We start from the raw sequence: 141,267 nt of genomic DNA, 5'->3' as shown, positions 1-141,267 counted from the left end.
AAGTATTTCATTAATGACATACAACTACTATGATTCGCATTGGTAGTTAGACTTAATGTAGTATTATGTTTATTAAATTTATTAGCTTATTTTGTAAAATTTGTGTGTACTTATAAATTTTTTCAAAATTTCAAAAAATAATTAAGTAAAATTATTTTTAAATAACCTTTTATTTTATTTATTTTGATTTTAATTTTTTTTATATCTTACAAAATTCAAGTGAGAGAATGTTAGATTATATGTCTCTATCTAATTAGGTAAGATATATTATGAATATGATTGGATTTTGATTATAGTTATCAGCCAATAGAAAGAAAATTCAATTATAATAATATTCCTTAGGAGATAATCTTGATGGGAGGGACTCTCCTAATTACTTATCATAGACCATCTACTCTCACATATAAATAGATAAAACATCCTAGAGACTCAACATAGATACGTGAAGTTATTAAAAAATTATAGATCTTTTCTCGTTTTTATTTAGTCAAATGAAGTTATTGAGATTATGGGTCTAATTCAGATCAACATAATTGTAGTTTTATGCACCTATATATTAAATAAATATTTTTTGAATGGCACCGAAAGTACATATCATAAATTTGATTTATCATTATTTGATTTTAATTTTTGACATTAAAGTTTTTGGTATAACAATAGTATATTATAGTTTTTATACTTACAGGAGAGGTCAGCGAGCACCAACCGCTCTTATGATCAATCCTACCTCTCCTATAGAACACTTCATCTTTTCCCTCAACGTCCAAATATGTAGAAGCAACTATAACAGAATCAACCTCTTATATAATGCCTAATAGGATTGCTGTTAGTTCAGAGATCAAGAGGAAAGAAAAGGATAATTGGCAACAAGATCTATCCATGCTTATCGCCACATCATTGATCATCTTAGAGATTGAAACCATCTGATTTTAATCACCTCAATCGCCTTTCCACCAACCAAATCATCTTATCTTGAAGTAGTCGCCCAACAATAAATAGCTAATCTTTTTCTTTTTCTTTATCTTTTTAAACTCTAGATGTTACTCTAATTAGGACACTTAACTAATTTAAGCATCAAAGAAACTAAGTCGAAACTATCCAACAACAATATTCTACAAATATATTGGAAATCTATCAAAAGTTCTCTAACATATTTAGACTATTATCAACTAATTTGTACTCGAAAGAGATTAATTAGTCGTAAGCATTGGCCATTCTAATCCAATGAGCTAGAAAACATAGCCCAAGGTGGTTTAAGATTAAGATTAGTCGGAGTCCAATCTAATAAACCAAATACACATATTATGTACAAACATATGCATAAACAAATAAAGCTCAATTCAATTTTAATCGAATCCAATTTGATAGAACTTCACATGAAATCAATTTCAAGCCTAATACATAATCCTCCAACCGAATTTAATCTGTTAAAAAAACAGTTCTCGGTAGACAAGCTTAATCAAAGAAATCCTAATCGAATCCACAATCTTCATTTAAGATAAGAACTTCTAAAGATAAAACAAGATGAGATCTAGGTGATTTATCTGATATAGATTCACTAGCACAAAGAAAAGTGTTAATCCATGACGTTCATAAATGAGAATTATTATAATGCATCCACCCAATCCTTTTTTTTTTTTTTCATCGATAGAGACAAATATATTAGTTTGATTCTACATAAATAAATAGATACATGATTCCAATACTTGTTGTTAGAAAAGGATCTAATATATATTATACTTTGATGATAGACTCAAAATGGGCACATAAAAAAAATAATTTCAATGTGTTAGAAATGTGGTGGTGTCAATTAGCTTTGTTAGTGGGACTGATCTCTTGGTAGGCATAGCATTATTGTTCCTTCTCTCACCTTACATCAACGTCCCACCAGTTGGAGTGCATTCGCAATCACACATCAGAGAAATGGAAAAGAAACATGAAGAACAACGAGGTGGGAAAGAATCTGAATACCTAATGTGATGAATGTTACTGCTGATTAGGCCAAATGAAACAGTGCTGTGCTTGTTGTCTCTTGCGAAGGGACACTCATCTCAACATCGCAGCAGTAGTGCACCGAAGAACTCACTGTTATGTCCAAGAACAAGTGATCTGTGAGGAATGGCATGGACGTGAGCAGAAGCTTGAGGAGGGAAACTGCTGTGCTGCAAGATCCTTTTTGCTTCAGGTGTAATATTAATCCCATATGGAAAATAAATTTGATTAATATATTAGAAGAATAAGATATTGCTTGTGACGGTAAATTTAGTTTTTGTGCAGAAATCTATTGGTAGATCTTGTTAGGTCGATAGGATCTTTTGATAAAATTGAGATCTTAAATATGTTATTATATTATTTTTTAAAAAAATAACATTCTTATAAAAATATTTAAGAAAAAACTCTTCTCATTAAAGAGTTCATATAAATAAAAGTTATGTGAAGGGAGATATCAAATTAATTCGAGCATCCTAATGGCTCTAACAAATATGCTCTCGATATCAAATAAGGAACCTTTTATGATACATGAGCCTCTCAACTATCGTACCAATGCAGCATCTATAGTTTAGGAGATCTAATTATTGTATCTTGTTATAACACCAAAACACAATGATTAAAATATTATCTGATACCAAAACATGCTACAAATTCTAATAAGAAAAGTATCGACACTACCAACTCATCCTGTCACTCAAATCGAGGAGGTTACCTCAGTCAAAAGTATAGCGACTCTCATCTATTCTTTGTAGCCGTCGACAAAAGATCAACCCATGATCCCTATAAATTATCTCAATATCATGAAGTTTACTTTATGTTTTATGTTTTATATTTATATTAGTTGAAGAGGTAATTTATAGAGAAAAATATAAAGCACATGCTTTTACGTGAGGATTTAGTGTGATTAGACTCAATTATCAAATCGCTAAAAATACATTATGATATATCATAGTATTTTTCTTCTCAACAAGTACTCTAACAATTCTACGTATTGTGTATAAAGTATTTGACGGTTAAAATTTAAAAATAATTAGTATGAACTTAAATTTCACTATATTGATCCATTCACTAAGACTTTATAATGTAAAGTATTTGATTAAATATATTCTTATAATTGAGTTTCTGTATAACCCATAAAAGATATGGTAATGCATGTATGAGTAGACATTATAATTGACATTCTTATATACATAATTAAAATTATTTATTTCTATTATCTTATTAATATATATATGTATATATTATGATTAAATATAATAATAGGATTGTCTTGACAAGATAAATTATATGGATTATTTTGGATTGCATTAGGATGGGTTAATAGTGTTATGATTTATAGATAGAAGTATGACATTGATAACATGCGATCATTATGACTCACATTGATAGTCACACTTAATATAGTATCATGTTTATTGGATTTATTGGGCTATTTTATAAAATTCATGCATGCATGTAAAATATTTTTTAAAAGTTTTAAAAACTAATTAAGTAAAATTATTTTAAATAACCTTTTATTTTATTTGTTTTGGTTTTAATTTTTTATAATTTATCAATTAATTAGTCAAGTTGGAGAATATTAGATTATGTGATCATATCTAATTAAATAAGATATATTATAGATACGATTGAATTCTCATTATGATTATCGACTAATAAAAATAAATCTAATTATAGTATGATTTCTTAAGAGATGAACTTGATGAGATGGAGTCTACTAATTAGTTATCTTAGACCCTCTGCTCTTACCTTAATCATGTGAAATTTTTGAGAGATTACAAATCTGTTCTTATCTCTCATTTTCTCTAATTCGGTCCTTTGAAGAATAGGAAGAGAAGAGAAGGTAAGTCTAGTTCTCCATACAAATCGATATTGCTATAGTTTTCGAATACGATGATGGTACACCTATATATCATATAAAGACTTTTCGAATGACATCGAAAGATATACATCTTAAATTTGATCTATCGTTATTCGATTTCAGTTTCGAAAATCAAAGTTTTTTATATAACAATTACATATTATAGTTTTTATGCTTATAAGAGACGCCAACAGATAACAACCTCTCTTATGATCAACCTCTTCACAACTTACAGTAGAATTTTCCTAACAGAGAATCATCATAAAACCAACACTTCATCCCTCTTTGCAACTCCTAAGCATTGTGTCGCGAGAGATCAAGGAGGAAAGAAATGTATAATTGGTCATAGGCATTATATGGTGATGTTCTCATGACGATGAGAGTTCTTTGCATTAATTTCCTATTTTAGGCACTTTAAATTTATAGCAAGAGTAGATTAATTTCTTTTTTCTATTATATTTCGTATAATAGAAACATAACTCCTTCATCAAAATTTTTCATCTGAGAGATGATGGCTTGATGGATTGTTGAACCAAAACCCTATAAATATCAAAAACTACTACTCTTAGAGGTGATTGTGCTACATCATCAGTCATCTCAAGGGTCATTATATCATCATGATGTCCAAAATCGTTTATCCTACCGACATTTGTACCACCTTAGAGATTGAAACCATCATCCAAGAGGCAGTTATTCTGCAATTTCAATCACCTCAATGGCCTTTCCAACTTAGCTTAATCATCTCATTTTTTTTCTTATCTTTTTAAACTTCGGATGTCACCCTAACTTAGACACTTAAGTAATTTAAGTATCAAAGAAACTAAATAGAAACTATCCAACAGCAATATTCTACAAGTATATCGACAATGAGAGCTTTGCAACATATTTATACTATCATCAACTAATTTGTACTCGAAAGAGATTAATTAATAGTAACCATCGGCTATTCTAATCCAATAAACTTAAAAACATAGCTCAAGGTGGCCCAATGGACTTAACTTTTAAGATCATGGTTAGTCGAAATACAATCTAATAAACCAAATGCACATATTATGTACAAACATATGGAGAAACAAAGAAAGCTCAATTCAAGTTTAATCAAATCCAATTAGATACAAACTTCACATGAAGTCAACTTCAAGCCTAATACATATATCCTTCAACCAAGTTAATATGTTCCAAAAAAAAACCATTCCTAGTCGATAGACAAACCTAATCAAAGAAACCGTAATCGAATCCACAATCTTCATTTAAGACAAGAACTTGTAAAGATAAAACAAAATGAAATCTATGTGATTTATCTGATATGGATTCATTAGCATAGAGAAAATTTTTAATCCATGACGATCATAAATGAAAATTATTATGATGTATCCACTCAATTTTCTTTTTTTTTCAATAGACAAATATATTAATTTGATTCCACAAAAATAAATAGATACATGATTCCAACCCATGAATACTTGTTGTTAGAAAAGGATCTAATATATATATATATATATATATATATATATATATATATATATATATATATATTATACTTTGATGATAGACTCAAAATGGGCACATAAAAAAAATAATTCCCATGTGTTAGAAATATGGTGGTGTCAATTAGGTTTGTTAGTGGGACTGATCTCTCTCGGTTGGCAGAGTATTATTGTTCTTTCTCTCATCTCACATCAACTTCCCACCAGTTGTATGTATGATAGAAACATGACACTGTTGGATTCCATGTTGATGGAACGTTTCTTGATTACACTCGAGAAATGGAGTAGAAACATGAAGTACTTATCAAGAACGTGGTGGGAAAGAATATGAATACTTTAGGTGATGAATGTTACTGCTGATTACGCCATCAATCCAATGAAACAGTGTTGTGCTTATTGTCTCTTGGGAAGGGCACGAATCTCAACATTGCAGCAACAGAAGAACTCATTGCTGTGTCCATACTTTTTGCTTCAGTTTTAATACTCCGATTAATTAATTTTATATCAAAAAATGAATAATATTAAGATTAATTTATAAAAAATTAATAAATATATTATTATTAATTTTATTTTAACCATCCTAATAAGTGTCACATTAGTGACACTTTGACACTTGTTGTTGTGTGAGGAGAAGAAATTATAAGATTTCTTCGGGAGAAGAAATCTATTAGTAGATTCTTAGGTAAAATTGAGATCTTAAATATGTTATTATATATTTTAAAAAAAATTACATTCTTATAAAATATTTAAGAAAACACTTTTCTAACTAAAAAGTTCATATAAATAGAAAAGTTTCGATGAGAGACATCAAATTGATTCAATTATCAGACAATTATACTCCGAGTATCAAATAAGTAATCCTTTATGATACATGAGACTCCCAAGTATCATACTAAAGGAGTATTTATCTTTTCAGAGATTTGATTATTGTATTTTATTGTAGCATCAAAACATAATAATTAAAATCTTTATCGTGATATCAAAACATGCTACAAATTTAAATTTCAATTATCTTCTACTATTTGAAAAGATGAAGAATATTATAATATGTGATACCAAAGTTGGGTTTGGCGATGGAATCGGGAGTAACATTATGTCCTAAGAAATAGACATTGACATGTTTGCATGGGTTTAGGATAGAAAATGACTTTGCAAGATTAACATCACTAGTAAATTGATTAGGTATAGATTTAGAAAATCGATGACACCTACTCAACCTAACTGATGATCAAATCAAATGTATCATCGATGGAATCATGACATCGCACGCACGCACGCCTTGAACTCGAGATAAACACATATCTTCCTCGAATGGTTGCATGAATCGAAGCACACGGGGAAGAGATTGTTAGCAAACGTTTAACACGATCATTGGAAAGACGTGCCAAACTTTGACTGACATATATATGTTTAGTAAAAGCATCTCGACCCGACAAGAAAACAACCCAACGAGAACATGACTCGATACAACGCATTCAAACTTTTGAGATTTTGTGGTGTTGGGCTAACGAAGACGACATGATGATGCATTCATTGAGTTCAGCTTGAGACCATTAGGGGAGTTGGGTGTCAATACATGCTTTGGAAGTGCACAGTTCAATCGATGGTATGCTGTCTTGTCTCAAGCAACATCGAGCTTTTGTTCATCTTAGGATGCACACATGACACAAACAAAGGTTAAAGATGATGGTGGGGCTCTCCATATAAATGGAATTATTATTTAGATTTGGGTAAGCTGAATTATATATAGAGCTAAGACGGCATAGATCGATCGATCCTTATGGGATTCGATGGATGCCATGAATGACCACCATTTGATTCTAAAAGGAGAGGATGTATCAGTTTTGTGAGGGTCAAAATGAATTATTCTTATCCAACAAACAAATTGTTCTTCATGGAATCAAGTACAACACCACAAGCCAAGGTAGGATGGATCCCTTTCGAGCACCCATTGTTTTCTTTTTGAGCCTAATTAGCTATTCGTCTTCTATTTAGAACACATATGTGGACTTTTGTGTTGTAGGAAAAATTCAGAACAATTTGAGAATCTAATTATTGATTGTAACATAATATATATATATATATATGTTTTGACTTACTGATTCCTTAATGAACTAAATTGGACTTAATATGTGATCTTTGAATTAATCGTTCAACGTAAAATTCAAACATGGAGGCTTTAAATCAGACAACAATTTTGTTCAACATGATTTTTGCAACATTTTGAATACTAAAAATCATGATTCTTATGATTTGACACATTGTTTATTTGGTGTTATTTTTATGTATGCATAAGATGTGTAAAAATTTTGTTCATTATATATAAAGTGGTAATCTAAACTACTTTAATTAAGGAACAAAATGATTGGTTAGGCCATACTTATTATAGAATTTTGATTTGTTTAGTACTTGGTACAATTGGATAGCATCTTTTTCCCATTTGATGTGCATGTTAGACTAATTTAAAATTATTTGTTTATGACCAAGTTTTGAAACACCATAAATCATGATTAAAATAGTTGAAAATTTTGAATTCCATGATATTTAATATGGCGAAAAGGCATTTGAGTTTGAGTTTGAGCCTATAGGGAACAAAATTTGTTCAAAATTGACCTCATGGGGACAAGACTTGTGTGATTTGATGATCTTTATCTATTAGAAGTATGAAATAAATATTTTGGGTATTTTCTTAAAGGTACCATTTTTTTTGCTTTTTTTTTTTCCAAATAATGTTCTTAATTAAAATATCCAAAAGAGCATCGAAGTTTTTTAATCAAATTTTTTTGTCCGATTTTATTTTATCAATTTTCAACTATTATAGTGTTTTTATTGTCTCATTTACAGTATTTTTTTAAAATTTTATAATGTTTTATTGATATACTAAAAATATTATAAACATTATTAAAAATACTATAAATGACATCATTGTGTCACTTTGGTTTTTATTGCTCATAGACAATTACAATATCATATTTTTAGGCTTCTTGTGTTAATTTAATTGAGGTTAAACGTCTATTTAAATCATTTATAATATTTTCTGGTAGACTTTATAGTATTTTTATTGTGATGACTAAAACACTATAATGGACAAAAAAAAAATTTGAGACATAATTTAAGTATTTTTTAAATTGAGGGAACTATTTGGAAAATAAAATAAAATAAGAGGTACCAATGGGGAAATACTGAAAATATAAATATTTTCTAAAAAATCATCCAAATAAATAACTCAAAGAATTAAGTGCAAGTCATAGGATAGCTTTCAACTTTATTTTGGGAATATGAATGCCCCTTACAAATATATGTGGTCAACAACAAAATGAGAAAGGGTGAAAAAGATATTCCACAAATGTGACATTTGTAGAATAATTGATCCACCTTTTTTTTTTCTTGATGGATAGAGATTGCGGTGAAAGGCCTCTTAAAGGAGGGAATGCGGCGGGCAAGACGAGCATTGTCACCAAATAATTTAATATAAATTTCAAATTTATCTAGGGGAGAATTAAAAAAAATTAAAAATTTTCACAAAAAACTCTTTTTCAGAAATAAATGATGATTTTATCCTCTTGTCACCTCCACTAGTGGTCGATTAGTTGGCCGTGTCTTTCTATCTACCTCCCATACTTATCGACTTTACGATTGTCATAGATTGTAGACGAGGAAGATGGGGTCATTCCTTGCATGTCCTCGTCATCGCCCCCGAGCCTCCTTCACTATTGAGATTTAAAAAAAAAAAAATATTTATCCTTTACTTGGGAAAAATTACATTATTAAAAAAAAACTATATATCAACATTGAAATTAGAAGCTTGTATGGATATTGAAAGAGTATCCTCCTTTTGACTTTATGTATTGAAACTATATATTGAAACTATATATCAACTTTTGACTTTATGTTGTGTGAAGTGATGAGAAGTGTCTTTCAAAGCTCTGTTAGACTTGTCCATATGACATTTAAATCTCATGTGAAAAATAGATATGTTTTAACACGTTTAAATCTTATTAGTAATCAAGGATCAAATCTTTTCTATGTAGAAACATGCATGTGATAATTATGAAAGGAAATGTTCTGGTAGCATGCATGCATGCATGCATGTTGAAAGTGAGGGAGGAAGCATCTTGAGGTTATGAGGGAAGACTTCGAAGTCCCTGTTAGTCCCAGGTAGACGACACCATCAATTCAAGCTCACATCCTCTCTCTCCTCCTTTATATCCCCTTCGATCCATGCTTTCTTTCTCCCTCATCAACACCATATAAGTCTCTCTTGGTCCTCTATATTCCATTCGATTCATGCTCGCTTTCTCCCTCACTAACACCATATAACTCTCTCTCTCTGTCTCTCTCGCCAAGAGTCATTCATTGATTGAGCAATGGAGTTTGAAGAGAAGAAGGATGAGGAGCTGAACCTGGAGCTGGGGCTGGAGCCGTCGAGTCCGCCGGAGCCGGAGAGGATGTTCAGGTGCACTTACTGCCGGCGAAAGTTCCACAGCTCGCAGGCGTTGGGAGGGCACCAGAACGCCCACAAGCTAGAGCGGAGCATCACGAGGCGGAGATGGGAGCTGGCGGCAGCTGCGGCCGCGGCCGCTCGGCCTGCTCGGTCGACGTCGTCCAGCCACGCAGCGGCGCGAGTTGGCGTGCATGAGGGGAGGGAACAGGGAGTGGCCGACGACAATGGCGGATTGGACGATAAGGTGCGGCTCGGCGACGAGATCGACTTGTCCTTGAGACTGTGAGGACGCGCCGGTGGCGGTCCTTTACGCGTTTTCGAGCTCTTTCTTGTGATCTTGTATGAAGCTTGATGATTAATGGTGTGGATCGAGATCCTCTTCGTGTAGATCCGACCCGAGAACGGCGCTTGACACGAGAGACAATATGTCGCGGCTTAGGTCGCGAGGCACGAGAGGAGCACCAACTTAACTCTTGGATCTGCGCCGCGTCCCATTTCCTGCGTTGAGTCATGGCTCAAATATGATACAGGCCCTTACAAACTATATCACATTGATGGACTGCCATTGATGCAGGATCCAATGTAGTGTTCAGATAAACATATCAGAATTAATTCACATAAATCTCAATGAATCTCGGCATATAAGATAAGATTTCTTATTTGCAACCCAAAACATCATAATCAGAGTCAAGAAAAAAGTCTCTCTCTCTCTCTCCCCCTATATATATATATATATATATATAGTCATTGTGACTAAGAACTTTTAAGGATTATTGTACCATCTGAAATGGTACGAAATCAAAAAGTATAAATCGGATTGAGCATCGATCGATACATATGATAACCTCATTTCAGATGACCCAATTAAAAAAAAAAAAAAAAGAGATCTATCTAACTTAATGTAAAAAAAAAAATCAAATTAGGACTGGCGAATGTGAGCACTCTTCTTGCATAAGATGTTGTTTCCATTGCTGTTGCAGCTGCTCCTGTCGCTTTCCTTCTTCTTCTTCCCAAGTATCCTCAGGTAGGTAAAACTTAACTGTTAAATCATATATATATATATATATATATATATATGATTTGACAATTGAGTTTTACCAACCGTTTGAGATGCAATATGACATCAGGTTATTCATCCTTCTTTTTTAGATTCCAAATGCACTCCTGTTGTACATGACACTATCAACAGGTTTTCTTGCTGATTGTTGGCTGATGGACCAATGAAAGAGCTATGTGTGATATTCCAAAGGAACTTGAGACTGTGCCATGAAGGAAAGAAAAAGATTAGATACTTGGGACCGACCATCACATCATATGATGATGTGAACATAAATAAAGATGAAAGAGGACACAAGCGGCTGACCTTTTTCCCACTTCTAATCACTTAGCACCATCACATTCATATTATTAATCCTAAATCATTGATGTTCACAGTCCACATTACATGTTACTCTAGTTTCAGATGAAAAAATGGCCATCACTCTCTCTACCTACAGAATTGTTCTACAAAGAAATGTAACCAAGAACCCAAGAAGAACTTCCAAATTTGACTAAGGTTGAAAGTGATTCACTTCTTGTGTTGTGTGTGAAAAATGGAACAAGTAAACTATGTCTATTTCCAATCCGAAGTCAATGTGAAACATGAACAGTAGAATTTGGACTGAAGTAATTTAATGATACTTAGATTAAAAAATTATGCATGACTGAAGAACATTCAGATTCAATTAGCTCTGACCAACAATTCATTCTAAATGAGTTAATGAAACAAAGTCTGTGTAGCATGCCAACTTTAGAGAAACTCCTTCATATCTTCATCTAGAGGATATTACCGAGTCTATGATATGTAATTATGTGAAATTCAAGTACATATATTGCAATAGATCTATCCAAGATGAGACCAAAGGAACCTACAGATAGAAAAAACAATATCTCAAGCCTGATGAAGAGGTGTCGCATCTTATCTCATGCGACATCAAGGGCCCCTTGAGAACAACTTTACTTTACTTCATATAGACCAAAGGGTAAGAAAGGCAAAGATATTAGCATGACCACAGGTTTCCCGACGAGTAAACTGATGTATCTCCTGTTTTTTGCTAATAAACTTTTCTAGAAATATTCATAATAAATTTTAGACATGCAAAGGTAAATTAAAAAAAAAAAATCTGCAGTGAATCACTGATTCGCTTTACGTTGCAGCCAAAACACCAGAAGAACAATCATTCATTAGCAGATTCAAATCACAATTTGACATGTGTTTTTGGTGGGTTACTTAGCTTGATTGACATATGTATGTTTTTATTGTAGGCATTTCAATTTTTTTTGTTTATAAACAAATTTTGAGGGGCCTTATATGGGAATACATTTAATACTTCGAAAAAAATAATATTTTCTTTCTTCTCACAAAGTGGGCAATGGATTCTTAACTCTAAAAGCCAGATACTATGCTTGTTTAATTAAATGGACATTTTTATGCTTGCAAAAAGTTACCTTTAGAGTAAAAAAATCTGCAACTCTAGTTGATCACTATTTTCTAACTTGAAGTTCTACTTGAAGCAGCCATAAACGTTTATGCCATCTCAGAGATTGAGGATTCTGGTGCAGAAATTGTTAGTCCCAAAGAATGAACATGAGTACCATGGTGAGATTTGGTCTGATGGAGTTGAAGTTATTATTGTGCCAAAAACCTACTATCCATGCTTGTAAACGAATTGTTGTATGAAAATGCAGTAGTTTGAGGTATTACCTTGTCATGTCAATTGTTTCCACCCTTTGGTTGTTGTATGTTGTTAGCTATCATATAGCTTTGTTCACAAAGGTTTGATAGGATGTGTACCACATTCGTAGTCGTAGCTGTCTCTAGATATCATATGATTACTAAGTTAACAAAGGCTAGCAAGTTAAGTTAATAAAGGTAACCAACCACCGCTCCTATCCCCATGCAAACCCCAAACTCTCAAAACAACAAGTTGATTGAAAAAACAGAAAACAAAACACAAAAACTGACCTTGTTGTGCACTAGGATGGAGCAACCCCGTTCGAGATGATGGTACTCCGACCCACACGACGACAAGATGATGGCGTGGCTCTCGCCGATGAGCTCCTCCAAGCTCCCGACGCTCACGAGCGACCCCCGGAGGTCGTCGACTTTGGACTCGTTCTTCTCCTCCTGGGGGTGGAGGAGGCAGTGCATCGTTCTTCTCCTCCTGGGGGTGGAGGAGGCAGTCCTTTGGACTCGTTCTTCTCCTCCTGGGGGTGGAGGAGGCAGTGCATCGTTCTTCTCCTCCTGGGGGTGGAGGAGGCAGTCCTTGATGCACTCTAACTTCAGGAAACGAAGGCGACACCTGGAGAGGGGAGTGACGGTAGGGAAGCGTGCAGCGGCCTCAGGGCTCTTCTCCTTCGATGCTCCCGGACGACTCTGGATGGCAAGGCCGCTGGCTCGAATTTCTTGTCGCCGTCATGCTAGGGTTCCAAAGTAGAGAGAAGAAGAAGGAAGGCGATAATGGGAAGCGAGAGAAGCTTTTTTCTTACAGTTCAAAGGATAAGCCGACCACAAAAGGAGCCTTTGGGCCAATGAAGCCCGGCCCAATATAATGACCATAAAACTATGTTAGAATCGCTTCTTGATATATATATATAAACAAACACATACATATATACATATATTACATATATACATACATACACATGTACTAAATGTAAAATAACATTAATGAGGTAACAAAAAAAGATCATATATACAAACATGTATGCAGATTCACAAGTAATATGGAGTCAAGGATTATTTCAAACAATCATGTTCTGTTTAAGCTTTGAATGGCTTCACAAGCAAAAATAATCCATTGTTTCTAATAATACTGCAACCAGAATAAATTTTGACTGGATTGTAAGACCAGAGACATCTACTACTAGTGGAACTAATTTCTTGGTTTCTCAATGGCAACAGGAGCATTGACATGAGTTTAAAAAAGGAAGGCATGCAAATGAAAAGAAAGTAAACCAAGTTATGGGTACACAACCAATCAACTTTTGGGGACATAGCTATGAACCTAATACAACATATAGCAATCAAACAAGGTGGAAAAAGTAGACAAGACAAGGTAATGCCTCAAACTATTACATTTTTCACACAACAATTTGTTTACAAGCATGGATAATAATTTTCCAGCACAAAGATGACCTTAAATTTTTTAAGACCTTCCTTTTTCTCAAATCTCTTCATGGTAACAAATTTGTGACAGAATCCTCAGTCTCAGATGGAAGAAACAATGCTGCAAGCTTCTAGACCTGCTTCAATTGGCACTTCAAGTTAGAAAAATAGTTATCAACTGGAGTTGCAGGTTTCATTATAATGTGTTACGACAACTTTTTGCATAGATAAGAATGTTCATTTAATTAAACTAGCATAGTATCTGGCATTTAAAGTTATTTATTCTATGGTTACTTCGCGAAGAGGAAGAAAAGATTAATTCTCTCACAGTAACTAAATGTCTGCCCGTATTATGCCCTGAAATCTATTTATAAAAAGAAAATTCAAAAATTAAAAGAAAAGAACATCCATGTGTCAATCAAGCTAAGTACCCCACCAGAAACACATGAAAAACTGGATTTGAAACCACTTTTAAGATCTAAGCAATCCCAAAGAAATAGCAGCATAAGCTAGAGAAGAAATTCAAACAGCATAATCTAGAAAAAACTAAACATATCAGACCTGCAAATATGATTCTATCATCAAATGTTCAGATGTTAGGCTGAAAAACAGGAACTAACAGACCTTAACGAGTACATATGGCATATGAATGCATGTTGACTTTCTTTCCACACGCCAATGCGAACGAAAATATTTGCTGTTAGCTAAATGGATTGCAAGTTTACTGGTGGCTTTAAAAGTTTACCTTATGTGGAGTATTTTTATGATTGGCAGAGGTTGAACTTTGTCAGTGAAGGAGTAACTGACAGTTTTTAACACTAAAATACAGATACGAGGGAGGCATCTTGAATTTCATCAACATGGTAGTTTTAATTCACATGCTAAAAATGAAAGGCAACTTAAGTCTTAAAACAAGTCCAAACACCTTGAAACATTTCATCCTTTTGTATGGAGTTAGATAATGATCTGGTATATTAGTCAGCCATAAGAGTTGTGACAAACATCATAAAACAGATATTGCATCTGAGAATTGTCCAAGATGTTTCAAAAAAAAATTTTGGAACGCTGATCGAATGCTTTATGAAATAACGCAATGCCAAAAAAAATTGTATTTGGTAAACATGTAACTAAAACCAGAAAGCAATGATAACTGTTGTTACCAATATCAATTCTATGTCAAAATTTTGAGTGAGTTTTCAGGCAAATAGAGTATGACATTGTATGAGAATGAGCCTAAATCCTGAATCTGTTTAAGAAAATACCAACTCCAACAAAGGAGGGTGAAATAATGTAAAATCATCCAGTATGTGAAACAAAGAAAAAAAAGTCAAAGCTTCAGTCATTACAACTCCCACACAGTTTTTTCCTTTTTTTACACCAGAAACTACTCTGAGTCTTCCTTTAAGAGTATGCAAATAAAAGATGCATTGGAAACCAGATCTTGAGAGAGAGAGAGAGAGAGAGAACAAAAAAGGCTCGGTCAAAAAACATCACAAAATAAAAACGATCACATCTGTCAATGGACATATGACTGGAAAAGTACCATGTAGCTGATCCAAAGGGTTGGGAAATACCATCCAACTAGTTGAGAATAAAAGGTGAGTGTTGGTCAAGTCATCATTATGATCTGAGTTCCTCTTTACATACTATTCCCCTACATCACTTCTTGATGGTAAATTTCCCACAAAGTTGACTTGGGAATGAAAGGGGAAGCATGGATCACTATATGGGTGTGAGCACATATTGGCCTTCTTAAACATTAAAAGAGATTAAATATGAACCCATTCACCATGATTCAGCTTTGGACCACTTGGTACAGCCTCTCAACGCATCAATCCAGCAGATTTCAGTACACAAGAGTCTGCAAAAATGTGAAAGTTATATCCAGCTTGATACAGCTATCCCTCAGCTGAAGGTGTCCTATGTGGTCTTGGATAAGGAGGATGGATCTTATCCAACTTTTAAAGGGGGTGGAGAACTCAATCCTTATAGGAATGGGAGTAAAAGAAACTCTTTCCCTAGACTCTCATAATCAAAGTCACGAAATTCGAAAGCCAACCAAGCCTCCTCCCCAGCCACGCCTCTTTCACTATTATATTTTGTAACTAATTTAGCAGATAAAAAAGGATCTGCTTAACATCAAATTGTTAACATAAAGTCACAATCTGGGTATAGTATAGATTAGACAAGTTATTTTATAACTAACATTACTATTTTGAGAGTTTTAGATCTCTTCCCTGGTGGTTCATGCTCTAATATACATGAAAGGATCATAAACCTAAAAGCTATTTTCTGAAAGTTCCATTTATTTTTTGTGCAATGAAGTTTGTTTATTTAGCTGTTTAATTCTCTAGTTGATTATTAGAAATGTCTTCTTTTCTCCTTCGTGAACTTGAAAATCTCTTGTTAGATGCGTCACTTTTAACAATACGGCACAAAAGTGAGACAATCACCACGAATTCATTTCTCTGATGTTCCTCTTCAACGATTATGAAGAAGAAGACGATGGAGAATATGTGGCACCAACTTCTCCCCTGATTCTGAGTCAGATGGAGACGATTACCACTAAATTTCTTAAGCATTAAACATGATGCAAATCTGTCTCTGCGTATATCAAGATCACGTAGCAACTCTGAGACACTAAATCTTTAAGCTTAAAGCTTCATGAAAGTACAGAAATTAGAATTTTCTTTTCATTTTATGAAATTACAGTCTCAAGGATGTCAACGCAAAATATGAACATCAAGATCCCACCTTTCGAGTGAAAACCCAAAGTCTAAGGTCAATTAACCTTATAAAGTTTAATTCGTAACCATAAGAAGTCAGTGAAAGCACTTAAATCTTAGAGACAGCTAAACCCTAGCACACGGAGAAAGCAAATTAAAAAAGCTACTACCTCGGGGTGGAGGCAAGAGGACCCACCTAATGGTGGACCGTATTCGGACGAGACGAGGAGGAGGAGTTGGTGGTGGTGGAGGGGTCTGGTGGCGTAGCGCGCGGCGCGGGGGAGAGTTCGCGGACGAGGGCCGCGAGGGCCTCAGGGTTGACGCCGCGGTCGCAGAGCGCGATGAGGAGGGAGAGGGTGTGGCGGTCAAGGCCCGTCTCCAAGATGTTCGACATCTGGAACGCCAGCTCCAGCGTCTCCTTCGCGTTCCTCGCTGCCTCAGCCGCCGATTCCATCGCCACTGCTTCGCCCTACTCCTCGCCCTTCTCCTCGCCCTTACATGTCCCTTCAAAACAATGAAATGTCGAATTTACCCCTGAAACTTCAAATTTTCATGTATATTCCTTCAAAAAATATTAAATGTTTATATAAATGGTTTTCCTATTTATTTAAAAACGTGAATGATAAAAAACTTGATGAAATAATTAAAAGTGTTTTAAGTATTATTTTTTAGTTTATAATTTAGTAATAATCATCACTAAAAGTAATTAATATGAATTTATTAGATGAATATTAACAACGTACTTTAAATTTTGAAATAAATTATATATCATAAGCTTCGCATATATAGGAATATATAATTTACAGAGACATTTTTTTCAAGTCAACTTGAGCTCACATATGGTTTGACCAGAAATTAACATGAAGAAGGGATCCTTAAGGTCTATAATTGGGTGAATTTCTGAAAAAAAATTATGAATTTGTCCAAAAAAAAAAAGCTCTTGTTTTTGGAATTATCTAACAATATGTTTTTCTCTTATACCTTAAAACACCCTTAATTATTATTATTTTAATAGACTCATCTATAGAGTAAATCGATCTAATTATCATATTTTTTTTAATTCATTACAATGGTTTTAATAATATTAGAAAAACACTATAAAGTAATACAAAACACCATATTACAGTATATTTATATTGCGCTATAATATTTTCTAATATTGCTGAAAACACTATAATGTAGTGCAAAATTAATATAAATTGAGTATTTTTTATTTATATAAAAATAATATATTCTAGTATTTTAATGTTATAATTTTTTAATATTATTTTAAAAAATACTATAATTAGACTGAATCATCTTATACTATATCCACAAGAAAAGGGAAGACAAAGAATATTTCAAATTTAAAAATAGGGGGGGTATTTCCATAAAAACAAAAAAAATAAATTTTTCCAAGAATTTACCCTCATAAATTTATTTTTTATTATCTAAATGTAGCATTTTTATGATATAAAATGTCATTTTTAGATGACACTTTTGTCCTCAAAGCCCCATTGTATTGGTATAAATATGGAGTTGCATTTTAGAAAGTAAGAGTAGCTAAGTCGTGCAATTACAAATGTTTGCTAGAAACAAATCGGCACTTTCAAATGCACCCAAATAATTTCATCGAATTAGAACAATCATCCAATAATAGATCCTAAATTAAAAGATGACCAAATCAAATTTCAATAAAAAATAATTCTTATTCACCACTTATATCTTAAAAAAATCTAAAAATAATAAAAATTTGATTACGTACACATCATTTTAGTATGTCTCAATAGATATAATATGTTAAATATATGAAAAACGAATGCCTCAAAAATATCTTTGTGGTACATTACCTTTTATTCTTTATATTTCTTCAATTAATATAAAATTATATTTTATTTATTATATATTTGATAAAATTATTTAGTTCCATATTGATTGAGGAGTGTAGAAATTAATGACTCATATGTCCGTTGGATCTCCTATATTAAGATATTTTTTAAAATTTACATGCTCAAAAAAATAAAATTATACGTCAAAAACATACAATTCAACGCGCGTTTTTTTATTTTATTTTTATTTTATCATTTTTCGCAAAAAGACACACATGAAAACAACATCTTTATCGGTCTACCCAAGTCTAAGTTGCGACATATCCGGAGGGGCGGCCGCCGCCCGGGCAATGAAAGGGTGCCGGAGGAGCTGCGCCGCCGTGAGTCGACGCTCGGGCTCCTTCTGCAGGCACGAGGCGACGAAGCTACGGAACTCCGGCGAGGCGGTGGACGGCGCCTCGGGTGGCGGAGCGTAGCAGATGGCCACCATGAGGCTCGCCCAGGCCCCCTGGCTCCGCAGCAGCTCCCCGAATGGAAACCGACCCAGGTAGAACTCGAGGACGCTGACGCCGAAGCCCCATATGTCGCCCGCCCGGCCGTCGTAGGCGCCCTCGTTGGGGTCGGTGTTGATCCGCTCGGGGCTCATGTAGGCGATCGTACCTACCGCGGAGTTGCAGGGGTCCATCGTCTGCGCCAGGATCCGGCCGACCCCGAAGTCGGCAATCTTGACCTCCCCGGCGCCGTTAACCAGCAGGTTGGACGGCTTGATGTCGCGGTGCACGATCCGGCGGCCGTGGAGGTCGGCCAGCCCCACCAGGACCTGCCGCGCCACGGCGGCCAGCTGCGCCTCGGAGGCGATACGGCGGCTCTCCAGCGACCCGCCGTCCATGTATTCCAGCAGGATCTGGATCTCCCCCCCGCGGTCGTAGAACCCGTGGCACCGCACCACGGAGGGGCTGTCAGCGGCGCGGAGGATCTCGATCTCGCGGCGCATCTGGCGGCGGACGTCGTCGTCGTGGCGACCGTGGATCACCTTCAGCGCGTAGACACGGCCGGTGGGGCGGTGCCGGACCATCCACACCGTGCCGCCGCTGCCGCTGCCGACGCGGCGGACGCGCTCGAGGTCGGCGAGCGCGGGGACCAGGTCGGCGCCGGCGGAGTGCGGGGGGAGGGGGAGGGGGAGGGGGAGGGGGACGGCGAAGGAGGCGTCGCGCTGGGGGAGGGGTAGAGATAGGCCCAGTTGGCGGCGGGGGCGATTCTGCGGTGCGGTCTGGCTCGACCGGGACGGTCCGGGTCTCATGGTTCTCGGTCTCGGCTTTTGAGGGAGGAGCTCGCGACTAGGGGCAAATAATATACCCAATGGAATTAGACCGGGGATTTATTGGGTCTTTCTTGGGAGGGTTCTTGGAAGGAGAGCGTGTGGAGAAATCGCGGCGTGGTGTGTGGTAGTTTCGTATTCGTCGTCGTCTCAAACAGCTCCAACTGGGCGAGAAAGAGATTAGCGAGAGGTGAAGGGAAGTCGGCGAAGTAGAAAACAGAGTGCGGAAACGTGAAGCTTCTCCCTGAGACTTCCACTTCCAAGGTATTAGGTATGGAATCCTATAATACTGTTGTGATAATATCCCTTGATATATATCATTGCCATACATTCACAAGCTTCCTTGCATTCCTTTACGGGGCAGGAGCTTCCCAGGTTGACCTGGTTCAGCTATCTATTGTGTTGACTCTCAAGACCGCATCAAACCATGAGGAAGACCGAGCAGAAGCCCCGCCCCGCCCCGCCCCGTCAAACATGGCATTTCCCCGGCTTGTCAATCGAGCAAACACAAGTCGGGTCAGCGGACAAACTTAAAGAACAGGTTATCAACTTCCCTCTCTACCTTCATATTGCAATGCAATAATTTGATCTCATGCTTAGTTTTCTCTGGTATATTGCTCGTTGCTGTGCTTATGGGTTTTCATTGTCTGAGTCAGGCAATTTTAGGAGCCATAATTTCATTTTTAATTCGGCTTCCGGTATTTGAGACTCAGCCATTTCCATTAACTGGTAGATACTTTAATTACATTAAGGAAAGTGGTGATTATGATGAGTTAATTGTCCTTGAAACTGGACAATGAAAGAGGACCAGTTCATGCTCTTGGATTGCTAAATAACAGCTTAACTCACAAAATGAGAATCATGTTGAAAGTCACTACTTGATTAACTATTTAGATAAACACATGTACACATAAGTTCAAGATTTTTTATTATTTGTTAGTGGACTCAACATCTTTTTTTTTTTTTTTTCATGCAAAGGAGAAGTGACAAAGACGAGATTCGAGCTCACGACCTTGCAATAAACTATCAAGATTTTTACCCGTTAAGGTTGTTGACATATGTCCGAATTTGGTTACATTAGACTTGAGCTATTCTAATTTCATGTTCCATTAGACCACATTCATCATTCTTTTCTTCTCTAAAACTGCTTCACACACTTTCAAAGGAATCAATGTTGTCGTAATTTGTGTCACTGCCTTTCTTAACATATTGTTGAAAGGAGCTTCTCTTCCTGTCCGTATGACCTGTTATAGTAGAAAAGCAAGTTTTCATGGATTTGTGAATGAAATTATTGAAAATATTTCATGAGCGAGAGAAGATAAAAGATGGGTTAGAGATTAGGTATTGACACGTACCCCATGGAACTCAAATAATTAAAAGTTTCAATACGATATGAAAGCTAGGGTGCAGGTTTATGATGGATGAATCCACCAAACAAAAGGTTAGGAGTAGATTACAGGAAGCTCCAACCAAAATAGATTGTTCCATGAGTAGATTCAAATGGGTGAACCCATCCAATAGACTAGGTTCGAAAAAAAGAAACTCGAAAATAAAAGATCAAACCACATATATCGGGGGAGACATTGAAGAAAAAATTAGTGTAACAAAAAATAATGATAAAACAGAGATTGCTCATGGAACAATCAGATAATGATAAAACAACTCAACCCACCTAGGTCAGATATGATTTACTTAGTTTGCAGATAGGAAAATAGGTTTCAGGTTTCTGATTGAGATTGAAATGGGTTGAGTTGTTTAAATAGTTAGTTCAATTGGATAGTCGGTGCAGTGAAATTCACAAATACACTATTCTTTCTAAGATTTAGCACATGAGACATGCTTGTCTATATATAATGAAAAAATTGAGAACAAATTCATGGAACAATAAGAAACGAGTACTTTAAATTAATTATTTTTGCAAATTATAAGGTGTTATAATTTTTCTTCGATAACAACCCATAACATCCAAACATATTTCGGAAGGTGTTGGCTTACACTCATGCCTATCAACATTACTTTAAGTAGGTCCAAGGGGAATACTGGGGAAGGACATCAACCTATCATGAATATCTCCTATCTTCTTTGATCTTGGTATGTGATGACTCATTCAATCTTAGTAATGATCTTGCAGGAGTGGTTACGTTGTCAAGAAGGCTGATGAAACGTTCATTTCGTTTTAAAGAGAATAAAGCTGGAGAATAAGAGGAACATTTTCATTTTTTTTTCCGTTCTTGTTGGTGTAGCTGAACACGCGTATCATCCTCAGTGATGATGATATTGACTATATTTTGATCTTTCTATCAATCCTATTGATCTCATCAGTGTGAAGTGTGCTCATGTTTTCAATAATATTATTCTTTTCCCTCGTGTATTACTTCTTGTAACATCTACATGTATACTTGGACGACAAAGGATTTCCAGTCACACAAATGGTCTCTCTTTTGTCACGGGTAAGATCAATAGATTAGCCCTCTCTTTTACTTAATTTATGGCTAGTGGAAGTTTAGTGCACTCATGTGTCCTCTTTAATCATTAGATATTATTCTAGAAAGATGATGGACAGTAATCTTATACCTCCTCCATTCCTTGCAGACAACTTTTTGATGCTACAAACTTTTTGATCCTACCAATTTGGCTATGTTGTCCATTCAATCTATGACCTCCATGTCTTTTTCCAGGATCTTTCAACGTAGCCACCCTAGACTTTTCCCTTCTCATGAAATTATTCTTCCGGGGGACTATTTCCGGTGCACAAAGGCGGTAGGTGATATGACAACGACTTCATCGTTGCCGAACTATGGAATGCATGTCACCGAACAATAAAAAAGAAAGAAATACAAATATAAATGGACTAAATATATATTATCCGTAGTTACATTTAGTATTTCAATCTTTACACTTTAAAAAAATTATATTTATATTATTATAATTATAAAAATGAAACATCTGAATATATTTATCATAATGTCATCGATTTTATCAATAAAAATATAAAAATAAAAAAATAATAATTTTAATGTTTCGATTGATGATGAAGAATGACGTAGGTGGTGATAAACGACGTCACTTAGCATATGCATTGGTGGCTCTTTCGTCGTTCGATAATTACGTCGGCATCGACACAGATGCAGAGTAACTTTCATCTCTCGTTATCGTTTTTCTCGTTTATAACATCTAATCACGACTTTTAATAATATCGTCGTCCGTCACTTGAAATATAATTTTTTTTATTTATTAATTTATATTTTTATTGATAAAATCGATGATGTTAGGATAAATTTATTTAGATATTTTTTTATAATTATAAAAATATGGATCTAACTATAGGGATTAGCCGATAGGGCATGGGTCTACCAAAACGAGGGTGGATGGGGGTGGCCGAGGTGGCCAAAGACTCACTTGAATGATGTGTGCCCAAGACGCCAAATTTGTACTCCCATTATGATACCAGAGCCCACGTGATGTACGCATCGATGACTTTTCAGGGGACCAAACATGCATGCCCATGATTCCTCCAATCTAGGCTTCATGTGTCCATGCACGACACATTGTTCGTCTCCATATTTCTCCTCCGCCTTCACTGTCAACTTCAATTCATCTGATATCGATTTTATAGAAGATTGTATAGGATAAATACTTGATTTTTCGACTTAGGAAAACAGCTCAAAAGAAGAAATATCCATTGCTAAGTGGTTTTTTTGGGGAAAAAAGATGCATATAAGACTCTACTTTTAACTACTCATCAAGAAATAAATCTTGATATCTGATGCTTCCAAATTTACAAGTTTATTTTGTGTTAATCATCTGTTTCATGTTAATATCTGATGCTTTCAGATTAATATGCTGATTAAAAAAGAAGTATCTGTAATCTTCTTTGACACGTTCTAAAATATTTCTTTTATGTTATCAGTTGGTCGCACTTCGAGGGAGAAAAGAGCGTATGGCGTCCGCATAAAAATAACAGTAATAATTGTCTGTACCGGTAACTCATGTACATCTCGACACCGATGACCGGCTCGTGTCGTGTCAGTTGGTCGAACGATTCTTCTCCTGTTTGGTTGCTGTCGCGCGACAGGAGAACTCGACGCCCGGGTGGGGGGACGCACCGATGACTGGTGCGTGGACCCCACGGTAATCAATGCAACTTGATTGGATTCGGAGGGCGGAATGCCAGGACCACACAGGGCCCACAAACCGGGGCACCACTGTCGGCGTGCGGGACCCGGGTGTTTCAACCGTCGGAACTCTTTCCATCTCCTGTTTGGCGGCTGACCCTCGACAGGAGAGCCTGACGCCGAGGGGGGAACCACCGATGGTGCGTGGATCCCGCGGTAATAAGTGCTGCTCGTTTAGATCCGGTCACCGGATCCGGAGGGCCCCACGTCTTAGACTTTCTACCCCTGTCTCCCCGGTGTGGTTAATTTTTCACTTACAACCCTGTAAACATAAGAAATTATATTACTATTAAATCTATTATTACACTAGTGAACATACAATCCTAAATTTATTGAGAAAAATAATTTATTTTTAGCATGACTGATATTTGATTGGATTGATAAGATAAAAAAATAAACAAATAAAAATAAATAAAAATATTTGTAAAAACTGGAGAAGCAATCGTGTAATTTATTATTGATAAGGGCGTATTTGCAAAACAATCAATTTACTCGACTATTTAATCCCTAAAGCCTCGCCGTTCGACGCATCACTTCTTCGGAAGCGACCAGAAAGGCTCGCCTCAAAAGCTTCCCTTCCTCTACCTCCTCGAAGCGCTCGCCGCCATGGCCTCCGTCACCGTCGCCGGCAAAGCCCTCCTCCACCTCTCCGCTACCACGCCGGACCACCTCCCTCTCACCTCTTTCTCCTCCCCCGCCGTCTCCTTCCGCTCTTCCCGCTCCCGCTCCCCCTTCCTCGGCCTCGGCCTCCGCCTCCGCCTCGCCACCAGCTCCGAGATCCCGGCGCTCCACGCGCGGAGCGCGGCCAGGGGGCTCCGGATCGAGGCGGCGGCACGGCCCACCATTCTGGTGGCCGAGAAGCTCGGGGAGGCCGGGCTGGCGCTGCTCCGGGAGTTCGCCAACGTGGACTGCTCGTATAACCTCTCCCCCGAGGATCTCTGCTCCAAGATCTCTCTCTGTGACGCGCTGATCGTGCGGAGCGGGACGAAAGTGACGCGGGAGGTGTTCGACGCCTCCAAGGGTCGTCTCAAGGTGGTGGGCAGAGCCGGGGTGGGGATCGACAATGTGGATCTCCACGCCGCCACCGAGAGCGGGTGCCTCGTCGTCAACGCGCCCACCGCGAACACTGTCGCCGCGGCCGAGCACGGTATCGCGCTGCTCGCCTCCATGGCGAGGAACATCGCGCAGGCTGACGCCTCCATGAAGGCCGGTAAGCCCCTCATTCTTCTTCCTATTGCCCTTCTCATGCGTTTCACTAGATCTGATTTCTTTTAAGTGGGAAAAAAGTGAGAAAGATTTGATCTTTTGTTTTGGACGGACAAGAGATTCTTTAGATCTGTCATTTAACTAGTATTCTGTTTGTGCCTTAAATGTCAAATTTTGACTCTATTTTTCCTCGTGATTTCCACCTACCTATGTAGTTTTTTATTGTCTGCAAGGGTTAATTTTCGCAAGCTTTTATATCCACTTGAGATTGTAAAAAAGATAAAAATATCTTATTGCTCCAGAAAAAGTGGATGGGTCTGTGGTCCAGGAACTACACTTACTAAGATCACATCTATATCTGCTAGTTGATCTAGCAACTGTAGAAGAGTGCCAATTTTATGTGATGCGCTTTCTTTATTTGAATTTGGTGTTTTTCATGGATTTATTTATTTGAATTGCTAGACCAAAGTTGTGTCTATTGTCTGCATTTTATAAGATGATGCCTCCAGTTCTATCGAACAGGTTTAATGGATACTACAATATAGATTTTAGAAACACCTTTTAATTATTCTGTGCACGGTTCCTTTCCTACCTCCCAGTGCCAACCGCCTCCCTTTTGATTGGAGGTGGTGATGGAGTCCATTTCAGGACCCACCTGTGGGCCATCACTGCCACCCAACACTAGGCAGACAGGTGACAAGGGCATTATTTTATTGGTAGGATAGATATTTTTGTCATGTACACACAACAACACACACTATGGTGGAGTGTATAAATGATCTTCATAAACATCATGTTTTGAAAAACCTATGTTGATTAGTGACAAGTTTGATTGAATTGGCCAATGCTCCTCATGAAATGTTTATTCTGGTCGTTGGAATGTTCTTTTATTTATTTGGAAACCATTTTGAACAACACTAACACCAATACTTGGCTAATACTAATTTTTTCATTTAGTGTTAACAATGTCTTAAGAATGTACTTATAAGAGCCTATTGTTTTACTGCAGAAACATAGCTGATGATAGACACACACGCACACACACACAAATATATATATATATATATATATATCAGCTAGCAATTCTTTTTATGGCTGATTTAAAGTGCAAATATATCATTTTTTTTGTACATTGAGCAAATGACAACAGAATTATTCATACTTAACCACAATCAAATTATTCATACTTCGGTCCACATAAAAGCAGTGGAAAATTGTTAGCGTGTAACATGCATCTAGAACAGCTAGCCATCATCTGCAGTAATCTCCAAGACATATATCAATTCCTGTGACTTTGTATGATGCTGCACTAGAGTACTTTTCTTTAAGAAGATTTTAAAATATTTTGTTGGCGACAATTATTATGGCTTCTTTCAAGTCATTGTAGATTTTATGAATGATATGTAAAAATATGTTTTTAAATTGCCTCTTTGTGATCTACATTTTTGATTCATCATATAACATTATCTTTTTGTCCTACTGCCCACCCATGCTTATGCTATATGGGTCATGTCCGGCAAGCTAAGCAGTCAGAAAATCACATGCTAATAACAAATATTAGAAAACTTATATGGTAGAGAATATAGTATCACATCAAATAAAAGATGGAAACTCTATAGAAGATGTAAGCATAAAAAAAAATATATCTTAATGCAAAATTCAGGGATCCATATGTTTCTGGACGATAGCATGTGCACCGACAATGTCAGAGGAATGTATCTGTGTGATAAATTACTAATACTAAAGCAAATTCCATTTCTTAACTACTGGAAAGAAAAATATTTGAGGTGTATATTTTAGTTAAGGCATCATTTTTCAACATAATTTAAGGGATTAATCATTCACTGTAGATTAGATGTTTATAAAAGTTGGTCTTTCTTGTACTTGTTAAACTGAAGTGTGTTTAATGCATTTTGGGTGTATACTGTATACTATAATTATTCTTGTTAGACTAATCAAGTTTACTATTCTTGGCTCTAATTGTACTTGATAATGTATGATGAAAATCTGTTATCAACATGTTGACGTGTTTCAGGTAAATGGCAGCGCAACAAATATGTTGGTGTCTCTCTGGTAGGAAAGACTCTAGCGGTGATGGGATTTGGAAAGGTTGGTTCAGAAGTTGCCAGACGTGCAAAAGGACTAGGGATGCATGTGATTGCCCATGATCCATATGCACCTGCTGATAGAGCCCGCGCCATTGGAGTAGAGCTTGTATCATTTGATGAAGCCATATCCACTGCAGACTTCATATCACTCCACATGCCAATGACAACTACTACTGCAAAGCTTTTCAATGATGAAGCATTTGCAAAGGTTAAAAAAGGAGTGAGAATCATTAATGTTGCTAGGGGTGGAGTTGTTGATGAAGATGCCTTAGTGAGAGCACTTGACAATGGGACAGTTGCTCAGGTAAGCTTCTGTCCAGCTACCAATTTGTGTCCTTTTATTGTAAGCATATTTTTCATTTGCTCTGATGAACATGGTCGAACATTTGTAAGCATATTTTTCATTTGCTTGATCTGACAAGAATGCAATAGATTGCACTAGTTCATGAATGAAGATAAAAGAAAAAGAGGGATTATCTGTATCTTCAATGCATATCTATTAAACTCCTTTGTGACTTCAGTGCTCCTTTAGCGTGCATCCCAGGTATAACTGTTCTTCTAATGGGTAAATAATTAGTTACTCTTGCTAATTGTCTTATGAATTGGATCAGGCAGCACTTGATGTTTTCACCGTAGAGCCACCACCAAAAGACAGCAAGTTGGTGATGCATGAGAATGTTACTGTCACTCCTCACCTTGGTGCTAGCACTGTTGAGGCTCAGGTCTGTCTTTCTAAACTCAAGCTTGATTATGTTAGCAAAAAAGAAAAAAAGGCAACTTTACTGCAAGAGTTATTAAAGTATTTCAAGTCCCTATTTGTCATGGAAGCATCTAGAAGGGTTTCCTCTGTGGAAGTTGCATTGTTCCTTATTGTCAGTTTGTGGAGCAGAACTAGAATATAATAAGCATGCTAAAATTTAGAACTGCACAAATGTTGTCACCCGACCTTCCCATGATAATCATCTTATGTAACATTGTCAACAACATTTTCAGGAAGGTGTAGCAGTAGAGATAGCAGAGGCAGTTATTGGTGCATTGAAAGGTGAACTCGCTGCAACTGCCGTGAATGCTCCCATGGTTCCTGCTGAGGTGGTTATTTTTCATAGGTTTCCCATAAAATTTTCCATTATGCACTTCCAGCATAGCTCATACTGCCCTTTTTTTCAGGTTCTTTCTGAGTTGGCCCCTTATGTTATTCTGGCTGAGAAGCTGGGCAGGCTTGCTGTCCAACTAGTAGCTGGTGGAAGCGGAATTAAGGGAGTTAAGGTTGTGTACACATCAGCTCGAGACCCTGATGACTTGGACACAAGGATTCTTCGTGCTATGATCACAAAAGGAATCATCGAACCCATATCCAATGTGTTTGTCAACATTGTTAATGCTGACTATACTGCCAAGCAGAGAGGTCTCCGGATCAGTGAGGAGAGAATTTACCTTGACAGCTCACCCGAGGTCCCTCTGGACTCGATCCAGGTCCACCTGACTCATGTGGAGTCTAAATTTGCCAGTGCTTTATCTGATACTGGTGATATTACAGTGGAAGGAAGGGTGAAGGATGGCTATCCTCATCTCACCCTTGTAGGGTCTTTCAGTGTGGATGTAAGCCTTGAACAGTATGTAATATTGTGCAGGAATGTTGACAAGCCTGGTAATATCGGACGAGTAGGACGAATTCTTGGGGAGCAGAACGTGAATATCAGCTTTATGAGCGTGGGTAGGATTGCACCAAGGAAACAGGCCATAATGGCAATTGGTGTTGATGAGGAGCCGGATAAGGAAACTCTCAAGAAGATTGGTGAATCACCAGCTATCGAAGAGTTTGTGTTCCTCAAATTATAGAGGGGAAGACATTCCACCATCACAATTTTAAGGTCTCGGGAAATTTTAATTGAGCAAAAGGCAGTGGGAACTCTCGAGGGTCTCCAGCTCCCTAACAAGAAGCAATGGAGTAGAAGATTTTTAGTTGCTCTTCTTAGGTTGGCATCATTCCTACCTACATTAGTATATTTTGTGTTGCATGATGGATGCTGCTTTTTAAGTGGCTCTATCTTGATACTGTTTGTTGTGCTCTGAGTTCTTCAAGCATTAGATGTTGTGTTACATTGGTTACCATACCATACCATTCAAATTATTTTCGGCTTCGAACGATAGTTCTGGGATGTTATTGATCATTTATCCAATTTTATGAAGTTGTGGAGCATGATCTTAATCCTTTGATGTGATTGGCATAAGAACTGCTGTGTTTTATTTCACATTCATCAACTGAGTCTATCTGAGTGAGAATTGAAATAAGTTGATACTTTTTTATCTTCATAGCAGTTCTGTTGGTGAGATTAAGACATAAGACATAAATGCCACTGCAGTTCTCAAGTTAATTTCTCTAACCCTGTTCTGTTATAGAATTCTTGTGCTAACTTCGATTTTGCTTCCCTAGATTAATTAAGTTCTCCAACTCCTATCTATTCTGTCTTGATCTCTCCAGTTTGATGTATTCTTTCTCCAACTCCTATCTTCTATCAACTTCCTCTGCATATGAAATTTATCTGAAAATGAGATGACAGTATATGGGATTTAAACTTGAGATTAAACAGTATGTGAAATTTATAAGTGTTATGGTTTCTATATGTTAGGTTCCACATTCAATAAGGTTGGTGTTGGTTATGATGACTATAATGTGAAAGAATTTAGAGAATATTAAGTTCATTTGACCCAAAACATTAATAAAAATACTTAATTCATCAATTTCACTTGACTCAAAATATTAATAAAAATACTTGATGATAGTATGGAAGTTGATGATAGTATGGAAGTGAGATTAATTGGAAATATTACATTTAAAACCAAAAGAAACTGAACAAATATGATGGCTGTAACCTCAAAACCTGAAAACAAAATGGAGTGTAAAAAAAAGTTCAATGACCAAAAGGAAGGTAGGGAGCAATCCAGAAATCCACTGTAAATTGGTTGAAGATTTGATGCAGGATGTTGGGACCAAAAATTTGGAAATGAATGAACATAAAACACCTGATTGAATGATATTAGGATGTGAGCATAGAGAAGTCTTAACAATTATTGATGACAACAAACAATGAAGTCCAAGCATCCACATCTTTGAGAGCTCAATTTCTCAGCAACTGGAAGCTTATCAATCAGTTGATAACAATTTTACCTGGAATCCCCTTTCACAGGCAGGCAACTGCCCTCTAATCTCAGTTTCTTGGGTTTATTAACATCTCTCCCATAGTACACACTGAATCATACATACATCTAGAAGTTGCAGACACAATCCTTGCATTTCAATGTTTTGCTTCAAAGCTTATCCCCTTCATGCAGCTAATCACCCTAAAATTAAACACGAAGCCAATATGAATATTTCAAGATAAAATCCATAGTCTCACTTTCCACCCATATTTAGAATCTGCCAAAAAGCTAAACAATGGAGAGCAGAAATAAACAAGTGTGCTGCCGATGACAGATGGATTATGAGGTGGGTCAGCTTTGGTTGCTTTGTTAATTCAACAAATCTCATCTGAAACTGATTGATTCATCCAACATTTTCTTTCATTATAATCTCTGTTTGTTTTATTTTTTTCTAGTTATGGCTTGCTTTTCATTCTAACACATGCTTCGCAACAATGATAACTACAACTTGATATGAGAAGTTTTATTTGTAGCTTGAGTGGGTGTATTTAACTGGAAACCCAACTGCAGAAGATGATCATATTATAAGCAAAAATCTGCAGATGGACATAAAAAAGAAAAATCTGCAAAAAGGAAAAGAACTTGAGTGGGTGTATTTAACTGGAAACCCAACTGCAGAAGATGATCATATTATAAGCAAAAATCTGCAGATGAACATAAAAAAGAAAAATCTGCAAAAAGGAAAAGAACTAATTAAAAGGAAAACCTTAATCAGCACTAGTCGACTTAGATCCTTCAACATGTGTGCAGCAAAAAGTTCAGGATGATGAAACAGTGGTGAATTTTGTTTGTCATACTCTTGTCAACTTAATTATGATACAGCTATTTCATAACTTCTGCAGTGGAATATGCTCCTTATTTTATGGTCTAGTAACATGTGTTTTACACATACCATGTCATCCTGTTACCGACAAAATAATATGTCACAAAACTAAATCACTCCTAGTTTGCATGGATGATGATCACTTTTGCCACTCCATTATAAGGCTCATATATGTTGCTTCTTGATCTTCAACTGGATAGTAACAGAGAATGACAAGTTTTAGTTTCTTGGATGGTTGTGCAATACATGCAATTGTAATTTTTCTGTCACAATAAATAGTCTGAGTAATTTCCTAAGAACATTAGTTTCAGAAGCATCAGCCATCATAGAGCTCCTAACTAAAGCTTCATGCTTAGTAAACAGAAGCAAGAAGAAAGCTGTGTATGGAGTTAATAGTTCACACGTAAGAAGAGAACAACATATGACTGACCTCTCCATCCATTTCAGGTAGCATGTCAAGCTCAGTCCTTGACGATGGATTGCTGCTCTTGCTGCTCCTACGCATTCCCTCGATGAACAGCTTAGCGATCTGCAACTGAGTTTTTGCTATGATCTCCGTCCTCTTGAGCTCCATCTCCCCCCGCTTGATCTCTGCCTCTGCTCTCATCCTCTCGGAGTCCTTGTACATCTCCAGCCGCGCCCGCTCTACCTGCAACATGGACTGAGCCAGCAACCTGATGCTCTCCGCCACCTCGCTCCCCAGGATTCTCCTCCGCTTGGACGAACTGTCGGGATCTCTGGCGCCGTCATCAGAAGCAGCTTCCTTGCTTCTTGGGGCGCTCAGGTGGCTATCTGTTCCCCTGTTCTCCATCTTAGTCTCATTGTTATTGTCACCATTGATGTTGATGTCCATGGGCACTGTATTGGACCCATCGTCATGATTGCTATCGTGCAGGTGGCCGTCAGCTTCGACCTCCATCTCCGCCTTCGGCAAAGGTGGGAGATCGGCGTCATGATTGGGTTTCGGGTGAGCCGCGCAATTCCCGGTGCCTTTGAGCAAGGCATCCATGCTGGCGTAGAACTGCCACGGGGACCCGGAGCTGGGGTCATGCGCCGCCGATTCCGAGCGGTACCGCTTCTTCATCGCCTCGATCTTGTTCTTGCACTGAGTCGGGGTCTTGAGAGCTTTAGGTCCGGAGCACCGGACGGACACATGGTGGGCGATCTCCTCCCAGTCGCTCCCCTTCAGCTTGGCCCGGTTCCGGAGTACCCACTTGGACTCGTAGACCTCCAACAGGCAGCGGACGCCGCCCTCGCTCCACTCGTCCCTCTTCCCCTTGTCCGGGGACTTCAGTGCCGGCGCCGGTGCCAGGTCCCGGCAGGTCGGGGGATGGGCACCATCCATGGGGACCCTAAGAAGCGAATTAGACCCCCGGAAGGTGCGGAACAAAGGATCACTCTACAAAAGATCCCATCTTTCATGGTTTGGCCACAAATTGACACGAAATTTGGTGTTTCGAGCAGAAAAATTCCATCTTTGGGGGATTCTAAAGCAGGAATTTGGATGGTAACAACTAGAGAATTGATAGTTTCTCCACAAAAATGGAAACTTTACACAGGAAAAGGAACTAAAACATAGGAATAGCCATAGAAGACAAGATTACATCACTAGTCGAAGATCAAAACTGGCACTTATCTGGAAGAGAGATCGGCGTCCGTTTGATCTCTACAATACCACTCTTCAGAGGAGAGAGGGAGAGTAAGGGAAAGGTTGAGAGAGAGAGAGGGAAGAGGGAGAAAGAAGGGGGGAAAGGTAAGTGGAAGCAGGGAGAGGGAGCAGGGGAGCACAGGCGAATCGCTGCTGGGCAACAGTAACGTACGGGATTATGCCACGTGGAGAACTGTGAACCGTCAGTGCAGGACAAGTCGGCCGTTTCAGAGCGCAATGGCGCGGCAGTGGAGGCTCGCGTCAGCACTTCGAGCGAGACGCCGACGCGTGGAATTCGAGATTGGTATCAGTGTCAATCATAAAACCCGCGAATCTTGAGACGAACGCCCCGCAGTTATCTGTCACCTCATCGGTCGAATCGCGGACGCGGGACGATGGGCAATTGTTTCCTACCGGATTATTCGTTAGGGCAACCTTACCGCTGACCACCGTATCCACCGCAAGGTCGATTTGGGCCCACAACATATTCAATATACTGTTGGGTATGTTTTGGGTAAAATTTTGCTGGTAACTTGGATGTTTTGCATAATAATTTGGTGCGGAAATGGTCCGATTCCACGAAAAGGTCCATCCGAGCGGGACTCATAAGATTTCTTCTGCGTACATCGTCGTCTCCTTCCGTCCGGCTTCTTAAACCCTACTGCTCTGTATCGGGTGTTCGTCGGATCCTCTTCAGGTGATGGAAACGACAGAATTGGAAATCGTAGTTGGGTCCGCGATTTTGGAATCCGCGCACGAAGAGTCAATGGGTTCCCCTTTTTTCCTTGTTGTAATAGGCATTGGATTTGATAGATTTGATGCCAAAGTTTAGATCTTCTGTTACTTCCCTCGATGGATAGATAGAGATTGTTTTGAACTTTGATTAGTGTTTGTTGGTTCTTGGTTGGCGCCAATATGATTGGTTTTCTTTATTTGGTGGAATGAATAGATACCTGAATCAGGTTGCTGGGGGATCTTCGGTAAGTGTAAAAAATTAGTAGAAGGATCATGGAAGGTTTCTTTTCTGTCTTTATTCGTGTTTCATTCAGGGGCACCCATATGCTTCTTTGATTATTATGTCTTATTTGGCATAAAGAAGTGCACAGATTGTTAGGTTACTTAAATATTCCTGGTGGAAGATGATTTACTGATCTTTCTTTTGTTAAAAGATGGTCTTTTGTTAAAATATGATTGCATAGAGCTTGCTTTTTGTGGTTATCATGTATGATCAGTGAAATGACCTGCAATTGCCTTTCTTCACACAAACAATGCTCTGTATATGGTGTGTGCATTCATATTTGAATTACCATTAAATTATCATCATTGTTTAGAGTTGTTTGAGCATTTAAGCTTCAATGTCGTGGAGATAAATGCTTGTGTGGACTTTTTTGGGGGGATATATGATTGATATACATTCTTCTCTTTACCTAAAATATCTTATGTTCAATTGAACAAAGAGTTGAAAAATCATTAATTTCATCAGGGTGCAAAGGAACTGAATTGTCAATGAACATAGGGTTTATTGACTCCTGCTAAACTTAGCTTATGCCCTTTGAAGTTGATGCTTCTTGACATTGACCTGCCAAATGATTAAAATTTCTGGTGCAAATGGATTACAAGCCATTGTAAAACAGTAAAAAGTCTCAATCTTCTTTTCATGATCAGTGTTGTTTATGCATGACAAAAATGAAACAGCATTATCACAAGTAACGAGTAGGATGAAAGCTCTAGTTAATATGTGCTAACTGATGAAAGCCTTATCCTAGATGGGTGGGGAAACAAATCTTCAACAGTGGACCTAGCTCCTCCCATAAGTAATTTCTGAACTTGATTGCTGATCTTTTTATGTTGTATATGTTAGATCACTTTAATATTTGAATCTGTTTTTTTATGTTAATTAGTTTGCTCTCATTTTAGTTTATGATCCCATGTAAGTCTAAAACTACTATTTGTCATGTAAATTCAACAATTATAGGAGCATTATTCCTAACCATCTCCATCATTTTAGAAATGGTTTGCTACTTAACATATAACCACTGTTCTTATTCATATAGCTTTTGAAATTTGAAGTGAGATTATTGTGATATATTTAATATAGGTAGGTGCTTGGAATCGGTGGTAATCCTTATGTTAATTATTCATCATTGACCATATTTATTGAAGTTATTTCAGCACGACCAAATTCATCTTGGAGGTTTAGTACACACCTAAGAGTAAAATCAGCTCTCTTCAACTCTCTTGTGCAACTCCTACAGAATCTCAAGAATCAAGAAGAATAGCTGAAGGATAAAAGCCAATGATCTTCTTTAAAAACTTTATGAATTTCCTTTTCTCTTTGGCTTGTTTACTTTTTGATTAATTAAAACCAGCTCATCACCATTCTAAGTAAGCAGTATCTTTTTCCTATTTGCTTCTCTTTAAATTTACTATCTTTTGAGCTCTGACCTTGCATACAGAACATGAAAATTCTATTTCACCTTATTCTGAAGGATTTTGTGGGTGACCCTTCTCCAAAAAAGAATTTCATGGTAACGACAATACAAAATCAAGAAAACCTTTCAAATATCTTGATCAGTATTTAGAGGTAAAAAGTCCTTTCCAATTTTGGCTCTTTCCTCAGGTCATACGACACTTGTTCCTTAATAATATCACTGACTTTCTCCTTGTTGATATTCTGGCAGTGTCTTCAAATTGAAAACTATTGGCTTTTAAATGTTTATATTGTGGAAAAGTGGAACTTATGTCTAACGGAATATGGAGTCTATTTTGAGAAACCCAGTCATGTCTGTGTTTCATCAACTTCTCTATTTGTGCTATGCCCTTCCTAACAGGAAATGTCGGAATCATCTTTAGCTCATCACTCTGTATGTTTCATAATGTGGCATTTTTTGTGTTTTTTCCCCCTTATGTTTCTGCCTTCTGATCATGGTAAATTGATGCTAACCATAGAGCATTCAACCACACTTTGTCATAATGCTTCCCTCAGTTTCTTCCCCTTTTTCTTAATCTTTTATTTCAACTTTCTCTCTACTATTTTTATATATTCTCTTTATCTTAATGTATTTTCAATATCTTAATCAGAGCTTTGGTGGGTGTTGGCTCACTTCTCTTTGTCTCTCAGAAAAGAATAGGTAACATCTCCACTCAGGAGTTCACAGATAGACCCTCCTCTTTCTGGATTGTCTTCTGTTAGATACTCTCTGGCTCAGTTGCCCCAAGTGGTGGCAAAAAAGAAATGAAAAAGAGAAAGCTATCTGCTTACCTCTTTCTAAATATTTATATTATCCATTATCATGAGACAAACAAATGACCCATGCCGATGAACCTACCCTCTTTATAGGGTAACTGAACAAATAAATGAGGGTACCTCTATCATATGGATTCTGGGCCATGACAACCATGCTGCATATATATGACTTATTCAACAGTTGGAAATCTGTCTTGGTCTCTCTATAGCCATACTCAGGGTTTCATCCTGCCTGCCCAAGGAAAAAAGAAAAAGGGGGCAAGGAAGAATCAACTTTTTGATGTTTGGCAGGCTAGATCAAATTTTGTCAGATTTGAACTGACAAGGTCATTCCCAAAATAAGCAGCAGGTGCAAATTTCATGGCTACAACAGAATAAGGTGCAAGTCAGATAATTTTATTTATATTATTTTTTAGAATAGTTTCTTTTTAATTCAGGTTATGCAAAAACATGACCAAATTGCTGGTCCTACTCTGTGTCTGGATAGATACACAAAATTAATGGATTAGGCTACAAGTACAAGGTAGGGTGCAGGTATACTTAGATATGACATATCATGATGATCTGATTTCTCTTGTAGTGATGTCACTGAGCTCCTGCCATAAGTTCACAAAAAATAGATTTGTTTAACTTGCGCACAGTCCCATGTACCACCACTTGCCTAGTTGGGTCACATGGGAAAGGGGAATTATATTTGATAATCCTTTCCATATGCACCTTCAAATACATATGCTAATTCCTCGAACTCTTCTGGATGATACCCAAATGATTCCATTAGCAAAATGGTTGGTGGTACCTAATATCACATGGCTATAGAAAGAACATATGCAGATTTTTACTATTTAAAATAGATAAGATTGTCAAACCTCTGAGGAGCCAGGTGCATGCATATATGAGCATATGTCTCAGTACTAAACAAGTATATATCAAGGCAAGTTGCTGTTTGCAAATTTTTGGGGTTGTATACATGAAATATTTTTCAGCCATTTAGCTCTACTGATGAAATATGGCCCATTCATATTCTGTATTTGTTCACACTGACTTCATGGATACATTTGCAGACATTTTTTTATACATGTTCAGTTCATCTTGAAATTTTCCTAGCACTCTACTCTTTTTATAACTGAATGCGGCTTCTGTTTACTTTCCATCCACCTAATATTACATTTGATCTATGTGCTTACTTTTTTAGTTATCATGCAAATAATTACAGAACATTTAACTGTTTCTCGATAAATCAGACATGCCACTTTATCTTAGGAATAACATTATCACTGATCACTCTTCATATGATGTGATAGTTGTAAGACAAAGAAATTACTTGTAAATGCAACTTTCTGACTATCTAGTGTACAATTAATTAACATGACCCACTGCATTAATGAATAGAACATGAGAAGGGGTACTATGTATAGTAGACATCTGTAATATGAATTGCATCTATATAATTAGACAAAGGAGCATGCTGACTTTGTCCTATGTTAGTAGCTCTGTGAAATAATGAAGTACTAGCAGAAACAGGGTGAGTCGGGTTACATGTACATACATTTGTGAACACATGGTCCCTCGAGTGTTGTTAGATGAGCCTCTGCACATTTTGTCTCATTGCTCAACTTGTGTTCCATGCACAGCAGAATTCTGTCCTCATCTGTTCACCCATGTGAAGAGACATTGATCTCTGTCCATTGTACTTATCCATTCATGCATACATTATAATCCTTATCTGGTTTCTGATGATTTTACCTGCATGGCTAGGCTTTCAAAGAAAGCCCTCAAGAACATGGAGGCCTTTGTGAGTGAATGTTCTCAAGTATCTTTCAAATGTGTATTCTGTGTGACCATGGCATCAGTTGGACATCTCCTGGTTAGAATGGGGTTCATGTGGAGTGGGGTTTGTCTTCTGCTATTTATGTAACAATTTTATCACCTCAACTTCATCTCCATTATGTTAGCAAGGGAGATGAGAGTTTCTTCTTCTCATCTACTGTTAGATTTCCCAATGTACTTTGTCTGCATCACAAGGATGAGGTTAAACAGTCATTTGAGAGATGCCTCATTGTCCCTTTGTTAGCTTGCTAGCTAAAATGTAACTGTAGGCTGTGGCTATATGAGATTGTGTTTTCTCTGAGCTGAGACAGTGAAAAAATATGAATGACTAGTTGGGAAGAAGAAGGGTGAAAGCTTTCTGCTCTGTTCCAAATACCCTCCTAATATATGAAAGGGCTTGAAGATTATTTTTGTTGTGAGTTACACAATAAAGCAGACAAAGAGCAAAGAATAAGAGAGATCTAAACATGTGCTCAATGGAAGAAGAATTTATCTATGGTGCATATGCTTACATAAAACAAGTTTCTCTACTCTTCAAGTCATCTTGGAAGATTTTTATTAAGTGTTAACCTAACATTGTATTACTATGTTGTGATTTTGTACAACCTTAACAAAGTATAGTTGTTTATAGTACATTAAAGCATTGATAGGAAATAAACATACACATACATGTAAAAGTATATGGAGCCAGAAATTAAAAAAAAAAACTATTCAAGTGAACTTAATTACCCTTGAAAAGCTTGGCAAGTTATGAATTTCACTAGAAGTATACTTGATCACAGATCCAGAAGTAGTGGTTTTTATCCCGCGGAAAATGGAATTGAAATTGATGGTTCCTATGGAAAATGAAATCATAATCGGACCGAATCCAAGCTTTCGATTATGAAATCATCGGTTCGACTCCATTTCAACCTGCTAGTTTTGATTGCTAGAAAAAAAAAACAAAAAAGGTTCGATCAAGATTTCAATCTAGATCATTGACTCTGAGTTTGAAATGTTAACTAACTATATAATGAAACCCATTTGTATCTTTTGTTTTTTTAGCTAGTTTGGAATCGAATCGAAACCATTCATTTTGATTCTGATTCTGGTTCTGGTTTCAGGTTCAGGAATCACAATCCAATTGTGTTAACTACTGAAATCCATTTATATCATTTTTTTAGCTAATTTGGAATCCATTTATATCATTTCTGGTTCTGGTTCTGGTTTTGGTTCCTATGCAGGATTTTCCAAGGCACTATTAATAACAGGTTTTTTATATAAAAAAATAATTCATAGGGATAATTGATTTAACAACGAGATTATGAGTTCAAAATTAGTTTCCTTGCATGAATAATTATATGGATTATTAGGTAGTGTTAAACCAAGTTTCTGTGAAAAGTATTTCTTTCTCTATCTAAAGTGTGTTTGATTTCAGAGTATATATGGGGAATAGGATTTCACTTGAACAGGGGAGTCATGATGTTATCTTCATTGTACTTGATTGGATTCTAGCAAAACAAAATCAAATTTGCATCAGAAAAAAATGAAAAATAAGGATGGTTGCCAGACAGGAAGCTGAGAGAAGGATATGGCATTATTCCACCATCCCATGTAAGTATTATCCTCAATCCTTCTTGGGCAGGTCTTGGGGACATCTACTTTATCTTTTGGCATGCGATTTCACTCATCCTTTTCCTCTCCTAGTTGATGCAAGGACCATCTCACTGCCCCACCTCCATTGCCTAATCAAACCTTGTCTTTATAATACAAAACATGTACTGTGCTTGCACCTCATGAGTGTGGAAAAATGTTTTCAGATCCACAAGTGCAAAATGAAGGGGCAGTGTAGGCAGTGCACTGATGCCTTCTGCATCCATCATGACACACACACACACACTTGCATTGCTTGATTCCTCTTCTCTGTCTTGTTGCAGGGTTCTACAGGGAATGAGATAAGCTTCCAAGGATCAATGTTGGTGGTTTTGGCACTCTTATCCAACTGCCCTTTTGATTGTTTCACTTGCAATCATGCTATCCCACTTCTGCAGCATTGGCTTGTTCAGTGCCATTGATGATTGATCATTGCAAGTGTTCCATGTTCATTGGATGTATAACAACATGGTTTCTCTGGAGGTAGAAAGATATACACCAGAAAAGACTATTGGAGGATTCTTTTACACTGTTGAAGACCAGTGAGATGATCATTTTTTTATGGTACTTTTAGCAAAGAATCTATTGAAGGATTCATTTCAATCCATCCTCCTGGCTAGTAATTATTGTAGGCTTTCAAAGGGAAATCTTTCAGTGACAACATGAATCTATTTGTCATCAACAAAGCCTCCATGAGAGGTTAAAAACTAGAATTAGAATATAATTGCATCAGAATGTGAAGGGTTTATATTTTCATGCTTTATTTCTGAATAAGAGAAGGATAAAATTGGCTTTTTCTTCTTCTGATACTGACAATACTGCTCTATATATAGCAAAAAAGCTTCAGAATAGTCTGATGGAGAGGATTTGATGATCTGTTTTTTCATGACTTGCCATTTAGTTATTAAATTCAAATACATAACTAGCTTTATGTCAAGTTTAATGACACAAGAACTAACCTCTTAAGATATTCTATTACATTTTTTTATCATAAGATGTGCATGTAAAGAATGAGCTTTGCAAATATTCAATCTATGTCAGCATTCTAAATTTGACTTCAAAAAGTATGGCCTACACCAATAGCTGAAGCAGATCTTTTGTTTTTATGCAGATACATCAGCATTCTGATTACTATCTGTCTCTTTAATCAATTGTATCAACCAAATTAATTAGAACAGAATAACAATCCTACCAATTAGGCTTAAGTTGATTCACATAGAACAGATCATCCAGGGGGAATAGCAAAGATCAACTTTCATTTGAAGGTCACAGCAGTAACAGTCAGAGTGATCTCTCTTTCAGTGTCTCAAGAAGAACAATTTTGGTTGTGTGCTCTGGTGGTTTGTGTGAGTGTTAGGACCATTAATTTTGCTTTGACAATTTGGATGTACAGTGTTTTCTAGTTGATGTAACATGACACTAATGGATCATCTCAAGCACAAACATGGCCAGTAACATGGAAAGCCACCTCCAGCCCTGGAGGGCAAAATTTAAAGCTGCACAGTAAGAGCTGTACTTGGATAACATGATGAAGAGGAGTGGAAAAGGCAGGGGACTCATCATGTGGAGATCCAAAGATTAGAAGCTCCCATGTGGATACCATGTGGGATATCATCTTCCTTTTCCCAAAGCTGACTTAGAGGGCAGAACAAGAGAGATAGAGAGAGAGGAGCAACCATCACCATGTTTCCTGGATCTTGCAGCACCACTACTTGTGAGACCAAATAGCTGTTGGCCCTTGGAAGGAAGAAAAGAACAATTCCTTGGCTAAGTATCTCTTGGCAAGTTAAGCACAATGAGTTAAGTTAGCTCTTGTGTGTCACATCCTTGTGATGCTCACCATCATTGAGAGAAGTCAATCAGCATGGATTATGGATTTGGTGTCTTGAAAAACCAGACATTATCCAAACAAAATTGTGATTGCTTTCTCACCATACTTGTTCTTGTGAATGTTCCTATTCAACAGTAGCATAAACTTTGGGTAGATTCTTGGTTAATTTTATGATCAATTATCTGCCCTCAAAACTATCTTTACATCCCTCTCTTGTTTCAGTTCATAGTCATTGAGGACCAAAGAAATCCTTCATAATCTTAATATTCTTCTACAGTAGCTTTCATGCTTATTCAAATATTTTTCCTAAACAAGAGAAAGAAATAAAAAACAAATGTGAAATGGAATGAGAGAAAGAAAGAGATCACAACTTTATGTGGCATCTTACATCATGTCTCCTGCAACCTGTTAAGAGTATCAGCATTATAGCATCAAATCACAATAATGGGAAAAAATGGTTCTGCTGAATCATTATTTGTACTAGTGACTGCTACCAAATATCTCATAAATTAGATTCTTTGATTTGATTTCTGCGAGAAACCCGGTCATGATGGTCTGATAAATTGCTACTAATCCTCTGTTTGTCTGGTCTGACTTCCATGATTGTCATAACTCAAGGAGTTATTGTCTTTCATTAGGATTCACTGCCATGATAGCAGCACAGGGAGCTGCTACTATTGGCAAGCAGAGTAATCTATGATCAAGGAGCAAAAAGATCATTAAACTAGCCTATGATATGAATCAGTGAGAGGATGTGCTGTGGCTAACTAGTTTACAGGAGTTCACAGGAATTGTTTGTGAGTGTGGGCCTTGGAAATCATGTGCATGCATGTGGCCTGTCTCTGCCAAGTATGTCCCTTCCCTACTTCTCTTTTGTATTGGTTTTGATCACACCACCTCATGATTCATTGCAGCTTTTGTTCACCTTTCAACTCCAAGTTCTTTTCATCATCTTTCATTTGTTTTGCTTCTGTGTCTTTGATGGCAGATCCAACTCTTTGCACCCAAGATTACATGATGAGGGTACACCAGTGCACATGTAAAGGCAGCTCCATGTTTCACAGACCTCCTTGCATGCAATCAAGGATCCAATTTGCTGTTCCCAATTGTACCACAACACAGCGTTGGCATGTGATGCACTTGCTCAATTAGAGACAGCTTTTTTCTCTTGTTTTCCTTTCTTCTTTCTCTCTCCTTCATTGTATCTGAGCTTGATGAGTACTGAACAGATGCATATAGCTTCCCTCTTGAAATGATGTTACAGTGTTTTCATGTGAGCCTCTAAGATTTTGCTCAATTAGAGACAGCTATTTCTCTTTTCTTATGTTCCCCTCCTTCGATACATAACATATACCAACTTGGATCTGAGTGAGAACAGAGATCAGAGGAATAAAGGTATTGGATTCTCGTGAAATAGTGTCACATGCAGTGCCTCTTAGCAGAACAACTCTCTCTCTCTCTCTCTCTCTCTCTCTCTCTTTCTCTCTCTCTCTCTTCTCCTTCCTCGATATAAGCACAGCAAGCCTTTAGCTCACTGCCTTGCTCTTGTGCTCCCAAGTCTGCAACCATGCAAGTTCCAAACTCATTCAAGCTTGCTTTGCTCAAGCAAATGCTTCTGGGCTTCCAGCTATCAGATGTTTCATCCAACAGCATGAGCTTCCACGAGAGGAAGAATGCCATCAAGCTCTCGGCCGACGCCGCCATGGTCTTCGCCAGAGGCAGCACAAGGTGGACTCGGGGCCTCGTCGCAAGCCTCTCCAAGAACAGGAACAACGACGGCCTCCTCAGAGGCATCCTGGGGAAGAAGTATGAGAGGCTAAGCTTGCCATGCTGCAACTCATGGAAGATCCCAAGGTCCAGGAAGATCCTAAAAAGGTGCTTGGGGCTATGCTCAAGGAGGAAGAAGGCAACAGGTCCACAACATGATGTCGAGAGCAGTAGCACCCTCGCAAGGAGGCTGGCGAAGAAGAGGATCCAAGTGCTCAAAAAGCTTCTGCCAGGAGGTGAGTCCATGGAAGGCTTCTCTTTGCTGGATCAGACTCTGGACTATGCTGTGTCTCTCAAAGCTCAGGTTGACATAATGCGAAGGCTCTTGAAGATCTCCAAACCCTCAAATCTCAAGTAAGTCATCGAGCATTAGCCCCTTGCAAAACAATCTTCGACTCATCTGCGTTGAATACTTGGATTCGGTCTACTGTTGCATCATCATCATCTCTCTTCTTTTTCCCTCTACAAATCAGCAAATGAAGGTTTGTGGATATGGAGGCTCAGATTCCACAGCCAGAAGAAATGTTTCTGGATATGTAGCATGAAGTCAAGAATGTGCTCATGAAGAAAGAAGCATGACTGGACTTCTCCTGCTCTTTTGTTCTACAGCCTCCATCTGAAGGAGGAAGAAGAAGAAGAACATGCCCAAAGGCATTGAAATGATTAAGGTTGTACAGCAGTGCAGAAATGTCTTGAGAGAGAGGAAGTTTAAGTAGATGTGCAACTAATTTCCTTCATGTTGATATGTCATTTCTAGCTGTAATTATGTGGACATATAATGGCTACAATGTTTCTGAGATATATAAGAATAGTAATAAGAAGATTACCTCTTCAAAACACTGAATTATGTGTTAGATTTTTCTCATAAACCAAACACTGCCAAGTTTCATGACAAGGCCAATATCAGATACTTGGATTGGCAGTCAATCAAATCATAAACAATGAGGACATGAGAGAACAGGTAACCCATCAAAACCACCAAAGATTTCACATTCTACATAATTATTTTATTAGGTTAGGAAAATAAAAATAAAAATTAGCTCAGATTAAGGTAGTGTATATATACATTAACTTGTCAATCTACATGTGGCTTTCATCTCTTGTTTGAAACTGTATTGACAACTTTATTCTTGAAACTTTGTCTAATTTTTATCAACCTTTTTTTCTTTATCTCAATGAGATCAAGTTATGAAGTCAAACATGTTTGTGACATGAAAGCATCATCAAATTATCATCTCCTATGGTGACAAGCAATCTGCTCTGCACCTTAGCATGGCTGTCAACCATCAAGGTCATTTAAAACGATTTAAGGTCTCGCAAAGAAGGTTGAACAGAACCATTGGGAATCCAATATCAAACTAATCAAACTGGACATGTTTAACATGAACAGACTATGGCAAGAAATAGTGTTATTTTTCCTGAATTGGTTCATGTTTATCCCCTTCCTAGAAATTATCTACTTCTTAATCATAAAAAATATTTTGTATTTTATTTATAGGATATGGTTAAGTTTATCCAACCAAATGGCTTTGCAACAAATGCAGTCATTTTTTTAAGTTTAAAATAATTAATTTTCCCCTACAGTTGATTAGACTTACTATTTGAGGGATTCAATATCTTTTTGACATGATAGTTGACCAATCCCAAATAATATAACTAGTCTTGCCATATGAAAGGGATTTGATATCCCTTGATTTTGGCATGGATTAATCCCATCTCATGAGTTGACCAGTTTGATTGGCTCTGATATGAACCCTATATTTTATATATTTAAAAAATAACCAAGAATAATAAGAAAACTATGAGATGGTGGATTAATCAATCTCTAGATCAAGACATCTCAAATCCCTTTCATTCACTGTCATCAGGGATTGGTCAACTCTAGGATGCAATCAATTCTTGATGGGACTTGAGTAGATGCAGCAGTCATTGTTCCTGTTCTTCTTGATGCCATCATGCAGCTAAGTCAGCTGCCATAATAGTATAAGATACATTTGATTAGGTCTTGATTGGCATTCATAAATTGGAAATAATGCTGCTTTTATCAGCAACAATTTCAAGAACACAACAGAGCCTTATTTTATGTCACTTGCAGCTGCATGCATGGCTTCTTCATCTCCAACCTACAGCTGATGGGACTCTGCTCCATCAACCACAAGCCTCCTCAGCAAACCCTATTCTGGAGGCTACGGTGTCGTACACCACCCTCTGGTTCTTTTGCTGATAGTTCCCGATGATGCCGGTTTGGTCCTCGTACTGAAGGCTGGCCATCGCCAGACAAACCTGGGAAGCATCCCGCTTCACGAAGTAGAAGATGCCGGTGACGTCCACGGTCATCTCCGCGCCGCCCTCGAACCCCAGCCTCAGCCTCGGAACCCTCACCTCCTCGAAGGCCGACAGGTCGAAGCAGGTGTCCAGGATGGAGAAGCTCGGCGCCGGAGGGTAGCCCGAGAACTGCTTCACGAACTCCGCCTTCAGCGCCTGGTAGACCGACGGCACCAGCCGCGTGATCACCGTGCCCGAGTCGATGAGAATCCTGCCGTTGGAGAAGCCGGCGGCCTCGAGGGCCACGCCGCCGACGCTCATGTCGGTGAGGTTGAGGAAGTAGAAGGGTGCTTGCAGCGGGTCTGATAGCATTCTGGTGTAGGAGATTGGAGTGGAGTTCTTGTACGCGGCAGGATCGTCGCCGAGGACCAAGGAGCCCGATGAGCTGAGCATCCTCGTGGGGAGGCAGTAGGAGAAGACTCCGCCGAAGCGAGCGGTGGTCTGCGACACCAGCGAGAGTTGGGTCCTCCCGAGCCCCATGAGACCGGCGGTCCCGCCGAAGAGCCCGTGGTTCCTCAGGCCGCAGCCGAAGGTAAACCCCTCGATGCTAGCTCCGCCGACGTCGATCCTCTCTCGTCCCAGCAAGCCGCGGGAGTAGGAGCCGTCGCCGTAGCCGATGGCGTAGCTGCAGGTCGACTGGTCCGCGCCGCAGACGCCCGCGCTCCCGGTAGCCGCCTGGAGGGAGTAGCAGGCGGTGGAGTTGCAGGGGACGTACTGGTAGGAGGGCGAGGCGGAGGGTTCGAACAGGGGGTCTTGTTGGCTGTAGCAGTAGAAGCAGGGCTTGCATTGGACCCAGGTGAGGTCGCTGCCGGTGTCGACGATGACCGTCATGTTCTTGCCGCCGACGCCGATGGTCACTACGTAGTTCAGAGTCTGGAGCTTGATTCCCGAGACAAGAGGCACCTGCGCTCCCGATGAATCTTGTGGGAGCTTGTTGGAGATTCTGGACTGAAGTGATGAGACTCGAGCTTCGTCGGCGATTAGGAGCTTCGAGACGTCGTCATCGTGATTGCTGATATGCCTCGAAACCTGATGTTGCTGCCTCATTTCCAGCATTGCAGTACCGGTATGGCTCCCTGCAAGGAAGAAGATTTCATGCAAGAAAACTCGATCGACGGATGACTGCAACCATCACAAAGTAGAACTGCAAAGAGGCTCACTTGTTCTTCCACTGGAAGTAGACCGAGGGAGCAACTTGTCTCCCCACTGCAGCTCATGCACGGACAACAGATTCTGATGGGAGCAACAGACACCATCGACAGCAGCAGCAGCGGCGGCGACGACGATGACAGGGAGAAGAACGTGGTGCAGCAAAAGCGAGAGCTTGGAGGCCGGAACATGGCATGGTAGTCCCACCATTGCAGAAGCCAGCCGGAAGGATGCTGGGTGACGAAGTGAGGGCAGGAGGAGGAAGGAAGTAGACAGGTTGGTGGGGGGGGGATTCTTGGGCGTTTGCGGGGCTCGGCATGAGAACAGAGGAGGACGGGTTGGCTACTTGGATGCATTAGCGCATGGTGGGGAATCGCTGGGGGCTCACGGGCGGCCGAAACCGTGGAATCGGATGTTGGCCGTGCGTGGGTTATCAGCTCCCGTGATTTGTGGTAGCCTGGTGGGCGTGGAGAGGTAGGCGAAAAGCTTCGGTCCTTTTATCTTCTTCTTCTTCTTCTTCTTCTTCTCCTTCTTCATCAAAGCAGTAGAATCGCTTGAGGTTATCAGGCAACCTCACCTTCATGCTGGCTTTTGCATCTCAATGGCATGTAATCATGTCACGATAATGTAAATATAATTTATGTAATTCGATATTTTTTTGCTTATATTCGCAAAAGAAAAACTTAAATTTCTTGAGAATAAACCAACAAAACAAAATTTTTCCTTGGATTAATCACTCCCTCTCGTAAGCCCTTAAATTACCTTAATCCTAAAAACACACACAGGAATCATAAAGATAACTTTTTTTTTACATTATAAAAGTTTATTTATCCCTTAAATCAAGGACTACTATCTCGTGCCGTCCAATGGTATCGATCCAACGTATCATATGTTAGTACATTAGTACGATAAAATGATCAAATAATTCTAAATCCTAACTTGACCTAAATTATGCTTAATTACCTTTAATTAGAGCTAAACTAATTAACTTTAAGTAAAATTTCTAACCTTTTTTAATTCAAAATAATAAATTGATTATTATTATTAATCATGAATTAGGAACTTTTAGTGTGTGAAAATAAGTGAAAATGAGAGTGAGGAGAGGGAGAAGGATTTAAATGATCGTTGTGTTAAAAATCGACACTAATAAATTTTGATCGATATCAACCTGTAGCGACTGATGGATATATGATTTATTTTCAATGTATTCTCATAAACTGTTTTATGCTCATAGCTTGAGTGTCTCTTCATGCATTTTACGTTGACTACGAATGATCTAAGATTAGGTTTTATTCTCTCCATCCGCAAACATGATATTAATATATTTATCAATTTAGAATGAATATTTAACATAGGAGGATGACATAAACACTTTTGTCTTGCTTGCAGCTCACGTCGACAGGATAAGTGGCCGATGCTTCTTCTGAGAGCATAAAATAATGTACGATCCTGATAAGTGTAGCATTCATTGATGGGATGGCGATGATGGTGACCATAATAACAATGGGGATGAAATAGAAAACAATTCTTCATGTCATTTCACAGGGAAAGGGATTGCATGCGATGAAACGGGACACGAGAAGGAATCTTTCATGACCAATACTTGCCATTAAATCGACTCTCAATCCTCGTCGCCTTGTTCGCGACGGTTGTCGAGTGCTTTGGTGATTCAGAGTCGCCTTTCATCCCATCTTACTCCTCTGGGAATCCAACTCGGCGGCACGCCGCCGTTGGGCCCACCATCCACATGCCGTCCCGCCGCGGGCCCCATGGAGAAGGTACGCGATCCGGCGGCCCGTACCTTTTCTCGCTAGTACGAAAAGACGAAATTGCCCTTCCCCATTTATTATCGACCAAATTAGTTTTATTTTTATGGACACAAATCCTAATAACTGGGTGTATTACCCAGCTCGATGATGCTAATTAATTGAAGGTAATCACAGGGCACAGTGTTAATCCCATAAATTAGTGCAGGAAAGATTGATATCCATGTTATTTGATACCTGTTAATTGCAAATTCAATTAGAATTACGTTGACCAACTCCAACGTTTGGTATGGTTGACCAACAAAACACACGTTTTCCTAAGCCTATTTTGACCGGAACTGAGTCACGACTTTTGTCTCGATCATAGCCCACGTCGGTCATAATTATATTATTATTATTATTATCGTTATTATTCAGAACTCTTATTTTTGAAGGTTGATATTTTTTGTCGTGGCTCGGGGAGGGTAAAGATGTAATTTTGGGGGAAAAAAATCTAAACCCCACGTGCGCAGCTACCGGGAGGCACGTGTACGGCTGCTCGCCAAAAACGAGGCCACCGCTTCATTAAATTATCTGTTTGTAATCCCCAAATCCGGAAGGTGGAGAAGCGCATTCGTCGATTCCCACCATTCCAAATCTCAACTCCATTTCGTGATCCGTAGTGGGCGATTAGAGCTTTGATTCGTCTTGGGTTGCAGGGGGAGACCGCGTGGATCCGCGTTTTAGTTAGGGTTTCCGCGGGGTTCGGTGATCCTACCGGCTTTTTCGTGCGTTGTTCTTCTTGTGGTGTGGGCTTTTTGATGGTTCAGTTGACGAATCACGGCAAGCTGCGGCCGGAATCCGAGCTGCCGATGAAGATGACGCTGCCGCTAGCGACGAAGCTGGAGATTGAGGACCCGTTGGAGGACGAGCATGGTCCGCTCAACAAGAGATCCAAGGTTGCTTCTCTTCCTTCTCTCCAGCAGGGGATATCTCTTCGCTTTCTTCTCTTCTTTCTCTTTTTCAATTAAAAAGACGATCTCTGTGAGTGCCCTCAAAAAATAACTTGATCTGGTTGGGTTTGAGGGTTCTGATGGTAAATTTTCGTATTGGCAAATTTTCTTCATGGTAAATTTTCGTATTGGCAAATATCAGCTGGCGGATCTATGTTTTCGAAAGATATATTTTTGGGATCACTGAAAATATAAAAATCCATATAACTTATGATAGATATGTGACATTGAATTGTGTTTCCGTCTTTCTAAAGATTTAAATTTCATAGGCCGATGCTTGTTTTCACGGAAGAGAATGTTAATCTTTGAGAATCAAACTTTATTTTGGAGCATAATTGGGTGAGTTCCTTTAATTGTTTCACAAAATCTCTTCCTTTCGCTGATGTGATTTTTGACACGAGCAATGTATTTAGGGCAATTTATTGTACTTTACAATCTGGTTATGAAAACAAAATTGTTATATAGTTTTGCAGATTTACTTACTAAATTTGTGTGTGATAGCAGTGTGGAACAGGTGAAAGCATGCCTCTAACAGAAGTTATTCAAAATAATCTGCTTAATGAGCCTAGCCCATTGGGTCTTCGTCTGCGAAAGAGTCCATCACTGGTAGATTTGATTCAAATGAGGTTGTCTCAAGCAAATGCAGCTGCTAATTCATGCATTTTGAACGATGAGAACTTGGAGAATGGGAAAAAGAATGATACTAGGTCTACCATTGCTTTGGCTAACACCGAAAAGTTGAAAGCATCAAACTTTCCAGCTTCCCTATTGAGGATTGGGACGTGGGAGGTAATCTCCATTATGTTTGATGAAATCTTGTTATTTTCTTTTATCCTTAATGGAGTGAATATCTTTGATTAGTACGTTCCAGTTTGTTCTTATGTCCATATGAAGTACTATGTCACAGAAGTATGATTAAGTTATGCTGACTTACCAATACTTTGATTGCTTTCGAATGTTCTGTTGAACTAGTAGACCCGATTATGTAGATGTTTTCCTTTGTGATTTATTCCTCTTGTTTTTCTGTAGTTACTATTAGCCTGCTTTACTCACCACAAGTGTTTGGCCATTATTTCTGAGTACTATGCAATTAGTTTGGATTTTGAGAATATAACATTGCAGATGATTACTGTTGCAAATGTTCATAGTGCAAAACAGATGAGTCATTAAGAATTCATATGCCTTCTCTTGTCTTGAGTTGTTAATATCAAAGGTTGAGTTGTGTTGTGTCTCTGTTGGGGGAGCCACAGACACGGCACGCCATCCCATGAAGACCAGATGTTGTGCATTGCCATGCCATATATCAACATGTGTGCTGTAATTTTGTGTAGTAGCATAATCAGCAGCATATACTAGTGCTGTGTTCCAGTTCGGTTGGATATAATAGCATCCATAGCCCTTGAATCTGTTGTTTACATATCAAGTTGGTGGAATTTAGGAATGTTATCCTATTTCCTTTTTGAACAGTATGTATCAAGGTATGAAGGGGATTTGGTGGCCAAATGCTATTTTGCAAAGCGGAAACTTGTCTGGGAAATTCTTGAAGGTGGTCTCAAGAGCAAGATTGAGATCCAGTGGTCAGATATCACAGCTCTCAAGGCAACTTGCCCAGAAGATGCTCCTGGGACTTTGGATATAGTGGTATAGTGGTAATTTGACAGTACATTGCACAGAGTTTGTCAAAATTCCATGAACATTTATTTCTTTTGTGCAGCTGGGTGGCCAGCCTCTTTTCTTTAGGGAGACCAATCCACAGCCTAGGAAGCACACCTTATGGCAAGCTACTTCAGATTTCACTGATGGGCAAGCAAGCATGCACAGGTAAACAGGATATTCTTGGGTTGAATTATTGATACCTTAAGGAGGATATTGATATTACAACCACTGAGACTTCTGTACCTTGATTGTATCTGCATTTAAGAATCAACAGTTTAGGAAATTCATGTTACCTTTTCTTACAAGAAACAAAATTGCCACAAATGGAGATATTATTTACCTTCCTCGGAATGATATATTTATTGCTGACCAATTTTTTATTTCTCATGTTCTTACAGTATGGTCCTTTCAACTTATAGTGAGCTATCGATATTCAATTTTATGAAAATGCATCTAGTTGGTTTAATTTGTCTCAGAATTTTTGTTGTTCTTTTATATTGGTCACAATGAACTATGCATAGTTACATTTTTTAATATGTTGACTTTCACTGCATGGTTCCATGTGGTAGATATGATGGACTTTTCCTATACATACAACAGTATTCTTAAAAGTGCTAGGCACCAAAAAAAGTACCAAGCTCCCAAAACACAATCCAAGCAAATGCTCCCGAATATTAAAATTTAAAAATATATATTATTATTGATAAATATGATCACAAAAATAAAATTGACACATATGAAAAACATGAAATATAAAAAGGATCAAATAACAAAAAAAAAGAGAAAATAACTCAACAAAATTAATGAATTTGCATCACCCTCTAAGTTCGGTTGTAATTGTCAATATGAGAAACCTTAAAGCTGAAGATAAACTATCAAATAAATCAGCATGGGTATACATTGGTAGATAACTGGCGATGAAACAAGGCTGCAGATGGCCGCAGATGAAGTGGTAGGGTTTCGTTGGTTGCTTGCATTGGGGATCGAGTAAGTGGTATTAGTTGGTTTGGTTGAACTAACTTAGTTACCCAGGCTCGAACCCAGGTTGAGCCATGACCAATTTGGCTCGGGCGCATGCTCGAGTCGCCCAACACTTGGGCTCAAGCTTGCGCCCAAGTGGTGCTTCATTGAAACGCCTCATCTCACCCGAGTGTCTTTTGGAAACATTGAGATACATGAGCATCATGATCATATCTTGGCATGGAGATGGTCTTAGCTAATCTAGTTTGAGTTACAAAAAAAATATTGAGAACTTGGAAACTTATCTATGAGATACTTAGTTGGATTTAGCATTTGTTCTCATTTGGCTATTCTATATCATGTTTTAGAATTGTTAGCTGACATTTTTCTTGAATATTTACTTGTTTTTCTGCTTTCTAAATGTGCTTTTCGCGGTTGATAAAAAAAATAAAGATCTATAGGGTATATGTTGAGCTGTTGATTGATTCATAACATACATTAGTTATATGTCTCTTTGTGTATGTGATATTTATTTGGTAAATGTGAAGTAATAAGAGAATGTAATTCAAGATTTTTCTGGGACTGATTATTTTTAATGCCTACAATTTGATATACTTGCTTTCAGGAGGCATCTTCTACGTTGTCCACAAGGTTTGTTGAGCAAGCATTTTGAGAAGCTTATCCAGTGTGATCCACGGTTATGTGCACTAAGTCATGAACCAGATGTTCTCCTGGATGCACCATTCTCTGAACCAAGGTGCTCTGTTTTTGAGGATCAAGATGAATCCAAGTACCATCCATTTGACAAGCTGAAGGATCCATATGGATCTGTGGTTCAAGAGTTCGAAGATTCTGCATTGACTTGTGCTAGCACATCAACTTCTGCTAAGAATGACATCAGAGATCCTATTGATACTGGGAAAATCCACTCACCAAGTCCAGGTAGTTTTGAAGCCCTTTCTTACGATGGTGTATTTAAGTTTTATGGTTTACGAAAACAAATTTTTGCTTTTCATTACATAGAAGGCTGGACCAACTATGACTAGCATTTTTTCTGTACAATTTCTTCCCATCTTATTATTCCTGTGAACTTTAGCATTAAACTATCTAAAGGACATGTTATGTTTCATCCATTCTTTACATGTTTGGCCTCTTCTTTTTATATTACTAAATTCATGCATCTCTATGCTGATCTTCTGTATCAATACCAAAATGACTACTTCTTTGTTCCACATCATTTTGGCTGCTCAAAACTGCTTGATATAGTAGATATGTGGATCTTTGGTATTTTGTAAGAGTTCCATGAGGTCATGCATGCATGCCTTTTTGGAACAAAGGTAATATTTTGACGGATTCCATTAGCTCATCAATTTGTAAGAGTTCTTAGTTCCACATTACTTCAGATTGGATGCTAATTTATTAATCCATTGACCTGCTGTAACATATTTACTGTTTGCAATTTCGCATTGTTTTTTGATCCTTGGCATTGTGTACAGTGATGGAACCTTGGGTGACGCAAGGAAGTGGAACTGCTGAAACTGAAGACTCGAATAATCAGTGGTGCTGGGACCAGTTGAAAGTTCCTGGACTCAAGCATTCAATGTCCATCAGCGACTTTGTTAATCAAATAGGACATTGCATCTCTGAGCAGATCAGTTTGGGGAATCCGCAATTATCTGGCTCGGTTATACCTGACAAAGAAATGTTGGAGGAGTTGGCCCAATGCCTCTTCAGCGATTCCCAAATGCCCGCCTCAGATGAGAAATCTGTCATGTCAAAGGTGAATTCATTTTGCTGTCTGCTCCAGAAAGATGTTGGCACAGTCGACAGCCAGCAGACAGATGGCGGCGGACCTGCAGCTAACGAAAATGGTTTCTGCAATAATATTTCGGAGAAGCACACATCAATTACCAAAGGTGAGATCAACGATGCACCTGGTCCCAAGGCATTGGCAAGCATGTCAAGGAAGGATTCATTCAGTGATCTGCTGATGCAACTCCCTCGCATTGCCTCGCTGCCTCAGTTCTTGTTCAACATTGCTGAAGATGAAGAAGATAGCTCTCTGTCAAGCTGAGTTCGATGCAGCTCTTTTGTGTACAGAACAGTAGAGTCTAGATTAGTCTTGGGATGTCAGATAATGGTGATGGATGGGATAAAGTTCCTTCAGTAGCTGACGATATTGTTGGAGCTTTTTATGTGCTTTGGTGAAGTATGTTAAGTTCTTCAAATAAATAAGAGAAAAGATGTTAGGTCATGTTGCTGTCTAAACTCTGAGGTAGGCCATCCTTTTTGGTAATACAGTTGACCAAATTGGCTGAACTGTTCTGTGGGTTACAGTTGCTGGGATTGACATCAGTTGTGGTACAGATTGACCTTTATTCTTTCATCTATAACAAGGCATATTCTTCCGCTTGGTTGCTTTCTATTTGTGTTGTTTGTTGTGCCTTCTTTATTCAAGAGAAATTGATTTGGAACAATCCTGGATCAATTCTTGAACAACGAAAATATCAGTTCTTTGTGCCTGAATTATATTTTCAAGGAGAAGCAGCTGAAGGAAGGAGGGAGAATAATTCAAGATTAGGTCTGTAGACACTGGTAATCTGTAGAGAAGATTAAGGTGGTGGCAGATTCAAGTTCTAAGATGGTTTTTCCTACATCAAAAGAAAAAAGAGGAGGGAAAAGTTTGATTAGACGACTAGCAACTGATGTAAAGCATATTTTAGCACATAAAATTAAATCAAAACAAAGTAACGATTTTATATAAGTGGAATCACAATACGACGTGGAGAATTAATAAAGATAGAGATTTTATGAGTGCAAGAGCCAAGAAAGATTATTAATTTTTACCTAAGAAATGCCGTAATCTAACCTCCGTAGTGAATTATTTATTCGAGTTGGATGAAATGATCAATTTATTAGAATTTTTTCTTATAAAAAAGATTAAATATTATTTACAAAAACAAGAAAAAGAAATTCCCGGAGTTCAATTGTTGCAAAAGCTCCCATGGCTGTTCTCTGATAAACCAACTGTTCTTAACTTGCATATAGCTAATTGTGGGAGTAATTATTATAAGAAATAAAATTATTATATAAAAAATTAATGTTAGTATTGAAATCAAACATGGTAGATTTGAAACAAAATATCAAAATCATATATAATGTAAATCTACACGAAAGAAACTAGACTTGAATTTTTCTTCCTATTTATCACATAATCACTATGAGTGATGGATAAAAGGAAGATAAGAAAAGATCTATAACTTCTCAATAATATCATATATCTACATATCCGCGTTGAGTTCTTGGAAGGTCCGGTCCTTTTATGGAGATTCTAAGATAAGTAATTAGATAATCATTCCCATCAAGGTCATCTCCTAAAAAATTCAATCATAATTAAACTTTTTTATATTAACCGATAATAATAATCAAAATCCAATCAGATCTATAATATATCTTACCTAATTAAATAGGGTCATATAATCTAATTTTTTTTAATTGACTCGTTAATTAAAAAGATATAAAAGGGTTTAAAATTAAAATAAATATAATAAAATTTATTTAAAAATAAATTTACCCAACTAGATTATGAAATTTTAAAAATCATTTGTACACGTACAAATTTTTTTAAAAAATAGGTCAATAAGTTTAATAAACATAATAATACTACATTAAGTCTTACTAGCATTATGAGTTATAACGGTTGTATATTATCAATATCATACTTCGTTTTATGTACTACAATATTGTTGGTCTTTTCTAATAAAATCTAAAATGACCCATATAATTTGTCTTATCAAGACAATATTATTATTCACATTCAATCATAATATACACATACATAAATGTGAACAAGATAATAAAAATAAATAATTTTAATTACGTAAGTAAGAATATTAATTATAATGTCTACTTAGCATCATCTATCTTTTATGGGTTATTTAAAAACTCGATTATATGAACATGCTCTTTCAAATACTCTAAGCTATAAGTCCTAACTGAATGGATCAGTAATTAATATAGTAGAACTCGAATATTTAATTAACATTAATTGTTTCTGAACTTTGACTATCATATATTTTATACTATAATGCATAAAACTACTATATTACTTATCATCCTAGAGAAGAAAACTACTGTGATATGTCACAAAGTATCTTCAACGACTTGATGATTGAATCTGATCATATCTAAGTCTTGAGATAAAATTTCGATAACCATGAAACTTGATTAATGGCCTCAAACCATATCATAAAATCAACTTCTATTGTTAATAATATAATAATATATTATTTTATTTTTTATATAAATTATCTATCTAATTGATATAAATATAAATTGTAAAGTGGACTTTTTGTTATCAATATAATTTACAAAATTAGCATATGAAAATACCATCATTTCAAGCTGATCTAATTTTGTATATGTGAGTATATAATCCTTCGTCTATTTCAGATATTTTATTATTTTTTTAAAAGTCTTTTAGTATTTTCATTGCCTAGTAACTCTAATATTTATCTAGTATTTCAACTACAAAATTGAAATCTAATTTAGTATATGCTTAAGCATATAATAAACTTCCAACCATATATACATAAATAATTTTTCATATATATGATCATATAATCCTTTGTCCATTCCAAATATTATTTCCTTTGTAGTCTCTTGGTGTTTTCATTCCTATGTAACTCTAATATATACCTAGTATTTCAATTACAAAACTAATATATGATCTAGTATAGACTTGAGCGTATAATAGACTTCCAACTAGCATATATATATAATAATTTTTTAATTTGATTCCTTTCTAAAATATTTAAAAAACACTTATTTTAACTAAATTGTTTTACTTTCATCGTTTGCTAAAAAAAGTTGTATACTTAGTCTCACCAAGACTTGATCAATATATCTTTACTGAGATAGTCCTAATAATCCTTGAGATTTATCTCTAAATATTTCAATACTACTAATATAAGATACCTCATTCATATCAACCATTTTAAAATTATTGGTGAGAAATTTCTTTATTCAGTATAATAAACCAAGATCATTGCTCTCATTGATCAGTAATCCATATATAATACCAATATAATAAACTTGCTCATATCGATATTTAGATATAAATACTGATCAATAGTATTTTTCTTAAATTTGAAGAAAGTAATGATATTAAGTTTATAAATGGATTTCTTAAATTTGGACACCAAATTTTCTATTTCTTTTATTTTGCCTTTGAATTATTTAATATAAATCTAGTTCCTTATTCGAAAAACTTATTTTTACATATAATTGTTGTAACTCAAAATTATAATGTCATGATGATTTTTAGTAAGTTTATTTAAACAATAAACAAAAGTCTTTTTAAGATCGATGTATTCTTTATGAGTAAAATCTTTAATCAGAAGTCTGATTGTTATATTGTTTGATATTATCCTTTGAGTGATGTTTATGTAACAAATTATTCTTTTATAGTTATTGAATAATTCGATAAGTTCTTAAACATCATTCTGACCCAAACTTTTAACTTTTTTTTATATCATATTACTTTTTAGAATTATTATTTTCCTTAACATATGAAAACAATGAGAAATTCTTTTAATTTCTATATCAGAATATGATTCTTGTAGATATAAATAATCGAAAAAAATGATAAATCTCATTTTCCTTTGAAATATTCTCAAAATTATCGATTATGATTTATCCTACAAGCTCATAAGTAGTAATATCAATATTATGTGTGAGTTTATGTTTTTATGTTATACGTTTTTATTAAATCATTCAGTGATTTAAGGAACAACAATCTCTCGAATAAAAAATAATAAAAGATTATCAACATATATCTCATCAATATCAAAATTAAAATTTAAGAGCTAGAAATAATCCTTGAATCTGATTTATTTTCATGTGAATTGAAGATTGTTATCGTAGAACAATCATAAATATGTAAATATCTTAAATTAGGTTTTTTATTAGTCAATAACTCAAAAGGAGTTGATGTAGTTGATTTATTAGGAATCATATTCAAGATATATATAATCATCCTTAGAACTTCTCCTCACGTTGATTCAGATACAAAAGAATAATTTATCAAGCTCTTATAATAGTAGGATTTTACCTTTTAATAGTATCATTCTGCTATAGCACATACATATTGAGTATAAATACCTTACTATTCTGGGAATATAGTAAAAGAACCAAAATTATGATCAGGCTTATCATATCTATCATAAAAAAATTTATCACCCTCATTAGATTTGATAATTTGAACATTTTTATCTACGTATCTCTTGGCTTCATTTATGTACATCTAAAAGTATTAATAGCTTGATCAAATAAATATCTAAGAATAATAATTAAATTTTTATTTATCATAAGCAAAATTTTATCAATATATCATATAAGAAAACTATCAAAGAAAATTATAATTTATAAATTTTTTTTATTTCACATGTAACCCTTATACTAGTTCACCCTATTTGATTGGGTAGGTTTAGAATTGAACTATCCAAATTGGACTAATAGATTTGGGCCAATCATTTGTTCAATTAGGCCCGTCAAAATTAAAATTGATCAAAATTTAACTTTCTTCGAATTGGATCTTATTGATCATTCTAAATTTAATTAAATAATCAAAATTCAGATCAAGTCAAAAAAAAAAGATCGAAATCAAAATCCAATCAAATTTAAACTAATCAAAGTTTGGTCAATTGACCGAGGTCAAAATTTAGTCAAAATAAAATAGTTATCAAAATAGGTGATTTTGGTCAAAATGAAGCCCTATCCTCACGCAACATCTTTACTGCAGTGTGGTCGTGCGCTCACCGAGGAGCAGCACCATCGTTGTGCTGTGAAGCTATCACCATGGTGCCTACACGAGGGACTATTGCCGTTGCGGTGCATGGCCTACACGCCATCTATAGCGCCTGTAGTTATTACCTTAGAGAACAACGCCAAGGTGCGATGCTTCCCTTTTCCACTACGATTCCCTCTCGTGATGCTTAGGCGACCGTCGTCTGTCCGTCATGACTCTTTCTGTGGCATCCTTCACTGGTATGGTGATGGGTAGCATACGCTGTCACCCAGTGCTATCGCTGTCCACCATCCAACTGTTGAGGATGGAGGAGCAAGAAAAAAACATAATATTACGACGATACGAGTAAAAAGAATCCTTTTAACTCAAGAAAATTGATATAGTATTTAAAAACGAAAGGATTGATAAGAACACTTACAAGATACCAAATTTATATACTCTCTATATACATTGCTCCATAAACTATGATCCTATTTATTGGACCTAGTGACAACCACCCTATAACTACTAGATTGAGGTAGTTATTGAAATCATCCTGTAACCACTATATCATGATAACACTCCCCTTGATTCATAGTTGCATACACCAATTTACGATAGAAAATAAACATGCTTTCGAACTGGATGTGATTTGGTGAGGATATCCGCAATTTGTTCATCCGTAAATAATAAAAAATATTGACTTCCACCAAATAATTTTGTATTCATAGGTCTACATAAATCAGCATGAATTAATGCTCTCTATGCTTTTCCAATAGGAAATGGTTTTTTACTTTGTTTGTCATAAATACATCCTTCACATACATCAAGTGTATTAATCTTGGACAATCCGAAAATCATTCCTTTTTTACTTAACAACCTTAAACCCTTAATATTAAGATGTCCATATCTTAAATGTCATAAACTAGACTTATTCTTGAGTTGTGATAAGTGCATGTCTTTCAATATTTGACATATCAAGTGAAAACATCTTGTTTTGTATCATGCAAATATTTACTATAATCAAACCAGATTTTTTATCTCTAATAGTGCATGAACCATTATCAAATATTATTGAATATCTATCATCTACTAATTGTCCAACACTCAACAAGTTATATGATAAAATAGGAACAAAGAAAAAACATTATCAAGGTATTTTACCTTCTCTTGATTTGTCTTCACTTTAATTTTTTCCTTTCCCTTCCACTTGGATTTGCTTGTTATCTCCAAGTCTAACTTTCAACTTATAAGTTTCATCAATATCTCTAAATATTGATTTTATGCTTGATATATGATTAGAACATCCATTATCCAGAAACAAAATATCATTTGAGATATTATGAACTTATGAATGAGTCATAAACAACTTACTATTTTCTTTATTTTTCTTCACATAGCTTGCTTGCTTTTCTCTTTTCCAGCAATCTGCCTTCATGTGACCAAACTTTTTACAATAGTGACATTGAATTCCACTCTTGTAATTTCTTTGATCATAATTTGATTGCCCTTGTTCATCATGCCCATCAAAGTGTCCTCTGTCTCTTCTTTTTCCATTTCCTCTACCACGAAATCCTCCTCTACCACGAAATCCTCCTCTACCACGTCCTCTTCCTATTGATTTTTTATGTTCTTTTGAAGTAGAAGACTCCCCCTTAACCTGAAATATTTTTTCTTCACTTTTTTCAAGTAACCTGTTCAACCTTACTTCATGTGCTTGTAAGGAACACATTAGTTCATCAAATGAATATGTAGATAAATCTTTTGACTCCTCAATTACGGCAACAATATGATCAAATTTCAGAGTTAAACTTCTCAAAACTTTTGCAACAATTATATGATCAGAAAGATGTTCACCATAAGATTTTATTTGACTAACAATTTCAGTCACTTGAGAAAGAAAATCTTGTACCGATTCATTGCTTTTCATGAATAAAATTTCAAACTCATGACAAAGGATTTGAAGTTTTACCATAATCATCCTTAATGAGTCTTGAAATTCATTTTGAAGTATCAACCAAGCTTACTTTGAGGTTGTCGCCGCTATAATTCTTGAGAAGATCGTCTCATGTACAACTTGTTAAATGAAGAACAATGCCTTTGAGTTCTTCTTTCTATTTTCCCTCAACCTGATTTCGTTATCTGGATCCGTATATCCATTCTCTATTAAATCCCAAAGATCTTGAGACTTAAATAGAGTATTCATCTTGATACTCCAAAATTCATAGTTTTTTCTCGAGAAGATGGGAATAAGGGGTTGAGACATGGAATTATCGTTGAAAGCCATAATGCCCAGTTCAGATTGAAACTAGCTCTGATACCACAAATATTGAAGATGGAGAAGCAAGAAAAAAACAGAATACTACGAGTAAAAAGAATCCTTTTAACTCAAAAAAACTAATGTAGTATTTAAAAAATCACACACTCTCTATATACATTGCTTCATGAACTACGGTCCTATTTATTATCATCCTATAACTACTAGATTGAAGTAGTTATTGAAATCAATGTAACCACTAGATCATGATAACTATCTAGATAATCTCAACACCAACAATCACCGTTTCTCCACGGATTCCCTCTGCTGTTATACTGCACGGTCGCTAGGTGACTCAACACCGACGGTCGTCAAGCGACCCGAAACTGTTGTATCACCTGGTGGCTTGCTTCTGCCCATTCTGGAAATATAGCACCATTGCCCCTTGTGCTATCGGCAATAGCCACTTTCACCGTACACCATCATCACATAGTAGCAGCGCATTGTATCACCATCTTATGTTGTTGTGTCCACCACCACCTGCAAAAGCCTTGTCGCACATAGTAGCACAGCCTGCTCGGTGTGTGACGCAACCACCTCCACACCACTTTGGTAAATAAAAACATATTTTGGTAAATAAAAATGATGATAATAATAGATTTTATATAAAATAGATTTAATACACAAATAGATTAAAAATAGATCTAATTTCTTTAATAATCTATAATAACTTAGATTTCAATGACATAGCTTTGACACACATTGTATGAAATAAAACTATTATATAAAAATTTAATATCATGATTGAAATCAAATATCATAAATATGAGATAATATACATACTTTTTGAACATCATAATCAAAATGATATCTCGGATAACGTGAAGCAACACATGGTGATATGCATGCACCATGAATCTACACAAGAAAGAAAAAAATATATATCTTCTTCTCTCTTCCTTATAACAATTCTATTATAATTAGACTTCTTCCTATCAAGATCATCTACTAAAAAATCCTATCATAATTAAAATTTTTATTAATTTATAACCTTAATCAGATCTATAATATATTTTATCTAATTAAATAAAACTATATAATCTAGAAGGTAGAGATCAAATTTTCCAATGATAGAAAGCTTAAAGAAACGATTTATATAAGTGGAATGACAATACGAGGTGGAGATTTTTTGAGTGCAATAGCCAAGAAGGATTATTAACTTTTACCTAAGAAAATGCAGATAATCTAACATCCATAGTGAATTATTTATTCAAGTTGGATGAAATGATCAATTTATTAGAATTTTTTTCTTAAAAAAAGACTACATATCATTTACAAAACAAGAAAGGGCAATTCCCAGAGTTCCACAGTCGCAAAAACTCTCATGGTTGTTCTGAGAAACCATTACAAGCTATCTCACATAAGACTGTTCTCAACTTGCATGCCTAATGGCCGGAGTAATTGTTCCTTCCAACTTCAATAAAGTTCAGATAGCATCGCAACAATTGTACAACTCACAAACTTAATTTGAACGTGTTCCACATCCCATACAAAAGAAATGGAACATATTGAAAGGAAGAGAAAGGCAAAAGAAATGGTACTCGACAAGTGAATTTACTAGGGGTACAACATGTAGAAGATGACAACCTATACTGGAAGCCATCGTACAAAATTCGATGTACCAATTTCCAGTACGCAAACACTGCTAATGATGCAAAGTATGGAAGGGTGAAGGATCATCAGGCATATTCTTACCCTGTAAGCAAAGAGACTATTAGCGTTGTTTAAGCTCCGATCATTTAAGTTGCAAAGGAGTAACTCTAATCATCTAGTTCAAATGTATGAGTTTCTTGCAAGCCTTGATTTCTGCAGCATATTCACTCGATAGCGGCTGACCATCGGGACTCGCTTGAAGAGTTCTTAAGACACAATCAAATATTGCTGACTGGAAATTGGCATCTTCTACCTTCTTGAGAATTTCCTCCACTACCTTGAAATCAACACCATGGACAAGTATTAGTTTACCAACCACTTCACCAAAGAATGCAGGTGCTTTCGGCAAATCAATGGCAACATCGTCCAGCATAGCCCCATAAAGCAGACAACCTGTCCCCAAATCCCTTGGAGTAAAAACTTTCTTAATCAGCAAATGCTCCAAAAGCTTCATTAGGAGTTCAAGACATGAAGGGCCCTTGTCGAGAGCTAGATTGATGGCTTCCTTGACAACTTCCGGATGGTATTCTGGACTCTTCAGTTCTTCTACACATTGAAGTGCTTCGTCTAGAATGCGAATGTGAAAATACTCCTCCAAAAGAGCAACAGTTTTCTTATGTAACTCCATAGGATCAAATTTTGTTGTTGCCACTGACCTCTCTGGAATCATAGCTGGTGGCACTTGACCAACAGGCCTCAGCGACCCAGAGCTTGGAGATGGAGAATCTAATATGCCTGAAACAAGAGTAGAAGAACGAGCTGGTGGGCCACTGCCCTGCAGCAACGCACTAGTCTTACCGGAAATCAGGTTACCACTGCCTTGAGGTAAGAACTTAGAATTGATGGATGATGACTTGGCCACAGGAGAACTACGGACACGATTAGCATCACCCCTGGGCATAGATTTGCTCCGTGGAACTTCCCAGTCATCCCCATCTAATCCAGGCATTCCAGGCATTTTTCTCATTCCAGGCATCCCAGGCATCATACCACCAATTCCAGGTCTGTTGACAGGAAATCCAGTAGTGTTAATACCCCCTAAAGCACTGATATCACGGCTATTTCTCATGCTTGCAGTTGCACCAGGACGTAAACCAAGATTCTTTTCTGCCTCAGTATGAATTTCACTAATGGTCTTGGCCTTCACCTGGAAAGCCAGGAAAGCCGTCAATTCTCACAGGGGTAACATCAAGCAATGTGTCTTAGAAAGAATTAATCCTCCTTGCATGGCCATCCATCAAATAATATCAATGACAGAACCAAGTAGTTACCTCTTCACGACGGGGGACCCAGTTGTTTGCACGTAGGTCAAGCACATCACGGACCATAAATCTTAGGCGTGATGCAAGTTGAGGATTGGAAGCTAGCTCCTTTAGTCGATTGAAATAGGCATCATTGAAGTGACGAGACTTGGGGCTTGCATCCAGCTGCTTCCCTATGGTATTGAACAACTGGCAGATTGCCTCAACATTTTCTTCGGCAGGACAGGTTTTGCCATCATGCCCCAGAAGCTCCTGTATACAGATTTTCTGTTAGAAAATCTCTAAAAAGAGTACATTCCATAAAAAATAAGAACTATAATCAGCATAAGCAATCATTACCTGAGCAACATGATGAACTATTTTCTCTGGCACCATCTTTTGCTTCAAAAGCTCACCAATGAGGTGAATGTTACCAAGAGTTCGAAGTTTCACCATTCTCTCTTTATCTCTACGTTCCATTTCTTGGTCTGGTGCAGTCAGCTTTCGCAATTCAGCCCTCAGGCTGTCAGCACCTTCAAATGCCTCCTGGCAATTATTTAAGAGTATACGCTTGAAAGTGATCTCCTTCCCACCTTCTTCTTCAGGGGGGAATAAGGGAAGTTTTTCATTGATATCAGAACAAAGTTGAGCATACATGGGACAGAATGTTGGCTCAAAAACAGCTTTCTCAAAAATGAGAGTAATGACACCCTGCAGCATAGGTGTTTTTCAAATTAAATTCTGATAAATTACAACTAAACATATCAATGGCAATATAGTATAAATCTATGGGAAAATCAAAACCTTTAGAATATCAGGTGTCGTAATTCCAGCATCAATTAGTTGTCCCTTGAGGACATCAAATTTTTCTGGTGTCAGCTTGTTCAAGATACTGCAACAAATATCACCAGGAAATGAAACCTGTTCTAGTGGATCCAATTAATAAACATTGTATTGCTTTCAAGTAAAATGTAGTCCATGAACCTTCAAAAGAAGTGAAAAACAAATTCTAGTCTAAACCAGAACCACAAAGCCAAAACCAAATAAATCAAATGGAGGATGACTATTGCAATGCACATACATAGTCACCTCCATAGTTAGAGCAAGAGCAATTATGCAAATCATTAACAACTTTCAGTAGACTAATAAATTAGTTTAAGTACCCTTTTACTGTTTTTAGCACCCGATCATTTTCACTGAGATTGCCTCTTCGTGCAGACCATGGCGCTTCAGCCTTGACTAGAGCAGGAGCACGTCCTATCTAATAAATTGTAATTAAAAAATGTCAAAACACAAACAAGAAAAGAATTCTAAAATGCACAAAAAAAATATAGAAGAACTAAAAATTGCAGAGATGACAAGCATAATGTTCCTTGAATAATCTAGAAGGTGGGTAGGATAGTACAGCTACTTAAGCATGTGAGACACTGATAAAAGCAATATTCTTAGCAAATGCCTATATATGAACCCATGCTAAGTCCCTGTTTCAGTTCTCATGGCCACAGTTATCCAGGATAGTTAAGTAGGCATAGATGGTATTGCACAAATTTGACCATGGGCAGGCAAGCCATATAAAGCCGAAACATAGACCTATTTAAAGAACATGGCCTAAAAACAACATAAGTTACACATTTGGAACAAGTTAATGGTTAAAAGGAAAGGACTACATGAGATGTTCAAATTATCATGAAGTACTCACACCTAAAAGTTAAAACAGTACAATCTTAAATATACCTTTAGGTACCACTTTTAAGTTTTCAATCTGGCAGAAGTTCCTTTTACTGAAAAACCCATTAAATAACTCACATACTTGCTACCCATGTGAAGGAGCAAAACTAACAAGAACATTAGATGCTGAAGTTAACTAATGTCAACAACTTGACAATAAGAAAATTCTCATGGAAGATTGGTATAAACATAGAAAATGAATCAGCAACTTGACAGGAGGGATGAATATGTTGTCCTCACAAGAACCGTCAGTAGTCAAGTTATAAGTGCAAAAAGACATCCTTTCTTATACAGATTCAGTGTTGGCAGCTACCAAGAATGTGAGCATAGTATGCCCGAATATTATGCATACTTTAACTAAGATGTGGTCATATAGAAGATGAAAGATTAGACCAAGAAAGTGACAGGATTCACTTAACCGATACACATATCTTATATATACATACATATAAAAAATATTTTCAGGGCATGTGCAGCCCAAATAATTGTCTTCTCGTGTAATCATTTTTACAAGAAGTTTCTAGATTGCGTGAAAAAAGAAACAAAGAGAAAAATCACTAAAAGGTGTAGAGGGAAGACATGGGGACAGACAAAAAAAGTGAAAGCAAAGGAGAATCTGGATGTGATGTAAGCGGAAAGAGGATCGAACGATGACGGTAAGAGTAAAATGATTCTATCAATAGTAAAAATTGGTTATGATCAATTTGAGGGGATCAAGCCTCCAAAACCAAGAGACAATGTGTGGGATGCAATCAAGCTTCTGGGAATCCACAAAAGAGACTATTAAACCAATCATAAAAGGAAAAAACTCACTCATAATAATGAATAGACTCAACACTTTCTAAAGGATCTAAACTCTTTAGAAGTGGAGCAACAACATACTATAATGACAAAATAAAAATTCAGTCAAACAGACTGCCAAAGGAAATATAAGACTAAGCTTAAAACTGCACATAGGAGACTTATATACAATTAAAAATGAAATTTTGAAGAAACATTCAGACACCATGGTTTTAAATGCAACAGTGATAGACAAGTAACATATATGTAAAAAAAAGAAAGACCACAAGTCACCAAGATAGTGAAAAAAAAAAATACAAGAAAAGAAGGTATATAAAGCAAACAGCTCGAACTACATGAAAGAAAAGAAACATTTCTTCAGTCCAACAAATATATTACCGCTTGAATAGAAGAAACTTGAGTGTTTGAAGAAAACTGGGAGCCCTGCTTATTCAATTGCCTTATTTCTTGATGTCCAGAGTCCATTGATTCTTTGTTCTCACGAATTGTATCCCAAGATCTCTCGTCTCCAAATGAAGTAGATTGTCCTGAACGGCCACGCCAATCACGACTTTCTGGTTCAAAATAGCGACTCTGTGATTGACTTGCCAACTGGAGACACAGACAAACATAAGATGATGTCCCAAAAGTTTTAATAAATTCATGAGCATAGACAAATGGAAGATACAAAAAACAACCATTAGAAACAAGAAGCTTGCTCATGCTGCTGCACAATCTAGGATTGTGTCACTGAGAAATAAATGTCAGATCAAATGTGATAGCCTCAAAAAGTTCCACATTGGATGTGACATATAGTATCATGTGCAAATCATGACACTTAACCGAAGAGAACCTTCTTGAGGCATAGCTCACACTGTTACCAGCTTCATAATGATAAATATGACACTGGAGCATCAGCTGTTCACAGAACAATGATAGAGTTGGGACCTAATATGCATCATGTGAACCTATGATCCAGCTGAGAACAATATGCCTTAATTATGAAAGGAACAGATTGTGCTTTCATTAGCCTAGGATCCCACATCACTTGCAGTAAATCTTGTGATTTAAAGGTGTGGGGAAAATCCACATGATTCTCGAATTTAGTCAGGACACCATACTTAGCAATGCTCTTTAACAATAAGTAGGAGAACATACATTAGCATCACTATGACCCCAAGTCTGATTTTCGGGAAACAATTCTGCATCAATCTCCTGTTTGAGTTTCAGAATGTCCTCTGGTGTCTGCACACCCTGGCAAGAGAAGGAGTAGGATTAACAGTTATGGAAAGCTATAATTTCAAAGATATATATGATCCACCAAGCACATCTACTAGGATGGGATTAGTTTATCAAAGAAGTGTTCTCACAACTAGCTAAAATGCAGTTGATATGCAATCGATATTTAACCAATCTTGTTAGAGACTGTCATGAGTAATAAGTTTTACCATGTTCAAGAGAATCAACTGGAGATCATAATGTGATGAAAGAAATACACTTCAGAAGATGAATATTCTGGCATACCTCACGAAGTTGCAGAAGTTGGTCCTTAGTGTAATGAATGCATTCACGACTTTCAAATCTTGAGTCTCCAGTCTGACAAAATAGTGATACAAAGTTAGATGATACTCTAAAAAGTTGCTCTGACAGGTGTCCATAAGGCAATAAATAACAAGTAGAAAATTCCAAAGGGCAGCAATCACAATAACTTGAACAACATGACAAAATGGCATGCTGTACTAGTGAAATGCATATGACATATAAGAAGTCCGATAAACTCCAGAAGTTGGATAGGATATAACCAGCCCCAGTAACCTGAAGGACTGATGCTAGAATCTGTTCATAAGCACGTTACAAGGTTTAACTGCCACGAACATAAAGTATATGAGCAACTAGTCACACTGGGGAAATTGGACAAAGAGATTAACCAATCAATCTAATCTTGTAATACAGAAAACAAATATGAAGATTTACAATAACATGGCTTCGACAATAAGATATGAACTTGACAGTGACAGACTAGTCAAGTTCAGTAGTAACCAAAAAGAATTCATTCACCCTAATTATAACCACACCAATTAAGAATACCAAACTTAGTCCGCATGATTTGATACCTTTTTAGAATCAAAAAGCTGGTCCCACCGTGTCAATTAGTGGGAAAGCACGATTCTGGAATAACGCAGAATGAGTTACCACCAAAAACCACAGTTTTTCCATCAAGCTCCAACCACCACAGGTAAAAGAAAGCAGATGGAACTAAAGCATATGTAATAAAGCCAATCGATGAGTCCACCAACAAATCGTAAAATCCCATCTCGCACATCGGATCAAACAATTCAAAGTTCATCAATCGAAGGAAACCACATGTCAATTCAAAGAGTTCCCGACCGACCTTGAGCGAGATGGGGACGCCGGCGGAGGCCGAAGAGTCGAACCGGGTGCCGAAAATTCTGCTGCCTCGGCTCCCGCTGCCGCTGCCGCCGCCGCCAGGCCTCAAGCTGATGACCGTCTGATCCGTCTGCATACCTCGCCGAATAACGGCCTCCTTCTCTGGGCGGTGGTGCGACCACGGCGGTAACCCAATCGGCTCTGCGACGGGAGGAGGAAGCGGAGGAGATGAGAGGAGGAGCTCTTGGCGAAGCCCTCTTCGCTATCGGGGGGCCGCGAAGAGAAGGGCGAGAGAAAAGGACAAGAGATGGAGATGCGGAAGCCCTTATAATTGTCCGAAAGCAACAGTGCTGTCGCCGTGTAGTTTCGTAATTATATTGACTTGCAGGGGGTATATCTAAGTCTTGCAACTGACGCAATTCGTATTTTTAGCTTTAAATAGAGCAATACGTTTTATGCCCTGTTTTGCACCCCATCAGATACCTTCTTCTTATTGCTGATATTAAGCGGGCCCCATTGGATCAATCTTCAATACGGCGTGGACGATAACCGAGTCACGTGTTTCCTTCTCTAGTAGAGTTGTATCATTCTGCAAATAGACGAGTTTACCCTCGTGAGTGACAGAAAATATCGGATGAGTGCCATTGTCGGGCGCCTGGCGACCCCTTTGGCACGTGCTGAGTTCGTGATAACGAGTAATTAAATATAAATGTCACTAATATATATATATATATATATATATATATATATATATATATATATATATATAAACGAAAATATAAGAAATCAAAATAAGTCTTGTATTAATTGATGAATTAAGTCAACACATTGTTGGTGCAAAAGGATAGAAAAAGATTAATTAGAATCAATAAGGTGATGTAAAGACTTTTAATTGGGTATTGATTAATTGATTTATATGAAATCAGCTAAACAGCCAAGTGAAGGAGGATTATTTTCATGGGCAATAATTAAAAATTTGTTTTATGCATAGAAAAGATTGTACATAACTTATGCAAAAGTCAAAGTTATGAATTAAAATTATGATATTTGAGTTAAAAAAGTTCTCATTGTCCATGCAAGAAACCTATGAGAAAATTTTATGTGATGATATCTACATAAAGGAATAGGCATAGATTCATATAGAATCTCATCAAGATTATGTATTGCATAATGGAAAAGGTTCATGTATATTTGTAGATACATTCTTTCATTCAATGTATTTGGTTGGATTAAGTTTCTCTATCTACTGATTGATTAGGAAGTTTTACTATGGTTGATTTCATTGCACACCCAAACTTCAATTTGTAGGTGCAAATGTGCTTTGCCACATCTATGATGGCCAGACCAACATAAAAAATGTACCACCTCATTGTAAGTGCTCCTCATGTTCAAAAATTCAAACTAGCACATTGGAATCTTGATGGGCTTTTTTTGGTCACTAGAAGTCAAATCTTTAGGCTTTTAATTCTATGCTCAACTGTGGCTTTTAATATATTTAGCAATGATTATAAGAATGCCTCAATGTGAGGTTTAGCAATGCCTAATCAATCACCTATCAATTTAAAGGTGCCCTAATCCTAGGGAAGGAATACTAATTAATATTTTTGTTTTGGACAACACAGACAAAGAGACCCCATCAATAACCATTTTTAAAGAATAAATATTTCATTGTTACCTTATCACTTGGCCAGTTATTTGTTTTCTTATATACCAAGTCAATTATGAGGTTGAAGCCAATCCAAAATCCAAAGCATATATATGTTGTTGGGCCAACATTGTCTATATCCATTCATAAGAAACTTCAGTAAGCTAAAAGAAACACATTTGACATTGTGAAACAACCTTAGAAACATCAATAAGATAAAACCTTTATATATATATTTCTTTATTTACTGACCCAAGATATGAGCCAACTCCCATAGGAACTAAGTATTTGGCCCTCATAAGAGACCAAAGTCTTACAAAACTCACTAACAAAAATTATAATTATAGGAATCATTTATCACTTTCCTGTTGTGGAAGTGGAGCACTATATTGCAAAAGTCATTGGTTGTCATTTAACCATCACATAATGTGTTATTTGTCTGTGTAATATATTTCTTAGTCACAGTTTTTTCAAGAACAGTTGTCAAGAGCTTAGAACAAAATTAATAATATTATTTTTTTGCAAAAAAAGAAAAGAAAAAAAATACAAACATGCTGTAGATAGACCCTACAGAACTTTTCAACTGGGATATGATTTCTTGAGAATTTAATGGTTTTTTTTCTGTTATCAAGAAATTGTTTACTGTAAACCTATGTTTTGTTCTCAACTTCATACTTCCAACCCTGTGGAACAAGTTTTAGACTCCTTGTGGGCCCAAGTGTTGGATTCTTGGAGTGCTTATCATTGTCATGCAAACTTGGAGCCAAGTAGTTCTTGAGAGCAATTGGAGGGCTGAGTCAGTCTCCACTTAAAATTGGTTGGTGCAATTGGGTTGTTGGATTTTAAATTTCAAAAGTAGTTTCAAGAAACCTGTAAATACATGCACTGCAATTTTTTATTGAAAGATTAAAGAGACATGTCTTAGGTTTTATGATAGAAAGATGCTTGGGTGGAGATTTGTGATGAAGATGATTTCATCATCATTGTTATAGTATGCTAACATATTTGGTACTGAGATTAATGTTTCACCTCAGAATTCTAATGTCCACAATTTGAACAATATTCTTTCCCAGTCTATACAAGTTGATAAAAGCAACAATATTTGATTAGCAGTTTGAAGGTCCCAATGACCTGTTCTTTGATGGCAACCTTTACTCAAGAAAACCAATAAGATAACACAAAATACATAATTGTCAAAGATCAAATTTAGTGAACTTCCAAAGGCCTTATCTTGGTTATGCCATTGAACAAAACTCATACACTGCAGCATCTCAACATCACTATCATTGTTTACATCATACCAATTACAATTAATTTGGATTTTATACATACACCCACACACAACTCAAAATTTGTCATACCAACATACCAAGCACAGTAGAAATCATAGAAGCAATCTGAGCTGTAATTACCAAGTAAAAAATAGAAAGATAAGCAAAACACAACAGAAGTTTGTTCATTATCTCACAAGGCTCCTCATACTCGATCATGAACTTTACAAATATTTCCGCCAGTAACTATCAGCTAGACCAGCAGCAACAACGATAATTGTATTATCATGAACTGCAAGTAGCAATTCTGCCATTCATTGTAGAGATGAAAAGCAAACCATCTCTCTAGATGGCCATCTCAGCTTGTAATTCTGAAAGTTCTTCTTCAGGAGGCGTTTTCTGTGGATCTGGCTGAGTTGGTTGTCTATGGACAGGAACATGCACTGAAGGAGCAGGAGCAGTTGTTGCTGGCTGAAGTAGTTGTTCAGCCAGTTCATCAGCCTCCAGCTCTTCAAGTTCTGCTTCCAATTCATCCTGAAATTTCAACATGGCTTATCAATCGACGTGCAGGAAAACAGCTATCAAGAAGAAAATGGAAATAGTTCTAAGGATTAATACTTCATCAAAATCAGCTGCTGCTCCAATAGGAGCAGACAAAGCTTCCTGAATTTGTTTCATTTCCTGTGTCTGCTCATTGATTTCATCCATTGTCTTATCCACATCATCAATATTACTGTAACAGAAAGCAGAATCAATTAGTCACATATCTCTTCTAAAAGACAACATATAAGAATTACAAGATTCAGTTCAGAGGACAAAGAATGACCAAATTAAACATGATTCACGAGTTGGACATTCCATCATACAGCATGTGCGCAAGCTCAACAATTCAGTAGAGGTGATAGTTCAATTATTAATTTGTTTTGTGCAACCCTAACAGCACAGATAAGACATGCTCCTATCCACCAAAGCAATAATGAATGAGACAAAAGTCCAGGGAAAAACCATATGCAATGTCCAGTTGAACTTCAAAATGACCTACTCACGTATCTTTCAGCATAGCCTTCATAGCTGCTGCTCCAGTTCTTAATGCATCAACAGTCTCTGTTGTAGATTTTGCACCTTCCAACAATATAATCTGAGAAATAACCAAACCCCAAATTTAACTACTTGATTCTGAGGCACAACCTCAGTGAAATCCATCTTTAACTAAAAGAAACCTGATCATGAATCCGCAATTGGTAGTTCCCAAGCCTCTCAACTTCTTGCTCATGAAGTTTTTTCCTTCTCAAGCATTGTATAGCAGCTGCAATTGGCACAAAATTATATTAAAAAAACTCAAATTTACAAAAAATGGCAATATCAACATATCCTAATTTTTTAATCTTGATAACCAACAATGGAAAAAGGATTGATCACAAGATGTGTTTGGTAAACAACAACTAATGATATCCATCCTTTGCACCCTGGGTTTCTCAAACACAGAAGACACAGAAATAGCCATCAGATTACACTCTAAAACTCAAAGGAACTCACTTGCATAACAGATATGAATGAGTTTCTACAGAAAAAGAAAAAGACATGTTACATATATCTTATCCTTATGGGACCTGTGACACAAACTTGTTCTCTTAGAAAAATTGATGACATAGTTTTGGTATCATGGAAAGCCATATCTAGGTAGATCATTCTACCAACACCATCAGCATCATAAAGGCTCACCTCTCTTGTTGTTTTCTCTGGTGAACTCCTTAGCTTTCTCAACCTCAGCAGCCATCTTCTTCAGAAGAAATTGCTCCCTTTTCTCTAGCATTTTGAGTTTCTGAATTATATAAAACACCAAGGATGGGTTCAAGTATCAGTGTGCTATATACAGTAATTACTTTACATGTTGCATTAAATAACCAGATGTGCACCACGTTAATGTGACAACATTCTTGGTGTCATCAAATGTATAAATCAGTAAGTGCAACAAAGTTGAAAACACAAGAAGATAAATTTGTTATGAGTCTCGTATATAAATCTGTAACCATAAAAAAGTTCAGAACACAAATAATGTGACAGTACATGGGAGCATAGAATTCCATATTGCATATGAGATCTTCCTTCACATATCACAACCCCCCTCTTAAAGGTAAGTATTCAACAACGACAAAATGTTCCTAACATATAAAATCAAAAACAAGGAAAACCAGAATTACCTCATTGAGTTCTTCCAGTGTAGCCAAGGTATTTGGCTCCTCCTTGCGCTTTCCGAACAGCCAACTAAACATCAGGATGTGCTTCCTCCTATCGATCTTTAATCTGCAACAACAAAAATGTGATCATCTTTCCTATACAATTAAATTAATTTTATTCAGCAAAAATATTTGAATATGGTCTCAAAGGATGAAGATGTTAAATGAGGGGAAAAGATTGGACATCAACATGAAAACAAATTATTTCCTTTAATCAAAGGTCCCTAAAGCATAAATATCATGAGAGTTAATCTACAAAATCGTGCAAGAACTACCATAATTAGTCTAAAACAAAAATTTTATCAGAATCATAATTTAATATGTAAAATAAATTTAATAATAAAATTGCGCATGAATAATATATTTTTAATTCTAAAAATAATGAGCAAACAATATTTTGAAAATAGGAAATAATTGCAATCATAAGCAAATGAAATTATGAATTAAAACTTCAAAAATAAAAATAATTGATAAGAGAGAGTAGGAGAAGCTATCTCTCACCAAGCTCACCAAGATGAAGATCCTCCTCCCTCACAATCCCTATTGACAGACAAACCTAGGCCAGTATTGATGAACACAAAGGTTTGTTTGTCATTAAATTTGAGAGGAAAGATGATTTCAATAAGGAAAGGAATAATTAATTCTTATATCTAATAATTAGTTAACTATTTTATTTTATTTCTAACTTACCCACACGAATTAAGAATTATATTTTATCAGAGAAATAATTTTCCTTATTATATGACCCATGCAAGGAAACAAATTAACCTATATGAGGTAAAATTCTAATTATAAATTTTTTAAGTTTTAAGCAAATAAGGATTTAAAATTTAATAATAAAACAATGCAACAATAACATCTTTTTAATCCTAAACATCATCAACAGTTAATATCAAAATTCTATAAATAGAGAATAATTGAAATAATGAACAAAGAATATTATGAATTAAAATTCTGAGAATAAAAATAATTGACAAGAAAGAGTTGAAGATCCTACCTTCCACCAGGTCCTCCCTTATGATCTTCTGCTGACATATAACACTAGGTCACCCTCGATGAACAAGGATTATCCATTAAATATAAGAGGGAGAGTTTCTCACTAAAAAAAGAAATAATTAATTCTTATCCACATGATTCAAGAATTAGATTTCAATTGAGAATTAATTTTCCTTGTTAAGATAGGGTAAAAATATAATTATAAAATTTTTAAATTTTAAGAAAAAATGGATTTAAATTTTTCAGTGATTACACAACCCGTGGAGGATACCAAACACAGAATATTTTTAAACATATAAATGTATTTTTTATTTTTTATCTATCAAAACAACAATAAACTACTACTTTGACTTTTTTCTGGTTCGTAAGGAAAACACAATAGAAAAATCTTGTTAGGACAAAATCTTCTTTTCCTATTCTTATGGAAAGAATTTTCTTGTGAAAAGAAAATTCAGAAAGAGAAATCTGATGAGGAAAATTTTCTTTAATAATATATTTTATTCTCCCATTACATTTTTATTAATATTTTTCATCAATTATTTATTTATGTATTTAATTTTCTTTTCTTTTCTTAAGGAATTTTGTTGGCACATGATCCACACAAAGAAGGAAAGATAAAAGAGGAAATCCAATCTGCGAAAAGGTCAGGGAAATATTTGCATCATAGCATGATTTTTTTAATAACAAAATCAAAAAATACAAACTATCACCCATTGATTCAGATAAAGGAAGCAACAATCAAATAAAAGAAAGATGGTTCACAAGTTGATTGAGGTAGATTAACTTGGGAGTAGAAATAGATTTGAAAAGAATGTAGCATCATTTAGAACATTCTGTATATGCAGCAGTAATGGCACTCATCGATTATATGCATAGGCTTTCCTCAGGCTGGATCACTTTTCCGGAATGTGGGCATATCATAAGCATGATAATTTTTCTCAAAATGTCAGATACTTATTAAATGGGGTTACCCACATTTTTGCAGATCAACTGTACCAGTGCAGTTGCAAATCAATCATCCATGAACACTGATATACTGTATCAAGTAATAAAAGTAACAACATTAAAGTCCACTACGGGTTTCTAAATTGAATTTTCAAGCACATCTTTTTCACTAAACTGAAGATTCAATAAAAGCAAAAGACAATGATTTACTATGCAGAAAATCATTGCACAACTCAAGCCATACCACACCACTCCTAGCAAGATGGCTAAACGCCAGTATGCATAAGGTGTATGTACATAGAAAAGGGGAAACAAAAGGAAAAGAAGAGCATGGTTTACAAACAATTCAACACAGCCATCTTACACTTAATGCCAACAAATCCTAGACTTGTAACTAAAATTTTGTAAACCAGCTACAGAAAAAAGCAATATCAAGTTAGTGACCTAACGGTGTCTTTGTCAAGGCTGAACCTTGGTGATGGTATATTCTGTATCTCATCTAGCCATATCCTCCATTAATTTCTTCGCTGTTGTTGCAGCATTGATTGGACCATTAACCTGAGTAGCAATGTCATAAACTAGAATCTCCAGTTCCTTCGACACAACTTTCTTTTTAGTGTAGTCATCTCGGATCCAAAAGGTTGTGAGCCCGCTCCCAGGCCTTCTTTGTGCCCTCCAAAATTAACAACATAAGTCCTGGAATTGGACCTTCTTTTAGGATAAAGATCCCCATATGTCTCCTGGCAACTACTGCACAAAGAAAGCAACACTCCATCAGCATATTCTGCGTTGAGCAATGAACCTTCTTCAACAGTCTCTACCAGTGTTAAAATCCCTACCTCAAATTCTTCAGTTCTGGACAGGATTTCCAATAGACCAGTGACCTTCTCAACAAACTTAGAGTATCTCTTGCAGTCCTTTAAAAGGGTCAGGAGAGGCTTAACTGCTTCTGAGGGAAGAATAAAATTGGAAATGTTTTCACAGGGAGACAGATTATACAAGGCTGTGACAGCATCAACCCTTACTTGGATACTACCTGCAATGAGTATTTGAACAAGAAGGGGCACTGCTCCGTAGGTGGCAATAGGTGGTTTGTTAGGTGTTGAAGCTGAGAGCGTCAGCACTGCTGCAGTGGCTCTCTTAGATTGTTCTTCTGAGACCTGAGGAGCTCCACTAGATGCGGCACAGCACGACTCTTCACTATTCTATCCTTATTTCTGACAAGAAAAAAATATCTTAGTAGAAATCAATGTTTCAACAAAAAAGTGAAAAATAAATTAAAAGTACACTAGGAATAGGTGTTCAATACTTCTATCCTACTTGTTCATAATTCAACCAAATGCATGCAACTTTCACTATGTTAACTGAATTACAACAGCCAACACTATCAATACCATAAAAGCAATTGAAGCATCTTAAAGTATCTATGATAAGAAAATGATTAAAAAAATCACAGAAACACACAAAATATATGAAGTAACAAAATGTATGTTTGCAGAACTAAAACCCAATGACCAAAGTAACCATAACTATTTGTGAGACGAATTCCACAGTATAACAAAACTACAATATATTAATAAAAAATAATACAGTAATATTTAAGGTATCATACCACTAATACTTATTCCAAACAAGAAGCCAATAATAGTTGTAAGTAGTAAATAACTACAAGTACTAATGCTGGTGTGTTTCTTTGACAGAAAAGCAGCCTTGTAAAAAGGAAAATCTCCATTTTCAATAGATCAACAATAATTTATTTAACTTCTCAAGTTTCTTTTCGTCCTAATACTCTTGATGCATAAAACTAGTAAGAACAAAATAATTCATTCTAACAATTTCTTTTAAAATCAGAGAAATAAAAAGCAAGTTAATCTTATTCAACAAACAGACAAACATTTGACAACAGAAATTAATTTAGTTCTTGCAAGGTTTTACAACCTAAAGATAAGCCCAGAAAAGGTACTGAACTAAAGAAGCATATGGCACTCTTGGTTCCAATGTTCAAGACGGATGGAAATAAGATCAACTAAATAATTTCAGGCGCATGTCATGTTGGGTCAAGGGTAGTTTTGTGAAAAAAAAAAAAAGTAAAACAGGTCAACTCTCTTGTTGGTCCGGCAATTCACAAGAATAACTAACTCCAACAACCCAAATCAGACAAAGAAACTCACACGACGCTATATGATCCTTGATGCCAATCTGAACCCTTTGCTAGCTACTCTATATCATCAAAATTCCTGCCACCTTGAACACAGGTACCTCAGCAACTTTACAAATGAATACATGGTGAAGGTAACAATACTCAGTAAGTGACAGGCAGCATCTGGACTTAAGAAGAGTTCAGGTACTAATTTCGGCAGATCGTAATTCAGAATGTTGATTTCGCAATGTCATTCATAAACATCCATTGCGATGGCAAAGTGTTCATGGGCTAACAGATGTCATAATGTACCAATACTTGAGATATCAGGTTGCTTAAAGTTAGCACAATATGTTTAATTTACAAAATTTTGTGCTAAAAAGGTTAACAATTTAGTCATCACCTTAACAACTAAGTAGTTCCTTGACTTGTAATAAAAAAAATTCAAAGCACAGGACACATGATTCATAAAGCTACTCCACAAGAGATAAGATGCTAAGAAGACATCAGAACAGAAAGAACGAGGTAATTACAACGTCAGCTGTAACATGAAACTTAGCCTGCAATTGCTTGTTTCTTTTTCGGAAAACAAATCAAAGAAGCTAAATGTCTTTACGATCCTCAAATAAGTCGATAAACACGAGATTCCTCAATTCCCAATCATTTGAAGGTTATCTCAACAAGCCCCAAGTGCAGACAGGGAAGGCAAACACCCATTGAAATCGCAACCCTGCTCATCATCAGCTTTGATTTGCCCAAGCAAACTTGGACGCAAATTCTTGTAAGGATCTTCACAATTAAATGACGGATGATCTTCAAAACATCCAGATCGGAAAGGTTCTCTGAGGAGCAGAAGAAGAAGAGCAGATCGGTGAACTCACTCACCACTCGTTGTGGACGGCGAGGTTGAGGAGAGCGAGGAGGGCAGCATCCCGCTTATCGTGGTCAGGGGCGGGGAGCATGGCGACGAGCTGCTGGACGACGGCGGCGACGGCGAAGGCGGAGCTGCTCTCCTCGCCGCCGGGGTCAGGGTCGGGGCCAGGGCTCGGGATCGGACTGGGACTAGGAGACGAGATAGGGTTAGGGATTTGGCACATCGCTACCTCTTCTTCTCTTCGCTTCGTCGATCGTTCTTCGATTGCTTCGCGGGAGAGCGAGGTGCCGCCGCCACAACTACCAGATGGTGGGTAGCACGTGCCGCGTGTTGCTTATGTCATTGTTGCTACAACAGATGCAAAACGAACTGATACGTGGAAAAAAAAATAGAATAATTTATCGGAAAAAATCTGTCCAAAATTGATTTTTTTTACTTTCAGAATTTAGGAAGAGCACTGCTAAGACATTGTTATATGATTTTATAAGGTTTGAATATGAATCTAATTTAAATTTTTTTCTAAAATTTTAAATTAGTATAATATATATTTCTAACTTAGTCAAGCTTTTTATATATCTAACCCTTTGTCAAAAAAAAAATATTTTATATCCTCAAGTACTTTTTATCTATCTACATTAAAGGACAACTTTATAGCATATGTTAACAGTCTATTCTTTTAGCTGCTGATCACTGAAGGGCCATTTACAGGCCATTCTCCATTTCTTGATGGTGTTCTTGGTCTTGCAATCAAGACTTTTGCTCTCCAGCTTCGTTTCAGAAGATGGAACCAAGAATAAAAAGCATATTCACCAGTAAGCATTCAAAATGATTGAAACGAAACAATCTGTGCACTGAACAAAGATTGGCATGGCAAGCTCTTCATTCTGTAGCTTCAGCTAGTTTTGCAGTCCATGAACATGGCAAGAAGCATCTTATTTTCGTTGAAGAAGGTGGTTCTTTGAATCTTCTCTGGTTGCTGTGTGGATATGACTATAGAAACACGAGTATTTCTGAAAATGTCTCCACTTTCATTCCTAACTCGAAAGAAAGTTTCATTTTAGCTTTTGTTTTGCTGAATTCTGAACTCATCTTTCAGGGCAATGTATGTATGCATAATGAGATTGATGTATCAATCATTCTCATGTTACCCAAGTGGTCACTTAGCCACTAAAAGGGACTGCTGAGGGGGGAATTTGATGATGGTAAGAACCATTCAGACACCAAAGAGATTCTTCCTATAGTTAAAGTCAGGTGATGTGCCACCACTTTAATCTGCTTTTGTTCAATCCTCTGATGACAGTCTCATCAAGGGGTTATTGTCATCCTCACCAAATCGTAACAGGCACAAACATGTGATTGAGGAGCCATCATTCAGTGCACTTCCACATTGACTATTGACAAGGTCTGCAAAAATCTTGTCATCCTCATCAAATCCAAAGTCATCTGGTTCAGCTGAAGTTGACTTCCACTCCAATCTTCCTCTGCCCAAGCAATTCATAGCATTTGATGAAATGCTGCAGCTCTTTCTCCAAAGTAGAATTCCAGTGACCACAGTTAGTGAAGAAGCAAAAAATCACAGGATCATTGACCACATAAAAGTCCACCCTAAGAGGTGACATGTGGAATTGTCTCAGGAACAGGATGAAGGATGTAAGAGAATGAGCCCTTTTGAGGTATGGCCCCATGCCCAGAAAGAAAAAAAATGTCTCTTTCCATTTGAATTGATATCATATCATCACTTCTTCAGGACAAAGCTAAGAAAGCAACACTCCACTGTCCACCTTTGCACTCCAATAAAGGCTGGAGGTCCCCATGTCAGATGATAAGCTTAGACAGTACCAAAGTCATCAGCTTTTGATAAACAAATGGAGCAGCAACCCCCTCTTTGCCTGATGCTTCAGCAGATGCAGATAGCAAGACTCCCCCATGCCATAATTAACAGGAGAGGCCACATAATGACTGATGAATGCTTGAAATATTCACAATTTGCCTTTGATTCTGCATAAAATCCTGCAAGAAATGTGTTAAGTTACTGAATTCATGTGTTATAATCATTCTTTATTGCAGATATGCTGAAAGAAATCAAACTACACACATTTATAAGGCAGATGATTGAAGTACTACATCTTATATCTTTGCTATTCTGATCTTGAGCAGAAAATGACAGTAGTAGCCACTCCTAGTAGATGTTATTTGTTTGTTGTCTGACTAAATAAAGGGGGAGTAGCAGAGCCTTTACATGCTGAAATTATTGACCATCATCAATGTTCCTGAGTAATCTTCTGAAATTATTGAGTATCATTAATGTTCTTGAATGCATCAGTGGGATCAGAAAGGCTGTGCAGTCATTTATTTTCAATCTTCGATTTGATATTTGAATGTATACATTGATCACACATCAAGGAAAATAATAGGGGAGTGTTCATGGTGCCATTTGCAGCGAGAAATCACAAAATTGCTACCATGGTATCCGGGTAGCACGTGATCCGCATCTAAAATCACGTGCTCCAAACCATTTCCTTCTTTCTTTTTTTCTTTTAATTATTTTCCTTATTATTATTATTATTATTATTATTTGTTATATGCAATAATAATATTATTATTTAAAATCCATCTCACTCTTTTAAGACTTCCCCCGTAATTTTATCCATTTTAAAATGGTAACTAATGCTTCTATTTCTCATTCCCCTCTCCCGTCTCTTCCTTCCATCGATCGAGCTCGCCCGAATCTGGAGAGCAAGCCGAACCCTTTCCCTCGAATCCTATCCTCCTAACCTTGCCGTCTCCCTGGAGTGCGATCAAAATCGCTCTTTTCGATCCTTTTCGCGGCGAATCTGACGATCGGAGGTGCGTTGGAGAGGGGAGGAGCGTAAAGGTCGGGCCTTTGCGGGTGCTCTGGGGTGGGAGATGGGCGGGGTAACGTCTTCGGTGGCGGCGAAGTTTGCATTCTTCCCGCCGAGCCCGCCGTCGTACGGGGTGGTCGTGGCAGACGCGGCGGCGGGGCGGCTGGAGATGACGGAGGTGCCGGCGCGGGAGAACGTGGAGGTGCGGCGGCTGCGGACGAGGCGGGGGACGGAGATCGTCGCCATGTACGTCAAGAATCCCGCGGCGAGCCTTACCGTGCTCTACTCCCACGGCAACGCCGCCGACCTCGGTCAGATGTTTGAACTCTTCTGTGAGCTCAGCAAACACCTTTGCGTCAACCTCATGGGGTGAGGGCCTCTCTCTCTCTCTCTCTCTCTCTCTCTCTCTCTCTCTCTCTCTGTTATTCCTCCGTTTTCTGTAAATAGAAGTAGGGCTTTGTTCATTTCTACTAGTGAAGTTGATGAATTTGACCTGAAATTATGCACCAAGAACTTTTAGTTGATGGCATGATGCTATGCCAACATCTTTCACTCAGATGTCTTCATGAAGAGGTCCTTCTCATGTTCTTGGTCAAGGTTTATTGAAATACATTTGGTTATTTTTTCAGTATTGATTACAAAGTTATATTTCATTTGGGTGGATAAGTGGCCTAACTTATTAAACATCTGAGGGAACTTTTTTGATGAAAGTACAGCTTTGTAACTGGTTCTTGTTTTTCTGTTGGCATATTCATTCATAAACTGTATATATAGTGATAAAATAGTTGTATTTGTCTGACAGAATCATTCATGAGGTTTCATGGGATCAAAAAATCTATGATGATTGTTCTGAATATATCCACAGCACAGATGGATTTTCCAACATGCTACCCAACCCTAATAAATGCATGCTGTTTCCCACCACTGAGGAGACACACCCAATACATCAATCGAGTGGTCTTTCAAAGCACGATATGACACTGATTTGGGGACCAGGCAGGTCCCCTATGTGCCTTTAAAGATGATAGGGTTGTACATGAAAAGTCAAGCAAGTGTGATATAGCATGAACAATTGCACAGGCTAAAAGTATCTTGACCCAGGACAAATAGATTCTGTAGTTATGGACTTACATGTCAAAATTTGCATTAACAAAAGGATACGTGTAACAGGGATTTCCCAGCTTAGTTGCCCATTCAACCTAAGTATGATGAGTGTTCACATTTGTTACCTAAAATCATGAATTAGGTGAGTTTTGAGTGCTTGCTGACAATTTTAATCGTTTGTTGCATCTTGCTTGCTCCATCAACAGTTGAAATGCAAAGCAGATGAACAGTTAATTGGAACATTAGTTAATATGTGACTGGCCTAATTTATGTTTTAGCACAGAAATGTTTTATTTTATCATGAAGATAAATAATGGAGAGAAATATACCTTGGTCTCACGATACATACCCATTGTTGATTGCAATTAGGTTAACTTCCCTTTTAATGTACCAATCCATATACTTTATTTTTTTTCTTGTATTCATGGTTTTTTAGCTTCTGGCATGACTTCAACCGAAGGAAAAAGAAACAAAGAGATCATGATTTTGGTGACAATTTTTATGGGATTGTTAATGTGGAGGTTGACGTATCGTTGTTTGGGTTGCAGGTTTGGCCACTTTTAATAAGTTTAACTTATTTCGAAACAAATATGTTGCAGAACTTGTCTCTGATGTGCTGTTTTAAATAGTCAAGAAAGTGTTTTTTTTATTAGCATGCTCTGATAATAGCAAAATTGTAGAGTGACAAGATTCTATAGGTTAAAGCTTGATGAAGTTTGGATATGAATGACAGAAGTCATCCATAGTATACTGACTAAATGTTCCCTAACTACACTTATGATAAATGCTCTTTAAGAATATGTGACAATGTGAAGAGGATTGCAAGCAAAAATCACCATTAATTTATTTAAAGAGCTCAATGAAAGCAAGGATCATCTAGTCCATATGCAGACTGCTGCACGACAAGATTCTCTGGTGTTGTTTTAATCTTTTGTGGTATCTCTATCACTGTTAAGTCCTTTGATATTAAACTGACATGGATGGTAGATTCATTGTACATGTTTGCTTCTTATGTTATGAAATGGTTAATCTGGCTAGTATATATATGGTAAATACCATAATTAATCACTTTCTTTTTGTGCAGTAAGTAAGTTTGGTATTTGAATTATTAGGGAAACTCTAGTGAAATATGTGCCCTGTGTTTTGACTATTACTGCATATAGTGAAATTTATCATCTAATGATACAAATAATCAATGGTAAAATAAATTGAAATGGTAATTGAAAAAGAAAAAAAAATTGTCTAAAACATTTTTATTTTTAAATATTCTTGTATTTATCTATTAAGAGAGTGAGATCAAATCATGCAACCCAAGTTGGAGTTTTTTTGCTTCTTGATTGACCCTTGATTATTTGCTTAGAAATCAAGTGTCTGCTCTCTCTTCCTCTTTCACTGTGTTTGTGATTTAGTGAGTGTGCGTGCATGTACGTGTGAGCGAACAGGTCTGTGGCATGTCTATGCTCTGGTGATTTTGATATATAAATATGCCATTAAATATTTGGATCATTTTTCTTCAGGTACGATTATTCTGGATATGGGCAGTCTTCTGGAAAGGTAGGATGATCACTGATGATCTTTTTTGGCTTTTGTTAGAAATGTGAAACAATAAAATTTTCCACTTTTTCTCTCCTTGCTTGCAGCCAAGTGAGCAAAATACTTATGCAGATATAGAAGCTGCTTATAGGTGTCTTGAAGCATCTTATGGAATCCATGCAGAAGATGTTATCCTTTATGGCCAATCAGTTGGTAGTGGGCCTACATTGGAATTAGCTACTCATTTACCTAACTTGAGAGCAATTGTTCTCCATAGTCCCATTTTGTCTGGTCTGCGTGTCATGTATCCCGTGAAGCATACATACTGGTTTGACATTTATAAGGTTCCCATTTCTTTTCTTGTCAATAGTTCAAATCTATTTTTCTCCTCACAATAGGACTTAAACAGGACTTGTCGATTCTCTGCAGAATATTGATAAAATTCCCTTGGTCCAATGTCCAGTGTTGGTAATACACGTAAGTACACTGCTAGAGTGCTTTTCTTGATTTTTCATAGCATGTTCTAGATACTGCTGTGTAGTATTGTGTTGATCTTTCCTCTGAGGCTAAAATGATAAAATCTAACAGCAATTTGTAATGCTTTTGTAGGCCAAATTTCATGGTACATAAAAAAGCAACGAAGACCAGCACAAAATGCAAGAAAATGTTTTTTTTTCATAATATTAGAAAAGGATATGAAATCACTTACTTTTGATTAAGCTGGCATTGATATTCTTTTACTTGGCCACCGAATGTCTAAATGCATTGGACCATTTTCACTAATGATACTAAATTCTAGGTTGTCCAAGAAGAATATTTTCTTTCATTTGCAGTTTGATATCTGTTTGGCATAACAAGTAGTTCACATACAATCAGGTGCATAAAAAAAATTGACATTGAAGTCAATCATGGAAAAACACATGTATTACGGTCATAGGACTGAGGAACAAGGTATCACATGAGCCTGTTATACAATACCTGACTCTTGGAATTGTAGATTTTTGGTAAATAAGCTATAGAAATTCACTAAAATTCTGCCATAACATTCTCAGTATCATAAGTTGATTCTTTGATTATTGAAATGCCTTTATCTACAATCACTGAGTTTATATAAGCTCCTAATAGTCAATGATTATGTGGTTAAAATCCCCTAAAGCTGCTTTTAATCAGGCATCTTCTTTATATGGCTTGGCCACAAAATCTTTTATTCTCTGTTTTGTGAAGCCCATACTGAGAAATGCCAGTATGTTACACACCCCACCTGCAAATGTTTCTTGTGGTTTTCCTCCTAGCTTATTTGGATATTAAAGGCCTATATGGTGTTTGCAGGGAATGGCTGATGATGTTGTGGATTCATCACATGGGAAACAGCTTTGGGAGCGTTGCAAAGAAAAGTATGAGCCTTTATGGATCAAGGGAGGGAATCACTGTAATTTGGAACTGTACCCAGAGTTCATAAGACATCTTAGGAAGTTCATATCAGTCATAGAAAAGGCACCTCCAGCTAGAACTGCATCTTCCGAGAACTCTGTTCTCCGGAATCCTCCTAGTACGAGCACCGATCATTTGGATCTCCAGAGAAAAAGCACGGATCGGAGGGAAAAGCCAAGGCCAAGTACTGATCGTAAGGATAAGGGTAGGAACAGTACAGATAGGAGAGAGAAGCCAAGGGTTAGCACAGATAAAAAAGAAAAATCAAGAAAAAGCTTTGATGTCACTGACAAAGCGAGAAGCTGTGTGGACCAGCAAGAGAAGCCACGGAAAAGTTTTGACCGGTCTGATAACACTCTTTTTTAAAGATTGTTATATGTATCATGCATAAGTTTATGGCAATTATCCATTTATATTTGATAGTTTTGGTTACACGATACTTCTTTTGATCAGTTATTAAAATGGATGCAGATTTGGAGGAATGATAAAGTCAGTCAACTTGTGTAATATTGACTGTTTCAGAGTCCCAGCTTCTCAGGCCGAGGAGTGCAAAGGTCAGTGTTAGTACCACCCTTTGGCTGCATGAGTATTGATATAATGATTGTTTTAATTGTATGGGGATATTAAAGTGGTGGAAATTTATCCGTGTTTATTCAAGAATCGATAATTTTGAGTTGTTTTTGCCACTTATCTCCCATAAATGCAAATTTTCTCTTATATATTGTCCAGTGGAGTGCAAACATAAGCAATGCTTTCCATAGGATCTGTACTTAATAAAATTAGCAGTCTCTTGCATCCTGTTGTGTTCTGTGTTTTTCAAGCTATCCTTTTAAGTCAAATTGCTCTTACCAAACTATGAATGTAGGAGATGATCCATTTCTATCCGATCAACATCAATTGATGTGAGAATGCTTTTCCAGAAATGAAACTAGAGACCAAAGGCAAATCATATGGTCCAATCGGTGGCTAAGTTCTGCATGGCTGTTTGCCTCCTTGTACAAGTACTGTGTTACATATGCATCAGAAGTCTCTCACACAACCTTTGTCATTTGCTGCTTTGCTGAATAGGTTATTCAAAATATCTTCTCCACAATATGATTTGCTAACTTATCTGACTTCATATATCAAATGATAATAACAAAAACTTGTAATATGACATTTCAGTAATGCATATAGAACCCAGAAAAGAAAGAAAAAAAAATTCCTTTGCATGATTACCTGTTATTAGTCTATCAACTGAGCAGTCTTCATCTGTATTATATGGTGAGGTTTTTTGGTTTTTCCTCAAACTTGAGTCGTACCTGTTCTTTCAATATTCCCAATTTCAGTGATGAACTTGGGGGCTTTGCAGTGTTGATTGCTCTTTTTCTCCGTGACAGGCAGAACATGATCATTTAATTGATCTGTTCCTTCTATCTGAAGCTCCATAAGAAAAAAAGGCCCAAAAGAAATCCCATGTACATTTCCTAAGCTCTTTCTATCCTCAATAGCTAAACTACTGCACCACATAAATCTTCTGCATGTGGTTCATGAGAACCTTATGAGCATTGTTGTGGTAACATCTGAACACAGATTTGATCCTCTCTTAATCATACAATGGAATAACATTTGTCAAAGTCTTAACATCAAACAGTGCTTTAATTCTCCATATTTCCAGGTTTTACCCCAAAACTTAGGCTTCATGCTTGTTTCATGTTCTTTCTTTGGATAGTTACCTCAGAAGTTTGATTAAACTACCTTTTTCATTACATTTTTTATATATGAGATAAGGATTTTTACACAGATTAGAGTTAGTAGTGACCAAACTTGTGGAACAAAATTTCTTTAAGGAAATAGAAAACAAAAAAAATATTTTAGATAGCTCAGAAGTAACAAATGGCCACCTTTTGGACTTCCTAATGATAGGAAACAAAATAAGAGTTCTAAAAATTCAGAAAAAAATGAGTTTATCTCTGGAAAATCGAAATGAGTTCATTCCGTTTAAATACTTCAAAGAATTATTGTCTATATCTTTTAAGAAGAAAATGTAAAATAAATCCTGTAATAAGTTTGTAATTCTTCTCAGTCATTCATCATCTATGTGATAAAAAGTACTCAAATTTTATCCTTTGAGAATTTGAAATGAGCCTCACGCCTGCTTCCTCTCTCTCTCTCTACAAAATACAATAATAAGAACATAGGTAATTGTTTAGAGTAATATTTTAAATATCAATTGACTACATATAAAATTTATATTTATTTTTTTGTTATTTGTTCAGGAATTTCGATAAATTTGGTATAAAGCGGTATTAAAAATATTATTTCTAATTCGTCTGTCATCTCCCTAAAGGTATTTATCTAAGAAATTATTTTCGATAGACAAAATTACATTATATATATATATATATATATATATATATATATATATATATATCCATGCAAAATTAACAAGTATGTTATGGTAGTCAATCTCCATTGGTTGGCTAACAACACAACTATTTCAAAATTATTAAAAAAAATAATTGATAAAAAAATAATAAAACTATTTAGGAACTTAAAATATTAATATTTTAAATTTAATAATAAATATGATTACTAGTAGTTTATCATAAATGACATATATAAAACTTAATTATATGAAAACAATATATCCACAATCTAAAATTTTGAAGAATATATATAATATTAAAATTACAGGGGCAAATATGTTATTTCCAAACTCTCCTTGTTTTTAGCATTACCCTAACCCATTGTTCTAGAAGCGTCTATAAGTTTCCCATTTCTTTACCCAAAGCCTTCATTTCTTCTCTCGCCTTCCTATCCAAAAGCCTCTCGACTGTTCCTTGCCCGAGCATCAAGGCAGAAGAGAAGAGGGACGGGGAATCCGACGAATCCATGGCGCCCGTTCTAACCCAGAGCTTGGGCAGTACGTTTACGGTCTCCCTCCATCGTCTTTCGATCCCTTTGAGGTCGAATTCCGCCCGAGCTCTGAGGTTCCGGACCTCGTTTCTTCCGCAACCTCTCGGCTCCGGGATTTCATTTCCGGTGTCGGGTCTGAGTTGCAAGGCGGAGAGGAGGGAGCGCTGGATGCGCGTCCGGTGCGAGGCGGCCGTCGCTGAGAAAGAATCCGAGGAGGCTTCGGGGGAGAAGTTTGAGTACCAGGCCGAGGTGTGTCTTTGTTTCTTCCATATTCTCCCTTCTGCCCTTTATCCATCATTTTGTTTTGCAGATTGTCCATTTAGGTCTCCTTCATGCTTTTGCTTGGCTTGTTTTATTCTGATTTATTTTCCGTCTTTGTTTAATCATGAAAGTTGCGATTTTTTAACCTGTGGAGCGGAGAAGCTTGAATCTTTTCTGGTATGTTTGACACAAAATAAGATTTTTGTGTTAGAGGAATGTAATTCATTAGTCCATTAGTCCAAGTAGGTAAGATTAAGATTGACAAAAGTCTAACAGATGCATTATTATCCTTATTTTGGTCAGTGGTTTGGGTTCAACGAAATTAACAGATTAGTTAGTTGGGTAGTGACATTTGATATCAGAGCTTGAGGGGACTCGAGTAAAAAAAAGATACTTGTGACGTCTAGGATTCATCACGACATGGAGTCACTATTGATTTACGCTTCATATGCACCATGTAATGGTTTGATCTAGGTTATATTAGGCCTTGACGAAGATATTAACCTATTAAGTGGGAGAGTCTGGAACATCCAGATTAGTTTCACATTGGAAATGGACAAAACTAATATCGACTTATAAGAATCTGATGGGTGTACTACTATCAACTTTAGCTTGAGCATATTGACTAGTAGTTTGGGTTTAACGAAGTTGACAGGCTAGTTATCCCGTCCGGCTGGATCGTGACAATGATAGTAGTTTGCTTTGTTGATCATATCTAGTGAGATTAGATTTTCATTTTGGCTTTTTTATTTTTTTTATAATCGATTTTATTGTTTGTAATTAGAAAAGTAATTCTTTTCTGTTCTTGACATGTTCATACACGATGAAATTATCTACATGTTCTTTATTGATTTCTTTGTTTTAGGGCTTTCCTATGGAAATCTTGTTTGTACTCCTGTTTGATTAAGTGGGCAGACAATTCTGCCCGTTTGCAGACCTTGCTTTTATATCAAGTACTTAGCTTCTTTCTGTTGAGTCTTTGGTGCAGACAGCGCTGCTTCTAACTTGCTCTGCACTTAAAGTTAAGCAAAGAGATGTGTATCTTCTCAATAGTGATTAACAATCTCCATCCAAATTTATTGAATTGTTAGTGTTCGGTTGATTTGGTGAAAGATATTTGATTTACAGGCATTAGTTATGTTAAATTTGGCTTTAGAATCTTATGTTTGACATAAGCTTCAAGAATGCTATTATGAGCATCCCATCTACAGAACATTGCCTTATAAAACCTTTCATTTTGCCATTACTTTTATCTTGTGCAAAGTTCTGTTGTTCTTCAATGTTAATCTCCCAGCCTAAAAGAGTATTATAAGATTGTCTTGGTTGCAAAAGTTAGTTGTTGTCGATAGATTTAATACTTCCTAGTTTCGTGTAGTCTTTTATGTTTAACTTATTTCTATACCTTGGTTAAATGCAGGTCAGCCGCCTATTGGACTTGATTGTTCATAGTTTGTACAGCCACAAGGAGGTGTTTCTTAGGGAGCTTGTAAGGTTGGCTTATGCATTTTCTGTCGTTTCATTGTTGTTTCATGTCCTACAGGGAGATATGATATGTCTGTGCTTTATATTGCTTAACCCTCCATTGTCCATGCCATTTTAGCAAAAAGTGAATGAATTTGTTTACTGTCATTTGAGGAAGCTTTGGTTTTTATACTTGACTACTGGCCGGTAGACCAAATATCGTCATGCACAGTAGGTTCAGGTTCTTGGGAGGCTACAATTTTCTCTTTCTTTCATATTGTTGAAATGTTGTTGTCTTAAGGTTGTTTTTAGCATGTTTCCATGTTGTGGTTTTATTTGGTGATATTCTGTGTCTGCAGCAACGCAAGCGATGCTTTGGACAAGTTGAGGTTTTTGAGTGTGACAGATTCCTCATTACTTGGTGATGCTGGTGACTTGGAGATACGGGTCAAGCCTGATCCAGATAATGGAACTATTGCGATAACGTACTTTGCATTTCTGCACATTTTGCCCCCATATTCAAACTGAACAATTAGTAAAATTAGTTGTTTGAACTGGCAGAGATACTGGTATTGGAATGACCAAAGAAGAGCTAATTGATTGCCTTGGGACTATTGCTCAGAGTGGAACATCAAGGTTTTTGAATGCTCTCAAGGTATCTGCTTTATTTTCTGTTTTCTAAGGTTTTATCATACTGTTACATCAGCTTGGTCATTTGTAAACTTTTGCATATTCGGAGGTTGCATGCTTATCATTCAGAATCTTCTGTTTTATCTGAACCTCTGTTGATGATTGGTTGATGAATGATGTGCAGGAGAACAAAGATGTTGGGACAGACAATGGTTTGATTGGCCAGTTTGGTGTCGGATTTTATTCAGCTTTCCTTGTTGCTGAGCGGGTAACTTTTTATGTTATTTGTTGTGTAAAAAACTTGATTGTTAGAATGATGTTTGACTATCATTCCATGTTCTAAGCAATTATATCTAACTGATGAACAGGTTGTGGTGTCAACAAAAAGTCCGAAGTCTGATAAACAGTATGTGTGGGAAGCATTAGCAGATAGTAGTTCATATGGGATAAGAGAAGAGACTGATCCTGAGAAGTTCATAAAGCGTGGAACTCAGATCACCCTGTTTTTACGAGTATAGACCCCCTTCTCCATTCTTCTCTTTCCCAACTTGTTATTTCAGTGTGTTCAGTGGTCTAAAACTTTTGTTCAATTTGCAGGAGGATGAAAAATTTGAATTTGCAGACCCAACACGCATCCAGGCATTGATCAAGAATTACTCTCAGTTTGTCTCCTTCCCCATATATACATGGCAGGAGAAATCAAGGACGGTGGAGGTGGGGATCTTCTTCTTTGCCAGCTTTTTTTTTCTGGATGATCTTTCATGCTGAAGTCATTGTGACAATGTGTTTGTGCGTTTGATGCCTGTTTAGTTTTAGCCGTGAAGAAAAGAATTGTTAACTTGTTGTCCTTTGCCTTAGATCTGTTTATACTTATCTCTTTGTTGTTTGATTATTTTTGGATAGGTCGAGGAAGAAGAGGACCCAAAGGAAGGAGAAGAAGCAAAAACAGAGGTAGGGAGTCTGATGGCTGATATTGTTGTTTTTGTATTCAACGCCTGACCACATTTTCTGCCTATTGGCAGGATGAGAAGAAAAAGAAGAAGAAAACTGTAACTGAGAAATATTGGGACTGGGAACTGGCAAATGAGACAAAACCTATATGGGTAACATCAAAATTCTTCCTTTTTGAAGTTGCAATCCATGCCTTAGGTGCCCTGGGTTTCTTTATCCTTAGCATCTTTAACTAGCTTTTTTAAAGTTAGTCTCATCCTGTCAATGCTTAGATGCGGAATCAAAAGGAGGTTGAGAAAAATGAATATAATGAGTTCTACAAGAAGACATTCAATGAGTTCCTGGATCCTGTTGCTTACACCCACTTCACCACTGAGGTACTTACTACCATGAGGACTTTCAAAAGAGAAAAGAAATATCATCATCTCATTGTCAGATTTGGCATAATATCTAAACTGAACAGGGTGAGGTGGAATTTAGAAGCGTTCTCTACATTCCTGGAATGGCACCTCTAAACAATGAGGATATAATAAATCCCAAGACCAAAAATATACGCTTGTATGTCAAACGTGTATTTATTTCTGATGATTTTGATGGTGAGCTGGTAAGTATAAATTAACTTCTTGCTTATTTTCAGATGTTTGTGGTCATATTGTACTATGAACAAGTTACATTTTTTTATACCTGTCTCAATATGCTGATCATAAAACCAAAATTACAGTTTCCTCGGTACTTGAGTTTTGTGAAGGGTGTGGTTGATTCAGATGACCTTCCTCTAAATGTTTCTCGGGAGATTCTCCAAGAAAGTCGAATTGTAAGTTTCATTATTTTTATGCACAATGCCTATGGTAGCTTGTAGAAAGTAAAATATGTATTCCAGGCTGCTTTTACAAACTACTCTCCTTGTTCACTACAGGTAAGAATTATGCGAAAGAGGCTAGTTAGGAAGACATTTGACATGATTCAAGAGTTATCTGAGAATGAAAACAAAGAGGTAGGCTGTTTGAATGGACAATACGGTCTTTTGTAATTTCATTTTGGGTATCTTTTAATTAATCATGTCATTCTGTTGCAGGACTATAAGAAATTCTGGGAGAATTTTGGCAAGCTTCTAAAATTGGGTTGTATTGAGGATTCAGGAAATCACAAGCGACTGGCACCTTTGCTGCGCTTTTACTCTTCCAAGAGTGAGGAAGATTTGATAAGCTTGGATCAATATGTGGAAAATATGGGTGAGAACCAGAAGGCTATATATTACTTGGCAACAGACAGCCTTAAAAGTGCCAAAACTGCCCCCTTTCTGGAGAAGCTTGTTCAAAAGGATATTGAAGTAGGTATTTAGCTTCAAATATATAATCAGATATTTTAATATATGAAATTGTTGTGATCATATTTTATCTGCAGGTGTTATATCTTGTGGAACCTATTGATGAAGTTGCTATACAGAATCTTCAGTCATACAAAGAAAAGAAGTTTGCTGATATCAGCAAAGAAGACCTAGAATTAGGTCAGTTTTCTGCATTTAGTATATTTTCTTGGGGAAGTACTTATGCTTTCTGTATCACTGGCATTTGGATTATTGGCTTTTGCCGTGTGTTGATGATGGAAATTTCTGATACAGGCGATGAGGATGAGGTGAAGGAGAGAGAAGACAAACAAGAGTACAATCTTCTATGTGATTGGATGAAACAGCAGCTTGGTGATAAGGTAGCAAAAGTCCAAATTTCTAAGAGGCTTAGCTCTTCACCATGTGTACTTGTTTCTGGCAAGTTTGGATGGTCAGCAAACATGGAAAGGTAGTCTTGTTTGCCTAGTTGATTTAATGACCATCTTTCCTGTCATTTCTAGCACAGACTCGTGAATGCCTGTCTTTTCTAGACTCATGAAAGCACAGACACTCGGAGATACATCAAGTTTAGAGTTCATGAGAGGGAGAAGAATCTTAGAGATCAATCCTGAGCACCCCATCATTAAAGACTTGAATGTAAGACTTGTGATATGCTGTTAATTGTCATTGTTTGATGTGAAGACAATTTTTGACACACAAGGAATTGCTGCATATCATTTTAAGTTCTGCAGAAACAATTATTATGGCGAAGAGACTTTAGTTTGTAGTTGCAGTATTTCACTTGAACTGTCGTACAATTGCAGGCTGCATGCAAGAATGACTCAAGCAGCACAGAAGCAAAGAGGGCAGTGGATTTATTGTATGATACGGCTCTGATCTCGAGTGGCTATATCGTAAGTCATTTCGACCTCTTCAGTTCACATTTTTCTTTATAAATTTGCTGCCTTCTTTTCGTGTTCATAACAAGATGATATGATTCAGCCTGACAGCCCTGCTGAACTGGGCAACAAAATATATGAGATGATGGGCATTGCTCTTGGTGGAAGATGGGGAAGATCAGAATCAGAGGAAGCAGCAGAAGGAGCCGAGGCAACAAGCGCCGAAGCTGTCTCTTCAGATGCGACAGAGGCAGAGGTGGTTGAGCCCTCAGAAGTGAGGACAGAGAATGATCCTTGGAAGGATTAAGCATCTTTCTAGGGGAATTACTTCTTGGATTAGATTCGAGGAGGTGACAGGGTTGAGGACATAAATCCTGTCAGCAAGATGAGTTCAACAGGTGACGACATGAAGGGGAAGGCAAAAGTCACTCCTGTTTTGGGCATATGCACTTTTTTGTAGGCTTACAGCTACTGACAATATAAATCACAAGTCAACCAATTTGAAGAGATACGGTGATTGCATTCATCCCGAATCTGATACTGTGATTGCTTGTTTGAGTTCCTCTGCATATTGCCCTAAAAATTTCATACTTCTTGCCAGTGTTCAGTTCAAAGGCTTGAGATTACTGTAATCTGATTAGCTATTGTCTTGTGTGTTAAACCTTCTTTTTCAACTAGAATAATTTAGTGGGCATTTGGTAGATGAAACCAAGTAACAAATATGATTACTGAACATGGAATGCTTGGCAATTTGGATGGCTGTTCTTGGTGAAAGTTTCACTCAAAACACCAAATACTCAGAAACATTGGCACAAAGAATTAAACATCAACAAAAGAAAACAGCTCAGAATTGTCATGTTCTGATGCTCTTCTTTTCTGGCACTGATGGATAACATGCTGCACTGCCTACATGTCTGCAAGTTATACTACTTTCAACACAGTTCAAGTGGACAAGTGCATGATAGCTTCTCCCTGAGTTGTATCAGAGACCAATTTGATCCAAAACAATTCTTCTGTTCTTCCGGTTGGAAATCTTCACATCTATCACTGGTCATTAGATAATGAATCATCATATAAATTATCAAAGATTGCATCTTGTTCGAACCGGAAATTAACAACAGGAGTTCTTGCAGATGAATCAAAACGACGGGACTACACCAAAGCTTGAATCAGCCAAAACCGCAGCAGAGAACATATGATCCACTTCGAGCTCCGCATCCGATTTCTTCGCGAAGCGGCCTTTGATCCGAGGCCTGGTTTCAGCATATGCCTTTCTCGAGGCATACCTGACGGTCTTCTCAAACTTCCTCGCCTTCCTCTTCTCCCTGTACCTCATGACCCTGGCTTCTCTGTCCATGGGATTGAACCGTGGTGAGAAGAGATGTATGGTTCCTTTGGATGCTCGAATGTGAGATGTGTTGGATGTATCCGGCACAACACTTGCATCCACTGATGACAAGGAAACCTAGAAGATGTAGATTGGAGAAGAGAGAAGAAGAGAATGATCTCAGTGAAATCTACAATATTTTTCGCACTAAAAATAGCAATGAAATCTCATGAACATTTAGGATAATCTAAAACAGATGTGGTTTAGATATTGTCATATAATTGGGATAATAATGAAAGCAATAACGTTTTGGTCCAAGAAGCAACTTACAGAGTAATTGAGCCCATTGGAGGCACCATGCTCCATCTGCAAGCTCTGTTGATGCTGATGCAGCTCGTTTGGCACCAAACACTCGCTTTCCTCGCTCGTCTCATAGCTGTACTGCAACTGCTGCTGCTGCATGGGGCCATTGCAACACTCCGATCCTTGATTCTCGCCGGCGTTGTACCCAACGAGGTCCAAGAACTCGTCGACCTCGGCGAATGGCGGGAGCGCCGCGGCGCCCTGGCCGTTGCCCTTCACAGGATCGAGCATTAGCCAGGAGGCAGCCTCCTCCTCTTCGTCGCCCTCGCGCTCCGATTCGTCGAGGCCCACCGGGACGCCGATGTGGTAGGGGAGGGTGAGGCTGGGGCGGACGACGAGGCCGCCGCCGGCCAGGGCGAGGAGGACCGGGACACGTTGGTGGCGGCGGGCGAGCAGGTTGGCGGAGTGGATGCTGGCGTCGCAGGTGGCGCAGAGGGCGGCGGCGTCTGCGCGGCAGTACACCGTGCTCGGCGCCGACCGGCACGACTCGCAGGACGGACTCCCCTCCACCTTCATCTTGTCATTCGACAACTTCGAGCCGGTCTGTGCAGCACCAGAGACCTTCTCTGCTTCTTCTACTTGGTGTCCTTCCTCAGGGCGTACACCTGCCACAAGCTTGTCTCCGCTTCTCGTCGGTGGGCGATGATGGTAGAGGAGAATCCCGCGGATGGACACGTGGGAGGATGTTAGCGGGTGAGTGGGGCAGCTCCCTTATCTTGTGGCTGGCCGTGCTTCCCGGTGCTGTCACGTGTGAGTAGGACTCCGATATCAATCCGTTGCCTATTCTTGTTTGTGCTGTGGGGTCGACCACAGACATGCAATGAGGGTTGATTACATGTTATATTTGTATTTTGGATTATACTAATATCATAATTTTTTATTTAAAATTTTATATTAATTTTTTTTATAATTTTAAAAATAAAATAATTTTTTTATTTATCCTAATATCATCAGTTACATTGATGAAAACATAATACGTTGTTGTTAATTTTAGTTGTAGAAATATAATTTTAACGTTTTATGAGCTAAAAAAGAAAAGATATAAAAATTATAAGAATCCAATTTTGTAAGTACAGAGAGACTATAATGCTAATAGGATCTAAATATAAATTTAACGAGCCATATATTGAAGGAGTCAATGGGTTTAATATCATTGGATTCTTGATGGTGGAACTAAAAGCCAACATCCTTCATATTGTTTGAATCCATAATCAAGAGGAAGAATCACCATCAAAGTTTGCTTTGACTTATCCATGAATTGGTAGGACATGATGGAGTCAAATCCAAGTGTTCTAATCCCCATCAAAGGGCCTCCTGCGAACCCTTATCCAAATCAACCCTCAGTTGTCATGGTGGCCTTCCCTTTGTCCATCTTAGCACTGTTAATGGCAACAGTACTGAAGGGAGATGATCAAGAGTCACTTTTGATGCTGCTTAATGCAATCATAGCAACTTTGATTTAGTAGTTCTTCCCAAAATGTGGATTTTTCCAACTGATGTTTATGGTGTTTTAAGGTGACTTGAGGTTTGGGGAAATATTTTCTACTACCAACTGCATCAATTGAATTATTCTTTAGAATAATTCAAGCATGCAGACCATCTCTTCAGCATCAGCTTGATCATAGTTATTCTTTAGATTCTTGTCAGCAAGCATATCAATCTTCCATGAGAATCTCTTGTGCAGGTGTAGAAAACCTCTTTGTAGCTGCTAGAGCAATAATTCTACTATTATTTACTAGATTGACTATGAAGAAAAAAAATATATATTTATATAAAATAAGAGAAAGAATCATCATCAAAACCATAGAATATTATCTGACAAGCAAATCTGAAAATTCTTATCTCAAAAGAAGATCAAATACAATGTATTTGATTAGCCATTAATAATGATGTTATCCTCTTATTAATTATTATTATTATTATTTATATATTTAAGCACTTCAAATACTCCATGAACAACATATACTCCATTCCATTGCAAAGTTGAGACTGCACAATTTTTGCATCCCCATGGAAGCACTGCACACATTGCTTTCAATTATGATTATAATTAATCATCTAAAAATAAAACCATCACACATTGTCATGAACATTATGACTTCACTGTCCTCAAGTGATGGAGTGGATTCCTTTGTTGGCAGAGATGACCAATAATTAATGGATATTGTGTTATAATTAATAAAGTATTCATGCATCATTGCTCGGTCACTGTAGAGATCACCAATAAATGTGCTTATAAATACTTATGCTATTGTATTTCCTAAGAATTACGGGAACATAAACAATGTGAAACTGAGTCTTACAATAAAGAATTATTAGCATGAGATTATTCTAGTCGCAAGGTTCTCAATGAAATCAAGAAAGCTTACAAAGATAAACAAGCTTGTTAGATTGAAACGAGGATAGTGCCTATAAGACTCTTAATGAAATCGTAAATGCTTACGAGGATAAACAAGCTTCTTATATTAAAATTAATATATATTTTTTTAAAGTCTTCATTTGAGTTTTAAGTTGGTAAGATTAGACAATTCGCATTCCAAAGGAGGATGGAGTTCTGTCCTTGCAACCTCTAAAAGTTAGTACAATATCTACAGCATTCAGATATCTATTTATTGATGTAGTTAAGTGTTGTTGAGCTTCATTCTAGGAAGAAACTAAACATGGATTAAATCCATGACACTCATGGTTTATGTCTTAAGATTGGGGAAGAGAAAATTGCCACAAGTCAGTAGGGGTTATTCATCATTATGGCCCAATGAATTGAGAGATCCAAGGACTAGTGATGGGGCTGTTTATTGAAGGATAGTGGAAAGTGTAAAGACACAACTCCATGCTCTTTTGGATGGAACTGTTTGAAAGACAAATCCTCCAATTGCTCCTTCCAAGTTGAGACTCTCAAATCTTCTAGCTAGGCATGAAGATTTCCATAATCTCCTTTCACAAATCTTAATTGTCGGACTCTAAGTAACACTTCCAATGTTTTTATGCATTTCGACGAAACATAGCATGCAAACTCAAGATTTTAAATGGTTTTGTTGTTATAACGAGCAAGTTGGCTTAAATGGCTTAGCTTAAACTTGAAAATTGAGACGAATTATTTATTAGGTAAAGGATCAAACAAATAATTATCATTTACGAAAGAAAATTTTGAGTCAAAATATAAAAAAAATAAAGTATAAAAAAATAAATACCTCTTCGAATACGTAAACTATCTATCGACGTATCAAAAATATACAATGATAGTATATAGAAGAATCATGTATGGTGTAAAAGGCGTTGACGACTATGTAACGTTATCTTGACAAAATGTTGTAAAAAAGATCTTTATTTATCCTCATCTATCATAAAGAATAACAAAACTCATATAAAAATTAAAAGAAAGAAATAATAATAATAATAATAATTTTATTTTAAAGAGCTCACTTGTCTCTTGTAAACTTTCTTGACTTCACTGAAATCCTTGAGGACCGACCATCTCCTAACAATTCTAACAATTCTTTGGGGTAGGGCTCATAGGTAGCTTTCATGTCTTCCATATCGTTCATTCTCTCACGCAAACTAAAAAACCAATCAATCTACCTCATGATAATAAGTGGTGCATGAATCATTATTAAAGCAAATATTATTCTCTGTTGAAAGTGAAATATCTAGTTATATTATTTTATCCTAATATCATTGGTTTTACTAATAAATACATGAAAATAAAGAGCAAAGAGATAATTTTAACGTTTTAGTTGGTGATGTCTGAGGATGTCGATGGTGACGGACGATAGCGTCACTGGAGGCTATGATGACTTTTGTGGATGAGGAAGTAATGGTGAAATATAAGGGCCACTTTGCATCTGCGTCGACACCAACACAATTGCCGATGGTCATTTCATCGCTTTACATTTACATTGGCAATCATTTCATTGCTCGACAACTGCGTCGACGCTAACGCAAATGTAGAACGACAAAGGTACAGGATGACTGTTGTGGATGAAATAAAAGCAATGATGAGAGATGAGGGTCATTCTGCATATGCGTCAACGCCGATGCAATTGTCAAGCGACCTTTTTGTCACTCTACGTTTGCATCAGCATCAACATAGTTACCGAGTAATGAAAGGGCCACTCGATATCTACAACGATAGTCCTTTCGTTGCTCAACAACTATGTTAATGTCGATGCAGATGCAGAGCGAGCCGCTCAGCAACTACGTCGACGTTAACGCGGATGCAGAGCGACTCTCAACTCTCATTGCTACTCTTCTCATTCACAACAGCTACCCGAGTGACTTTTTTGTCGCTTTGTATCTACTTTAGTGTTAATTTCGTGGCTCTACATTGGCGTCAACATCGACGCAGATGTAAAGTGGCCCTCATCTCTCGTCGTCATTCTTCTCATCCACAATAATCACTCGTAACCCTCAACAATTTCGTCATCCGTCATCGCCGATCAGAGTGTTAAAATTATCTTTTTACCTTTTGTTTTTATGTTTTCATTAATAAAACTGACGAAATTAGGATAAATAAAATTAGATATTTTATTTTCATAATTATATGGATTTCATAACCCGGGGTAATCTATAATTAAACCCCCTACTCTCTCTTGTCAAACAATCGATATTATATGATTGGAAGTAGCTCCTTTTTTTGGTTATTCTAAATCCTGCCAACGCAAACTGAGGCCCAATTATGGCCAACCAACTCTTAAATTGTCAACTATTAGGTCAACCCATCCCAAGTCAACCCAAGTTTTTCTCTTTTTTTTCATGCTAAATAAGGATTAGGTCATATTAATGATCCCTAGGGTATGATAGTGAGAATAGTTTAGTGGGTTTACCAGATTCTGTATAGTTTGGCGATGACAATCATAATAACAACAACGACAATTGCTCCTTATGATCTCGTTATAAGTACATGTTACTGCCTTATGATCTCGTCAATTAATTCATTTAGTGGGGCTGAAAAGGAGACAGCAATGTGCCACATGAATGATCATCTGGCTACGGTCTCAGTTCTTTATGTACTCAATACTGTGAGACAGATCTAACAGAAGCTGCTCCTTGGTCACTTGATCGATCGGGTTAGAGTTTGATGCTGGCTAAGAAACAGCCGTCCTGATGCATGTAGATTCCAAGAGTTGACAGAACAGTGAGGGCAGCATTTAGCACACCCTCCTTTACATGGTGCTTTAGAATTTAACCCAAAACAGTGACTACCAGTGTGACATTTAAGATTTTGTCTTCTACCTGTACTAATCAAGTATGGCAATGAGAATGTGTTACATTGAAGAATGAATTATACAAGGATATTGTGGACACATATAATGTAGCCACTAGAGTTGTCTGCAGCTGTTAGATTGCATTCTCCAACCATGCTGGAAGTGTCAAAGAAGCCTTTAGTCCCAGCTTGGCAAGAAATATTGCATATAGAATGTGCAGCAAGAGAACAAAGAATCCACAGTTCAGGAGGAGCTGTTACAAGACAAGTGAGAGGATGAACATTAATGATGATTCCGTGCATGAACATCTCGAAAACTAGTTGTCGCTGTGGATACCAAGAGTTTTGGAACCTCACCAAGCTACCAAAGATTAAATATATGGCATTCATCGATGGGATTGTATTCACTCCCATAGCCGTGAGTATATATGTTAGAGAAGCATGAATGTTGATTGTGATCTGCAGAAGCACAGAAGTTAGCCTTTCTTTTTCGCTTTGAAAGTATCAAAGTTTTTAAACTAGAGCCAGAGTCTCGTGTTTAGTAGTACCAGGGCAAGTATGTTTTCTCTAATTAAGAATGACGATAACAAGACATATCCAACAGCCCCCAGTGCACGAACCTGCCAATTGGCATCCAGTTTTAGACACGCTATCTGTTAAAAGTCATTGGATTTTCTACAGGAACATTGACCTAATAGAATAAAGTAGGTTTAGCAGGCCGTACAAGTGTGCAAAGAGCAATCGAAGTAACCCAATTAAAACGAAGTCTGCAAGAATATCAAAATAATATGATGCAGTTACACATGAAATAGAATGATGTTTTTGAGAGATTAAGTGTATCAGAGGATATATCTACAGAATACTAAATAATATATTTGCATGGTGTCATACCTCCACAGAGTGCCGATAGCCAGACCAACTACTCCATGCATAAGCTGCAGGCAGAAAAGGATGTGCATAAATACTAAAACCAACAATTTCTGGATAGAATAAAGAAAAAATTGAATAAACACAAGAATGGATCCTCATGCTGCATATGCAAAAGCCAATAGGTGTTTGTTTAGATGTGTTAACACTGTCATGAAATATTCCAATTTGATGATGCAAAAATTAATAGGTGTTCGTGTGCAAGTTAGTACTTTAAATTGGAGCTGCATCTCTGACATAACTATTTAGTCCTTTTAACAATTTGACTAGACATTCTCATATTGAAACTCAATAAACAGGTTCTTCAAACAACAAAACAAAAAAAGAAACTTATCAGCAATCCCTGGCAGGGAAGCCTTCGATTTCAATTGCCGCTTGTTCATATTCAATATAGTCTCATATGAAAAAGCATATATATGACTCAAACTTAATATTCTTTTTTGCAATAAACAAAGTTAAGCCTCCATCGTCATTTCCAGTGTGCAGACCATTATCAAACTTGGTTAGTTGCAGCTACATTATAGTTACTGATCCAGAATATAAATTGCATAAGAGGGTCCACAGAAGAACCTGTATTATTAGTTCATTTTTATTCCACAATGAACACTAGCCTTAGGTCAACATAGTTAGCAACTTCCATCTTTTCCATATTCTACCATAGTAGACAGTCTAATTTACAGCTTTCACATCTATGGTCAACTGATCCTAAATCTAGAAATAGAAGACCAACACCAAGTCATGATTCATTCACTATTATGAGGAAGGAGCTCAATAGTGAAAAAGACAACTGAGAAGAACAACCCATAAGCAAATCTATGCAAAAGGTTCCAGAATTCTGTCCAATCAACTGATTATATTTGTGCTCAGATTCAACCAAAACAAGTTTAAAAAGAAAATATAGAAGAACGAAAGATTGTTAATGATATTCAAGTGCACAACAAATCTTGAACTGCCAAACTTATCAGAAGCAGACCGAGTTAAATCAAGGATGTAGGTTTCTTTCTGAGAGAGAGAGAAGAGAGACACATAGCACATCTTCTTGATTTACATAAGAAGAGCTAAAGAGAATGCAAAGATCCAAAAAATAAACCTTAAGAAGATATATTTGTTGGTTATTTCACACAGAAACAGCTACAGAAAGTAGCTTTATGGGTTAACTGAAACTATGTTGTAACACCTTGTTAGATCACCCTTTCTGAGAACTTCTTTGGATTCCATGATTATAATATAGCTTTAACTGAGCAGTACTTAAATAGCTTTCATTCCACAATAAATGAGGGAATGCAATAGACTCAACAAGCCACTAATATACATAAAGATATAAGTCTTTAGTTAATAACGTTATAGAGAGGACAAGATGGATTAAAGTTCACAAGTTTTAGAACTAAAGGAAAGGGAAAATGCAGGAAATTATTATAATATAAGAATCTAAAAAATAGTTACCATGTACGTAGATGCTTTAACTGGACCTGATAGAGTAAGCAATAGCATAGTTGTAGCCACCTGTTAAAAGAATAAAAGAAGGCTCTTAAATAAGAACTCAATACAAAAGCTACAATCATAACAAGTACTACATTACAGGTAAAGAGCCTAGAGACGTACCATGGTCTTTCTGCCGGCTGCCACTCCCCATCTCATTGAAGAGATCACTATAGGCAAGGAAAAGAAACAACTGAAGTAATTCTGCAGGAAACAATGTCTGTAGAGTTAAATGTTTCCCTTGAACAGCTCAACTTCTAAAACTTTGTTTACACGTGAATTCGAGTGTGTTCATGTACATAAACAATCTTCTAATATCATGGTCAAAAGGTTAGAGGGCACCAATAGCAATAGAGTAAAGATGAAATTATGATATGACATGCAAAAGCTAAAAGAAAAGGCCTCCAGATTGTAATGCTTAAGCATATCAAATGTAGCAATGGTGGACTTTGAAGTTACAAGTAGCAGGAAATGAAGATGGCAAGCACCAAAATCAGCTTAATCTGGACCAAACAGAAATATTGTAACAGTAGAATACCAACCGACCAGCCAACCCCAAAACAAAAAACCAAGATGCAAAGGCAGAAAATGTACAGAAGCAGGCATTAAAATGCTATAAAGATCTTTCAAATGGCAGGTGCATCCATCGGAGTATGTCACAATTCACTATTTCTCATTTTATTACTCAAAAATTTTGTGCATAAACTCGTAATACATGGTAGGACTCTTTTCACATATTTCAATGTAAAGTGGAAGACAAATATTGTCACTTCTGATCTTTTTGTCTCATAATATGACTTGTTTACATATAACTAACAAAGATAGCAACTTTCCCACCTAAATCAAAAGACACCGGAAAAGCTAAATTCAAGGAAAAGAATTACCATTGACAAACCAACGACGGTTCTATAACATCAAATCAAGCTGACCTCGATAGCAAGAGAGTTGCTCAAGAAGTAGGCGAGGCCAGCGACGGACGCGAACATGGCGCACTCCACCAGCCGCAGGGTCTTCTTGAACACTTGGCTCTCATCCCCCAGATCCTCGGAACCCAACAAAATCCCGCCCCCATCTCCCAGTTCTCGATGGTCGCACTCCTCAGCGTCGCCGACCGAAATCCTAGGGCGGAAACGGAGAACAGGAATCGCGAATTGGGAGAGGGAAAATGATTCATGGACCGACCAGATATTCTTGAAAGGTTTGAGAGGGGAAAGAGGGACGCGATTACGGCAGAACTGGGGCGAGGGAGAGGAGGGTCGGTAGGGTTTGTAGGCCAGGGGAAGGGGATGGGGAATGCGGTGGCGACCCTGGCTTAAAAAAGCCATTTTTAAGCAAACAGAGAGTGAGGGAAGGGCCACTCGTTTCGCACCCAAACCACTTCTACTTCAACAAGTGGGCTTCTGACTTAATTTCCTTTTTCTTTTCTTTTTTTTCTTTTTTTAATAACCAAAAGTTAGTTTCAAAGACGGATCATAATTAATAATAATAATAATAATAATTTTGATAATATATCGTAAGATCCTAAATTCAAATCTTATTTTTATCACTTATCTTTAAAAAATAAAAATCATAATTAAAATTTGTTATGAGGCCTTTATTTTTTTTGCTTTGGATATTGCAAAAGACAGGCTATCAAGATTGTGATTCTTTTTTTTTTCTCTCTATTCTTTTCCTTTCCAAAGAATTCTTTCCTCCTATACGGTGAAAATATACCATCTTGAGTTTTGTAAGACTTCTTTCGGGATTGTTCATAGGTTGGAATTCAGCAAGTTAAACCAACACCAAGATCATGAAGAGATCATCTGAACTCTGAGAACAAGTAGAAACTCTTTATTGATCGACCATAGGTTGTCAGTTTCGATCTCATGCCGCTATTGTTCATCAAACGGACTTGAACTTTTGACACATGAATTCCTGCAAATAAAAAGTAAGAGATATATCAGTGTTGCTCCAGACCTCATACCATACTGTTATATGTGGAATGTTCTTATGTTGCAGCTTCAAGATTGGATCATACTGTTATACAGTGTGATTGATCAATGATACTTGTTAGAAAGTCCATAATCCCGATAATACAGAATCCAACAGGAATCATTAAGCTGCATCAACCATCAACATTGGTCTTAGATGTGGTGTATCTGTGTAACTCAAACATCAACATAAATGCTGACAGGGAAATGGTAGCTGCAGAAGAATCCTTCCAAACAGAAAGAAAAAGGAAGAGAAAGAGAAAAGCAGCTATCAGCAGCCAAGGCAAGGAACCTGTTAACCCTAGAAAGCCATGCCAGGAACTATAATTGGGAACCGGATTCCTTGTACCTAACAAGTTGGGAACTCTTTTGCAAGGTGCTCTTTTTACACTGTATTGAACACAACAAACATAAAGCTTCATTAGAGAGATCTGCAGTATAAACTGTCATATAGCTTTGCATCTTCGATTCATACTGAAATTATGATAATTCCATAACAGAGAAAAGGGTAAACAATAACCTGACCATTATATAAACAGAGAATGAATCTTCTAAGAATATCAGATGCCCCTCCAATATACTTACTTGATGTTGACTAATTGTTTACTTTTCTGAGTGTTCCAGAATTGAAATTTTGTTCAGCAAAACATGGTTGCTACAGTACTGGCATGAAATTAGAATGAGTATGAGTTCAAACAGAAAAATGCCACTTGCAGAAAGCCAATGATTCATCCATAGAAGTTAGCCTGATATAGGTGGGTGACATACACAGCATTACAAAATCATCTCCTAGCATAATTATCTTTGCAAATTTGTCGATTGAGCTAATAGAAAGTCTTAGCTTAAGTTATCTCGAGCAGCAGTAGATTTTTTGACTGCTGCATCTTAACCACTAGGCATGGTGCCAAAGGAAGAATCCCTTGGTAACTTATTGGGTGAGGAAGAGAAAGTTGCAGATTGTGGAACTTAATTTTCTCGTTGATCTCAATGATTGAAAGAAATACAACTGCACCCTTCAAATTCAAATTCTACATGGCCCCAAGTATAAAAAGAACCAAAAAATGAGATCTTCTTTCAGCATTTTAACTCCAAAATCTAGTGGTTTGTAGAAAACCCAAACAGCAAATCAAACAAAAGATTCAGCTGCTCTTTGTTCAAATATGACAGCTCGAGCTAAATCCTAAATTTGCACCAAAAGGTTCAGTTTGAAGCAAGAAAAGTTTTTTTCATATGGAATATCTCACAAACTTATTCCAACACTAACAACAGAGTATAGTTTCTATAGAGTTCGAGTGAACTCCTTCATAACAAACACCAAATACCGAAAAGGCCATGATCTACTATCAACTGCTAGAGGAGCCAAGAATGAATAATTGTTCTCAATTATAAAGTATTCACGATTTAAAGCACTAATAACAATGTAAAAGAACAGGACCACCCGTATAATTAGTCAGGCTCTGTTCTACGTGTCGTTCTAAAGATAAATGAAGGATTATACCACAAGAATAATCATCAAGACTTATAAAAGTATGAAACAACAACAACAACATGCTGTAATGTCCCATCTCATAATAGTATACAGGAAGAGAAAGGGAAAACGAAGAGGAGACTTTTGCATCTAACTGTAGACATGGCAATAGCATGACGTTTTACCTATAAACACTACAATTAACTGTTTTCGTGTTTCAAACACCTATCATAATGTACCAGTTAACCAAAAAATACATATTTAAAAAGTACCAAGGTGTACTAGTGTCAAGGTCAAGTATAGCTAGCTAGGAAAGAACATAAGAGATAAAAATAGGAGATGGTTTGATATCACTTGCCATCACCATGTTTAAATCCACATATCAGTTTCTGATTGTGTCTGTCTAACCTCAACTGATATATGGACTACATACTTTCAGTTGCATATGGGTGCTTCCCGGGCCTAATTAACGAAACTTAAGTGGGATTACACAAATGTCAGTATATCTCTGGAATATTGATTGCTTGCATGCATCATGTACATACAATTCATCAAGGATACTGTTCTGTCTTACAAAAAGTCACAGGCCGGCACAAGCTCAGCACAACTATGTTCGATGTCCTAGATGCATGGAATCCCAGTTTACAAAAGCAAACAGTTTCCAATTTTTGTGACAAGAATTCAATCTAAAATAATGACTGTCAAGTAACCATTTCCAACTGTACATGTTATGCGCAGGTAAATAAGTTACAAGCATGTGATTAAGTTTTATATATATCAACATCAGCTAATGCAAAGATTCATGCACCATAAACCACCAACCATGGGCCTCTATGTTCATGAGCACCATTATATTTCAGCACATATAGTACAGAAAGAAATATAAGATTATTATCTTATGCTCTTATATTAAAAGTGCAGTTACTGTATGCATTTCTCTATGCAAATATACATTTTGAAATCACTGATTGCTCTATACAGAATTAGAGATAAACCTACAAGTGTCAAAACATAATGATATAGAGGTTTCCATTCCTTCAATCCCAATTGTCCGACAATGGACTTCCCAGTGTCCTTCAAAGATGCAGCAACTGTTTCACCAAAACATGAAAAGCAACAAATGATCTTACAACATAGGTGAAGTTACCCTCCAAAAAGATAATGCTTCCAATGGAGCTTTTTACCAAGCAACACCGCCAAACACAATCCTTATCATCTTTGTGTTGTGATCTATACATGAAAGAAGTACACTGAATAGTACATTGGTCGGTACCTATGGATCTTAAATTATTTCTTTAAAATAGTTACGTAGCTGGGCATTCAATTATCAAAATATGGACTACATCTCAAGCATCAGAATATGCTTCTCAGTCACATTAATTTGATCAACTTTACTTCATTTCCCCCATTCATTCCTCATATTTCGGAATGTATTCCGAAAAATTGGTATTGACAGACAAATCAAAACAGCCAGCTTCCATACTAAAAAGAAATTTCTGTTCTTCCCCTGCCTAGAACATGAAGGATAGATACCACCTGAGAAGATTCAACATGAACATTGAACTAACCACTTGCATCTACACACAAAAAGAACACTTTGAGCATTGGGGTTAGATTGAATGACAATTTAAATAGGAATTAAATCAAAGACAACTACGCAAAATGAAAGGCATAAAGAAGAGATGAGTGACCGCATGCATTAGCATAACTCAAGCATTCTGCTAACTACATTCCAATCTAAACACCAATGACACTAAAAGATTTATAAGAAGACGCCTGCGAAACACCTACCACCGGATCTGCAAAATCAAGCACCAGACCAATGCCCTTCCCGAAAGATCACGCGTCAGCTAGGTCACACCAAACCAAGCGGTGACAGCTATCTGGTACCTTTCTCTACCTCAGTCATTAGTCAACCACGGCAAAGATTAAGAGAGAAAGAAAGGAAAGGAGAGGCTGGGGAATGGGTGGCTGCGGACGCCCGGATGCAGAGGTTTATCGACCGGTTCCCGCTTTGTAACCTCAAGAAGCAAGACAAAAACGGATCAAACCCCACCACCACGAAAGGAAGAGAGACCAACAAGGCCAGGAAGAGATCGATAAACCGCTGCATCCAGAGCTCATTCGATTCGGAAGCAAGGAGGAGGAGGAGGATAGCATATCAGATCTGAGAGGAAAGAAGAAAAAGGGAATGCGATGATGATGACGACGGCGACGAGGGAGGCGGGCGATTCGATTTGATGGGGGAGGAGAGACGGACGGGATAAACGGGCGGGGGGAGATGATTGATAGATAACACTTAAGGAGTACTTCCCTACCCGCACGATGTTAGCTTAAAGGAGGAGGGACCCACAAAAGGGCCCCGCGCTCTGTCTGACCATAGGTTTCGGTGGGTAGCCTCCGAGGAGGTTGGATTCGAAAACCGGTGACAATGGTCCTTTTACCATCGGAGAGGAGTTTTAGATCCCGACAAGGGTCCCGTGAGCTCACGTGACGGATACGGATCACCTGTCTCGCCTGACGCAAGAAACACAACATTCTCTCTTCCAGACCGTAGACTAGACCGACCCGAGGCATGAATACGGTGAATCCCGTGTTTCCCGTCGCAAATGAGACAGGGAAACCCCCGAATTCATGGGACGACACGTGGTCGTCCGTCCCATCGACGTCGATTCGGTCAATCGGAGCCCCATGTCCGGACCAAATCAGAACCGGTGGTGACCCCAAGCTCGTCGCATCAAGATTCGGTCAGGCGCATGATACTGTCTTCATCATTTTTTAAAAAAAAATTAATATAAAACCAATTATTTTCATGTAAAATGAATTAGGCTTAAGTTAATTATACCATCAAGCCTCGTAAAAATATCAAACGGTAAAAAATATTCTGATAATCAATTTCATTCCTCCAATTAATCACCACAAAGACACTAACGTAAAATAGTAACGATTTAGCCATCGACCACATGGCGCTCATGATATGAAGAAAGATATGATGTGTTAGTCCCGTAAACGATGATCCACGAGGGATCATTTGGGCTGGCTTGATCGATCTCTACAACAACAATCTAGGAGAACATTATGGTCATTATAGATATGTTGTCTTTATTGATGCAATATCAAAGAAAGAATGTTGTAATCGTTATAAGCCCATTGCCCCGTTAACTAAATGTAAATGAGAAAGTACGACAAGATTCTTTCCATTGAATAAGTATAAAAGTTAAACCCATTATGCTAATATAAGAGGTTGGATTTCTCTATAATTATCCCTTTTACGTTACAAAATCACTTAAAGAACTAACTTAAACATCGAAAGGATTATGTTCGGAAACACTCCTGATATTGACTTTTGTGCAAGGACTTGCCAATGAGCCGAAATCCCTCTCGGCCCAACCTCAAAACCATCTCGGAACCATCTCATTCGTGTCAAAACTACCACGAGGATATTTTTGAACATTCTTATGTCTTTCAAGTCTAGATCCAATCGAGCTGACTCAACCGTCGACGACAAAACCCAACAACACCAAGCATATGGAATTCTTCGGTTCTCTTCCAACGTTCGAAATCGAGCGCACGTATCACATGACACCGATGTTAATTTCGCATGGATCACGAGTGCTATTATTACAAGCACTATTTCTTGGTGCCCGTGCAAGGATCTCGATCAAAAAAACAAAATACTATTATATTAGACTGTACATTAACTGGCGAGAAAATTATTGGGGAATACATGGAAGTCTTAATCATATACTTACAATACAAAGTCAAGGAGCTCTAATCTCATACAGCAAGACGAAAACATAAAATAATATTTTGCATCACGTGATTCACGAGTGTCATTTCCTCTAGAGACTTCTCCCCGTTCATGTATCCTTCCCTACCTACTTTTGTTAGCGTTCTCGTTCCATTAATTTATTTTACCGCAATTATTTTACTGAGAGAAGGTACCGTTTTGTCCTCTCATAATATCTATCTCACAGTGTTGATCTATAGTTCGTGAATCATACATGGAAAGTGACGACAAAAGAGGTCACTTTGATGCTTGTCTTGAGTGGCATCGACCAATCAAATTAGGAGACACGACATGTGATTTGGGACTCGATTCAAGTTGAATGACAGAACAGAGGTGGTGTTACTGGGCATACACACTTGTGGCCATTCAAAAGTAAAATTAGATAGGGAGAATTAGATTGGTTTAACATAAAATCATATAATAAATCTAAAATAAATATGAAAGATCAAATATAATATGTTATCTAATAAAAAATAATCATTGATTTTATGCAAAACAAGTTGAGTCATACAGACAACAATATACGAAGAAACTGTAAAGTTTGAGTCAAACTGAGCCTTCATTGCTGGCACATAAGGTCAATGAGAAGTATGTGAAACGGGGTAGGTGTGTGGCTGTCGAGCATCATCTGAAGAGCGTCGTACGAATCTTGATGCGATGAACGGCTGGGATCTACCGGGAGTAGGAAGCCAGGAAACCAAGGCCTATATCTGCGCTGCCCAAATCCACTCTGCGCATCGGCCCCTCGCTCTCTCCCTCCCCCGGTCCTCCTCCGCCGGCGTCCGCAGCTGGATCGCAGAGTAACTAGGCCCAGCTGTGCAAATCTAGGCGGGCGGCAGCTGCGATGACCGTCAGGCTACTGTCCATTGCGGCCCAGGTCACGGCGGCGGCCGCGGCAGTCTCCGCCGCGATGCTGCTGGCCGGCGTCGGCGTGCTGGTGGTGCTGCACGTGTGCACCGTGGGCAAGGCGTTCCGGAGGTGGTCCACGGCTACCTCGGCCCGGGATAGGCGCGGCGGCCCCAGCCACGGCCTGTCGGCCGACCGGCTTAAGCGGCTGCCTTGCTACGCGTTCGGGGCGGGGCGGGACGGCACCCTTGACTGCGCCGTCTGCCTGGAGAGCTTCCGGGGAGGCGACAGGTGCAGGCTGCTGCCGGCCTGCGGCCACAGCTTCCATGCGCAGTGCGTGGATCCTTGGCTGCTCACGGCGCCGGTCTGCCCCATCTGCCGGAGGCGCGCCGACGGGCGAAGCCCCGGCACAGCCTCTCCCAACGGTCCAACACATCAATCTCATGTAAGATTCGATGTAGATCCTGTCAGTTAGATTCTGTAAGCTTTGCAAATGGAGCGCCGGCCAACTGCTGGCTCAGCACAAACGTAGTTGTAAGTACTGTTCTCTTAGCCTATCACTGCCTCTTCCTACCGAGCTTTAAACCACACATGATCATCATCATCAGCTGTTACCTCCCAGAAGAAGAAGATGAACAACAACCATTCTTTTGGGAGGTGTTGAAGGATGATGTCAAACAAGAGGACAGTGATTTGTATTGAATCTTTTTGCGTCCAATTAAACCTTTTCTTCCTTGAAGAAATCAGCTTTGGACTATAAATGAGTACAGGCAGTACATTCCGAAAGTAGATTACTCCTCTGATGTCTCTGTCTCAAGAAACTTTTAGAACTATTTTTGTTAGCCTTCAACACCCACAGTTCTCTCTCTCTCTCTCTCTCTCTCTCTCTCTCTCTCTCTCTCTCTCTTTGCTTCTATTTTCTCTTGGTCTTTCTCTCTAGAATATTTTTTTCTGAATAAAGAAAAACAGTAATATACTATTTTGCAATGAGATGAAAGGTTTTGGAGAGGGGTAGGCCACTTGAACCTTACTTGTTTTAATGATTTGATGTCCTTTGAGAGTGTTATGGTTGGGTCCGGGAAGGTAATGGAAGCTACCAAACCTCATTATTTGGTCATTTGGAATGATTCCAATTCGACTTGAGTATTTATTTTACTATTCACAGTTGTGTATAATCTAATTAATTAGGAATGATAATTATAGGATCATTGTCAGCTATAGTTTCCCTGTTTATGGACCCAACACAGGCTACAATATTAAGCAACAATCTTCTTATCAAGCAAAGTACAGTTCATTTCATATTTATATTTTCTAATAATTGCTATATATATTTTCTACTTCCATTATGTTTCACTATCAACACTAAACAATTGACAAAGGTTGCAAGGAAGAAGCACAACTCAGACCTCCATGTAACAAATATGGATCATATTTTGGACCATCTTGATATAGTTGAGATATAAAAAGGCAGGTGATGTAGGTGTGTTCAAGATAATCACATTACATGTGTTGAACCCCAAATAAGATTTGTAGCAATTAGCACTTGAGATGCATAAGATACAACTAAAGTCAAGTCATGACCCATATGTTGTTCAATCACCATGTATCTCAATTTGTTTAATGTAGGGGGAGATGTATCCCTCACCCCAACATGATGATGCAAAGTTGCTATTAGGATAATTAGGACAATGAGACATGAATCTCTTAGGATGATTATGATTGTGCTGTCTTATTGTGTTTTAATCTTCTATATTCAAGTTGTAATAGTGGAGATGAGATTATGCTACCTGCTGAAGTCATGACCCATTGCTTGAAGCAATTGTTCAAGTTTGTTCATGTTGACCCAACAAGATGATGTAAAGTTGCTATTAAACTACATAATTTATGCATTTTAGAATGTTGACTTATGGGCTGGTCAAACTATTGTTTTAAATACATGCTCATTCAACAATTTATAAACTAATTATTGAAAAAATCATGCATGTCAAAGCAACATAAATAAAAGGTTAAGAAAAATTAATGTTAGTTTCCATCATAGAATATTTTTTACACAATTGTGGATGTTAAACCTCTTTTTATATAATACACTGTTTTGGTGAATATTATCAACAAGCAAAGTGAACTGTTTTCAAATATATGTTAGATATAATTGTTCTTTTTTTTATGAGAGAGTTATCTTCTCTTTTACATGATTTGTATATATTCTTGGTCTTGAAATTTTAAATATATTTGCATTCTTGAAAAAAAAAATTAACCTTGTGTAGGAGAGACTTCTGTCTTCTATTACCAATGTGAAAACTTGTGATGAATATAATTATAGATTGACAAAATTTGCTTTAGAAAAGAACCAACTCTAATAAGAACTTTGTGTCCTTAATATGCATTGATGTTGATAGGAAGTCACTGCAAGCATTTCCCCACTCTGAATCCAAACCTTGCACATTTCAAGAATAGTTAATGGCAGAGCCAAAATTGTTTCCTATCATGAAATTAAAACAGATAATTTCTAGCTAACTCTCTTTACAAGCAATGTGGCAGTGACAGATGATCCTGCAAGGCCATCCACATTTTGTATTGTCAAAATCAAACCATGGTCTATCCATTAGAGAGAGAGAAAGAGAGAGAGAAAAAGTGTGTCTTGGTGCAGCTCACCAATCAATGCCCAAGGCATTTAGGACCATCCAAAATGTTCACTTTTCCTATTGCAAAGGACATCTCAACAAACTTCATCTTGGTATGTGTTTCCACCCAAAACTATGTTGTACAAGACATCTCAATTATTGAGGCACTTCAAGTTATGGAACAACACTATGTTGTGGTTGAGTGCCTAACATTTGATGAGTACATAAAGTTGGATGTCTTTGGGCTCACTGTGGGATTCTTGCTATCCAAAGATTGTTGATTTATGGGAAGATTGTGATAGTAGGGTTAATCGAGATCAAACCTCATCATCATTTATTATAAATTGAATTAGATTCGATCAATGAAATTGCGTTGAGCTATGTTTAGATCAATTCAATTCTATTCCAATGAATTGATGAATTTTTTTCTTTTTTTAAGAGTAACAGATAAAAATAAATTTTAAATATTAAAATCGTCAAAATATTTATGACCTATCAAAATCCATAGATTATAAGAGGATTGTGATAGTAGGGTTAGCCAGGACTCAATCAAGATTAAATCTTGAACAAAGTTTCAAGACAAATAGTTTTACATAATATTATGCCATCTTACGATCGAATATAAAGGCTTCTTTATGGCATATAGTTATCAAGAGAATCAATTTTTATAGTTCATCATTCATCTTTTTCGGATTACTAATTTGGATGTTAAAGGAACTAGATCGAAAAATCTCTTTTGACCTCGATCTTTATACGAATGATATATTAAGAGCTCGTTATTTCTATCACAAACAATTTTGTATATATATGAGTTAGAACCACATCTTCTTCTCGTAACCAACCTTAACGATCCTTATTATAAATTAAACTAGATCCAATCAATAAATTCACGTCGAACCATGTTATTAGAAGTGATAATTTTTTTTTCTTTTTGTTAAAAGTAACTGAGAAAGATAAGTTTTAAATCATAGAATCTTATTTATTTGATACCTATAATAATGGGTTCTCACAATCTTTTTGCCAACTTGCTTCATCATTTCGGAAATCTTGCCACAACTTTGTTCTTGCAATGAATCTTTACAACTTTTAGCTATCAAAAAAGAGTTTAAATATCAGTTTGATATCGATTTCAAAATATAAGAGGATATAAAAATAAAAATGAATTATAATGATGATATCAAGTTCCATGGGTTATTGTGATCAAGCCATGGCTACAAGAGAATCTTAAGAAAGTTAAAGAGTAAGTCCTACTCACTTGATCTAAATAGTTCAAGATTCTTTGGATCCAAGCCTATGGATTTAGGTTCAAGATGGCTTGTGTCCTACCTACTTCAATAACAAAAGGATACTAGTGAAATCATTTGAACCACTTGAAACTTGATTTAAAGGACAACACACTGTTCATTTGGTTGAGCAAAAATATATTTTATTGGAGGGGTTGGTGTTTGAGATTTTTTTTAGTTAAATATTAAGATCTCTTCTATATAATAAAAAAATATTAAAAAAACTTTGACATTGAAATTTTTATTTAAAAGAATTAGACTAGATTTGGATCCCATCCCATCCAACCTAATCTAATCAATGCCATATTGTTTTACAAGATTAAAATTTGATGAAATTTACCCAATTTCTTCAAATTAGGATTCTCGTCCTCTTATTTAATAACAATGTTTTTGGGATAATTGATATGACAATTGTTAGATGAGTTTTACTGAATTGTAAATTAGGATTCTCATCCTCTTATATAATAACTTAATTTTTTTGAGATAAATGGTAACACAATTGCCAAAAAAGATATCAATCCCACCAATTTAACTACTTTGATGGTAAGTTTAAAGTTTTCCTAAAAAGTAAAATATATAATTAATTATATGCTATGTGAAGAATGTAAAATATTTAAATAAATAATGATTAAAGTATTTTTATAATAACATAAATAAAGATGATATAAGCAAAAATAAAAAAAATAAATATGTGTCAATTATATGTCAACATATTTATCATATATCACTCTTTTGATGTTGATGTGTCGATCATATCATTAATCATCTATTATTATTATTATTATTATTATTATTATTATTATTTTGTTATTTTAGGCTTTAGTTCGCTTGGAGACAAAAGGTGGGTGGCTATCAGCGGTGGGGCCTGGCTATCAGCGGTGGGGCCTACCAAGGCCGACCAATGGGCAGAGACAAATGAATCGGACCCTCTTTTGCTTTTCTCTCTTTATCTTCCACTAAAGAAAGAATTCCTACTTTGAAGGATGCTACGTTCTTAGCACGACTTGGATCTTTGTGATCATTTGCAATTCAAGATTGATGTCCAAACAAGTCTTTGAATAAGAAATTTACATTAGAGATTATAAACAAATAAAATACAAATAAAAATTATAGAGAAACCACTGAAAATAGTGGAGACTGTTAATCACATTATATTATAATATATAAAACATAAATATGTCATATAAAAAGACTCAAAAAGTTTGAAGATAACAAGTGAGATGCAGCACTATGTCTACTTTTCTAAAGAGATGCAAAGTCAAATATTATAGAACTTTATATTAAATTATTCTCATATAATGTTAGGGCCTACCTTTTGTCTTTTGTCTTTTTACATCATTTTTCTTCTAAATATAATAATAATAATAATAATAATAATAATAGTTTCGATAAATCTAATTAGTCGGAAGTTCGATTTTTATTTTTATTTTTCGATCGATCAATCAAATTTGAATTACATAATTTAAAAGGTACCCTAATCGATAAATAATCTAAATTATAATTCAAAATCTACCTTCATTATTTGTTATTTATAAGATATATATATATATATATCCTAATTTAATGAATTCCCTCAATCCAAATTGAAGATAACACAACAATGTCTTCTCCATTATTCCCTCATCATTATCCACCATGATGATGAGCCAAAATGGAAGCTTTCTCTGAAGGAACAAAGCTTGTGTGGCTGCCATGAACACAACAATCTCTTCTGAATCCCTCGCAATTGAAAACGTGGCCGCCCACATTGGCATCAACAACACATACATGAACATGATGTGACAAATCCTTATAAGTTCCCCTCACGCCTCTCGTAATGACCTCTCATCCACTTCTTTATGGTGATTTCTCATCCGCCATTTTTGGCCACCAAACTTTAGTTTGCTTTCCCTTTGCATGCCAAATGACGAGCCCACCCACCATATGGAATATTAAAACAAAAAAAAAATATATATTTTTATAAGCTCGAATCCTAATTATTGATATCAAAATAAAATAATGAATGGTAGTCAGATAGATGATCTGACAAGCACTCAGAATAGAAGAGGAACTCTACTAGTTGGTGACAACAAGCTCCCAACTCAAGCAATATCATCTCAGTCCCACTCTTATGCATCTCTGTGTGTTTATAGGCAAAATGACAAGGTTCCAATCTCAAAATCCTGCACTGACATGAACTCCATTTCCATGATGAGGAGGTTCCCTTGATTCTTGGGACTTGATGGCCAGCAGTACTACTTCCTCCTGAATCTTGAGATTTTTTCTCCCATGATTTGATGTTCTGAATTGTACTCATGTTTAACACCATGATATTAATTGAGGAAATAATGCAAGATGAGATCTTATTTCAGCTAAAAAAGTGTGATGTTTCTTTTTCTCTCTCTTGGCTTGGTTTGATTGTTGGGATCTGAACTCAGGCATATGAATCATCATCATCTCTTTTTTTATTCTCTCCTTCCTGTCTTCCACTGCAGCAGTCCCAACCTGACAGATGCCAATTGTCTAAATGAGATACTCCCATCTGCAGAATGGAAACTCTCATTCTTCTCTCTCTCTCTCTCTTCCTCTCTCAGTTGAATCTTGAAACTGAAACCCCACACTCAATTTAATTATGCATATGAGCATTAAAAAAAAGCAGTTTTGAAACTTCTCTCTCTCTCTCTCTCTCTGTTTCTTCTTCTGTTGTCAAATATTCTACTGCTCTTTTTGCCTCACATCCTTGATCACATCACCTTCCTTCGTTCATCCCCCCACCACCATTACACCTTCCAATAAAAGCCACATCTTCCCATATCAGTTCCTTCAGAAAAATATTAGGAGCAACACAGCAATCCAAGAGCCTCTCTCTTAAGCTTCGAGTGAGGGAGAGAGGAGGGAGCATGTAGGATTTACGTTGTTGTTGATCACTTGACGATGGATGTGGAGGGTGGCGGCTTCTCTGATCCTGTAAAGGTGACATCTTTACTGTGTTATCGTGGCTTTCTTGGTTCGCTTGCTCTGTGGCCTCACAGGGGGGACGTTGTTGTCGCAGAGGAACTCATGGCGCACGGTGCTGTCATTGGCGTACCAGAGCCTGGGGGTTGTGTACGGCGACCTGAGCACCTCCCCGCTGTACGTGTACAAGAGCACGTTCGCCGAGGACATACAGCACTCGGAGACGAACGAGGAGATCTACGGGGTGCTCTCCTTCGTCTTCTGGACCCTCACGCTCGTCCCCCTCCTCAAGTACGTCTTCATCGTGCTCCGGGCCGACGACGACGGCGAGGGCGGCACCTTCGCGCTCTACTCGCTCCTCTGCCGCCACGCCCGCGTCGGGTTCCTCCCCAACGGGCAGCTGGCCGACGAGGAGATCTCCGCGTACAAGAAGACGGACCGCGGCGGCGGCGGCGGCGGCGCTGGCTCGCCGTCGGGCGGCGTCGGAGCGGCTTCCAGGGTGAGAGTGATGCTGGAGAGGCACCAGGTGCTGCAGAAGATGCTCCTGATCCTTGCCCTGATTGGAACATGCATGGTCATCGGGGACGGCGTGCTTACGCCGGCGATTTCCGGTAGTCCCTCATCTTTGGCTTGGACTTTACTGCAGGTTGCTTGATGTGATTGAGCCTTTCCCTAATCGTCTAACTCTGAAATTGCAGTCTTCTCAGCGGTTTCAGGGCTTGAGCTTTCCATGGCCAGGGAACACCACAAATGTAAGGAAGCTTCTAAAACAAACACCAAACAAATTAAGCAATCTTTTTCTTTTATTGTGCATAAGAAACTGCTTGTGCTGGGAACATTCAATCTGCAGAGAGCTTCTGCAGGTGATTTGGGATCTCTCATGGTGATTGTTTAATTCTTCTGTATTAGGGGATAACAACTCATCTTGTAATCCTTCACACAAAGGCTTTATACTTGACATGATTCAACCTTTAGCCCCAATCTTCTGAATTAGGTGCCGAGCAGGACATGATTTTGTCTTGGCTGACACCACACTGGCATCTTTTTTAAAACCGAGAAACTACTCGGCGATGCAAATAGTCAATTACTCTTTTTTTTTTTTTTGTGTGTTCTTATAAGATTACTTGCTTTGTTGATTTTTCATCTCATTATGAAGGTGATTTTCTGATTCGATCAACGGTTTGTCAATCTGCAGATGTAGAAGTCCCTATTGTGTGTCTCATATTAATCGGTTTGTTTGCTCTGCAACATTATGGGACACATCGAGTTGGATTCTTGTTTGCACCAGTTGTCATTATATGGCTTCTATGCATCAGTGCGATTGGTGTTTATAACATTTTCCATTGGAATCCACATGTTTATCAAGCACTCTCTCCATACTACATGTACAAATTCGTGAAGAAAACCCAAAGAGGAGGTTGGATGTCCTTGGGTGGGATCCTTTTATGCATAACAGGTAGCACAACAGCGACCGTTCTTTGTAATGTTCTTTGCATTTCTTCCATATGTCATAATCTAACATTCCCTTTGTTTTACTTTTTTTTTTTTCCCCTTTTTTCGCCGCTGGCAGGTTCTGAAGCCATGTATGCAGACTTGGGGCATTTCTCGCAGTTATCGATAAAGGTAAGACATAGCTGGAAAGAATCATGGAATCTCTATTTCTCGATTTTGGTATAGGATGTTTATCTGATGTATAGAGAGCAGATCTTAGCTTCACAGTGTGACCTTAGCACTGTGTCGTATACATTCGTCTTCTTGTTTGTTATTTTCTATTACCTTATAAAGACATGTTTGCTGAATCAAAATTTCATTTTTAAGATCAAATATTGCGTAATCTGATAACACTGAAGTGTGCAAAGGTTACATGTATGGATATTTTGAGCTGACTATCTCTCTAATCAATGATTCAAATTTGCAGATTGCTTTTACATCTGTGGTTTATCCATCATTGATCCTGGCATATATGGGACAAGCTGCTTATCTGTCCAAACACCATGTTATTGAAAATGAATATCGAATTGGGTTCTATGTCTCGGTACCAGGTAATTAATTTGCAGAGTTCATATATTTTCTTAGTGACAAATGTTTATGCTATATGGATGATGATGCTTTTCAGCATACTGACATGCTATACGCCTTTTTTTTTTCTGTTTAGAGCAAATAAGGTGGCCTGTTTTGTGTATAGCTATACTTGCAGCGGTTGTGGGAAGCCAAGCCATTATTACCGGTACTTTCTCGATCATTAAGCAGTGTTCTGCTTTGGGCTGCTTTCCCAGAGTGAAGATTGTTCATACATCATCCAAATTTCATGGACAAATATACATCCCAGAGATCAACTGGATATTAATGATATTGTGCTTAGCCGTGACGATTGGTTTCAGAGACACAAAGCACATGGGTAATGCTGCAGGTAAAGAACAACTTTGAGCTTCCAAAGTGTAGATCCTTGTGCTAGAGTATCCTGATATATGCGCTTTAACGTGGAAGCTACATGATTGACACAAGTAATCTTTCGTCCTTGTAAAGAAAAGTCAGTTAAAACCGATCTATGATTGCAGTATGTAATTTGAAATTTGATCCAAAATCCCTTTTCAAGAAAATGAAGGATTATCTTAGAAGAACCAGTAAAGATGATTCTTTTTCCATAGCTGCAGCCTTTCCATCCTTCTATCCTGCTCCTTGTATAGGTCCTTTCTTTATGTCTTCTCTGTTCCGACTTCTGCACCCTAGGGAACCACAGGATGAGAATTGCAATGAGTTTTAAATTTGAAACACCAACAGAACCATTGCCGGTCTCAAAAAATATGGAATTCTCTGCCCGGATTTGCTCGTGTAAGCCCTTGCGTAAGCTCTTCATCGGTTCAACTTCTGAACCCTAGGGAACTTCAGGATGAGAATTGGGATCAGTTCACACTTTGAATCACCAATGGAACTGTTTCTGGTGACTGAAAACACGGCATTTCTCCCCATATTTAGATCTCATGATTTGGCTTTTTTATTTGATGTTAAAAAGAATGACTTGTGAAGTCATCATTGTTGTCTCCTGTAGTATAATTGCTAAAACTGAGAATCCATGTAATTGACCACAAATTGTTGAGACTTGAAACTTCTTGTCGTGTAGATAAGTAACCAAGCTTTAGCCAATTACTCTATGCTTATGTCAGTTGCTTCTTCTCAATACATTATATTGGGTCGATATGTTGCCAAAATTTATTCCTCAGGTATCCTTAAGCTTTGTCATACCCAACTGAGCATATCATTAGAAGTTTGTGGTACATGATCCAAGAATTTGTTGAAATCCTTGAAAATATACTTTAAATAGACCTTTTTTCCTTGCAGCTAAACCCTTCACAAGGAAACCATACTAAGGGAATTAAATATCGATCATCTTTCATTCCTGTGAACACCACATTTCTAAGTAACATAGTTCTAATCCTGCTTTAATTCTTTCTTGGAACAGGATTGGCCGTCATAACCGTAATGCTGGTGACAACCTGCTTGATGTCCCTGGTGATAGTTCTGTGTTGGCACAAGAGCATATTTCTAGCAGTATGCTTTATACTCTTCTTTGGAACCATTGAGGCACTCTATTTCTCAGCTTCCCTCATCAAGTTCTTGGAAGGAGCTTGGGTCCCCATTGCCTTTTCTTGTATCTTCATGATAATTATGTATGTATGGCACTACGGCACGCTCAAGAAGTATCAATTTGATGTTCAAAATAAGGTCTCCATCGAGTGGCTTCTCGGCCTCGGCCCTTCTCTTGGTATCGTGCGTGTTAGAGGCATCGGTCTGATACATACTGAGCTTGTGTCAGGAATCCCATCCATCTTCTCCCACTTCATCACAAATCTCCCTGCATTCCACCAGGTCAGCTATTTCAGTATTTTTGCACTCTTCTTAGATTGACGATACTCGTACCATTCGAGTTAAATTTGTTTTGGCAATATGCGACTCTTCCTAGATATCGTTTCATGTATAACTTGTAAGCAAATGCACAAGTCTAAATGCATGGCATAATTCATCAGGTGCTCATCTTCCTCTGCATCAAGTCCATCCCTGTGCCACACGTTCATCCAGAGGAGCGGTTCCTTGTAGGCAGAATTGGGCCCAAGGAGTACAGGCTTTATCGGTGCATTGTTCGGTACGGTTACCGTGATGTGCAGAAGGATGACTTGGAGTTTGAGAAGGACATTGTTTGCAGCATTGCGGAGTTCATCCGCTCAGGGACGTCGGGGCCAAACGGTGCTGCAGTAGAATCTGAAAAGGATGATGCGAGGATGACCGTCGTCGGAGCTGGAATTCGGTTGTGTGAAGTGGGTGACGATCCAGGGGAGGCAGCAGGCCCTTCAAGTTCGACCGAGATACAATCACCGATCAGAGCGAGAAAGAAGGTGAGGTTTGTGCTGCCCACAAGCCCACGGATGAATGCCAGCACGAGGGAGGAGCTACAGGAGCTGATGGAGGCACGGGAAGCCGGCATGGCATTCATCCTCGGGCATTCCTATGTGAGGGCGAAGAGCGGGTCGGGATTCGTCAGGCGGCTCGCCATCAACTACGGCTATGACTTCCTGAGGAGGAACAGCAGGGGTCCGGCGTATGCAGTGAACATCCCCTATGCATCTACTTTGGAGGTGGGGATGATTTACTATGTTTGAACTGTGAGTTCTAAAACGATAGATTCTTGTATATCTTCCTCACTAGAATGTACATTAAAAGCTACAAATCTATAGATTGAGCTGCTTTTTCCGGCTGCCCAAAGCATCAAATGACCTACTGAGATGTGAAAATGAATCATCATCATGAAAGCATATGAGCTAACAAGTTTATTGTTGTTGTGCAGTTAATATTCGTTTATTTTGTCAACATCTACTGCCATATGATCTTATTGCAATCATCTCTCAATGAAGTAAACTCATGAATAATTTCTTTTAGTGATCATAATTTCAATTTGCATTGGAAGAGGGAAATGATTGCAGCAATTCAAAAAAATTCAAGCTCATCACCGCCCATTGTGAACCCCGACAACCACGGGACACCGCCTCGCTTGTCTCCGCAGGCTACACGTTACGGCATCCTCCGTGGAGCGGGGCCCGGCACTTTTGTTGTGGTCTAGCTCTGAGTGAAGAAAGCTGTACCGTGTCTGGTCCAACAACCGAGCGATGCACTTCTCGCGCCCGTTTTCGGTCCGACGGCATCGAGCCGACGCCTCGGAGCTCTCCGCAGGCGACACGTTTGCCGTCTCGCGACAGGGAAGTTGAAGCGGGGCCCGTCGGTATTGTGGTGGGCTCCGAGGGAAAAGGCTGTACTCCGTTGTGGATCTTTTAGCCGAGCATGCGACCCTCTCAGTAAGCGAAGGCCCAACCAAACGGCGGGGACAAAAGCGTAAATACGAGTTGTTTCTGCCTATTCCTCGTCATAACAGACACAGCTGAAAGGGGGAGGAAACGGAAAGAGAAGGGGAAAAAAACCCGCAGCCGAACAAAACCCGCTCCTTTCCGCCTCCTCCCCTTCTCTCTCGCTCTATCTAACACTTCCCTTCCGCCCCCCTCTCTCAACCGCCACCCACCGCCGATGGCTGACGACGCCGAGGTACCCTCCCATGAGCCGAATCATGGGAAAAAGAACCCACTTTTCTTTGTTCGATCCTGCGTTTCATTTTCTGCCGCTAATCTTCGTGATGCGATTTCTTTTTCGATGCTTGGTTGTTCTGCGATGATTTTGCTTATGCGGTGTTGTGTGTGGTTGATGGGGGAATTTTCCAGAGAATGGCAGCGCTGAAGAGGGCGTACGCGGACATTATCTTGAACACCGCGAAGGAGTCGGCGGCTCGGATTCTGGCTTCGGAGGGGAAGGTGCTCCAGCTGCAGCGAAGCCTGTCACTCACCAAGGAAGATTCACTGGCCATGCTTCTCCGATTGAAGGCGATCATGGACTCCAAGGTGATGGTTCTAGCTTCTCCTATTTCGCACTCCTAACTTCGGTCGCTATGTTTGGGGTTTCACTTCTTGATACTCAATATCGTCCTTGATGCGCTTGTTTGTCAAGATGAGCTACCAAATTTTGGTCATTAGGGTCTGGCTGCGGCTTCAGAGGGTGTGTATTTTTTCTCTTTCCCCCTCCCTCTTAAAGTCTTGGTCTTCCTGATTGGTCGTTGGAAAGGATGCTAGGATGATGCTCTTGTTATGGGTGCATGATCTAATTTATCTTCAAGTCTGAATTTTAGCAAGATGCTTCACAATTTGTCTTCTTTGTTAAGTTTGTTTTTTTCCTATGTCCCTGGAGTCTCTACGTAATGCAAATCTTGCAGTCTTAGTCATCGCAACCAAGATGATCCTCTAAGAGTTTATTTTGCCATATTTTTTTTGTATGCATACAGTTTTGGCTTGCATGTTAAAGTCGAAGCTGTTTTTACATGTCGCTAGTTTTTGGTGTTTTTTTTCCTTCATAACCATGCATTTCTACTGTAAACTATATGGAGCTATATGAAGGTTATAATTACAATGAGCATGTTCTCTTTCCTCAGAGGCATTGTCTCTAATGCTATTTATTGTTTAAAGTGCTTAGTAACTAATTGTTGTATATTTCTTTGATTCCCTATTGTTTTCTGCAACAACCTAGCTTGTGTTCTTTTTTTGATGCCAACGAATAATTATTAGGCACAATGGAGTTTTTCTGATTGACTTAATTTGAAGTATAATGTATATCTTATTCACATACTCTACAAAGACAATTAGCAATCCAACTTTTGCAGTATCCACAACCACAATTACATGGAGTATATGTTGAAATGCTGAATAAAGCAAACATCAACTCGAGGATCTATTATCAATATTATTCTCATTTCTGTTTTATCTGAAAATGAAATTTAAGGTGCAATCCATTTTGTTTGTGTGACTAAGCAATTATTTGGCACTCTAAGAAGTTATGTGATCATTCATAGGATGCACTAATAAGAATATTGGAAGGTTATATCTTCTGTATGAGTTGTGATTGTGTCTTTTATCTTTTTCAATGCTGTTTCACCTTAATCCTAACAAAGAAGTACCCACTCGCACACAATTAAGGTATCTTACTGATTATATCTCCTTTGAAACAAGGAATCTGCCACATTGAATTAACCTCCATATATTTGAGATGGTCATCCAAACCAGTGAGAGGAGAGTCCATAAGATAAGAAATAGGTGTCGAGTGTGATCTTGTCATCATAGAAGACTTAAAACAAGTTTAACTTAATCTTTGTTCTTCTTTGGAGTTCCGTGCAAATTCTTTTTCATGGTTCTTTGCTCTACTTATTGCCTGTTATAAATTTTTTAACCCGCATTATGTGACATACAAAATTAAGCACATTCCCAAGTGCACGCCGTTGTCCTGTTGAATTAGATGAATGAGTTTCTTTAACTATGTGGTAATTTTGTTTTGGTTAACCGTTTTTCCCCTCCTTGTATTAATAGTTTTATTTGTTCGGTTCCCTGAAATAAGACAACAACAGGGCAAGATTGGAGCACTAAACAAAATAAGAGAACTAGAGCACAATGGTCATGAGGTGCAATTCAGTGGAAGAAAGTATCAGAGGTATAGCAGCAAGACAATAAAAGAAAATTTGAGATAGTTTGGTCTAGCTCAGCAGAAAAGATGAATTGATTGGGTCGGACTCATAACTAGTTGTCAAATGTTATACTAATGTGGTTAAGCTAAGCAAGAAAAGTACACAAACATTCTAGAAAAATGACATCCTCAAGCCCTCGATATTCATATCAGATGTATCTACCTGCATAGAAGTTAATATTATCTATTTTATGCCTCACAAACAAAGAATAAATGATGAGCATCCTTACTAGATGTTTGCTACATGGTTTGTTTTATTTATTCATGGAAGATACAACTAAATAATCTAAGCATCATTGTATTCAGTTTTTAGTAGTTATTAGTCACGTGCTTTTTGGTTTTCTTCTCTAAGCCAAGGATGGAATTTTCATTTCTGATTATTCTTACAAATTAATTGATATTAGTTATCTTTACAAGCGCAAAAAGTATTTTTAAGTAATTTCCCAGATGCATTATGTGTACTCATTTTATTTGCCAATCGTCGGGAAATTGCTACTTCATATAAAGAGAAGTTAGTTTTTGGCTCAAATTTACCACATTGAGAGCAGACTATCTCATTTCTACTTCTCATATGTCTAGGATAAATCAAGAGTCATTTAGCTTTTATCAGATTTAATCTTTTCCATCTTGACTCAAGCTTGAATCTCCATCATGATTAAATTTCAGATATTGTGTTGACATAGTCTTGTTAAAGTGATACAGTTCATCAATTGTTGAACTTTTATGGAATCCAAGATTGAACTTTATCCTTTTGTGGAATCTAAGGTAGAACTATGATTCTAAATTTGACTTTATGGGCTTCATGCTGTTATGCTTCTTAAGTTCAGGTTATAATAATCAATGCAGAGTCACTTACTCCAAATTTGTCTTTCACCTTAATCCTCAAGTTTTATAGCCATTGCCTTTAGTTGAAAATGGTTGCTGGCTCATTTGTCTTTTCAGGAAGCATACTGATGATACAGATATGAGCATATATTTGCAGGCCCTCAGCCCTTGTCAATGTATATCCTACCATCTAAACTTGCCTTGAAATGTAGTCAGACTTGGTTTGACTTGGTCCATTTCCAACTTAGATCAGCTCACTTTGACTCAGTTGAGTTAGGATTTGCCCTTGTAGAAGGAAGAAGAGTTGGTCAGAGGTATATGAGTATACCCACTAGTCAATAATTAATTCATATTTTTATACTCATTTTTTGACTGAAAATAAATTTTATCTTTTTGTTGCTGGTCCTTTTTAAGTTTGACTTTTTGTAGATTGCTAAATACTTTTTTCCTCTTTCTTTAAGTAGGCTTTGAAACATTTCACTGACAAAGATAGTTGGCCTTACAGATTCATGAATCTGAAAAGGCAAATTTATCTCAGGTAGGGAAGATTCAAGAACTCGAAGCTCAACTTAGTGAAGCAAAGGTTACAATTGATTGTCTTAGATCTGAACTGAAGAGATTGAATTCTGAATTGGACCATAAGAGGGATATTCAAGCTGAGTTTCTAAATGGGAAAAGCACAGTTCACAATACCCCTTCTGAGAAATATAACGGTCAGGAAAGCATGCACAACTCTGGCTCATCCCTGCACTCTCCAAGTGGAGCTATAAGTGTCCTTAATTCAGACTGCTGCTTTAGCAAAGGTGCAACAGAAGATGAACCCTTGAACAATTTGATTTCATCAGATACTTATGCTGTCAAACCTGACTTGACATCTATAATACTGAGCAACAAAGAGCCAGAGCTTTGTCGAAGTGGATGTACCCAGAGGATACATGCTTTTGAATGGAATCCAGTGACTGGCAAAGAACTCACTTCACAAATGCATGACCAAGTCTCAGATATAAAGAGTGAAACATTGATGTGTGAGAACGAAAAATCTGAAAAGTCTGACACCAAAGATTTTGCTATAAAAGAGAAAATAGTATGTCATAGGAAACAAAAAGTTCATTGTCAGAATCATGTTATGAAGTCAACAGAATGTAGTACCTATCATGACATGCAACACTATCGATCTCTGGACACTAAACATATAAAGGTTTCTACACCAGGCCCCGACAAGGTTCCAAATAGTAAAGGTAAGATAATGTGTGAGAATGAAAAAGCTGAAAGACCCTGGACCAAAGACTTTGTCATGGTAGAAAAATTAGTAAGAAGACGAAAGATGCGGCGCCGAAGACGCGTTATGAGGCCCACAAAACGTGTTATTTATCATGACAAGCAACATTATGCCTCACTGGATCCTACTCATTCCAAGGTTGGACAAACTGATGTGGATATATCTGCTGATAATGCACACTGGACTGGCGGTGAAGTGCCTCCAAAGACACTGAATTCTTGTTCACCTCAGGTGTCTGGACAAGATCAGGAAACAACAAAAAGTCAAAGGACTAAGTTGAACAAAAATTTCAGCAACAAAAGCTCAGAACTTTTAAATGGCAATAAAATAATGACCAGGAGAACTGTTCTAAGACAAAGTAATACATACAGTACTGGCAGTGAAGTGCCTCCGAGGACACTGAATTCTTGCTCACCTCAGGCGTCTGATAAAGATCAGGAAACAACAAGAAGTCAAAGGACTAAGTTGAACAATTTTTTCAGCAATAATAGCTCAGGGCTTTCAAATGACAATAGAATAATGACCAGGAGCAATGTTCTAAAACAATGTAGCGCACACGGGACTGGCAGTGAAGTGCATCCAAAGACACTGAAATTTTGTTCATCCCAGGTGTCTGGAGAAGATCAGGGAACAGAAAGTCAAAGGAATAAGTTGAACAAGATTTTCAGCAATAAGAACTCAGGACTTTTAAATGGCAATAGAATAACAACCAGGAGAACTCTCCTAAAACAATGTAATGCTTCTCGTGAAGATCATATTGATAGAATCCATACTTCTAACAATGGAACTTGTCCGGAAAATAGTATGAAGGAACCATTTGCAGCAAGTACAGGTGAGATGATTAATGATGCTCTTTCAGATGAATATGTTAAAAATGACACGGAGCTAGAGGAGAAAATGTCAACAAAACCAGATCATATACCAGCAGAGGAATTGGATAATTCTGTTACAAAAGAAAATAATGAGACAATTAATGAACCACACTATGATTATAGGGATGAGCTTAGCGGGCATTGTGGACGTGCAACTGAAGTTGGAGGTGACAAAATCCTCAAATATACCTTTCAGAGGAAGCGAAAGAGGGGATCTTTGGATGGCAAAGTGGAACCTACATCTATAACGGAAAACATATCTAAGCGAAAAGTGGGCAAAGATGACTCAGAGCTGGAGCCTCAGGAATCTAGCATAGTTGTGGAATCATGCAGGCCGGAGCCTCAGAAATCTAGTTTAGTTGTGGAATCATCCAGAGACAGTAGGAGGCTGGCACAGGTTGCTCGACAGGTTAGTGATGTTGCCTTCTCCTTATTTCACAAATCCAGTATCTACATGCATAAGATGAATTTTTAATGTTTGGAAACTATGCAGCTGGAATTATGACATCAGTTATCTTTGAGAGACCATGTATTGGATTTGAACCTATTAGGTTGCCAGTAGATGGATGTAGCTTTTCTTGTTGGCTGTCCTCACTGATACATGGAACTTATGGTGGTCTTGATATGAATCTTGATCTTTACTGCTTTGTCGATTATTTGCTTAATTATGAGAGCCTGGAGTTGCTTGGTTCTGCAATTGTCATGATCACAACTGCTTTAATATCTGTCTCTGTTTCTAGAGGTCCTTGTATTACAGCTTGAAGATGAGCTGATTATTACGTTCAAATAAGGACTCAGGTTAATATGGCCGCCGTATTGGTACAGTTTTTTGAATGACATGCTGCTCAAGCAGAGACAAAATGACTGCAAAATGATAACTGGCGATTCCAGTTTTCCTTATCCAGTATCATGTCATAATAAGTGTGCTTAGTGTGTAGTCTTGCAGCAGGGCTTTATCTTCAATTTTGTGCTAGGTCTGTTGCCCACTTTACTGCAATGCCCATATAAACATAATTCCTGTGTTTCAACAGAATGATAACTTTTTGTGTTTACCCAGTTTTCCTATTTTTCCTTGATGTCATACGCTCATAGGCTAGCTAACTCAAGGTGAATCCATTGTATCTCTTGTTGGGAGTCAGAGATGAATGGGCCTCTGGATGACTTTTTCTGTAATCTATTTGCAATGATGTAAAAAGGTTTCTGTTTTGCTATCAAAATAAGGAAAAACCAGAATTATAAACTCCATTAGTGTTACCATATGAGAGACTGCTTTGGGAAGTACTACTGGATTGCAAATTATGTCTTAAAATGTCATGAGCTTAATATTCTACTTTTTTGTGTTTTCAGCTCATTTCCTTGTCTGAGAGGAGATGGTGGTAGAGGTACTGTTATTTGCCAGAAGTGCATTTCTGGGTAGTAGAGGAAGGTCTAAGCTGCAGTTTTCTTTTCAAGACTACTTTGTTAGGGGCCCAACTTGTTCCACATTTGAAAGCAACAAGTATGCATCATTTTCCCACCATGTTGGGAGCTGCAAGAGAAACACGAAACACAGGAACTGCAGCAAACTGGAGGATAAGAGAAGATGACAGTGCGATATATAGTTCGTGTTCTATCATGACAATTTCAGGAAAGTTCCACCCTTGTTTTTTCTTTTTTTGGCTCTTTATGATGTACCATCTTTCGCTATGAGATATGATATTAATCTTGTCTATGCTTTTTTAGTGTTCCTTTCGGCACATATTGTATCGATGAAACCTTCAAGCGACAAGTTTCATCAAATTGGTTAAAAATCAACCTGAATCCAATTATTATCCTGGACTTTTTTGGTTTCTTGATATTGTCCTGAAATTTTCAGTTGCAAAATCAGATAACCTGCAAAAATTGTTGTCCAGTCTGAACATTTGCAGAAAAAATAAATAAATGCAATCCTGCACATTCTACCTTTTTGTGATGCCCATTCCTCCTATTAAATTGGCAGATTTACATCTCTGTATTTGGAGAACAAGTGTTTTGTTTCAATGGGTACATGGTCCCTTTTTCATTACCTTGTTTTACAACAGCTCTTTGTTATGATTCATAGGTGTCACTTGCATGTATGTGTAATATGGGAGGATACAAAAATATCATAGTATAGATAGGAAATTCTTTTGTTTATAAAGGTAAAGATTCGACAATTGCTTCCAAAAAGAGTATAGTTTAGCAGCTACAGTTGCTAGCCGGTAAACCCTATCAGAATCCGGACCCGTTAACATGATCCTTAATTTAGATCGGCAAGGAAAAATTGACACATGTTCATTGTTGGTCGGGTTAAAATTAGCATCAGTAAGCTACTGTTGCTTATCGGATTCAAGTCTCGATACCGAACCAATTGTAGGCAATGAGTGCATGGATGAGGACGATGCGAGCATCATATATCCTGAAGATGGCACAGTGAAGTCTGAGAATATGATACCATAGCGAGTGCTGAGCTGTACAAGAGAGATATGAGGATGACCTTAGTGGTAAGGAGAGGCCACACTTTCGCTTTGCTAGGAGCCAAGTGGGATGACGATCGTGCCCTTTGCATCCTAGTGACGTAATGAGAGGCGAACTAGGTGACAGAGCATCCCAACAATGTTGAAATTATCTTTTTGTTCATCATTTTCATGTCGTTTTAGTATGTGGTGTCACATATTATGTTTTTCATTAATGTGACAACGGTAGGACAAATGTAACTATTTATTTCATTTTCAGAATTACATGGATCCCAAAATAAATTTTTTAAGTACAAGGATTACATTGCTAATAGAGTTCAAGTACACGAGGTAATATATAATTAGCACATTAGATGATATAAAAGATTAGATAATGTAAGTATAAAAATTATAATATGCTACTATTAACGTAATTAGGAGAGTCATTCCCATCAAAATTATCTGTTAATGAATTTTACTATAATTGGATTTTCTTTTTATTGGTTGATAACCGTTATCAGAATCTAATCTAATCCATAATATATCTTACCTAATTAGATAATGGTACATAATATAATATTCTCTCACTTTGCCCATTAATTGATAAGATATTAAAAAAATAAAATTTAAATAAATAAAATATAATTTATTTGACAATAAATTTACCTAGTTATATTATGAAAAATTTTGAAAAGCATTTTATACATAGCCATGAATTTTAAAATAAATCAATAAGTCTAATAAGCACAATAATACTACATTAAGTTTAACTACAAATGCGAGTTATAGTAGTTGTATATCATCAATATCATTCTTATTTTTATGTATCACAATACTAATAGTCTCTCCTAATGTAGTTTATAATGACCTCTATAATTTATCTTGTTAAGATAATTATATTATTACATTCAACTATAATATGAATAAACATAAATATAAACAAGATTGTAAAACTAAATAACTTTAATTAAGTAAAAAAATTAATGATATCATCTACCTAAACATGCATCATTATATCTTTTATGGCTTGCTCATAAGTCCCATTCTAAGAATATGTTCTTTAGATATTTTATACTATAAAGTTTTAGTAAATGGATTAACAATCACTAAGCTCAAGTTCTCGATTTACCCTTATTATTTATGGATTCTTTCTCTAACTACCAAGCACTTTATTTCGATATGCTTAAAATCATTTGAGTACTTATAGAAGAAAATTACTATGATGTTACTATAAAATATCTTCAACGATTCGATAATTGAGTCAAGTATACCAAGTCCCAAGATAAAATCTCACAGTCATAAAACTTGATTTGTGGCCTCAAAACATGCTAAAAATTTAACTTCAATTGTTGATAATGTAATAAATAATTATTTTATATTTTTTCAAGAAATTACGTCTCCAATTAACATGAATATAAATCTTGAAACTTACTGTCAAGGTAATTTACAAAATCAACATTAGAATATCCTATCACTTCAATCTGATCTGATCTCCTATATATGAGCCTATAATATTTCATCTCTTATATATATCTCATTATTTTTTTGACAGCTTTTCAAAATTTTATTCTTGGATTGCTCTAGTATCTATCTAGCATTATAACTATAAAATTGATATCTAGTTTTGTATGGGTTTGAATATATAATATATACTTCTGTGTATATATAAAGAATTTTCTTTATTTGATTTTTTTCTAAGTTATTTTTTGGACATTGGCTTTGATTAGATTTTTCATCTCTAGTAATAAATATATCATTAGCTGAATATAGATAAATACTAAATCTCTCTATAACTTGATCAATATATTGTTTATGAGACAGTCATAATAATTCTTGAGATCTATCCTTGAATATCTCAATATCAATAACATATGTTGTTTTATTCATATAAATCATCTTAAAATTTTTGGTGAGAAACATCTTGATATTGTGTAATAAATCAAGATCATTACTAGCAAGTAAAATTTCATCCATAAATAAGACCAATATAATAAACTTGCTCTCACTAACCTGATATATACACTAATTAACAATATATTTTTAAATTCAAAGAAAGTAATAGTATCATAAAATATTATATATCATTATTTGAAAGCTTGTTTAAGGTCATAAATAGATTTTTTAAGTTTGTAAGCTCAACTTTCTTTTTTTTCTATGAATCTTTCAAATTATTCCATATATATTTTCTCATCTATAGCCCCAGTCAAAAATATTATTTTTATATCAATGTGATATAATTCAAGATAGCTACTAATATCGTGACGATCCTTAATAAATTCCTTTTAGATATCAAAGAAAATGTCTCATTATAGTCGATGTGTTCTTTTTAAGAAAAACTTTTGATAACAAGTTTGACTTTATATGATATTGCTCGTTGAGTCACATTTTATCTTAAAGACCCATTTGTAATAGATTCTTTTACAATTATTGGATAATTCAATAAGTTTCTAAACACTATTCTGGTTTATCAATTTTAACTTTTCTTTTGTCGCATCATACTACTTTTCAAAATCATTACTTTCCATGACTTATAAAATGATAAGAGAACTCTTTTTATCTCTATATCATAATCTGATTCTTGTATATATATCACATAATCATCAGAAATGATATGTCTCTTTTTCCTTTAAAATCTTTTTAAAACTACTGGTTATTGTTATTCTACAAGACCATTAGAGGTAACATCAACATTATGTGAGAGTTTATGAATATTATTTTATTATTTACTCTCATCAATTCTTTCAATAATTTGAGAAACATTGATCTCTTGAATATGAGATGATAAAAGAGTATTAACCTATATCTCATCGATATCAAAATTAATTTTTTAAGATTTTTCTCTCCCACTAACGTCGTCATTTTTTAGGAATCTTGTATTACTAGGTTCTACTATCCTTGTACTATTATTAGGTTAATAAAATATATATCCCTTGGATTTTTTTGGATAATCAATAAAATATTCAAAAATAGTTTTTGGATCCATTTTTTTTTTCATGTGGATTGAAGACTCTTAATTCTACATGATACCCCTAAATATATGAATGTCTCATATTGGGTTTCCTACCAATTTATAACTTAAGTAGAGTTGATGGAACTGACTTATTAAGAACCATGTTTAAAATATACATAGCTATTTTAAGAGCTTCACCTCTTAAGTATAAAGGAATAACTCATCATACTTCTAATCATATTCATAGGAGTACGATTTCATCTTTTACTAACATCATTATACCATGGTACACTTGGTAAGGCAAACTGAATACAAATATCTCATTTTTCAAGGAATCTAGTAAATGGATCAGTATTCTGATTGGATTTATCATATTTGTCATAAAATTCATAACCCTTGTCAGATATGATAATTTTGACTTTTCTATATAATTGTCTATTGACCTTATGTATGTACACTTCAAGAGTGTCAATAGCTCGAGACTTTTCATATATTAGATACACATGACCATATTTCGACAGATCATCTATAAATCGATAAAAGATATTTCTCCACTGAAAGAGGGAATATGGAGTGGTCCGTAGATATTAGCATGAATAATCTCAAGGAGTTCATTACTTCTTATGGTATTTTTTTTTATGCTTTGTCTACTTTCTTTTAATATAATCTATGCAAGCATCAAAATCAATAAAGTTTAAATTTTCAAAATATTATTCTTCACTAATCTTTTAATTCTTTCCTTGGAGATATATCATAAATGTCTATACCACAATATAAAAGATCTTTTATTATTAAAATTATGTTTCATTCCAACATTTGATTACAGGATCACTAGTATCATTATAAACTCAAGATCCAAATTAATTCTATATAAATCATCACACAAAATTCTAGAACCAACCTTTACTAAATCAAAACAAAATTGAGATTACTATTAAAAAAAAAGATAATATCTTAATTCATCAATTCTAGATAGAGAAACTAAATTTTTAAAAATAGTAGGAATATAATAGATGTCAGCAAGATCAATTAAATGATTTGTTAACTAGTAAGTTCCTATTGATATCACTTTCGTTTTAAGACAATTTCTCATAATGATAAATCTTTCACGTTCTTTTGGTTTCTAAGTTGAAAGAAATGCTTGTATATTATTGGTAATATGAGTTGAAGCACCGAAATCAATCAACTAAGTATTAGAAGAAATTTTTGTAATGTTTGATTCAAAATATATAAAGGTCAATTTTTTTATCTTTTCTTTTCAAACCAAGTCATGCATTTAATGTAGTCCCTTTTTATATGTTCTTTTTGCTATAAGAGAAGTACTTTATTATAACGACTTTTGTTTATCATTTTCAAACTCAAAAAATTTATTTGATGGATGACACTTTAATATTCTTTTTTTGTTACCAGATTTTTTTTATTTTAATCTTAATTCTTCTTGAACACACATACTAGTCGGTTCATTTAGTCTCACTTATCCTTATTTATGTTATAATGAATCTTAAATGATCAAACTAAGGAGGAAAAGAATTAAGAATGAATTGTATAAGAAAAAACTCGTCAACATTCATATCTAATGCTTTAAGTTTTCTACCCTTGTCAACTATATTGAGGAAGTGATCCTAAATCTATCGAGTGTTATCGTATTAAGCCGTAGTCAGTTCCTTCATTAATGTGTCTGCAAATGACTTATCAACATATTTAAATCTATCTTCAATATCCTTTAAATATTTTTATGCACTAGTTATAATTGATAATAAAGTATTTGTATTATTTATCATTATCATTCTTATAAATATTAAACTAAGCATATCAAATTTTTTTCCCAAGTATTCATTTCATTAATTTATTTTGTAGTATTTCCATTAGTCAAGTTTGTGGGTCTTTTAATAAGCAATACTAAGTTAACATACAATACGCCCAATGTCAACTGTATATGTTTTAACCATTTTAAATAATTTAAACTAGAAAGTATATAGATACTAGAAGCATGAGAGTGTACCATTATAAAATATAAAATAATATTAATACTTTGAGTTTCTAAGATATGATAAACTATTGATTTCACCAATATTTCATCTTTAAATGAAATATTGACATATATAGTATTCACTCAAAATTATCGATTTGATACTATCCTTATAGAATAATATTGTTATTTTTAGGTATACGATCCTAAACTACAAGAATATCCAAAACAATATCTTCATATCCCATCACATAGTTATTCGAAATAGATTTTTTTTAGGATTATCTAAATATCTTAATTATATGTGTAATTATGAACATTATTTTCTTAATATCGATTATGACTAATTTTTAATATAATTTTGTAAGTTATTAACCTACACCACTTTGGTAGCTACAAGACCACTGTAGTAATATAAAATATAAATATCTTTATAAATAATAAAATATATATTATAATTTATATCACATAAGCCTATCATTCTATGATAGCTACTAGTTAGATAGAACTTAGAAATATAAGTTACAAATAATATTCACTAAGTATCTTTTAATCAAATTTACGTTGAAATAGTTTAATAATAATAAAATAATAACTATGATAATTATTAAATATTAATCAGCATAAACAAAAACTCACATGATAACTATAACCAAAATAAAATATAAATTATATATTTATGTGAAAAATAAATATAATTTTATAATATTAAAAATATACATATGAATAACTAAATAAATTCTCAAAAATAATAATTAGAGTTTAATTATCATATGTAAAAATATATTATATGAGAAAACTATAAAAGAATATCATAATATTTTTTTTTAATTCCACTTGGAACCCTAAATTAGACCGGTCAACCCTATTAAATTAAGTAAGCTCGGTTAAACATTATCCCAAGTAAGTAAATCAAAAATTAAAATTAATCAAAGTAAAAAATTAATCAAAACTTGATATTTCCTAAATTTGATCAAAACTTGATTGATTAAATCTAAATCCAATCAAGTGCTAGTCATAAGTATCTTGCAAGCTAATCACGTGAGTAATAACATGTGTGACACGGTACTCACTCTTTTTACTTATTATTTATTTGGTATTTTTTCACTTTATATTGCTTGTTGTATGTATTATGATGTCCATGGATCTGTACAATGAGAATCAGATCATGATGAGATTACAATAATAAGACTGATTCATCTTTAAACACAGATCCTAAATAATCTCGATCATAGATTACTCGAGAGGGACATCAAGATAACCGGATAAACTAGTGTGTTGTATACTTGTCTATATGAAGGAGACGACTAGTCTAATACTTGCTCGTGTGGGAACACTAGAGACACAATGCATGTTCTCATTGGAGAATGAGTTCACTAATTAATACGCTTATGAAATGTTAGATGGTTGATGATATCTCATTGTCAAACAACAATTCCGTCATCCCAATAGTGTATCTAATCCTTAGATTTAAGACACCAAGGATGTCATGTATGAGTACTCTACTCTTTGATATTAGATTTATAGGTCTCAAAGTTCCAAATCTAGGATAGTCAGTCATCGAGAGTGGCAGCCAATTTTACGAGAGCAATTGAGTATCGATAGAGGATTATCTACTTTCGGTGTTATAAGAGAAATTTCTTATATGTTCTTACTCAAGCAAATCCTTAGCCATGGTCATTTGGTTTGAGAGAGAAAGAGTTCTCTAGGAGAATCCAATTAGAACGAGACTCGAGTAGAAACCATATAGGCCTGACAGCACCATGCGCGGTATACGGTCTTTAGCATATTAGATGGATAAGGGACTATAGGTACATGGTAACTGAGAATAGACATATCCAATGTATTAGAATCCCTTGTATCATTTGAGAACTGCGGCATAGTGGCCTAATACATCCATAGTCGATTAGTTGAGTGAATTATTATGGAGATAATAATTCACTAAGCTAGAATGAGTTCTGAGAGGTATGATTCATGACCAACTCGTTATTGAGCATAGAATGTCACACACATATGGTAGGTATTGTGACAAGTAGAGGTTCGGATATAAAATATATATTGAAGCCCTTATCTTATTGGATATCTAATAAGCACATAAATTATTAGATTATATGAATGAGATCAAACAAAAGTCAACGAGAAATTATTGGGTAGAGGCCTACTAATCTAAGAGGCTTGGGTAGTTGGATGAAGATCTAGAATCCAATAGAGCAAGATCCATTAGGATTAAGTTGATATTAGATCTTTATAAATATGAGGGAACCAAAGGGCCATAGGCTAGACCCTTTTTGGCTGCCACCTCCTATTCTCCTCCTCAACTAGCAGCCCCTATTTGGGGCATGTGGAGATTTGGACAATGATTTGATAAGAGTCTTTGCAGCCCCTGCCATGTGCATCACCGCTAGAGAGGATGACAGTTGACTTCCTTCATCCTCTCCCACAAATCTATAGAATTTCAGGGATATACGATCTCTCTAGGTAAAACACATATTTCTTATATGCGTAGTTTTCGATTTTACAGTTTTTACGCACTAATATTCGTACGACGATGGAACCTTTTTTTGGAAATCTAATTTTTTTTCCTTTTGTTCTTTCGTTATGGATGTGATGTGGCCCCTATATTTCTTAATATCAAATAGTCAAAATACAATTATGATCAGATCCAAACAAAATATTTGATTAAAAATAAATCATATTAGTTAATTTTATAATTGAGGATAAATTCTTAATTTCTTAGCGATAAATCTATAATTTTCATAGGATATACAATATAATTATAGAGTTTTTGAAGGGTAAAACTATAATTTTTATAGAATATACAATATAAATTGGCATTAATAAGATTTATAAGAGTGAAATCATAATTTTAAAATTAAAATCATAATTTTATGAGGCATGCGATCTCGATTGCGCGCCTCTACTATCACCGACAATGTGATAGTACTATCGCTTGTGTGGTGTTGTGCTATTGTGCCAACGTGTGGTCGTACGCATGCATCGCCCGACGACCCCCACATTTGTCATGGTGTGGCTGTGCACACACATCACCTGGTATAGCCATTGGCGTTCAGCATCTAATGACATCGATCATGACCAACATATGCCATTGCAATGGCATTATTGCAATCGCCATGTGCAGCAGTATTGTTGTAGTCATCGTAGTCGTCACAAGCAACAATAATGCTATAGTTACCATAGGCACTGCAAGGTTGTCATACCACATGGTGCTTTTACTACGTATGCAGCCACTACTCGTGATTGGGTTGGCGACCATCAAAGGTCATCGCCCTCAATAATACTATCGTCGACATAAAGCTATCGATAATGGTCCATCAATCAAATATGAGGAACCTTGCATCACCTACAAGTAGGTGACATGACCAACTAGATAGAAAGGCAAATTAATAGTATGCATGGATCATTCAAGCATCATAAATCAAAATTAAGTAACACCTTTTTGCAAGCAAATGATGCTAATAAATAGATCTAACGTATTTGATTTAAAAAATATAACTCTAATACTAATTGTAAGTATAAAAATTATAATATGCTATTATTATACGAAAAACTTTAATACCAAAATATTGAGATCAAATAACAATAGATCAAATTTATAATGTGTATATTTCGATGTCATCTGAAAGCCTTTGTTTAATATATAGGGGCACCGTCGTCGAATCTGAATGTGATAGTGATGTCGATCTATAAGAAAAACTAAACTTATCTTATTTTCTCCTCCTATCTTTCACAAAACCATTATGAGCAATGGATTAGAGATAATGGGAGATGAGAGAAGATATGTAATCTTTTAATGAATAGCTCAAGTGACTAAAGGGAGATGAGAGAATGTCAGTAATCCCTCGATAATGTCACGTATTTACATTGAGTCCCTAAGAGGTTCTATCTATTTATATGTGAGAATAGATGATCTAAAATAAGTAACTATAAAAGTTTCTCCGAAAATCAACATCAAAATTCAATTAGATTTATAATATATCTTACTTAATTGATAAAACCACGTAATCTAATAGATAATTCATTACTTACAACTTAAGTTACAATAATTTAGATCACATGGTTGAGATAATTATAATAAACTACTAATTTATATCGTTAGCATTCTTAGCTCATTCTTTCCCACCAGATTTAGTCAAGAGCTAATATAACTAATTTTTTTTAATGGACAAATGAATAAGTTTTCTTAATTTGTCTCACTCGAAAGACTTGTATTCTGTGTCTTCTATTATTCTCATCAAATCTGATGGTATGTGCATCACCAGCCATTGACAATCATGTATTTCTTTTTAACATTTAGATCTTGCCACATTGACTAAGTGGCCAGAAATTGATTGGAACAATGTCAAAAGTGCTACATCACTGTCATGTCCTCATAAAAGGTAGAAGAGTCAAAACTTTACATGATCTGAAGCGTCACGAAGACTTCCAACATCTAAAATTTTCTTGAGATAGAATTTGAAGTGATGTAGAGTGTGATCACTGATGACCTTCCTTGGATTCTGAATATTCAATCAAAGATTAAGTTTTTTTTTTATTTCTCATTGCAACATCCATCAAGTTGCTGTCCTTGAGAATAATTGTAGGAATGGATTATGGAAGATTTTGTTGATGATTTTGATGATTCAGGGGGGATGTCTAAACAAAGTGGC

At 36.7% G+C, this 141,267-nt stretch overlaps 17 protein-coding genes and 1 long non-coding RNA gene across 27 annotated transcripts; 9 read left to right on the top strand and 9 right to left on the bottom strand.

Moving 5' to 3' along the window:
- Positions 1-9,707: 9,707 nt before the first annotated feature.
- Positions 9,708-10,070, top strand: LOC103998969 (zinc finger protein 2-like). The gene has a single exon (XM_009420600.2). The coding sequence runs from the start codon at positions 9,708-9,710 to the stop codon at positions 10,068-10,070; it is 363 nt and encodes a 120-aa protein (XP_009418875.2).
- Positions 10,071-10,408: 338 nt separating this feature from the next.
- On the bottom strand, positions 10,409-17,180 carry LOC135593639 (uncharacterized). Of its 5 annotated transcripts, XR_010479747.1 has the most exons (4): positions 16,828-17,180; positions 12,789-14,068; positions 12,528-12,640; positions 10,409-11,043 (listed from the first exon to the last, which is right to left on the bottom strand). It is a non-coding gene; the product is annotated as an uncharacterized LOC135593639 (long non-coding RNA). The 5 variants fall into 5 exon arrangements; XR_010479746.1 differs by having other exon boundaries at positions 12,528-14,068; XR_010479745.1 differs by having other exon boundaries at positions 10,409-12,640.
- Positions 17,181-18,677: 1,497 nt separating this feature from the next.
- On the bottom strand, positions 18,678-19,919 carry LOC135593638 (mitogen-activated protein kinase kinase 5-like). Its single transcript, XM_065083835.1, has one exon. It carries the CDS (start codon positions 19,763-19,765, stop codon positions 18,764-18,766), a length of 1,002 nt encoding a protein of 333 aa, XP_064939907.1. The 5' UTR covers positions 19,766-19,919; the 3' UTR covers positions 18,678-18,763.
- Positions 19,920-24,482: 4,563 nt separating this feature from the next.
- On the top strand, positions 24,483-29,422 carry LOC135593637 (D-3-phosphoglycerate dehydrogenase 3, chloroplastic-like). Its single transcript, XM_065083834.1, has 5 exons — positions 24,483-25,168; positions 27,200-27,576; positions 27,884-27,994; positions 28,266-28,361; positions 28,440-29,422. Exons 1-5 carry the CDS (start codon positions 24,565-24,567, stop codon positions 29,109-29,111), a joined length of 1,860 nt encoding a protein of 619 aa, XP_064939906.1. The 5' UTR covers positions 24,483-24,564; the 3' UTR covers positions 29,112-29,422.
- An 860-nt stretch (positions 29,423-30,282) lies between these two features.
- LOC103998713 (trihelix transcription factor ENAP2) lies at positions 30,283-33,047 on the bottom strand. The gene is made up of 2 exons (XM_009420267.3): positions 31,727-33,047; positions 30,283-30,614 (listed from the first exon to the last, which is right to left on the bottom strand). The coding sequence occupies exons 1-2, from the start codon at positions 32,639-32,641 to the stop codon at positions 30,606-30,608; spliced, it is 924 nt and encodes a 307-aa protein (XP_009418542.2). The 5' UTR covers positions 32,642-33,047; the 3' UTR covers positions 30,283-30,605.
- Positions 33,048-42,386: 9,339 nt separating this feature from the next.
- Positions 42,387-44,064, top strand: LOC135594365 (transcription factor IBH1-like 1). The gene is made up of 2 exons (XM_065084750.1): positions 42,387-43,602; positions 43,722-44,064. Exons 1-2 carry the CDS (start codon positions 43,049-43,051, stop codon positions 43,726-43,728), a joined length of 561 nt encoding a protein of 186 aa, XP_064940822.1. The 5' UTR covers positions 42,387-43,048; the 3' UTR covers positions 43,729-44,064.
- Positions 44,065-45,166: 1,102 nt separating this feature from the next.
- LOC135593636 (aspartyl protease family protein At5g10770-like) lies at positions 45,167-47,026 on the bottom strand. The gene is made up of 2 exons (XM_065083833.1): positions 46,734-47,026; positions 45,167-46,649 (listed from the first exon to the last, which is right to left on the bottom strand). Exons 1-2 carry the CDS (start codon positions 46,930-46,932, stop codon positions 45,397-45,399), a joined length of 1,452 nt encoding a protein of 483 aa, XP_064939905.1. The 5' UTR covers positions 46,933-47,026; the 3' UTR covers positions 45,167-45,396.
- A 2,030-nt stretch (positions 47,027-49,056) lies between these two features.
- On the top strand, positions 49,057-54,521 carry LOC135584840 (uncharacterized). Of its 4 annotated transcripts, XM_065083831.1 has the most exons (7): positions 49,357-49,426; positions 49,750-49,819; positions 49,985-50,269; positions 50,948-51,121; positions 51,195-51,301; positions 52,722-53,038; positions 53,593-54,521. In XM_065083831.1, the coding sequence occupies exons 3-7, from the start codon at positions 50,003-50,005 to the stop codon at positions 54,168-54,170; spliced, it is 1,443 nt and encodes a 480-aa protein (XP_064939903.1). In that variant the 5' UTR covers positions 49,357-49,426; positions 49,750-49,819; positions 49,985-50,002; the 3' UTR covers positions 54,171-54,521. The 4 variants fall into 4 exon arrangements, with proteins under 4 accessions (XP_064939901.1, XP_064939902.1, XP_064939903.1 ...); XM_065083829.1 differs by lacking the exon at positions 49,750-49,819 and having other exon boundaries at positions 49,057-49,426; positions 49,982-50,269; XM_065083830.1 differs by lacking the exon at positions 49,750-49,819 and having other exon boundaries at positions 49,058-49,426.
- An 8,035-nt stretch (positions 54,522-62,556) lies between these two features.
- On the bottom strand, positions 62,557-69,292 carry LOC103998709 (eukaryotic translation initiation factor). Its single transcript, XM_009420261.3, has 9 exons — positions 68,995-69,292; positions 68,127-68,198; positions 67,761-67,856; positions 67,002-67,214; positions 65,258-65,355; positions 64,899-64,986; positions 64,455-64,805; positions 64,125-64,367; positions 62,557-64,000 (listed from the first exon to the last, which is right to left on the bottom strand). Exons 1-9 carry the CDS (start codon positions 69,124-69,126, stop codon positions 62,969-62,971), a joined length of 2,325 nt encoding a protein of 774 aa, XP_009418536.2. The 5' UTR covers positions 69,127-69,292; the 3' UTR covers positions 62,557-62,968.
- A 2,672-nt stretch (positions 69,293-71,964) lies between these two features.
- Positions 71,965-79,426, bottom strand: LOC103998708 (vacuolar protein sorting-associated protein 32 homolog 2-like). Of its 3 annotated transcripts, none has more exons than XM_065083826.1 (10): positions 79,110-79,426; positions 77,121-77,301; positions 76,924-77,033; positions 76,534-76,834; positions 74,108-74,210; positions 73,629-73,728; positions 73,127-73,212; positions 72,953-73,044; positions 72,525-72,639; positions 71,965-72,440 (listed from the first exon to the last, which is right to left on the bottom strand). In XM_065083826.1, exons 4-10 carry the CDS (start codon positions 76,581-76,583, stop codon positions 72,252-72,254), a joined length of 735 nt encoding a protein of 244 aa, XP_064939898.1. In that variant the 5' UTR covers positions 76,584-76,834; positions 76,924-77,033; positions 77,121-77,301; positions 79,110-79,426; the 3' UTR covers positions 71,965-72,251. The 3 variants fall into 3 exon arrangements, with proteins under 3 accessions (XP_064939898.1, XP_064939900.1, XP_064939899.1); XM_065083828.1 differs by having other exon boundaries at positions 76,534-76,831; XM_065083827.1 differs by having other exon boundaries at positions 76,924-77,030.
- LOC135594130 (U-box domain-containing protein 13-like) lies at positions 76,663-79,321 on the bottom strand. Its single transcript, XM_065084546.1, has 2 exons — positions 79,110-79,321; positions 76,663-77,257 (listed from the first exon to the last, which is right to left on the bottom strand). Exons 1-2 carry the CDS (start codon positions 79,319-79,321, stop codon positions 76,663-76,665), a joined length of 807 nt encoding a protein of 268 aa, XP_064940618.1.
- A 2,344-nt stretch (positions 79,427-81,770) lies between the features above and the next one.
- LOC135593633 (uncharacterized) lies at positions 81,771-87,183 on the top strand. Its single transcript, XM_065083825.1, has 7 exons — positions 81,771-82,310; positions 84,563-84,599; positions 84,686-84,922; positions 85,008-85,055; positions 85,908-86,353; positions 86,481-86,563; positions 86,875-87,183. The coding sequence occupies exons 1-7, from the start codon at positions 82,006-82,008 to the stop codon at positions 86,913-86,915; spliced, it is 1,197 nt and encodes a 398-aa protein (XP_064939897.1). The 5' UTR covers positions 81,771-82,005; the 3' UTR covers positions 86,916-87,183.
- A 1,608-nt stretch (positions 87,184-88,791) lies between these two features.
- On the top strand, positions 88,792-94,962 carry LOC135593632 (heat shock protein 90-5, chloroplastic-like). The gene is made up of 19 exons (XM_065083824.1): positions 88,792-89,156; positions 90,586-90,659; positions 90,989-91,114; positions 91,191-91,284; positions 91,444-91,527; positions 91,628-91,771; positions 91,857-91,973; positions 92,163-92,210; positions 92,282-92,362; positions 92,483-92,587; positions 92,674-92,814; positions 92,932-93,024; positions 93,127-93,204; positions 93,286-93,540; positions 93,615-93,717; positions 93,832-94,006; positions 94,089-94,194; positions 94,362-94,451; positions 94,540-94,962. Exons 1-19 carry the CDS (start codon positions 88,884-88,886, stop codon positions 94,741-94,743), a joined length of 2,391 nt encoding a protein of 796 aa, XP_064939896.1. The 5' UTR covers positions 88,792-88,883; the 3' UTR covers positions 94,744-94,962.
- A 528-nt stretch (positions 94,963-95,490) lies between these two features.
- On the bottom strand, positions 95,491-96,823 carry LOC103998703 (zinc finger protein CO3). The gene is made up of 2 exons (XM_009420257.3): positions 96,094-96,823; positions 95,491-95,901 (listed from the first exon to the last, which is right to left on the bottom strand). Exons 1-2 carry the CDS (start codon positions 96,640-96,642, stop codon positions 95,575-95,577), a joined length of 876 nt encoding a protein of 291 aa, XP_009418532.2. The 5' UTR covers positions 96,643-96,823; the 3' UTR covers positions 95,491-95,574.
- A 4,426-nt stretch (positions 96,824-101,249) lies between these two features.
- On the bottom strand, positions 101,250-105,649 carry LOC135593631 (uncharacterized). Its single transcript, XM_065083823.1, has 8 exons — positions 104,665-105,649; positions 103,859-103,939; positions 103,700-103,759; positions 102,221-102,264; positions 102,054-102,096; positions 101,878-101,949; positions 101,687-101,788; positions 101,250-101,583 (listed from the first exon to the last, which is right to left on the bottom strand). The coding sequence occupies exons 1-8, from the start codon at positions 105,058-105,060 to the stop codon at positions 101,464-101,466; spliced, it is 918 nt and encodes a 305-aa protein (XP_064939895.1). The 5' UTR covers positions 105,061-105,649; the 3' UTR covers positions 101,250-101,463.
- A 6,040-nt stretch (positions 105,650-111,689) lies between these two features.
- Positions 111,690-112,555, top strand: LOC103998700 (E3 ubiquitin-protein ligase Os03g0188200-like). The gene has a single exon (XM_009420255.3). It carries the CDS (start codon positions 111,808-111,810, stop codon positions 112,282-112,284), a length of 477 nt encoding a protein of 158 aa, XP_009418530.2. The 5' UTR covers positions 111,690-111,807; the 3' UTR covers positions 112,285-112,555.
- A 5,628-nt stretch (positions 112,556-118,183) lies between these two features.
- On the top strand, positions 118,184-123,397 carry LOC103998699 (potassium transporter 10). Its single transcript, XM_009420254.3, has 9 exons — positions 118,184-118,665; positions 118,745-119,258; positions 119,346-119,399; positions 119,843-120,103; positions 120,218-120,270; positions 120,566-120,689; positions 120,803-121,057; positions 122,108-122,514; positions 122,673-123,397. The coding sequence occupies exons 1-9, from the start codon at positions 118,627-118,629 to the stop codon at positions 123,300-123,302; spliced, it is 2,337 nt and encodes a 778-aa protein (XP_009418529.2). The 5' UTR covers positions 118,184-118,626; the 3' UTR covers positions 123,303-123,397.
- Positions 123,398-124,052: 655 nt separating this feature from the next.
- LOC135593630 (uncharacterized) lies at positions 124,053-131,046 on the top strand. Its single transcript, XM_065083822.1, has 4 exons — positions 124,053-124,236; positions 124,410-124,586; positions 127,583-129,637; positions 130,576-131,046. The coding sequence occupies exons 1-4, from the start codon at positions 124,219-124,221 to the stop codon at positions 130,606-130,608; spliced, it is 2,283 nt and encodes a 760-aa protein (XP_064939894.1). The 5' UTR covers positions 124,053-124,218; the 3' UTR covers positions 130,609-131,046.
- Positions 131,047-141,267: the final 10,221 nt, after the last annotated feature.

Source organism: Musa acuminata, chromosome BXJ1-9, assembly GCF_036884655.1.
Source record: "Musa acuminata AAA Group cultivar baxijiao chromosome BXJ1-9, Cavendish_Baxijiao_AAA, whole genome shotgun sequence".
In the NCBI taxonomy this organism is placed as follows: Eukaryota; Viridiplantae; Streptophyta; class Magnoliopsida; order Zingiberales; family Musaceae; genus Musa; species Musa acuminata.
Note: the sequence above shows the minus strand (reverse complement) of the source record. Positions and strands in the feature narration are given on the sequence as shown.

What these genes read in the sequence shown, in the direction of transcription:
- LOC103998969 (XM_009420600.2), top strand. Translation starts at nt 9,708, where the DNA reads ATGGAGTTTGAAGAGAAGAAGGATGAGGAGCTGAACCTGGAGCTGGGG.
- LOC135593638 (XM_065083835.1), bottom strand. Translation starts at nt 19,765, where the DNA reads ATGAGACCCGGACCGTCCCGGTCGAGCCAGACCGCACCGCAGAATCGC.
- LOC135593637 (XM_065083834.1), top strand. Translation starts at nt 24,565, where the DNA reads ATGGCCTCCGTCACCGTCGCCGGCAAAGCCCTCCTCCACCTCTCCGCT. An exon ending in CTAGCACTGTTGAGGCTCAG is followed by an intron (nt 27,995 to 28,265) that starts GTCTGTCTTTCT and finishes CAACATTTTCAG; the next exon opens with GAAGGTGTAGCAGTAGAGAT. An exon ending in CTCCCATGGTTCCTGCTGAG is followed by an intron (nt 28,362 to 28,439) that starts GTGGTTATTTTT and finishes CCTTTTTTTCAG; the next exon opens with GTTCTTTCTGAGTTGGCCCC.
- LOC103998713 (XM_009420267.3), bottom strand. Translation starts at nt 32,641, where the DNA reads ATGGATGGTGCCCATCCCCCGACCTGCCGGGACCTGGCACCGGCGCCG.
- LOC135594365 (XM_065084750.1), top strand. Translation starts at nt 43,049, where the DNA reads ATGCAAGTTCCAAACTCATTCAAGCTTGCTTTGCTCAAGCAAATGCTT.
- LOC135593636 (XM_065083833.1), bottom strand. Translation starts at nt 46,932, where the DNA reads ATGGTGGGACTACCATGCCATGTTCCGGCCTCCAAGCTCTCGCTTTTG. An exon ending in TACTTCCAGTGGAAGAACAA is followed by an intron (nt 46,650 to 46,733) that starts GTGAGCCTCTTT and finishes TCTTCCTTGCAG; the next exon opens with GGAGCCATACCGGTACTGCA.
- LOC135584840 (XM_065083829.1), top strand. Translation starts at nt 49,289, where the DNA reads ATGGTTCAGTTGACGAATCACGGCAAGCTGCGGCCGGAATCCGAGCTG. An exon ending in CGCTCAACAAGAGATCCAAG is followed by an intron (nt 49,427 to 49,981) that starts GTTGCTTCTCTT and finishes TGTGTGTGATAG; the next exon opens with CAGTGTGGAACAGGTGAAAG. An exon ending in AATCCACTCACCAAGTCCAG is followed by an intron (nt 53,039 to 53,592) that starts GTAGTTTTGAAG and finishes CATTGTGTACAG; the next exon opens with TGATGGAACCTTGGGTGACG.
- LOC103998709 (XM_009420261.3), bottom strand. Translation starts at nt 69,126, where the DNA reads ATGCAGACGGATCAGACGGTCATCAGCTTGAGGCCTGGCGGCGGCGGC. An exon ending in AAGTTTCTTCTATTCAAGCG is followed by an intron (nt 65,356 to 67,001) that starts GTAATATATTTG and finishes ACAATTTATTAG; the next exon opens with ATAGGACGTGCTCCTGCTCT. An exon ending in TAGTTCATCATGTTGCTCAG is followed by an intron (nt 64,368 to 64,454) that starts GTAATGATTGCT and finishes ATCTGTATACAG; the next exon opens with GAGCTTCTGGGGCATGATGG.
- LOC103998708 (XM_065083826.1), bottom strand. Translation starts at nt 76,583, where the DNA reads ATGAGATACAGAATATACCATCACCAAGGTTCAGCCTTGACAAAGACA. An exon ending in TCAGCCTTGACAAAGACACC is followed by an intron (nt 74,211 to 76,533) that starts GTTAGGTCACTA and finishes TTGTTGTTGCAG; the next exon opens with ATTAAAGATCGATAGGAGGA. An exon ending in AATTGCGGATTCATGATCAG is followed by an intron (nt 73,045 to 73,126) that starts GTTTCTTTTAGT and finishes GTTATTTCTCAG; the next exon opens with ATTATATTGTTGGAAGGTGC.
- LOC135594130 (XM_065084546.1), bottom strand. Translation starts at nt 79,321, where the DNA reads ATGTGCCAAATCCCTAACCCTATCTCGTCTCCTAGTCCCAGTCCGATC. An exon ending in CTCGCCGTCCACAACGAGTG is followed by an intron (nt 77,258 to 79,109) that starts GTGAGTGAGTTC and finishes TGCCGCATCTAG; the next exon opens with TGGAGCTCCTCAGGTCTCAG.
- LOC135593633 (XM_065083825.1), top strand. Translation starts at nt 82,006, where the DNA reads ATGGGCGGGGTAACGTCTTCGGTGGCGGCGAAGTTTGCATTCTTCCCG. An exon ending in ACTGGTTTGACATTTATAAG is followed by an intron (nt 84,923 to 85,007) that starts GTTCCCATTTCT and finishes GATTCTCTGCAG; the next exon opens with AATATTGATAAAATTCCCTT. An exon ending in CCACGGAAAAGTTTTGACCG is followed by an intron (nt 86,354 to 86,480) that starts GTCTGATAACAC and finishes AAATGGATGCAG; the next exon opens with ATTTGGAGGAATGATAAAGT.
- LOC135593632 (XM_065083824.1), top strand. Translation starts at nt 88,884, where the DNA reads ATGGCGCCCGTTCTAACCCAGAGCTTGGGCAGTACGTTTACGGTCTCC. An exon ending in AGAAATCAAGGACGGTGGAG is followed by an intron (nt 91,974 to 92,162) that starts GTGGGGATCTTC and finishes ATTTTTGGATAG; the next exon opens with GTCGAGGAAGAAGAGGACCC. An exon ending in TGGTCAGCAAACATGGAAAG is followed by an intron (nt 94,007 to 94,088) that starts GTAGTCTTGTTT and finishes TGTCTTTTCTAG; the next exon opens with ACTCATGAAAGCACAGACAC.
- LOC103998703 (XM_009420257.3), bottom strand. Translation starts at nt 96,642, where the DNA reads ATGAAGGTGGAGGGGAGTCCGTCCTGCGAGTCGTGCCGGTCGGCGCCG. An exon ending in CCAATGGGCTCAATTACTCT is followed by an intron (nt 95,902 to 96,093) that starts GTAAGTTGCTTC and finishes TACATCTTCTAG; the next exon opens with GTTTCCTTGTCATCAGTGGA.
- LOC135593631 (XM_065083823.1), bottom strand. Translation starts at nt 105,060, where the DNA reads ATGGCTTTTTTAAGCCAGGGTCGCCACCGCATTCCCCATCCCCTTCCC. An exon ending in CAGCCGGCAGAAAGACCATG is followed by an intron (nt 103,760 to 103,858) that starts GTACGTCTCTAG and finishes TTCTTTTAACAG; the next exon opens with GTGGCTACAACTATGCTATT. An exon ending in GCTATCGGCACTCTGTGGAG is followed by an intron (nt 102,097 to 102,220) that starts GTATGACACCAT and finishes ATATTCTTGCAG; the next exon opens with ACTTCGTTTTAATTGGGTTA.
- LOC103998700 (XM_009420255.3), top strand. Translation starts at nt 111,808, where the DNA reads ATGACCGTCAGGCTACTGTCCATTGCGGCCCAGGTCACGGCGGCGGCC.
- LOC103998699 (XM_009420254.3), top strand. Translation starts at nt 118,627, where the DNA reads ATGGATGTGGAGGGTGGCGGCTTCTCTGATCCTGTAAAG. An exon ending in GCTTCTCTGATCCTGTAAAG is followed by an intron (nt 118,666 to 118,744) that starts GTGACATCTTTA and finishes TTGTTGTCGCAG; the next exon opens with AGGAACTCATGGCGCACGGT. An exon ending in GATCCTTTTATGCATAACAG is followed by an intron (nt 120,104 to 120,217) that starts GTAGCACAACAG and finishes CGCCGCTGGCAG; the next exon opens with GTTCTGAAGCCATGTATGCA.
- LOC135593630 (XM_065083822.1), top strand. An exon ending in AGGCGATCATGGACTCCAAG is followed by an intron (nt 124,587 to 127,582) that starts GTGATGGTTCTA and finishes TTGGCCTTACAG; the next exon opens with ATTCATGAATCTGAAAAGGC. An exon ending in TGGCACAGGTTGCTCGACAG is followed by an intron (nt 129,638 to 130,575) that starts GTTAGTGATGTT and finishes TTGTGTTTTCAG; the next exon opens with CTCATTTCCTTGTCTGAGAG.